General features: G+C 34.3%; 1 protein-coding gene across 1 annotated transcript; it reads right to left on the minus strand.

Annotated features, from left to right (window-relative positions):
• Positions 1–12,552: 12,552 nt before the first annotated feature.
• Positions 12,553–78,180, minus strand: LOC126878757 (venom carboxylesterase-6-like). The gene is made up of 11 exons (XM_050641635.1): positions 78,000–78,180; positions 75,526–75,699; positions 67,007–67,156; positions 54,881–55,034; positions 45,618–45,803; positions 40,457–40,647; positions 33,094–33,280; positions 26,014–26,186; positions 21,014–21,131; positions 13,793–13,906; positions 12,553–12,784 (listed from the first exon to the last, which is right to left on the minus strand). Exons 1-11 carry the CDS (start codon positions 78,138–78,140, stop codon positions 12,744–12,746), a joined length of 1,629 nt encoding a protein of 542 aa, XP_050497592.1. The 5' UTR covers positions 78,141–78,180; the 3' UTR covers positions 12,553–12,743.
• Between the last annotated feature and the right edge of the window lie 65,999 nt (positions 78,181–144,179).

Here is a 144,179-nt window from a genome sequence, read left to right on the forward strand (position 1 = left end):
TATGTTTTTTCACCCCCGATGAAAGGTGTGTTTCATCCTCAAGAAAAAGCAGCCAACGGCACAAGTGAAGGGTAAGTAGAACCTAAACTCAAATTTTCAAGCAAATCCGTCATAACGCAGAAAATTACTTTCCAAAACGGTCATTTATTCGGCTAAATCTAAATAATCTATTTCCACTGTCTCATAATATTTATAAAATATGTAACAACCAACATTTTATATAATTTCCATATAAAATACAAAAGTCACAGTATACCCTATTCCACGAACATACGCCTGTTTTGGATTACTTCGACAACGAATATTTTACTGTGCAAAATAAGAAGAACGACAGTAATTTTCAAATTACATTGTTGTTTATTGGAATAATTATTAGCGCCATTTATTTTCGTACTTCTTATGTTGCACAGTAAAATATTCGTTGTCGAAGTAATCCAAAACAGGCGTAGGTTCGTGGAATGGCCCATACCAATTTTACCGATACTAATTTTCCTAGAACTTAATAAATAAATATGTAATCCGCTTAACCATGGGAGCGAACTAGGTTATGGTTTTCGGAGCGAACTAGTATGTAATTAAGAGGGTTTTTTGGCCTTGGGAGCCAACTAGTGTGCTCCGATATGGAACAAACGGAAACAACTGGGCATATAATTTAGTAAGCATTATTGACTTCTAGGGCGTAAGTCTAAGCTCACGACAAGAAATAAACTGCTATTCTACAACACAGTATTCAAATCAGTCTGGGCATATGGTCTGCAGCTCTGGGGAACAGCATCCAAGTCGAATGTATCCATAATTGAGAGATTCCAGTCCATGATGTTACGTTCAATAATCGATGCTCCGTGGTTTGTTACTAACAGAGATATTTACAATGATCTGGAAACGAAAACCGTCAGTGAAGTGATAGTGGAGTTAAGTGCAAAATGCATCGTACGTCTTGAAAGCCACGCGAATGTGCTTGCAATTAATTTGTTAGACAACAGTCAGGAAACAAAACGGTTAAAGAGACAGACACCATTAGATTTACCGCACAGACATTAATATTGTTACAGTAGCTAAGTTAATAAATGTAATACAGTAATTTAATATTATCTCTATAGAGATGTGTGGCGCTGGTCACAATCTCTTCATGTCATTATTTCTCAGATAAAATTTGCCTATTTTTATATGTTATAACAGATTGCCTAATAAACATATATATAAAAAAAATAAAAAGCTCTACATAGCCTATAACCTAAAATACAATCATCAGATATTAAATTTTATCAATAGTATAATATGAGGTGTGTTAAAAAATATGAATTTCGTTCAAGAGTAAAGTACCTCTATATTTCACAATATGAAAAATTGTTATTAAGAGGAAACAGTAGCGATCGACAGGTAGCGAAAACGCGTTCCAAGATTGCGGCTGTAATTTTGAATATTTTTTCGACATATTTGGCACACGTATTCGTAATATAATAAAGAATGGCGGTACAGAGCCCAATTTGAAAAATACATTAATATGTGGAAATTGCTCTGTAATTAAATACAATATTAAAAAAACGAGACTGTACCGCCAAGAAGAAGAAAAAAATACACTTTCTTCAAATAAAATTTTTTATCCGATGCCTAGATTTTGTGTCATTTTAGAACTACTATTTTTTTTTATTTCATTAGTAGTTCCAAAATGACACAAAATCTAGGCATCGGATAAAAAAGTTTATTTGAAGAAAGTGTATTTTTTGTTCTTCTTAATGGCGGCACAGTCTCGTTTTTTTAATATTGTATTTAATTACAGAGTAATTTCCACATATTAATATATTTTTGAAATTGGACTCTGTACCGCCATTCTTTATTATATTACGAATACATGTGCCAAATATCTCGAAAAAATATTCAAAATTACAGCCGCAATCTTGGAACGCGCTTTTGCTACCTGTTGATCGCTACTGTTTCCTCTTAAGAAAAGTTATTTGGAGTTAAAAATTATGTTCTAATATGTAATTATATTCTTCTAATTGAAAAAAAAAATTCAATTTTTTTTTAATTAGGTACGGATACCGTCTGATATCCTACGGATATCTTGTTTAAAAATAGTCCTAGATTTTTGTACAATATATACATCACTTTAAAGTCAATAAAATAAGCTATCTTTTGTATTCAGCAATGTATGTACCTAAATATAGAAGAAAAACAGTTATAATGAGAAATACCGGATGTCCAGTTATATTTTCCCCCATTTTAACTGCCTATAACTTCTATACGGCTCAAGATGGAAATATTCGGTTTTCGCTGAAATGTTTTATTTTAGTAAAAGTTTTATTTGAATGTATTAATTTTTTTATATCGCCTTTAAAAAAAATGGCGGATTTTTGAAAAGTTGACTTTTTAATGAAACATCCAGTATATTTTTTTGTGAATTGAAAGAACGATCATTCACCTATGCAGCTATATAAGGTTTTTTAAAATCGGTTGCCAAATGACTGAATAATTAATTTTTAAAATGAGAGATGCAATGTAGGGATGGGAAAAACCTACCGGTTTAAACCTAAAACCGGTTTTTTTACTTCGCAATAACCGGTTTTACCGGTTGTTTTTTGTCCCGGTTATAACCGGTTTTTTCTTTTTAAAGTAAAAACCGGTTATTAGGTTTTTACGGTGAATAGGATTAAGTTAGGTAATATTTTGGATCCCAATTATAATTATTATTCTCAAGTAATTATTCCAAACAAAATCATAATTCAAATTTTATTTTATTTTATAAAATACAGAAGCAAACTGAAAGTGCAATCTCACATCAGCCAGAAACAATTATTAAGTTTTATTATAATATTTCCTTGAAACGGTATTTTTAATCATATTATTTACGTAAGAAGTGATCTGGTTGAATTAGACGCAAACATCATCTATTTTTCACACTTATCTATTGACATTGAAAGTGGGTGAATGACTTTTTCTGATTACCAACAAATATTGCTCTGACTAGGAATATCGAATTACTGATTACGAATACGAATCTCCAAGAATCTCGCTACGTTTTCAAAACGATACACTCATACAGGAAGTATTAAATGAGTTAAAATGTACCTATTCTACAAATATACAAACGTGTTAAAAGTAATACATGTTCTTTCGATAGTACTAATTTTGATCATATTGATATCGAGTCGAATGGAGTATCGCAAACTAAAGTGTATTGTAAATGCAACTTTGTAACCTATGGGATTAAAAAAACCGAAAACCAGTTTTTCCAAAACCGGTTTTTTGGCCGGTTATAACCACCAGGTTAAACCGTAAGCAAAAAAAACCGGTATAACCGAAAACCGGTGTTTTGACAAAAACCGCCATCCCTAATGCAATGCGGAAATCACATAACAGAATATCAACTTGCTTAGTTATTTTAATCATGTTATTTAGTTATGTGATTTCCACGTTCTATCTCTCACTTTAAAAATTAATTACTCAGTCATTTGACAGCCGATTTTAAAAAAACTTTATATTGCTGGATAGGTAGGAGTGGCTGTCCTTTCAGTTGATAAAAAAATATACTGGTGTTCCATTAAAAAAAGTCAACAACGTTTTTTTTTCAAAAATCCGCCCATTTTTTTTTTCGTAATTGAAAGCGATATTTTAAAAAACTCAATCAATTCAAACAAAACTTTTACTAAAATCAAACAGTTCAGCGAAAACCGCACATTTGTATCTTGAGCCGTTTAGAAGTTATAGGCAGTGAAAATGGGGGAAAATATAAGTGGACACCCGGTATAAAAATAATCGTAAAAAAATTCAAAAATCGTTAAAAGTATAAAACTTTGAAATACCATAATAGGCTATTGATTATGTACTATAGAAAGGAACTACAACGTTAACGGGGTTTTATTATTTCATATGGTCAATGAATCTCCATATATGAAAAAACCGAGGGGTGCTATCATTTAAAGGGGTACGTTTTTGAGAAATGAGTGAATTAGTCCCTGGGCACAGGTTACATTAGTTTGAGTTCTATGCACTTTTGGTACAAACACGTCTACATAAAAATTGTTCCTGGTTAAATTTCCTATCTATATATAACTTTTTAAAGTCAAAGATACTTTTTTTTACAAAAATATATTCAAAAGAAAAAGCACAAAGAAACCCAAAAGAAAGAAATTTTGTTTTTTGTCCCATAACTTTTGTTCACGGGGATATAGGTATAGACATTGCTTTCAGAAAAAAAAAACTAACATATTTTGTCTTTAAAATTATGTTTGGTAGACGTAATTAGGACTTAAGATTTCGAGATATGATTTTTCAAATTTCGCCACACAGCAATTTTGGGCAATTGTCCTTGTTATTTCGCAAATATTGTTCTGTAATATTTTCTACGTGACTTTAGGCATATGCAATGGTACATGTAAGAGGAATAGAAATCAATTACCTTTAAAATGTTCTACTGTATAATGTTGTACGACTTCTTTTAAAGAGGTTATCTTTTTCAAGACTTTATACTTTTAACGAGTTTTAATATTTTTAACGATTATTTTTTAAATTTCCCATTATAACGTTTTTTCTACATTTAGGTATATATTATATAATAAAAAAGAAAGCTTATTCTGTTTACTTTAAAATGGTGTATTATAAAAAATTCTAGGATTATTTTTGAATAAGATATGCTTTTTCAAAATGTAATAAGTACTTGCAACGATTTTTGATTTTAGGATTATTTTTTAAATTTCTCATTATAACTTTTATGTGATTGTGTGTTATGATTGAATCTTATTTTTTATAGGTAATACTTTGGATCCACTTGACTCGACCGGGAAAACTTCAAAGTATGGATTAATTCCAATATTTACTGTCAAAGCTCCTGCACCACAAGCTTTGCTTGAAAAAATAGCATGTAAATGTACCAAAGGATGTACAAAAACTGCGGTTGTAGGAAGATAGGAATTAGTTGTTCAATATTCTGCAAATTGTGCATGTGCATGGGTACTAATTGTGGGAACTCGAGGCACACTGAGGTGTCAGAGGAAGATATTGAAGCTAATGCTAACGAAGAGATGGACTTTGATTTTGAAAATTTTTTAAATCTCAACGTTTAAATAATTTTAACTAAAGTGATGTTTTCTAAGACTAATGCTTATGTAATTTTTGTAAAAGAAATAATTTTAAATAATACAGGTAAAAAAATATCAAAGAATCACTCGGTTTCCATTACATATTTAAATATAGATGATACACCATTTTAAAGAACAGAAAGTAAGCCATATTGCTAAGTATTGAGCAATATAAGTATATTCATGTACAAGAAAAAAAGTTATAATGAGAAATTTCAAAAATAATCGTAAAAATTTTAAAATTTTTTTTATATTAATTATTATACAGGGTGTCCCGAAAAGATTGGTCATAAATTACACCACAGATTCTGGGGTCAAAAATAGGTTGATTGAACCTCACTTACCTATATACAATAGTGCACACAAAAAAAGTTACAGCCCTTTGAAATTACAAAATGAAAATCGATTTTTTTTCATATATCGAAAACTCTTAACGATTTTTTATTGAAAATGGACATGGGGCATTCTTATGGCAGCAATATCTTAAAAAAAAATGAAAGTGAAATTTGCGCATCCCATCAAAATTTTATGGGGGTTTTGTTGCCTTAAACCCCCCCAAACTTTTGTGTACGTTCCAACTAAATTATTATTGTGGCACCATTAGTTAAACTCAATGTTTTTAAAACTTTTTTGCCTCCTAGTACTTTTTCGATAAGGCAGTGTTTATCGAGATATTTTGAATATTTGTCGAATCCACCACATATTTGTATACGGTTAAGTACGATTATAAGACACCTGTTAATAATCTGAAAACTTATTTATAATTTACATTTTTAGGTATATTTTGAAAAAGAAGCCAAATCTCGATAAAAGGGGACTTATCAAAAAAACACTAGAGGGCAAAAAAGTTTCAAAAACACTGTGTTTAACTAACGGTATCACAATAGTAGTTTAATTGGAACGTACACAAACATTTGGGGGGTTTAAAGGAACAAAACCCCCATAAAATTTTTATGTAAATATATTAAAAACGAAGCCGTATCTCGATAAAAACTGGCTTATAGAAAAAATACTAGGAGGCAAAAAAGTTTTAAAAACGTTGTGTTTAACTAACGGTACCACAATAATGAATTAATTGGAACGTACACAAAAGTTTGGGGGGTTTAAGGGAACAAAACCCCCATAAAATTTTTATGGGGTGGACAAATTTTACTAAAATTTTGTTTTAAGATGTTCCTGTCATAAGAATGATACATGTCAATTTTCAATAAAAAATCTCTAATAGTTTTCGATATATTGAAAAAAATTGATTTTAATTTTGTAATTTCAAAGGGCTGTAACTTTTTTATGAGCACATTTGTACTAAGGTAAGTTAGGTTCAATCGAACTATTTTTGACCCGAGAATGTGTGGTATAATTTATGACCAATCTTTTCGGGACACCCTGTATATAATATACAGAGAGAGTCTGTAAAGTGGAATAAATTCAATATCTCAAATACTAATTGTTTTTTTGGAAAATTCTCAGACCCGTCGATTAGTATTTCAAATTGTCCTTTTTGACATTCAATAATAATGTATACAGGGTGTCCCAATTTAGAGATATGACGTCATCGTCGATTTTCTTAAATGGCAACACTGTCATTTTGATAGCTAATTTGATAGGGTTTGTAAAGTTATACATAACTGCAAAATATCAAATTTTTATTCTCTACCATTTACAAGATAATAGAAAATAACAAAGTTATATCTGTAATTTGGAATATATTCAATAATTAAAATACTAACTGTTTTTTTGAAAAATGCTCAGACCCGTCGATTAGTATATCAAATTGTCCTTTTTGACATATAATAATAATGTATACAGGGTGTCCCAATTTAGAGATATGACGTCATCGTTGATTTTCTTAAATGGCAACACTGTCATTTTGATAGCTATTTTGATAGGGTGTGTAAAGTTATACACAACTGCAAAATTTCAAATTTGTATTCTCTACCATTTAGATGATAATAAAAAATAACAAAGTTATGAAAAAGAAGTAATCAACTAATAATTGAATTTAATTATTTCAATAAATTAAGCAAAAACTCATAATGTTGCCCTCAATTATTGTCAAATTGTCAATGGACAACGTTATGAGCATTTGCTTAATTGAAATAAATAAATTCAATTATTATTTGATTACTTCTTGTTCTTCATAACTTTGTTATTTTTTATTATCTTGTAAATGGTAGGGAATAAAATTTTGAAATTTTTCAGATGTGTATAACTTTACACACGCTATCAAAATAGCTATCAAAATGATAGTATTGCCATTTAAGAAAATCAACGATGACGTCATATCTCTAAATTGGAACACCCCGTATACATTATTATTATATGTCAAAAATGACAATTTGATATACTAATCGACGGGTCTGAGCATTTTTCAAAAAAACAGTTAGTATTTTAATTATTGAATATATTCCAAATTACAGATATAACTTTGTTATTTTCTATTATCTTGTAAATGGTAGAGAATAAAAATTTGGTATTTTGCAGTTATGTATAACTTTACAAACCCTATCAAATTAGCTATCAAAATGACAGTGTTGCCATTTAAGAAAATCGACGATGACGTCATATCTCTAAATTGGGACACCCTGTATACATTTTTATTGAATGTCAAAAAGGACAATTTGAAATACTAATCGACGGGTCTGAGCATTTTCCAAAAAAGCAATTAGTATTTGAGATAGTATTTGAGATATTGAATTTATTCCACTTTACAGACTCTCTCTGTATAATATAATAGTATATAATATATAATATATTATATAATAATATTACAGTGAAACTTGGATAAATCGAATCTCAGGGAGCCGTTAAAAAAATTCGAATTATCCAAAATTTCGAATTAAAAAATAAATCTATAAAACTAGGGATTAGCTACAAAAACATTTGCAAATGATAAATATCAGCAGTTGAACAGCAAAAAAACAGTAGTTGATCTAGGTCTGGATCCCGCGTATGAAAAAAAAGTTGATTAATAGCAAGCTGAAAATTTGTTAATAGCTTAAGGGTGTCTAATCGGATAAACTTTGATATATGGGAACACTGGAACAGGGGCAGTTTAAATTGTGGAACAGGTTAAAAATTTGGAACGGTCAGACCACGAAAACGGCACATTTATTTTGTCCGACAGAACAGACTTAAACTCTCCGAACAGAGATTAAACTCTCATGCAAAAATCAGACTGCTATTTATCACCTGTCATAATTCCTGTCATTTGACATATTCTACATGTTCCACTCATTAAAACGCCAATTTAGTGATAAATAGCAGTCTGATTTTTGCATGAGAGTTTAATCTCTGTTCGGAGAGTTTAAGCCTGTTCTGTCGGACAAAATACATGTGCCGTTTTCGTGGTCTGACCGTTCCAAATTTTTAACCTGTTCCACAACTAAAACTTCCCCTGTTCCAGTGTTCCCATATATCAAAGTTTGTCCAACTAGACACCCTTAAGCTATTAACAAATTTTCAGCTTGCTATTAATCAACTTTTTTTTCATACGCGGGATCCAGACCTAATCATTTTTGTTGCTTGGAGATGTTTTTGTTCCTACTCTTGCCCGAGTTTTGTCAACATAAAAAAATGGGCTAACAAAATTCGGCCAAAAATACCAATGGAAACATTTGCAAGCTATAAAAAAGATCGACTTTATTTTTTTCCAAAGAGATCCCAAATTTTAACTGCTTTTTAGAATTTAGCTTCTCAGTAATGACAAAATATTCTAAGATATTAAGAAAAGATAGCAGAAAAGTTCGAATTATCCAAAATAGAATTCGAATTATTCACGACTTTTTACCATTACTTATATAGGAAATGCTAGGGACCAAAATAAAAATTCGAATTAAAGAAAATTTCGAATTATGGAAGTTCGAATTAAGCAGGTTTCACTGTATTTTATTTTTATATTACAAAAAATCGTTAAAAGTATAAAAACTTGAAAAACCATAATCTCTTTAAAAAAATCGTACAACGTTATACAGTAGACCATTTTAAAGTAATTTATTTCTATTCCTATTACGTGTTACCATTGCATATACCTTAAGTTACGTAGAAAAAAGTTACAGAACAATATTTGCGAAATAACAAGGAAAATTGCCCAAAATTACTGTGAGTGCCCAACTTTGAAAAATCATATTTCGAAAACTATAAATCCTAATTACCTCTAGTAAACAAAATTTTAAAGAAGAAATATGTAGGTTTTTTTTTCTGTAAAGCAATGTCTATACCTATATCCTCGTGGACAAAAGTTATGGAACAAAAAACAAAATTTCTTTCTTTTGGGTTTCTTTGTGCTTTTTCTTTTGAATATATTGTTGTAAAAAAAGTATCATTGACTTTAAAAAGTTATATTTAGATAGGAAATTTAACCAGGAACAATTTTTATGTAGATATGTTTGTACCAAAAGTGCATAGAACTCACCCTAATGTAACCTGTTCCCAGGGACTAATTCACCTATTTTTCAAAAACGCACCACTTTAAATGGTTAGCATGGTAAGGTCACGTGAGTATAACCCACAACTTTTTTTAACCGTAGTCAAAATTTTAAGACCTTTCCACCATTTTATAAGGTTATTAAAATTGATGATTGGTCAATCAATCGAAAACTAGTTCTGTGATGTAGCCCTTTTTATGGATTTTTAGGATTCGTTTTTTTTGTATTATACGGTATACAGCCAACTACAGGAAAACCTTTTTCCTTGTGGATCTTTAATAATACGTTAACAATAATTTTTCTATTCTCATACTATAATATATCAATTACGATGTTACTACCTGTATTCTGTATTATAATGAACTTCATTATGATACAGATTTTCATCAAGATACAGATTTTTAACCAATAGAATCGCGATATGATATTCGCGATAAAGGTGGCACACGCGCCGTAACCAATGGCGAGTCAAATACATACGCTTTGACAGTTCTCAATATGTAAACAAACTGTCAGACTGACAAACTACTTAATTTGTTTGCGTTACAAAATTAATAAATTTGAATATACTTTTTTTGTGAATGATCATAGAAAAATTCGTGTATACAACTTGAATTTAATTATCATTATGAAGCTCGTACTCTATACGAAACGAGCCGCCTAGCGGCGAGTATTCCTTATACTCGCTTCATAATGACCATCATTAAATGCTCGTTGCATAATATATTATTAAAAACCAGTCTCATTTCAACTAGCTTTAATAAAAATCGTCTTTTTGTTCAACGAATATTTAACATACCGTATATGAATTTCGCACCAAATAACATTCCAAATACTATAATTGTTTTATTATTTTATAATACAGTAACAAGTATTTTAAAATCAATCTCCTTTTAACAGAATCTAATAAAAACTTATCTTTTTCGGTGTACGAATATTTAACATTCCGTATATGAATTTGGCACCGAATAACATTCCGTATAATATGCGTTTGGGACCTCGCCGCCTATTGGTTAAAATATGACCGCGTGCTGCAACGAACTAATAGAAAACTCCTAGGTTCCAAATACATATTACGGAATGTTTAGATGCATACGGCGCGGGCCCTACAATAGAACATGCTAACGCCGTATATGTCACGGCGTGGGCTCTGAACGTGTTAAATGGTAGCATTCCGCGGTTATTTCATACTTAGAGGTCCATTGACCAAATGAAATAATAAAACCCCGAACCCCGTTAACGTTGTAGTTCCTTTCTACAGTAGGTACATAATCAATAGTCTACATTTGGTGCATTCGTTACCAAGCACCCTGTATATTAAAGATTTTTTATCAGTGTATAATCTCCAACTTTAATTTTCGACACTTTTTAACATCAAAATCGAAACGGTGCGCCAAATGGAAATCGTCTTGACATTTGAAATCGTCCGTTTCCTTACGGCGCTCTCTTTGTCATTAGGGGCCCTATAATTGTGGTCGTCTTGCCGGCAAAAAGGTTCTATTTTCCGTTAAAGAGAACACGGAGAACAGGACCGACCGACGCTACAATTTGGGAAGCACTCACTTTGAACCGGCTCCACTTTGTAAAACCTTTGGCCAAACGTTTGTTCGTGAAATCAAAGTAAATTATTTTATTACATTTGTACGGGATTAAAAACAAGGCCGATGAAATCCGACCACAAAACAATATAGGCGAGCGGTTTACCTCTCAAAAGTCGCTTAGAAACAGAATATACCGACTAATTTTTTTTGCATTTCTAATGCACCAAATATTTTTAATTCGATTCCATATATTTTTATAACTTGAAATGCATTTTGTTTTGGTATAAATATAATATAACCATAGGTATACCTAACATAGGTATAGGCATATACCTATGTTAGGTATATGCATGTTATAAACATTTTTTTATTTTGCGACGGCTATTTGTGTAATCGTTTCACTACCAACTTTGCATGCAGAGTAAGTCAAATTTTTTCTTAGTTCTTGCTTTGGAATCCTCAGGGTCTTTTAACATTACAGCCACAAATTGGTTGCATTGATGCTGTAGTGATCCTTTTCCGAGTTAACAGAAACCTATTATAACTTGGCTATACCATACTGATGACGACTAATAAGTCAGAAACACGTATCTACGGTTGCATTACATCTTATGCATATTTTGTTTTTTTTTTTCGCCCTTGTTACGAGACATGCCGATATTTACTTCCTACCTTGATTCTACTATTAACTAGCATTAACCTTTTCTTGCTATTTGATTGTTTGAAACGTTCTAAACGTTTGGCATTCCTTTCCTCAGGTAGATGTAGCTTCCTCCGTGGATATGTTAGTTGTTGCTTTGGAATCCTCAGGGTCTTCTAACATTACAGCCACAAATTGATTGCATTGCTCCTGTAGTGATCCTTTCCTAAGTTAACATACACCTATTCTAACTTTACTGTACCATACTGATGACGACTAATAAGTCAGAAATACGTATCTACGGTTGCATTCCACCTTATGTATATTTTGTTTTTTTTTATCCTTGTTACGAGACATCCCTTTATGTACTTCCTACCTTGATTATATATTCGATAAATTCCCTTTTGAATTTGTTGTTCTCTTAATGAAGAACAATGGTGTTTTCAAAGTCCATAGAATGACCTGTCCTATGGAATGGACGTGTTAGTTAGAGCATAACGGTCGAGCTCTAGCTAAACACGTCCATTCCACAGGTCATTCATTTGAGTTGAACACTCAAATTCTTCTCCATGGCTTCACGCCTGAACCAATTAAAACTATTTTACATAGTAATAGGTATAGAAAATATTTGTTTATCTCTGTAGGCAAATCATCCACGTTGTTCATTCTCGCTTGATAAAACAACGAAAAATATGCTATATCATTACAAGGGCCTACATTCGACACGAGTGCAACCCATTCAGAAGACTTTGTTTTCACGTGATTTTTTTTTGAAATTTTATTGAACGGCATTCCTTAATTTTATCCATCAGTTTAAAATAGAGAAAAATAAAAAGTGATAAAAAGGAAATTCATAAATACCAAAAGTATTGTTTTTATATATTTATTTTAATTAACTGTAGTATTTTATATTCTAAAAATTAATAAGTTACATAGGGTGGATATATGTACTGGTCCAATAGAGATTTAAAACTATAATAATCTCGGGGATTATCCTGAACTGTAAACTGCGTATTTAAATCTAAATACTTGACAACGCCCGGTTGTACCTTGGGCCAAATTACGTTTTGCGTTTCGTGATTCGCCTCTGGAGTGGGATTCCTAAAACAACACATGTATCACATAAGTAAAAACCGGGCTAAGTGCCAAAAATCGAAAATATATTTTTTGTGCTTAAAAGCGGTATAAGTATGTGCCAAGCCCGATGCTGTATAAAGTGGGCTAACTTCACAACAACTCAGAAAGTAGTTCTAAAGAACGCCACAAGATCGTGTACATGTGTAAATCATAGGCATCTTAAAGTAAAACCCGGGCGTTTTCACAAAACTAACATTTTGGCACTTAGCCCGGTTTTTACTTATGTGCTACACATATGGTAGGAGGGTTTAAAAATAATCGCCACTAAACAGTAGCCATTGTATCTTACGAAAGTTTTGTAAGATTGAGCCTATATAGAAAAAGCCTCTTGATAAGAACGAAAAAGGAAAATAAGTGGTTGAATGCTCGAATATATGAAAGTTACGGAAATAAAAGGCAGATATTGAGCACTGAGTTTTATTAAATCTTACCCAAGTGTACATTAGCTCCTAGAGTATCTTCAGGGCCACCTGAAATAAGCCAAGAAAAAACGCCATTGTAAAACGAGAAAAAGTTGGAAAACCTCGACAAAAAACTCGAAGATGATGTGTATAAAAAAATTCAATAACTTTTTAGACTTACTTCGTAAAAAAGGAAGGTATCCTCGAATGTCATTAACATTTGTCTGAATTATGGTGACAACTTAAATTAACATAGGATAACTGGTCAATAAAATAGCACTACTGAAGTTAGAGATGAATGCAAATACTAGGGATTTTGGAATTATAGCTATTGTAAGAACCTACAAAGTGCCTTTTACTACTCATGGAACTACAAATCAAATAGATAAGAGATTATTCGATGCAGTTATAATATCAGATCATATGCTGGTTTTTGCTAATACTTATCAACTCTAAAAAATACGCAGAACTTATCCCAGTTAAAATAAGTGTATGTCAGATCGGTTGATTTGAGTGGTTTATCTCGACATACTGCTACGTCTTTAGTAGTTTGTTTTTAAATGATACTTACTGGTATTAATAAAATTAGTCCACAATTTTAGTAGAGGCTTTCGAAGTGATTCGGTAATTGGGCCAGAAGGCGTTCCACCCCAAAAGTACCATCCTTCAGATCCATGCGGGACTCCTAAAAAATAATATCATAAATATAAATGTCAGAAAAAATGCGCACCTGGACAGTAACAGGTGCCTGAGAGTTTTGGCAACATTGATCTGCATAAGCCAAACCTTCCGTTATTATCGTGAAATGAAGTATAGCATGAGTCACACACTTAAAACATTTTTGAAAATAATACACAGCAGAATTGTTAAAACTCTTGAATATTAGATTAGTGACACACAATTTAGCTTTAGAAACGGTATGAGCACAAGAGATGCTTTGTTCAGCTTAAATGTGCTGGCCTGGCCCAGAGATACATGGACATGAATCAGGATATATATTTATGTTTTGTAGACTTTTGAAAAGGCATTTGATAAAGTTCAACATAAAAAGCTTGCAGATACATTTATCCTCTTAAGTGCCTTCTCTATTGAGGTTGGCGATCAATATGGCAAATGTCTCTCTGTTCTGGGCTTGATGAATTAAGTCATTCCCTGTTGTGTGGATCCAATCTCTGATGATTCGGAGCCAGGATTTTTTCTTTCTTCCTATACCCCTTTTACCTTCGATTTTGCCTTCTAATATTACCTGGAGCTGCTCAAATTCCCTATGGCGCATTATGTGTCCTAGAAATGACATCTTTCAAATTTTGATTGTATTGACCAGATGAGGACGTGTGTTCACTATTTCCAGTACTTCTTCATTTGTAGTTCTGGCGGTCCAGCTTATACTTAGCATTCGGCGGTACATCCACATTTCGAATGAATTCAGTCTGTTGTCATCATACTGTTTTATTGTCCATGTCTCACAGCCATATAGTAATAGAGACCACACTTAACACTTTAGTGTTCTCAATCTTATTGTGACTGATAGCTTGGGGTTACAGAACATTTTACGCATGTTCATGAAGCCAGACCTTGCTATTTCAATGCATCTTCTAATTTCTTTTGAGTGGTCTAGCTGACTGTTCAGCTCTCTGCCCAGGTATATGAGGCTGTGGGAACTCTGAGCGATGATACCATTGATTTGTATGTTGGGTGTAATTTGTTCATGGGGGTTCTTGTGGAATACCATGATTTTGGTTTTGGAAAGGTTAATATCCAAGCCCAGTCTGTTACTTTCTTCTGATAGTATGTTCATCAATATTTTTAGTTGGTCTTCTGTTTCCGCTTATACTACGGTGTCATCGGCATATCTTACATTGTTAATGATGATTCCATTCTGGCATCTTCAGGGCGATCTTCAAGAGAAGCTCTGATGATATTCGGCATAGGAATCAAATAGTAGAGGGGGCAGAATGCACCCTTGACGCACTCCTCGTTCTATGTTTACGTAATTGGTGTTTCCGTTGTCTGTTCGAACGCATCCTCTGTGGTTCCAGTATGTATTACTTATTATAGTTATGTCGTATCCGTGCAACCCTACTTCTTTTAGCACCTCAATTAATTTTTCGTGTCTAATGCGGTCAAAGGCCTTTCTATAATCGACAAAGCACACATACAGCTGTTTTTGAACCACGAAATACCTTTCTGCTATTAGTGTCAATCTCATAAATTGCTTCTTTGGTGCCTGTAACTTTTCTAAAACCATATTGAGAACGACTCAGGTATTCGTCACACTTATTGTGAATGCGGTTATAAATTACTCGCATAAAAATCTTAGCGGCATGACTCATTAGGGATACAGTTCGATGGTCTTCACACTTCCTTGCTTTTTGTTTTTAAGGAAGAACTACATATGTGTAATTTAATACATTATAGTATTAAAATTACCTATAGATACATTAAAAAGATACACTTAAAAGCAAAATTATTGACAGTCGTAATATGAAAATTATATCTAATATATGTATTGTTATGATCTGCTTTCTATTACTTTTATATTAATTATTATTTATTTGATCAATTATTTAATTAACGCAAATCATACATAAAAATATTAAGAAAACATCTCAGTGTGCCTTTTGTCAAAAAAGATTTAATTAAATTCTCTTAGGTTATACTTATCCTTTCTCGTGGTTTCAGTATCTCTTAGTTGATCCTTATCGGGATAAAATAGGAAAAGGAAATAAATAGAAAAATCATAAATAAACACATACAAATACCTTTATTATCAAAAGCAATGCTCTATAAATTTATCAATTAAATCCTGTGGGCATAACTGTCCAAAAGAAACTTTTACCATATAAATTAATCTAATTCAAACAAATATTTATCGCTTTGTTCTTGATACCCTTAATAAGAAACAAACTAAACAAACAAATTTGGTATTCGCAAATTACTTATACCTCCTATTAAATTTTTGAAATGTTGGAATCTTAAATGCATATGCTTTTACGTAAAAAAATTTAACTTCTGATTATAAAGAAAATCTATCACATAGGTTATTGACCTACCTTTTTGATTCACACACAATGATGTCTCCTCTTGACCCAAACAGCTCCTCCTTGTTGATTATGTTAGGCTACCAATCAAAGACCTCTCCGTTCTCAGCAAAAATTCAGCAGCATACCAGCAACTATTTCTCCAAAACACAAGCCAGACGTCTTTTTTGCCAGTACTCGTTCAATAAACTCCAAAACTCTCTCCTCTCTTTCTCTCAACAATAATCTCCTGAGACCCAAGTATCTTTTTTACTTGGTGTCACAAATAATTTTAATAACGATAATTCTTGTAACTTACTCTCTTGGACTTTACAGAATCAAAGAGGTATTTCTTCTCGATTTGATTTGTCTCTCGTTTCACTTTTCAGCTACTCTCACTATCAATACAACCACTAGTACTTGCTTCTGAACTACTCACGAAAACTTTTGACTGCTCCTCTCGGCTGCCGGTAACACAATAATCTTTTCTTTTCCCAAACTGTCCCAACATTCAAACAAAACTTTCCTCATTTCAAATTGCCAAGCCAATCAGAAACATTTATCTCTCCCCATTCTTTTTTTCATTCGAAAACCCACTCATACTTTCAAAATTATTCGTACCATCATAATAATTACTTTCGGGAAATTCTACAAAATTTACTCGGGGTTAAACAAAAAGAGATTAAAATTCCAAACTTTCTTTACCTTAATTTTCTAAGAACTAATTACCTATGGCTTCTACCTTTCCCGTAATAAACAATCGGTTTAAAATAATAATCCTAAATAACTTTCACTTCACTTTTATTTACAAAAATGTTTTTAATATTCTTCATGGAAAAATTCATTAAGGAGAAACCACCTTGCATGAAAGCTAACTTCTAATAAATATTTACAAATCAATATACAGGGTGTATCAAATTTATGTGCCCGCGTTATATTAAAAAAATTAAAATTTGTATTCTATCTTTGATTGATAAATTGAAACACAATAGTATATTGGAATCAAACTGCCAAGGTAAGGATAACCAGGACACCCAAGATATCAAAATGCAGAGAGGAGTCCGTCAGGGTGCGTGCTGTCCCCACTACTCTTCAATGTATCTTTAATGACAGTGAAGCGGTATTTCAAGAAGCGCCCTCAGATTCAATTGAAGGTATATCTATCAATGGAGAAATTTTGAACAACATACATTTTGCAGACGATACAGTAATAATAACGGATAACAACAACAATAACGTAATGCAACGCCTTAATAAATGCTGTCATGAGAACATAATGAAGATGAATTTAAAGAAAATTAAATGCATGATCGTGACTAAATCAGCACACGCAAACATCGAATTGACTATTGAAGATACTGTAATTGAGAGTGTGGATAACTACAAATACTTAGGAACATGGATATCATCAAGTGTAGACCAAACCAAAGAAATTATGCGTATTGAAATAGCACTTGCATCATTCATTAAACTTACGAAGTATACGAAGTTTCTTTGTTGTCGGGGTATAAAGTTAGAACTACGCCTAAGGATGTTTCGGTGTTACGTGTTCTCTACTCTTCTTTATGGCTTGGAGGCGTGGACATTAAAACAAGTCCATCTGAATAAGTTGGCCGCCTTTAAATATTGTTGTTACAGAGGAAGCCTACGAATATCATGGATTCAAAGAATGTCAAACGTGAAAGTAACTAATCTCCGTTTCAAACATTAGAATCAGCATGGTTGTATATTGCAAGCGGGTTTACCATTCTGTGAATTATCATAAATAAATCCTCCTTAAGTATTCCGCAGGTATTCCGCTAATACCTGACTAATAATTCACGGCCGAAGTCGTGAAGAGCGGCAACGTTGTCAGAAAATTCTCATTTAGTTCGCATGGGGCTATCCTTGTACACTGCATAGCATGCTTGACATAGGGTATAGAAGGATAAGAAATAAACTGGAAGTAATATTAACTATCAAAAGACGAAAACTTGAGTACTTGAGACATGTGATGAGAGGCCAAAAATACTCATTATTACAACTTATTATGCAAGGCAAAATCCGAGGAGAGCGAAATGTGGGAAGACGAAGAACATCCTGGCTTAAGAACTTAAGGAAATGATTCGAATGCAGTAGTGCAGAGCAATTTAGAGCGGCAATCAACAGGATCCGCATTGTCATGATGATTTCCAACCTTCGATAAAAGATGGAACTTAAAGAAGAAAAAGAAGACGAAGAAGAAGAAGAAGAAGAAGAAGAAAAAGAAGAAGAAAAAGAAGATAAAGAAGAATAGCACCAAGCACACACTTTTCAAGCGTCGTGGTATAAACTCTAAATTCAGTATAACAGCCCAAGGACTCCATATTTTATACTACCATGTACTGTTCGTTCGCTATTTCTTTTTCTCTCGTTCAAGGCATTTGTTGTCTGTTCGGACATTAAAATTTGGTCCATCATTTCATGGAAAGGTCTAGACTTTTCATTCCATCATTCCTTTCCTTTCGGTGTGGATACTGAAATTTGACACTTCTGTGATAATTCTTTCAATCTTTGTCAAGACTTGGAAAACGTCTTGTCGTCTTGTCGTGTAAGTCTTCGGACATAGGTTATCATCATGTCAAAAATAACAGGTTTCTATAAAGAAGACACTTAACATAACTTTTCTACCTGAAGAGCCCTTAGCGCTCATTGTAAATAATTAAAGAAAACAGCTTTGTAATTAAATAATGACAAAATTTTCTCCAGGATCTTGTAGGGGAGACTTTAAACTTTGATATGGTCACTTTTTGACTTTCATAATAATAACTTTTAATGTTGTTCTGAAGCTATCTTTTAGTAAAGTCGTCCCAGGAACGCAACTCATCAATATTGGCAATATCATTTTTAAAGTCGTCTACTTTAAAATGTATAATACGTGTCTGAATTGCCGATATAAATGAGTCAGATTAAATAAATTATTAGAAGAATTTTTTACTACGCAACAACATTTTTGTTTATTTAATATTATTTTGTATTTTGACAACGACACCCGACTTGGGCGTCGAAACGTTAATAAAATCATTTTTAGGTAAAATTGTGGCTTATTTCCCATTTGAATATACTTGATAATAACTGGGGAGCGGATTTATATGCGATCAATTTTGATGAAATATGCGCATATATATGCAGTAAAAAATTACGAAATATGCGCAAGATATGCACAAAAATTCAAAAAATGCGCATGTCGAGAAACCACAAATTTTCTTTTCTATTCTATTCTAGGGGTTCTTTTAAAGGAAGGGGCGACAATCTTATTTATTATCTGTCAAATAAAATCGTTATTTTTTATATATGTAATTTATTCACATTTTTTTACAAAAACTGATACCAATAGTTACCTATTTAAAATAAAACAACAGTATCACTATTATATCTTCGATTATAATTCACTACAATGTGTTTTTCCAATTTTTTTACGAGGAAAAATTTTCTTTGGTCAGATAAAATATTTTTATAACTAGAAAAAACTCCTTTCAACATCAACAGAAGTAATTGGGCGTATTTAACATAACTTGTTAAAGCCGAAAATTCTGCACCAAAATCAATTTCAAAATTTCCATTAAAAATTTCGCATATTATGTCCTCCAAAGTTTTAAAGCCGTTTAAAGACGGGATCTGATCTAAAGCATGAATATTTCAATTTCCGTTAGAAAATCGTAAAACTATGGTTAAAGTTGTAAATTCTCTTAACAATAGGAGATTTAAAAGAATCACCAGAATTATAGCTATTAAATTGGGATACAAATTGTACTAAATATTATAAAAGTAAATAAAATTCGGATTTCCCGGTAAACCATTCTTCATCATTTTAACATCCTACAATCATTTTATAACGGTGTACTATAAGCACTATAGGTACTATGTGTAAAGATCGGGTATTTTCTAAGAAAACATGAAAAGGCAGTGAATGAGCCGTCTCTCTTCAGGTAGTTCTCGAATGAATAGATAGGTGCGGGGAAATATTTTGTGTCGAATTAAAATTCAAATTAAATTTTTTTTTGACTTAAATATTTTTAAATAGGCACAAAATATGAATGTTTCTTTAAAAATATGCAAAATTTAGTAAAGTTCTCAAATATGCGAAATATGCATGCAATATGCATTTAGCATAAAATCCGCTCCCTAATAATAACTTTTAACCGACTTATTAAGCCTTAAAAATGGCCATTTTCGGGTTTTTTAAATATAAAATCGCGTATAACTCAAAAACAATAAATTTAGAGAAAAGTCACAACAAAACTTTTTTGTTCAGAATGACCCAAAGAATCTAAAATCTTCTTGTCCGAAGTAAAAAAATTGATTATGTGAATTTGTTTAAAAAAAATTTTTAAATAATTTTACGACCGCGGCACCCTTTGGATTTATTCTAAGGACCTTTTTTTGAGCAAGTTTGGGCAAAAAAAAAACGAATATAAATAATTTGCCTAACGGGGACGATCATACAGTTTGGACTAATTATTATCAAATGACAGAATTATCGGCCGACCGCGCAAGAGAGAGTGTGACAATATTTCCTAGAGGCAACAATCCGGCAATGAACAAGCAAAATTACTTATATAAAGGAAAAAGAAGAAAAAGAAACTGCTAAAGGTTTAAAACAACAATGTTCATGAGATATTGCCTTGCATGCGGTAACTTTCCGACCTATTTGGTGCAAAAGGTTTTATTTGTACAAAGGGATATTTTAAACAAGTTAAATCATCAAATTAATCGAATTAATAAAATTTAATTTACTAAACAGTCAAACTTACCTATATCCGTGCTGTTTTCTGGTAACCATGATAGCTGATACAGATAAACAGGTACATATTGGGAGGCACCTTCAGCTTGACGTATTACAGCTCGAGTAAAAACTTCGTTACTAGTGTACTAAAATCAAATCATAGAATATTATCGAGTCTATATAAAGCGCACCGGTGAAGAAGAAAATCAACAACACAACATGCAAGTGGATTATTCAGATGCTTCAGAGCAGAATAATTTTCACAGATACGTATAAGATGCCATAAATCTGAGGGCAACTAAGGGATGCCCTCAAGGCGGTGTATTGTCACCGTCATTATGAAACATAGTTGTCGATGATCTGATTCATGGGCTAAGCGCCCAAGGAATCTGGGTCCAGGGTTTCGCAGATGATATTGTAATAGTAACTAGGTGAAAATTTCCCAGCACTGTTGCGGATCAGATACGATATACCCTTCATTACATAGAGAACTGGTGTCTGAAAGAGAACCTCTCCATGAACCCTTCTAAAACTAAACTGGTAGACTTTACAAATGAGAGGAGGCTCACTGGACTGAGTAAGCTGAAAATATTTGGAGAGGTACTGGAAAGAACCAATGAGGTTAAGTATCTAGGGGTAACCCTGGATAAGAAACTCAATTGGAATACTCATATTACCAATATAACCAAAAGGACCAAGCGACACTTCTGGAAATGCAGACTAATTGTAGGTAAAACCTGGGGATTGCAACCAAGGGTAATCTGTTTATTATACACATCAGTGATACGACCGACAGTCACTTATGATTTGGTACTCTGGTGGAGAAAGATGGCTTTGCAATCTTGTGTGACCACTCTCACCACACTACAAAGACAAGCGCTTCTAATTATATCAGGAGCCTTCAATAGTACAGAAACAGCCTTCATTCGAGGCTATCCAGGTCTTCTTTCGCTGGAATTATATATTTCGGGGTAGCCTTGATGACCATCCTGACACTCAAAGCAAACAATACTTGTGTAGGCTAAATTATGTATTGAATAGTCATACAAACACTGTACTTGAGGAATCCATCTTTATGATGAACTTAGATATGATGAGACGCAAGAACTAACTTAACTGAGAAAGTGAACATAATTATACCATCTAGAGAACAAAAAGTTCCAAATATTAATGGGGACTTAATATGGTTCACTGATGGATCTAAAACTGCCACTGGTAGTTGATCAGGAGTCTTTGGGCAAAGATGTAACTATAGTAAATCTTACAGCCTAGGCCAACATACAACGGTGTTCCAGGCTGATGTTTTTCTTTGGTGGCCCGAATTGATGAAATCATTGATGAAGACCCTAAAACTAAGAGAATAAACATTTACACACATGGCCAATCGGCTATTCTGGCTGTAAAGAAACCTTTCACCAAATCAAAACTGGTGAGAAACTGCAAAGATCTCCTCAACAACCTGGCAAAAGACAACAAAGTGAACGAGCAAATATGTTAGTGAAATAAGGCTCGGGAGAAACTTTTGAAGGCCCAGAAGATGCTACGAAAAACGAGGTTGACAATTGGCTGATAAAGAATCATCAAAATAAATGGAGAATCACTTAAGGGCAAATCCAGACTAAAAGAATAATCAAGAATATTGATAAAAAACTCTCGACCAGTTTTATCCCGCGTACCAAAAAAAATGTTGATAAATAGCAAGCTGAAAATTTGTTAATAGCTTAACGGTGTCTAGTTGGACAAACTTTGATGTACGAGAACACTGGAACAGGGAAGTTTTAGTTGTGGAACAGGTTAAAAACTTGGAAGTTAACGTTAACGAAGGAAAACGTTACGTGTATTTTGTTCGACAAAATTTTCAATTGATTTGTTACCCTTTCATTAAGCTCTCGTGCAAAAATCAGATTGCTATTTATCACCCACATAATTCCTGTGATTTGACATGTTCCACGTGGCGGACTTCTTAAACTGCCCAGTTGGTGATACCAGTCTGATTTTTGCATGAGAGTTTAATGAAAGGGTGACAAATCAATTGGAAGCTCTGTCCGACGAAATACATGGGACGTTTTCGTAGTATGACGTTTCAGACTTTTAACCTGTTCCTCAATTAAAACTTCCTCTGTTCCAATGTTCCCATACATCAAAGTGTGTCCGAATAGATCCGGTTAAGGTGTTAACAAATTTTAAGCTTGCTATTAATCAACTTTTTTTTCGTACGCGGGATGCAGGCCTATTTGATGAACCTCAATATACAAGAGATCAAAACGGTCACCGAAATGGTGACTGGACATTGTTTAAGAAATCACCTATACAAACTAGGTAAGGCAAGCCCTGTTTGAGAAAGTTCGAAATGGAAGAAGAGACTTCCACACCCACACGTCACATACTATGCCATTGCAGTGTGCTAAGTGACGTAAGGCAGAACTTCACTGGTCAAATGAGGTTTGAACCAGAGGAGGTCCCAAAACTTGTTGGCCTTCGTTGAGGCCCCAAAACTTATTAGAGTTTAAGGAAAAGAAACAAGGTATGGTACAAAGGTCTTATGACCAAGTGCCCGAGACTAACGTGTCTCGTCTGAGTTAAGAAGAAGAAGAAAATAGTATATTTTTCACCGAGCATGTAATAATAAGGTATTACTCACGATGATGAAGTTTGCGACACGAGCCGAAAACGAATGTCGTAACTCATCACTCATCAGTGTGAGTAACAGCCATTACATGCGAGTATGTGTGTGTGGAAAGATAATGGCATGGAATCAAGTCCATTTACCACAGAAAGTAGTAAAAGGAACTTTCTTATAGAATGAATACAAAGTTGTGGGTTATGCTGTTCTAAATTTGTATTTTAATTTCTTTAATAAAATTTACTAAAGGTTCTAAGGTGTTTCCATTGGCAGTTAACAAAATGTGTGTGAGATTTAATGGAAGAAAATATTTCATTTCAGTAAGTGTACGAAATAAATCATAGGATTTTTTCAAATGTTTTTTGCAACCAAAGAATATACGTACGGGTCTACCCCAAAATGCCGATAGCCACAATCCCGACGACCAAAATCCCGACACGCCAGAATCCCGACAGGCCAAAATCCCGACAGACCAGAATCCCGACAGGTTTGATAAGTTTCTTTTTAACATATAATTACATTTATTTCTTGTTTTTTGTTTATGGTCTTCTGCTTTTTATTTTTTGATACTAAACAAAAGTATTTACCATTTAATATGAACTAATTTTATAAATAAAATTTATAACATGGGTATATGAATTAAATTATTTTTTTGCCAATGTATAGTCCAATAATATATTTATAATCAAATCTTGAATTCAAGTTTACTTTCATATAATAGATATTATCATGTCACTTACAACCTTCCATTTCAGTAAAGTATAGCTTTTATATTATAAAATGAAGTGTTTAAATAATTTTTTCTTTTAAAATGCGTAAAATTAGTACCCGTACTTATTAGTAAGTAATATTTTTTCAATTTCAACACTCTATAATATGATTTGGTATTGCATTTGAAAAGGAAACAATAAATATTCAAAATGTAGTGGTCGGAATTTTTACTTATGCGAGGATTTTTGCATGTCGGGATTTTGGCTTGTCGGGATTCTGGCGTGTCGGGATTCTGGCGTGTCGGTGTTTTGGCCGTCGGGATTTTGGCTGTCGGGATTTTGGGCGCCACCGTATACTTACGACTAAAATCTCTAGCCAGTTCGCCAGTTCTATCTGAGTTTAGCGAACCGACATACCGTCAATCACCTAAACTCACTTCGAATTATATTAAAAGGTTTTTCAAGTAAGACATTTATTTAATTTTTTGTTAGCAGTTTGGGTAATCATAACTTTTTTTATAAAAACATAGTTTTTGAGTTATTTATGAAAAGCCGCTTTAAAACATGCATTTTTTCACGAAAAATTAAAATATTTTGGTCTTTAATAATTCAAAAAGTATTGATTTATTTTAATAACTTAATAGATATATATATATATATTGCGCAGAATTTATCTTTCTATCGATTTATGCGGTTATTTCTAATAACAAAATTTTCACTCCCACAAAGGAGTGGCATTCACCTCCAGGGTAAAAGCGCCAGTTGGCCCCATGTCGCACATAATAAGAAAGTCATTCAAAAAGTTTATATGACAAAATTGACGATACTTTTGCATAATTATTTATTACTAATAAATGCATTTTTCATTTACTTGTTCTAAACCATTTTGAAAGTTTAGCTTATGCTTTTTCATTTGACACCTGTAGAATGGTTTTAACATAATTTTTTTCTGACTTATGTTATTGCAAATAAGTTCCCTGGGATAAACAATTTGAATAAAATTTAAACAATTAAATGAATCGCTTTGAAATTTTTGTCACATACTTTGTTACCCAAAGAACCCTCATTTTACAAAAATTTCAAAGCTGTACATTAATCTTTACAGTAGTGATTGCAAAATTATTTTTTTTTGCAATTTAGATTTTTTGTATATATTTGTTATATTTGTACTAAAAAAACCATAAGTTTCACGGTTTTCCATTGATTTGAAAAAAAAACGAAAAATGCCATATTTTGACACTAAATTGTTTATAAATAAAAATATTTGCCAGATCCTATGCAAGAAATAGTTACAATTTGTTCTTATGTCGAAAAATTGCTTCAGTACCCTGTCTGTTGAAGTGTCATGGAAAATACCTTATTACCCTGGACTTTTATATCAACCTCACTAAAACCACCTTGATAAATTACTTTAGAAGCACCATAAAAGATAAGAGCACAGTTAATTGGAAAATGAGATACATATCCAGATCTTATCCTAGATAAAGGAACTCGCCTTGGACAAGCGTAAAAAAGATTGTGGCTAAGCTATCAAATCCAATCAAAATTTTATCAGACTACGCCATGGTAAAATAACACTAACTACTCAAGTGTTAGAACATTAATATTTCAGATGATTCTCAGGAATTTAAAAAGGACTTTTCTTCGTAGGATACACTTTACATATTTATTTTAAGAATAAGGAAAATATTTTACCTTTACAAATGCATTTGTATCTTCTACAAAAGAAGAAGTGTTGTATATCTCTTTAAAACCGTTGCCAACTGTCTCTCTGTCTTCTTCAACTATATTAAGGGACTCTGCTACCAGATTTGCTGGACTTTCATCAAAAAATTTAGCTCTTTCTTCAAGGGTTGCATTCTTTGTGTCTACGAAAAAAAAAGCACTTTCAATAGGGTTTTTCATTTAAAGTCATTTGTTGCGAGCTTCTGTCATAATATGTCGTATAATCCGTGTAAATTAATATTATACACCGATTATGGAACAAATGACAGAAACTCGAAACAAATGACAATCGATGAAAAGCCCTATTGGGAAGACGGGTTGAAGAAAGTAGAAATGAAATAATATTTGCAATTTATTCTTCTTCTTAAAATAACCTTTCCTCAATGGAGGTTGGCTACCACAATTGCAATCTGTTCTCTGTATTCAGCTGTTCATACTAGCTGTTTAAAATTTAGCCCTGTCCATTGTCGGATGTTTCTTAGCCACGATAGTCTTACTTTGGTTTTCTTGATGTTTATTTTCATATTTTTAGTTATAGTGGAGCGATTTGCCGACATTGCCCCTTTAATCTACATAAATCTCATAAACCGAAGAATTCTATAACCATAATATTTTATATTCCTCCTACATCAAAATAATTATTATTTTAATATTATTTAAACAATTATTATTTAAACATAATTATTTAAAAACATATTAAACAATTTTTTTTAAACAAGTATGCAACTTCTATCACTACTTACATACATTCAAAACGAACAATTCCTCACGCAGTGAGAAAAGTCGGCCATTGCAGTGAGAAATATTTTTCTCGCGGGTTTTCCTACGGTCTTCCATACTACGATCGCCGTTTCCTTGGTAACATGCACAATACAAACACAATTAATGTTGTCAAATAAATGTGTTAAAGCGAAACCTACCAGAATTACCTTTCAAAGCTGTTAAAAAAAAACTGTTAATTAGAATTTTTAAAATAAGGTATATACATTTTAAGAATAATAAATACCTACATGTATATGTAAGTATTTTATTATGTATGTATTTTATTTCAATTTGTGCATATAATATACTTAAAATCACCTACACTATTTAATTTTAAAGTTTGAAGTCTTGACAAAACCGCACCCATAGAAAAAGTATAGTGTACAACACATGAGAAAATGACATATTTCTCCCTCGCTTGATTTGTGGCCCTCTCCTCGTGCCTCGGTTCGTGCCAACAAACTTCTGCGCTCATGAGAAATATGTCTTTTTTCTCACTTGTTGTACAATATACTATATTATAACGAAACGAAAGCAATTTTGACATTTAAAAATGCGTTAGTTAGATGGCTCTACTTGAGTTACTTGGGAACAAAAAAAAAGATGAAGAAAATTGCTTCATGGAAAGCCGAGAAAATGCATTTTTTTAACGTATACCGATTTTGAACTTTGATATTACATTTTCTTCAACCTGATTTTTGATTGAAATTTTGGTATTTTTGGTATTTTTCACTCGTAATACCGATAGTCTTTATTATTATAATTTATGTTATCAGTCTTTTAAAGATCTGAAAAATTGTGTGAAAGAGGACCGACATAAAAAAGTGATGGTTTGAAAATTACGGCCGATTGTTTATATCTTCGCCGTAGATGCCGGTCAAATTTGAGTAATTGTATCTCAGGAACGACTCATTGAAATTTAAAGCTTTTTTCTTTTAGAAGAAATGTACTATATTGTTCTTTCCAATACCGTTTTCATAATTTAATTTATTTTAATATTTTCCGAGATATCCTATTTGTTTATAAGCCAAAAAATTGTTTATAATTTTAAAATACTCCTGAGGCCGCCTAAATAGTACAATTTCAATTCTGTAAAGTAAATTGGATAGGTATAGTGCTTTTTTATACGAAAATCACAGTTATTCTTATTCATCGAAATTATTGTGGTTACTATAGCGTTCGTAAATTTTTAATTAACAATTTAATTTTTGGTAAACTGTTCATTCAATCGGCTTCTGGAAATGTAATCTATGCGAAAAGAGCTTTTACATCACTAAGTTATTTAATTATTGATAAATAATTACTAACCTAAAATGATAGTTGAAAATTAAAGATTTTGTTGGAAAACCCCGCAGTTTCCGAGGAAAATTTTCGTCGAAGTAAATCAGGAAAAACATGTCTCAATGCAGAATTTAAGAATTTAATTACGGTGAATTTTTAATTGGGTGTTTTTGGTGTAAAGTTAAAATCTTTGGCGTTATAGAGCAAAAATTGAAAAAAACACGATTTTCGGGTGCCATTTTGTTTATAAAACGAGTAGCACACTATCTGCGGACTTTGCTTACCTATGTTATTAATATATAGAATCATAAGATTCGATTACAGCAATAACATTGCTGGTAAATAACTTTTTCCACCTACCTCTACCGAAAGTATACTTTTCCGTACCTGATTGTAGGGAGCAAAGTTGTACTTTTCCTCCCTAGGGAGGAAAAGTAAAAGTGACGTCATGGTATTTCATTCATGAAATGTAACTTACTGACGCCCTGTACAATATCTATTTTCTATTACGTAAGTATCTATACATTTTAATGTTTATTTATAAAACACCCTGTATTTTGCAGAATGGTAAAAACAGTAAATTCTTATTTTGATTTAACAATGTTTACATTAATAATTTGACTTATATTTGACAGTTGACAGTTATATTGTACCTACTTGTTAGTTTTAGTTTTAATAAATTTTGTTGGTTATTTACATACATAAGTTAAGTTAAAATGAAAAAATTACTTGTTATTTGAGGAAGGTGGAAAAAACATATGTATAACATGGGAGTAAAGTGCCTTTTCCTCCCTTGAATGATTACTGCCTTCGCTACGCGTCGGGCAGTAAACTTCATTCTCGGGAGGAAAAGTAGCACTTTCCTCCCTTGTTATACAAATAGCTATTTCCACCTACCTCTACCGAAAGTATACTTTTCCGTACCTGATTGTAGAGAGCAAAGTTGTACTTTTCCTCCCTAGGGAGGAAAAGTAAAAGTGACGTCATGGTAGTTCATTCATAAAATATAACTTATTGACGCCCTGTACAATATGTATTTTCTATTACGTATACATTTTAACGTTTATTTATAAAACACCCTGTATTTTGCAGGATGGTAAAAAACAGTAAATTGTTATTTTGATTTAACAATGTTTACATTAATAATTGTCAATAATAAGTCAGACCATGGAGTTTAGGGTGTCTACATTGTAAAAATGACGTGAACCTTATCATTCATGCTATGGCATGCTGGACGAGCCATACAGTCTGTAGTCAACACCCCGAAGTATGAGCGGGAACACAAAGCGTACCAATACTCATACGCTTATGAAACGCACCTGGCGGATCATAAGGGCTTTCACATTTTACTCTTCTTCAACTTGTCTTGAGTGAAATGTCTTTAATCTTTTCTATTAGCCTCTCTTGGCTAACTCTTGTTTTTTCCGACCCCGAATGGCGATTAGGTTTCCGAAGGCAGACGGGTCACTATATTTCTTTCTACTACAGATTCTTTCCATATACACCTTTTTTCCCTCCCCATCTTACCCAACAAAATATGGTGAAAACCAGATGCAAAAAATCCGTAAGTTAAAGTGGAAGCTATCGTGCTAAAAACTGAATGGTCGCACGTCACGCAGCCGCTAACGATGCTCTTGGGACACGGGGCGAAATCCCATTGAAAATTAGCCTTGTTCCTGTACGCGGGGCTCTACAGGAATCGACAACGATCCCCATCTACTCGTGGGAATAAATATGAATACTCACCAACATGCAAGGCAAGCACGGTGTTTAAATGCCACAAACCCGACCAGTGTAAACCAACCTCATTCAAAGTGCGTCAAAAATATAAACCTCAACATCGCCACATATAATGCTCGGTCGCTCTCTACCGAAGAAAGGTTCGAAGAAATGGAGGAAGAGCTTTCAAAAGTTAATTGGGATATTGTGGGTATCAGCGAAGTTAGAAAAAAAGGAGAGAATTTTATCTCACTCCCATCACGCCATCTGTGGTACTACAAAGGAGAAGAGGAATCGACAGTCGGAGGTGTCGGCTTCTTTATTCACAAAAGAATTGCGAACAGAATTGTGTCAATAAACCAAATATCAACAAGGGTGGTCTACTTAAACATCAAAATGAGCACCAGATATATCCTAAAGTTCATTCAAGTATACGCACCTACTACAGGCCATTCAGACGAAGAAGTCCAAATATTCTACGACCAAATATCCTGTGCAATCAAGGAAAATCCTGGCCACTTCTTAATAATAGGCGGTGATTTCAACGCCAAAATAGGTACCAAGGAAGACCCCTCTGAAATAATATTGGGAAATTTTGGAAGCGAAGGCAGAAATGATAGAGGCAAACAACTATTAACTTTTCTTTTGGAAAACAATCTCTATCAAATGAACAGCTTCTTTAAAAAGCAAAAACACATAAGATGGACCTGGGAAAGTCCTAATGGAAAAACAAGGAACGAAATCGACTATTTCTTAACAAACAAAAAAGAATTATTTAAAGACGTAAATGTGTTAAACCAGTTCAATACAAGCAGTGATCACAGGTTAGTAAGAGCTAAAATAACGATATCGATCGAAAAGGAAAGACTCAAAATGATAAATAAGAAACACCCAAAGAAATGGGCAAAACCAACTAATATTCAGGAGTTCGAAAAATATATTAATGATAAATTGAAAGATACAACAACAACAGACATTAATATATTGAATAAACAAATAATCACCACAATACAACAGGCTCAAACTAAATATTGTCCAACAACCCAAAAAGATGAAAAACTAAGTCAACCTACTAAAACCCTTATAGAACTAAGACGACAGATGAAAGGAGATACCAGTTCCAACAAAGAAGCGCTAAATCAAATAAATAAGACAATCACAAAGGCAATAAGAAAAGACATAAGAAACTACAATGTAGAAAAAACAAAACAAGCAATAGAGCAAAATAAGAACATGACAGTTTTGAAGAAAAGCGTACAAAAAGGAGAAATAGAAATCAACAAACTAAGAAACAGAACTGGAAAAGAAACTACAAACAGAGATGAAATATTAACAATAGTCGAAGAGTTCTACACAGAGTTATACGAATAAAAAAAAAGATGACAATACGCAACCTCCAATTACAGTAAAAACTGGGGTATTAAATCAAGGATCAGATTTAATGCTCGATATAACAAAATCAGAAATCAAAGAGGCTCTGAAGAAAATGAAAAATAATCGAACCCCAGGCGAAGATGGAATAGTATCAGAAGCACTAAAAATTGGAGGAAATATACTACTTGAAAAAATTAAGCTACTTTTCAATACCTGCCTTCACAACGCCAATATTCCAACAGACTGGAACAACGCTTCTATGATTCTATTACACAAAGCAGGAGACAAAGCCAATTTAGAGAATTACAGACCGATTAGCCTCCTCAGCCATTTATATAAGTTATTTACGCGAATAATAGTTAAGAGAATGGAAAGAAAGTTAGAGACTTATCAACCAAGAGAACATGCAGGATTCCGAAAAAGTTACGGAACAAATGACCATCTACAAAGTATAAAAACCCTAATAGAGAAAATAGTGGAATACAATAAACCTCTAGTTCTAGTTTTTATCGATTTTCATAAAGCCTTTGACACAGTTCAGCTTAGAAAAATATTACAGACGCTTAAAGAATGCAGGCTAGATTATAGGTATACAAAATTATTACACAAAATATACTTACAGGCAACAACCACTGTCAAATTACATACTAACAGTAATCGCATAAAAATAGAACGGGGGGTTAGACAAGGAGACCCAATGTCACCTAAACTTTTTAATACGGTCTTAGAACATGCTTTTAAGAGTTTGGATTGGATGACAAAGGGAATAAAAATAGATGGAGAATACCTAAACCACTTACGCTTCGGCGATGATATAGTCATAGTAGCTGAGGATCTAGGTATGGCAAGAGAGATGGTACAAGAACTCGTTGTGGCTACAGAAAATGTAGGTTTAAATATAAACATCTCGAAAACAAAAATAATGACAAATTTGGTACCCAACCAGAACATCAGTATTGTTGGGAAGGAAATAGAACTCGTAGATAGATATAAACACCTGGGACATGAAATTACGATTGGCAGGGATCATCAGACTCACGAACTGAAGAGAAGAATAGGTCTTAGGTGGGCAGCATTTGGAAAACTGAGAGAAACTTTTAAAAGGGAGTTGCCCACATGTCTAAAGAGAAAGGTATTTGATCAGTGCGTCCTCTCAGTCTTGACGTACGGATGAGAAACACTCACCTTAACAAAAGCCTCGGCTACCAAACTAAGAGTCACGCAGAGAAGAATGGAGCGGTCAATGTTAGGAATAACTCTGCGAGACAAAATCAGAAACGAAGAAATCAGGAGAAGAACAAAGGTGACTGACGTCATCGAGAGGATAGCCAGGTTGAAGTGGAGATGGGCAGGACACATAGCCAGAATGAGAGATGGGCGATGGACGAAGAGGTTATTGGAATAGAGGCCAAGAGAAGACAAGAGAAGCGTCGCGTTGGTCGACCGCCTACAAGATGGACTGACGACTTAAGAAAGGTAAATAAAAAACTGGATGAGAGCGGCGCAGGATAGATGGGGTTGGAAACGAGGGGAGGAGGCCTATGTTCAGCAGTGGACTTTTGAGGCTGGAGATGAACATTAATAATTTGACTTATATTTGACAGTTGACAGTTATATTGTACCTACTTGTTAGTTTTAGTCCTAATAAATTTTGTTGGTTATTTACATAAATAAATTAAGTAAAAATGAAAAAATGACTTGTTATTTGAGGAAGGTGGAAAAACCATATGTATAACATGGGAGTAAAGTGCCTTTTCCTCCCTTGAATGACTACTGACCTCCGCTACGCGTAGGGCAGTAAACTTGATTTTCTCGGAAGAAAAAGTAGCACTTTCCTCCCTTGTTATACAAATAGCTATTCCTTGTATTTTGCTAATTAGCCGCCCAGAGTAATGTAAAAAAAATTATACTTACGACCAAAGAAATATAAAGCTTCTTCGGAATTGATGCCCAAAAGAATAGGCACTAAATTAAAATGGCCATTTAGTACAGCACCATGCATGGGTTCGGTAACGAAAGCATCATCGTTGGATTCATCCTCCAGAACTGGCTTATAAATTAAACTATCCGTAAATCCTACAATTGAAATCCCAGCTGAAAACTATCAAAAAGTAAATTTATTGTATAGCTCAGAGAACTAAGGAAAAAAATATCCTGTTGGTGACACAACCCCCTCCAGGCGGAAACCAAATTTTTTGAATAGTATGGACATCTATAATAATAACCTGTATGTTTCCTGCAGCCGATTTTGATGATATACATAGTTATAAACAAATGAAGGTCAAAAAACGGTAAATTTTCGTTTTTTCGTCTATTACCAAAAAGTTAAGCATTTTAAACAAATTTGAGAGCAAGAGACTCATAAATCGTATAAAAAACTTCAATATGGAGTTCGCTGAATATGTCTATCCTTATTGGTTGCCTAGAAAATTGCAAAATAATTCATAAATTTTGAGTTTTTATAAATATTCATAACTTATGTAGGTATAAATTAACTTAGAACCTTCTTATTACACGGAATGCTGAGACTTTTGGTGCTTAAATCATACCCTAAATGTCAAAGCAATTGGTCAAATAGTTTAAAAGTTATTTAATTTGTTTTTCCCAATTTATTTTTTTTGCAACAATAAAGTCAGAAAATAATGAAGTTACAGTAATACTTTGGATAGTTTATGAAAGAAGAATATTTATACTATTAATTTAATTAAAAAAAATGACAAAAAATAATTCTAATTATTTTGCAAGAACATGTGAATTAAAAAAGGGGGGGCTAACTTCGTCCCTAATTGTCCTAGGACAATTGTTTTTCTCTCTAAATATGTATAAAAATTCAGTCTTTCTAAAGGTGAAAAAATAATTTTTTTACGGGTAACGGTTAAAAAGTTATTCTAATTGTTAATAAGTAAGCAAAAAATCGACATGTATTTGGAAAATAATTTTACACTGTTTAAAATTACTTTTTGTCATTTTTTTTTAATTAAGTGAATAGCATAAATGTTCTTCATAAACTTTCCGAAGTAGTACTGTAACCTCATAATTTTCTGACTTGTATTGCAAAAAATGAATTTGGGATAAACAAATTAAATAACGTTTAAACTATTTGACTTTGAAATTTAGCTTTGAAATTTAAAATATAATTTAAGCACAAGAAGTCTCAGCATTCCGTGTAATAAGAAGGTTCTAACTGAATTTTTACATAAGTTATGACGTTATGAGCATTTATAAAATCTCAAAATTTATGACTTATTTTGCAATTTTATAAGCAACAAATAAAGATAGACATATTCATCAAACGCCATACTGAAGTTTTTTATATGATTTATGAGTTTATTATTCTCAAATTTGTTTAGAATGCTTCACTTTTTAAATAGACGAAAAACGCGAAAATTTACCGTTTTTTGATCTTCATTTGTTTACACTATGTATATGATCAAAATCGGCTGCAGCAAATATATAGGTTATTATTATAGATGTCCATACTACTCAAAAATTTTGTTTTCCGCCTGGAGGGGATGTGTCACGAGAAAAATCTTATTTCTCTGGAATAGTATTAGAAATTTATACTAGTGCGGCCGATATGTGAAACAATTGGGCGAAACAGCATATAATTTGGACCACATATACCTACTATACATATAAAGGTTCAAATTTTGATATGAGGCCATCTCATATCTTGCCCTTTACAAAAATGGCAGGCATTCAAATTGGCGCCTATACAAATGTATTTAATAGTACGATAACTTTTGAACGAAAATTCCGATTTCAACCAAATTTACTTTTATTAACCAATTTACCAATTAAATTGGTTAATTGCCATTTAATAAAAATGCCTAATATATCTTTACATTTATTTCTATGGACACAATGTAACATTTGTTTCTTATGGGCGAAACTTAATATGGCTTCTTACGATCATATTTTTCTGTAAAATGACACATAAAGTAAGTCTAAAATGACCAACGTCACCATGAAGTTGAAAAAGCATACGCAGAAGACTTTTGTGAAAGATACTTAGTCACTATCTAGTGTAATGATTGCGAGATCGAGGAAACCCATTCAGTTAAATCTACTGGTACTTGACAGCAGTCGAGTAAATTTCACCTACCAAAAATAGCAAACCATCTGTTAAAATATCAATCATTGACGGTGCTGCAATTGTCAACATACTGCAACTAGGGTTAACAAAAACCTTTGAGGATTATACTGATGTGTATTCGTACTTTATATCAAATATCTGCTTCAAAATGTAAGAAAAATAGGTGTCGTATGGGATGTAGACATGTCTGACAGCTTCAAGAGGGAAACACGACGCAAACGAGGAAAAGGTGCTCGGAAGGGTGTTGAATCTAAAAGTCCACTTCCCAAAAACTGGAAAGAGTTTCTCAGAGTTGACTATAATAATACTGCATTGTTCCCCTTTTCACTGATATATATGTCCACAGACAAGCAAGTATTTACCATAATCGGTAGTATAACCGTAAATTAAGGAACCCAAAAACATTGAGGAATTGTGGTTTACTTTTGGAGGGGCAAAGAACTACCAGATCTTCGCTACGTATGACAGCATTCTCTTTGGGTCGTGATCTCTGTACTGTCTTGCCATTGTTTCACTCTATAACTGGGTGTGACACCGTATCGTTCTTTGGAGAAAGAGGAAAAAGACTGCATGGGATACCTGGAATTCATATCCAGACATTACTAAAACGTTTTGTGTATTGGCTGACAGACCTGCTCAGCTAACTTTACAAGATCTGCTGAAACCATTGGAGAGGTTTGTAGTATTGTTATATGACTGTACTAACAGTCACGAGTGGGTTAGTGATACACGAAAACACCTGTTTAGCCAGAAATGTAGAGCAATCGACAATCTTCCTCCGCCACAAGATGTTCTCATTCAGCACATAAAGAGAGCAATTGACCAGGCTGGTAAATTGGTAATTGGCTGACAAAAAATGGTCGCAGCCCCAGTGCTGCATCACCCGTGGATTGGGGTTGAAAAAAAAGTTAAAGGTGCATCGAAAATATGTTGAACAACATTACCAGTGGCTCCCCAAGTATGCAGATAACTAATTCGGTGTAGCTGCAAGAACAACTGCACACGACAGTTTTGGTGCAATAATTCTTCATTGCAGTGTACCGTATTTTGTGCTTGTGGCGATATTTGTTTCCAATAACATATTACTTTAAATTTTATCTTTATACATTATATCTTTCAGTCCACTTTGTTGTATTAGAGTATTATGAATATATGTATTATGATTAAATTACTTCTTTTAATAACCCTGTCGCAAAAACCTTACACTAAAACATGAAACTCCTACTTTCAGCATTTTACGTCTGAGGAAGTTGCCCCACCGACCCCCTCCTAGTAATTATTGTGGGACCTCCCAGCGACCCTTAGCAATTTATAATTTCTAATGCAAACATTTACCCAACTTAGACTTACTTTAAAATGTGTAGTTTTACAAAAAAATATGCTCATGAGAATACACGTAAAGATACTTCATGCATTCATCAAATGGTAATTAACATAACTAAAAAGTTCAAAATATTTCCTAAAAAATATTTTTATGCTTTTTTAAATAACGGACCGATTTTAAATTTTTGAAAGCTTAATACATATATACAGTTTGAAAAAATAAAAAAAAATTACATAAAGAACCACTAAAAATACAACTCCTGGTAAACCAATTCTTCCAGTTCACGATATCAATCTTCTTCTTCTTCTTCTTCTTCTTTCTACTTTATAAATAGGCTCAATGCCTGTTTTACTTCGGTTTTTAGCCCCAATTGACGTTGTCTGACCATTTTTTCTCGATTTTCCCAATGATCTTCTTCCATTTGGCGATTTGTCTCTTGCATTCATACTATTCTATTTTCTATCATTCCATCTATGTGTTGATTCCATTCTTTTTTCTTCTTTTGGTCCACATGTTTATTTCTTCTATACCACATCTCGCTCGTATTTATTCACTTCTTACTCTGTCTCTTAGAGTTTGGTTTGTTATTGTTCGTAAGTCTTTCACTTCTGCTGTTTCCAGCAGTCTTTGTGTTTTTGCCGTATCTGCTCTTGTTTCCGCTGTATACGTCATTATCGGTCTTATTGTTGATTTATATATCTTGGTTTTCGTTTCCATTGTGAGGTATTTGTTTCTACAGATTGTGTTGTTGAGACATCCTGCTACTCTGTTCGCCATGTTCACTTGTTTTTGTACTTCTTCTTCCACTTTTCAATAGCTTGACAGTTTTATTCCCAAGTATTCTGTTTCCATCACTTGTTCTATTATTTTGTTATTTACGACCAATTTACATCGTCTCGGTTCCGCTGATACCACTATCGAATTAGTTTTCTCTGTTGAGATCACCATGTTGTATATGAGAGCCGTGTCTTCGAATTCTTTAATTAATCTTTGTAAGTCATCTTCATTTTCGACATCAATCTTATAAATCACAAAAAGAACCTATGTACCAAATTTGGTTAAAATCGGACTTTTCGTTCAAAAGATATCGTGCTATTAGGCACATATGCATAGTCGCCATTTTGAATGCCCGTCATTTTTGCAAAAGGCAAGAAGTGAGATGACCTCATATCAAAATTTGAGCCTTTATGTGTGTAGTAGAGCAAAATTTGAGCCTTTATGTGGACCAAATTATATGCTTGTATCATTAAATTCGCAATTCTTATAATATTTGCACGAATCTGCCGCACTATACCCTTTTTACTACAAAACACGTCACGCTTACGTCATTCTGACGTCAGAAACATTGCCAAAACCTTAGAATATGACTTTTCAACAAGGCCATGTTTATTGTACAGTGAGAAGCTAATAGCCCGGGAGGTAGTGTCAAATTTTAGCATGGCTCTTTTTTATTTATTTAGTTAGGTGTTCCAAAGCCTATTAACAAATAATGATGTGTCAGCTAGCCCAAAACCGGGGCTTTTAGACAAGAAAAGATAAAACATGAAACTAGATGGAAAAACCCTACAACTTATATGTCAAATACTTATCTCCGTAACTTACAGCCATAATTGCCTAGAATACCAGGCTCCTGGCTTTTACCCAGGCGAGTCGGGTTCGATTCCCAGCGCCGGATTTTTTTTATTTTTGAAATTGACATTTTGATTTAAAATTTTTTTTTTTTTAAATACCACGTTTTTATTATTTATACGACTCAATATAAAAAAGTCTGTATGTCCTTTATAGAATCGTAAGCTATGCATTTGATCATATTATTATGATGACATTAAGCAAAGTTGTTGTACATGAACCCCTGAAGGTTCCTGAGTTGGTACGACCAATCTCATAGCCTATTTTAATTCAAATCAGGCAAGAGGCACTACACAGTTTTCGAGCCCCAAAATTAGATTTAATATTAATAAGAATAATTTATTTAAATAAATTAATTATTTAATAAAAATATAGTTGTATTGCACCAGAAATTTAAATTTTTATTAACAATAAATAAAATTTATATTTAAACAATTAAATATTGTTTAAATACAGTGTGGCGCATTAAAGATGAAGACAGCTCTATATTTCGACTATCAAAATGAATACAGATTTGAAGTTTTGCATAGTCATACAGGTTGAATGTTTCCATTTTTTAAGGCAGGTACTCAACTGAAATTTAAATTTTAATCGCGGCCTACTGCGAATCAACACACAGGGTAAATTTTCTATATTATTTTGCTTCGCGTTAGAGATATCGGAAAAAGTTATTTGAAAAAGTGCTTCCAAATCTTATTTTAACACCACATACCAAATTTCATGAGAAAATTCGCACTTTTAGTTTTTTCATTATTTGTAGTCCCGATCCGAAGACTTAAAATTGGCTGGTCCGAGATACATCTCTGGACAGACGAATTTTAGGGTCCTGACTCGAAATACTGAAAAAACTAAAAGTACGAAGTTTGTCATGAAATTTGGTATGTGGGCTTATAAGAAGATTTGGAAATAGTAGGTACACACTTTTTCAAATAACTTTATCCGATATCACTAACGGATTAGCAGTAGGCCGCGATTAAAATTTAAATTTCAGTTAAGTATCTTAAAAAATGTAAACCTTCCACCTGTATGACTGTGCAAAACTTCAAATCTGTATTTATTTTGATAGCCGAAATAATTTTTAATCCTTTTGAAAGTTTGTTGATTTAAAAATTTTGAAAAAACTGGGTGGAGGGCTGTAGGAGGCAATAGGAAACTTGCATAAAATTTTAGATTAAAAAATGTTATAAATCACAACAGAACATAATTTAAAACATGTATCAAAGATAAAAAAGTTATTTTTATGTTCTGTTTGGTCCCTAAAGACGATTCTAAATTCAAATTATTGCAGCTAGCCCAAAATGCGTTATGACGTCATATGGTTGTGTGTTTACATTCTGCACCAACAAAGTAAACAAAATTCTATATAGTTTTTAACTTGGACATTATAAACGTCAGTAGAAAATACAGCTCTGTGACGTCACAAGTATTTTTGTTCGTTTGAACTATTTTAAATATATAAAAAACTTGTACTTTTACAAAATGGCACTAAACAACACTTATATTGTTTTCTTTTATTTTCCATAGTAAACCTTCTTTCCATTCCTTCAAAAAGTGTATCAAACTACAATCTCAACAAACTGGTATATATTAATACAATGACATACGATAAATGTCACTAGAATATAAATATTTTTCCATTATTCCGCGACGATGAGCTAGCCAAATACCCAAGAAGGTGGAGGCCAATAAACTAAAGAACAAGAAGAACAATATACCTAAATATAACCATAAATACAAACATAAATAAAGTTCAACTATGTGGCGTCAGGGGTCGTTTAAACTATTTTAAATCACAGAAGATTTTAAATTTGTACTTATGAGTTTTTGAAGCGTGAAATTTTGGAAATCTCATTTTTAAACAAAACTGAACATGATTATGTAATAAAAAAATGTGCAAAAAAAACGGGTAAAATTACTAGTTGCCTATAAAAGTCAAATAAAATCAAATAAATGCCATTACTTTATTATTATTGTGGTCAAGGAAGATCTTACTTAAAATCTTCAGTGACTACTAGTAAAGTGGTTATGCACTATTTTCTTGTGACATTTTTATGTTATTTACCTACTATCTTTAGTGGAAATTATTCACAACCTTTATTTTTACGGTTTAACTTCCAAAATTTTCGAAATGAAAATCGAAACGTCAAAATAAACATATTTTTAAGTAAAATTGTGGTTAATTACCGTTAAAGTTAGTAAATAATACTAGTGGAGTATTTTGTATTTACCTTCTTCTGAACATCTAGTATATCTGTGTAAGACGCTTGTTGTAATAATTCTAATAAATCACTTGATTCGGTTGATGTAAATGAACTATTTAAGGCTTTGCCAAATTCAAATGCGTGCTCTCTGTCATCCCATGGATAAAAATATCGAGATAACGGTGACCCACTTTGTTGGATAATTCCCCTAAACAACCCTGAAAACATAAAAAGCATGAAGTTAAATATATATTTTATACGGGGTGATTGATTAGTGTGACACAGCTCCATAGATCCGCTATAGTAATAGATAGCAATAAAATTTAATAACAAGCATTATAGCCCACTTTGAGCTTCACATTAAAAAATTAGTGAGAATGTTACAGGATGTTCAGTAACATAGTGGCAGACCAAACTTATGTTATTTTAAATGGAACACCTTTTTTTTTATTTTATATTTGAAATACTGTTAACTTCTCAATCACAAAAATATAAAGGTTTTATACAAGGTATTTACAAAGTTATAACCAATTTTATATGAAAATCGTAACAAGTTCAACTGCATGTATAAATAAAAATACGCACAAATGGTTTATGTATGCCATATATTTTTATTTATTGTCAAAATTTTCAAAAATTTATATCAAATACAGGGTGAGTCAAAACGAAAGTATATTATTTTCTCAGTAATTTTAAATGGAACACCCTGTATTTTATATCACTATTGAAAAATACCATTACCGTACTTTGATTTTTAGATACCATTCCTTAAAGCTAAATTTATTAGTTTTCGAGATATTTTCATTTTTCAATGGACCAGTAGCGTGGCCACCCAGATCGCCAGAATTTAATAAACTTGACTCGTTTGGTTGGGGTTACGTTAATAATAAAAGTTTATAAAATACCTCCAACAACAAGGGATGAGATAAAAAATAGAATAGGATACGATAGAAATTAACAACATAATGAGAGCATCGGAGGAAGTCGTATAGATTATCGGTATTCGAAACTGATAGCGAACTTATACAATAATGCAACCATGAACAAAGATACCAAATCTATAAAAATCAAAAGAGGAATTAGACAGGGAGACACGTTATCTCCCAAACTCTTTACGGCAGTACTTGAACATGCTTTCAAACAATTGGAGTGGGACGCCAAAGTGGAGTGGGAATAAATTTCGACGGCGAGAGGCTCTCCCACCTACGATTCGAAGACGACATAGTTCTTATAACAGACAACTTAGAAGAGATTAGAACTATGCTTACTGAGTTAGATGCCGCCTGTAAGAAAGTTGGTTTAAACATGAATTTTGGAAAGACACAATACATTACAAACCTGGTACCAAGCGAAAATCCAAAAGTCGACGTTAACGAAATAGCATTGGTTCATAAATATAAATACTTAGGGCATGAAATCCAAATTGCCAGGGCAATCAAACTGCCGAATTACAAAGAAGGATCACCTTAGCATGGGCCGTATATGGAGCTCTATCAGACATCTTAAAGAGCAACTTGCCAAATTATTTGAAAAAGAAGACTTTCGACCAATGTGTGGTTCCAGTCATAACTTACGGCGGCGAAACATTATCATTAACCCAGGCCACAGCAACCAAACTTAGAATGGCCCAAAGAAGAATGAAACGGTCACTACTTGGACTGACTCTCAGAGACAGGGTCAGAAACGAAGAAAGGACAGGCGTCACAGACGTCATAGAGCGAGTAGCATGGCTGAAGTGGAATTGAGCGGGCCATGGAGCTAGAACGAAGGACGGGAAGTGGACCTAAAAAATTACAGTGTGGAGACCTAGAGCAGACAGAATAAGTAGAGGTAGACCACCTACACGGTGGACAGACGACGTCAAAGGATTGCTGGGAATTGGTTACAGGAAGCCCAAGATCGACAAAACTGGAAGAAATTAGGGGAGGCCTATGTTTAACTTTGGATGCAAAAGGCTGGATTATGATGATAAAATAGAGAGTGTTCCATTTAAAATTTCTGAGAAAATAATGTACTTGCGTTTTGCCTAACCCTGTATTTTATATAAATGAAATTAGAAATATCAATCATTTTTGAAAATTTTGACAATAAACAAAAAAATACGGCATCAATAATCCATTGCTATTGTGCTTATTTTTATTTATACAGTGAGTTGAACTTGTTACGATTTTCATATAAAATTGGTTATACCTTTGTAAATACCCTGTATAACATAACAAATCTTTATATTTTTGTGATGGAAAAGCTAAGAAGATTTCGAATATAAAACAAAGTATTGGCTGTTCTATTAAAAAAAAAAACATATGTTTGATCTGCCACTATGTTATCGAACACCCTGTAACATTCTAACTAATTTTATAATGTAAAGCTTAAAGTTGGCTACAATTTTTGTTATTAACTTTTATTGCTATCTATTACTATAGCGGATCTACTGAGCTTTATCCCACTAATCAATCACCCTGTATATATATATATATATATAGAGTGATATATATTCATATATTTGAAGTGAATTTGTAACAAACTAAAAATATTATTTTCAAAATACACTCGAAAAGAATAGTTATTTTCCTAACTAGTGCGGAAAGTGATACTTTCACGCACGAGACTGCCGTTGACCCGAACAACGCGATAGCGGAGTTCGGGCAAGCAGTCGAGTGCGGGGAAGATACTTTCCGCATGAGTTAGGAACAATATTTTTTCTAGGGCCGTACGTTTGGAAAAAAGCCACAAAAAATAGAGTTATATCAATTTTTATTTAGAAGTGAAAATACACAAATTAATTCTTTGACAAGGTTGTCAAACCCAAACTTTCAATATAATGGGTTACCACGACGACGATATTGGTTTTCATGACGACGATTCAAAACCATTGTAATTGTCTACTGACCTGACTTTTAAATATTATGTCAAAATAATTTTATTTCATCGAATTATCAGTAGTAATTGCACAAGAGCTCTAAAATTATTGAATTTTTTCCGAGTGTCACTTTGGCAGTTGTAATTTCCCGAGCCGAAGGCGAGTGAAATAATGTCAAAGTGTCACGAGGCCAAAAATTCTATATTAATTTTAGAGATCGAGTGCAATTTGTTGCGATTATTTCATGAATAAAACTGTTCAAAACCAAAATTTTATTGTAATTTATTTATGTAAGTACAAATTAGTACAATTAAACACACAGTTGTTATAAATATTTGACGGTAGAAAGTCATCACTTTTATAATTTTTAAAACATTAATTTTCATTAATGTCACTGAATATATTTTTTCATAGCAACGAAGGGCATCCGACGTAATATACTTGACGACGGGAAATTATCAAAAATTATCGATTTAATTTTGATTTCTGTAGCTTTCTATTGGTCAGAATCTCCTATGAATGAAATAATCGCGCTAATTTCATTAAAACATGAACACAATAAGATAAATTTGAAATAAATTAGTAAATAATATCTAGATATTAGTTTATTGCATGTATTATAATATATTATAATGCCATATTACAAGGTATTTTACTTTTCCGCACACCGTGCGGGAAAATTTACTTTTACGCACGCCGTGCGGAAAAGTGCAACTTTCGGAAACGAATTGCGTGCGTGAAAGTGGCTCTTTTAGCACGGCCGTAGAAAATAGTATATTGTGCAACAAGTGCAGAAAGGTACTAATTTCTCACGAGTTTGAAAAGTTGCGGTACGAGCGCAAGCGAGTGCCGCAATTCAAACGAGTGAGAAATTACCTTTCTGCACGTGTTTCACACTATACTTTTTCTACAAGCACAGTTTTTCCTAAAAATAAAAATCACAATTTCCAAACGACGATTAATTATAATAGGTATACCTATGTGATAAATTTTAAACTGTATTTAATTAATACCTACTAATCAATTTAAATTCCTTATACCTAAATAAATTGCACAGAAATCAGTTAAAAAATTAATGAACTGCCTTAATTTGTTTAAATTTAAACAATTATTACACATTATTGACATTATATTTATGCAGTCACGGATTTACACAAAACCTACTTCATTCGACGTCTCTTGCACAGGTTGCTAAATCCTTATTGGTTATTTGATAATTATAAAATGTTTAATAAGAATAAAATTGTAAAATAAAACAGTTGTAACATCCATAATTTAGTTTCTATGCTATAGTTAAATATAATAATTGTCTTATAGGTTATATATTTGTCTAAAGTTTAACCACGGATGTAAACAGAATATAACGTTACTCAGAATGCGGTAGTCCACGGATGTAAACAGAATATAACGTTACTCAGAATGAGGTAGTCAACTGTGCAGAAAAGAACTTTGCGGCACAGAAACGTCACTTTGCGGCACAGAAACGTCACTTTTCTGCACACTAATGTCAAATATCTTATATTGTGAGAAAATATCAAGTTTGCTAACATAAAACCGTGCAGAAAAGTGCACTTTGAATAGTGGTTGTAGAAAAAAAAATTAATTGTGGGGTAGTTGTGAAAAATACTCTGAGGATGAAGACATTTATAAAACATTAACGTTAACATTGACGCTATTAATTGGACTTGTCAAGTCATTTCCCTGGACTGCTGGTGATTATTGGGTTCTTTCCCTGCATGTATATTTTTAATAGATAGAATCGTGGCAGCTAACAGCTTATATTTCCTTCTAGACTCTAGAGTTTATACATTGTGTATGGACCAGTTAGACATAATATAATTTTGTAAAACCCTAAAATTAATAAATTGGCGCTTATCATGATTTCCCCTGGACCCTTCATACTCGCATGTCAAGCTTACAGCTTAGATCCAATGCGAAAATACTTACATAAATGTTAGGTTAGGATATATATTCAATGCATTATCGTACAACATGTTCTTCCTTTCTATTAAAAAAATATTTTAATCAGCCATTGAAAAGAAAGTTCAATATAAAAATATTGAACACAACAACGATTAAAGCTATCACTGATAACTGAGATGACAACAATCCGTACACGAGCATCGAAATTCGAATTGTTCAAACCCATTCGAGACATCGTATACGAAAAATTCTTACACGAGATATTCCAAAATACAAGAAACTGGATTTCGAGCGAATTTCTTCTAATTTCGTATATCAAATATGTTCGAATGAGTTCGAAAATACGATCCCAGGAAAACCAAATTCATAAAATGAAGAACTATATTTCACAATTATATTACATACCTTTAGATGCTCTACTTAGCAATTGAAATCCAGTGGACATACTTCCAGCACTTGCTCCGCCTACGGTTACTTGATTGGGATCACCCCCAAATTTATGGATATGATCGTGTGTCCATTTAAGGGCCAGAAGTTGATCCTTGAGTCCCAAATTACCCGGTATACTGTCATCTAGTGTCGTTAAAAATCCTGGAAACAAAGGTACGGTTACTTGAGTAGATTTAATTATTTCATGTTAAGGGCATAGCCGCAAAATGCTTCCTGTCAAAATGTTCACTGTGTTTTAAATGTATCTATCCATTTTTTTCGAATCCGGAGAAAACTAATAAGTATTTTTGAAACATTTAATGAATGAAAGATTTAATTATTACCGAGGGCCGAATGTCCCTGAAAACTTCTATAATGTTTATTTTAATAAGTTACAGGGGTGAAAAAGAAGACAAAATTTAGTGCGATTTTTAATTTCAAATATCTCATTCAAAAGAAACTTTTTGTGTATTCTAAGGGATTTTCGGCACTCGGTAACAATGCAATATTTCATTCTGCGTTTACATTTTTCAAAAATACTTAAATAGTACTGGATCCGAATCGTGACCAAACATCTCGTGAGGCGAGAGTTCGTAACCGGAAAACTGGTAACGGACAATTCGTAACAGCGACAGTTCGTAACGGTGACACTTCGTAACGGCGACAGTTCGTAAATATACAAATTCGTAACAGACAATTCGTAACGTCCAAATTGATTTATTCTGTTTATTTTTGTTAACGTGGAAACTAACTGTTTTTAGAGTTTTAATTAAAATTATGTTATTAATTTAACGAATCAGTACCGGGATAAACATGTTTAACACATTTTACGTTTTATTCCGTATTTCAGAATATATTAAAAGTCTTTAAATACAAAAAAATATTTAAATACATACAAACTTTTAACAATATTTTTAAAATTTTATCCTTCTTATTGTTCCTTAAATTTGCATATACCTAGACAAAGGAATAATGAAGTAATTCGTGAAATATTTAAGCCAACAACCGTCTTTAGACATTTCCAATTTTCTAGTAAACATTTTGTAAAGGAAATATTATAATTACCTGTTATTATAAAAAATCTTGTGATTGGTTATAGCGTTGGGGTATTCAATTAACGGTTATAGTTGATACGAGGAATGGCTTTTAGTAATTTAATACTTGGTTTTAATACTTTTATTATATTCTGAAACACGAAATATGAAATGCCTTAAAAATGTTTATCCCGATACTGATTCGTTAGATTGATAAACATAATTTCATTTATAATTGTAATAAAATTTAGTTTCCACGTTAACAAAAATAAACAGAATAATTCAATTTAGACGTTACGAATTGTCCGTTACAAACTTGTATAGTTACGAACTGTCGCCGTTACGAAGTGTCCCCGTTACGAACTTTCGCTGTTACGAATTATCCGTTACCAGTGGTCCGGTTACGAACTGTAGCGTTATGAGATATCATGGTGCCCATCTGCTTTCCGGATGAAACATTTTTTTTATTAAATTTCATATATAGACAAATATTTCCCGCATGGGTTGCCTATCAAAATTGTGTCATATCTATCCGTAAGGGGAGGGCGTAGGGGTTGAAATCAATATTCCAAGCACATTTTTGTTGAAAGTATGGCAGAAATATTTTATTTTTAGAGATTATTCAAGAAAAATTCAAAGAAAAATATTGAAAAATAAGAAAACGGTGGCAAATTTTTAAAGACACCTCAAAAAACAATGAATTTTGCGGTGGAATTTTGAATTTACTCATCGTTGCATCATGGTAAACAAAAAATTCAAAAAGATTTTATTAGGTTATGAGTTTCTCGAGCTAACGCCGTCGAGTTCTTTAGTTTTATTGAATTTTGACTTTTTGCTATCACTAGAAGTAAAAACAACGAATTTGTTTGCAAAAAAGGGTGAAAATAAATGTATTTATTATTGTTATACAAAAAAACAAGAATAAAGAAAAAATATCTCGACAGCGTTACCTCAAGGAATGTCTAAAGAAAATACATACAAAATTCCAGGTGAGTTGGTCAAGGAGTTTTTGAGTTACAATGTCTACAGTCTTTGAAAAAAGCAGTTTTGAGAAAAAACGTTATAAGTATTGTCAACTTTTATTTTCAATTTCTTTTTTGTCTGTCAAATCCTAAAGTGATGCACAGCGAAATATGTATTTGAATCGCGGGGTAATTTACAAAAAAAATGAGAACAGCTGTTGATCGTTTCTCACTACGCTCAAGCGCGCTGGCGCGACGTTGCTGCAAAGCGAGTCGAAGGCAGGGAGGTAGGGAGATAGTGTTGAATATCCCTATCTTCGACTCGCTTTGCAGCAGGTTCGCGTCAGCACGCTTGAACGTACTGAACAACGGTCAACAGCTGTTCTCATTTTTTTTTTGTAAATTACTCCGCGATTCAAAAAGATATTCCGGTGTGTATCATTTTACGATTTAACAGACAAAAAAGAAATTAAAAATAAAAGTTGACAATACTTTAAACGCTTTTTCCTCAAAACTGCTTTTTTCAAAGGCTGTAAACATTGTAACTCAAAAACTACTTGACCGACCAACCTGGAATTTTGCATATATTTTCTTTAGACATTCCTTGAGGTAACGTGGTCGAGATCTTTTTTCTTTTGTTTTATGCTTACTTTTTGTTTAACAATAATAAATAGGTTGATTTTTACCCGTTCTCGTAAAAAAAATCGGTGTTTTGACTTCCGAGTGATATCAAAAAGTCAAAAGTCGATAAAACTAAAAACACTCGACAGCGTTACCTCGAAAAATTCATAGACTAATAAAATCTGCTTGAATTTTTTGCTGACCATGATCCAATGATGAGTTCTGATGTCCACCGCAAAATTTATTATATTTTGAGGTGTCTTCAAGCATTTCCCGTCGCTGGCTTATTTTCCAATATTTTTCCTTGAATTTGTTCTTGAATAATCTATGAATTATACTGAATATGCCTATTTAATTTAAAAATAAAATAATTCTACCACACTTTCAAAAAAAAATGTGCTTGAAATATTGATTTCAACCCCTACGGTCTCCCCTTAAGGATAGCTATGACACGATTTTGATAGGAAACCCATGCTAAAAATATTTGTTTATGTCTGAAATTTAATAAAAAAAAATGTTTCATCCGGAAAGCAGATGGGTACAGATCAGCCTATACTCGGATCTTAGACTATTATTAATATTAGTAATCTCAGGATTCGAAAAAAATTAATACATTTAAAACACATTGAAAATTTTGACAGGCGACATTTTGCGCCTCTACCGTTAGGGCTCATTTTAAAGTCCTACCTTTTAAATGCAGTCATTTTTTCGAATCCTGAGAAAACTAATAAATATTTCTGAAAAATTTAAACGCAGAATGAAAGATCACATTATTACCGAGGGCCGAAAGTCCCTTAGAATAAACAAGAGGTTACTTTTAAATCAGGTATTTGAAATTAAAAATCACACTAAATGTTCTCTTATTTTTTTTTCACCACTGTAATTTATCAAAATAGACAGTTTAGAAGTTTTCAGGGACTTTCTGCCCTCGGTCATTGCGTAATCCTTCATTCTGCGTTTAAACTTTTCAAAATGACATTAGTTTTTTGAGGATTCGAAAAAATTAATGCCTTTAAAAAGCATTGGAGCCGTAGTTTTACGCGTACCCCTTCAGTGGATTTTTTAAATCAGTCTCACGAATAAAACAATAAAAAACTTATTACACAGTCACAATTTTGTAGCAATACGATTCTTGCTATATAGTCCTGTCGCCAGGGGGGGTACAACGGCCTGCTTAATTCAGATGGACTTACCCAAGTTTTTTTTATATATTTTGACCCGCAGAATACGAATTTTTTGGGTAACAGTTGATCCGGATGTCGATAAGATTGTTATAGACAAAGAACTTGAGGAATTACATAACAGCGATTTTTCGCAAAACAAAACATCTTTTTTGTATTTTTTGGGTCATTTTAAGCAAAAAATATTCCTGCAAGTTTTTTCGTAGAATGCATAGTTTTCGAGATAACCGCGGTTGAACTTCCAAAAAATCGAAAAATTGCAATTTTTGAACCCGCATAACTTTTGATTAACAAATAAAGTAGCAATTCTGCTTACCGCATTTGAAAGTTTAAGTCAAATTATATCGGTTTTGATTATTTGCATTGCTAAAAATTTATTAATTTATTGTTAAACAAAGCTACAAACACCTAGTGCGTAAGTGATGTTTTCAATGATTTCTCATTTAAAATCGAACGAGTAGGTAGAGTAGCTACGAGTGCAAGCGAGGCAATTTCTACGTAGCATGCGTTAAAACGCATGTATTAGGCACGGGAAACACTATGTGTTTATAGCTTTTTTTAACAATAAAAAAATTAATTTTTAGCAATGCAAATAATCAAAACCGATATAATTTGACTTAAACTTTCAAATGCGATAAGCAGAATTGCTACTTTATTTTTTAATCAAAAGTTATTCGGGTTCAAAAATTGCAATTTTTCGATTTTTTGAAAGTTTAACCGCGGTTATCTCGAAAACTATGCATTCTACGAAAAAACTTGTAGGAATATTTTTTGCTTAAAATGACCCAAAAAATACAAAAAGATGTTTTGTTTTGCGAGAAATCGCTGTTATGTAATTCCTCAAGTTCTTTGTCTATAACAATCTTATCGACATCCGGATCTACTGTTACCCAAAAAATTCGTATTCTACGGGTCAAAATATATAAAAAAACTTGGGTAAGTCCATCTGAATTAAGGAGGCCGTTGTACCCCCCTTGGCGACAGGACTAATATGCCAGTATACTCTAGACAATTCTTAATAGACCAGTAAATGATCTTTTTGGAGTGTAATTTTCAGCTTTCAGTCACGACGGATTGGACTCAGCCTAGGGTTGCTTTTACTTGGAATGTGAACGTCATCCCTTCTCGGTCGTGAAAAATATACTTTTAAAACAAATCCGGAAATGCCAATATTTATTGAGTTATTTTGGAATGTTTATTTGTGTTTATTTTTCAACAAAAAAATCACCTTTTCAGGCAGTTTTTCACAAATAACTCAAAAAGTAAGTATGTTATCGAAAAAAATGTTCTTAGCAAAAATGTAGCTTATAAAAAAACGAAAAAAAGGATGTATTCACGAAGTCTATAGACACACAAAAAGCAAAGTTGGAGCTTATAAAAAATACGTTATTATTCATCAGATTCCAATTCAAATATTTCAACGTGAAATAACCAAAATATTTTAAGTATTTTTGTGGAAACTCATTAAAACTTTTTGAAAATGTGTAAATTTTATTTTGATTTTTTTTAAGTTTATATTCTCTTAAAAATGATAAAGGGGATATTATAACTGATGTGAAGGAGAGATTGTGTCACTGGACCAATTACATCCAACAACTATTTAATGATAAAAGAGAAGAACTGTCATTAAAAATCACAGAGGATACCGGACCACCAATATTAGAGAATAAGGCATCTATGCCATTAAAAACACAAAAGAAGGTAAAACTACTGGATCAGATGATGTGCCCATCGATTTATTAAAACTTATTGATGAAGATGCGATTTATGTAGGTAATAGTTGAACTCTTTAATATAATATATCAAACTGCCACAATCCCCAGACAATGGCGGCAATCGACCTTTGTAGCGATTCCCAAAAAATCAAGTGGAACAACCTGCTCAGATCACAGAACAATATCTTTGATGAGTCACACACTTAAAACATAGTTAAAAATAATATATAGCAGAATTGTTAAGGCTTTGGAATATGAAATTAGTGACACACAATTTGGCTCAAGAAATGGTATGAGCACAAGATATGCTTTGTTCGGCTTGAATGTGCTGGCCCAGAGATGCATGGACATGAATCAGGATAAACTTCATGGTTCTTATGTTTTGTAGACTTTCAAAAGGCATTTCATAAAGTTCAACATAAAAAGCTTGTAGATATATTAAAAAGCAAAAATGTTGACAGTCCTGATATGAAAATTATATCTAATATACACATACAGGGTGTAACAAAAATGTAGGTCATAAATTAAATCACATATTTTGGAACCAAAAAGAGTTCGACTGAACCTAACTTACTTTAGTACAAATGTGCACACAAAAAAAGTTATAACCCTTTAAAGTTACAAAATGAAAATTGATTTTTTTCAATGAATCAAAAACTGTTAGAGATTTTTTATTGAAAATGGACATGCGGAATTCTTATGACAGGAGCATCTTAACAAAAAATAACAGTAAAATTTGTACACCCCATAAAAATTTTATGGGGTTTTGTTCCCTTAAACCCCCCCCAAACTTTTGTGTACGTTCCAATTAAATTATTATTGTGGTACCATTAGTTAAACACAATGTTTTTAAAACTTTTTTGACTCTTAATACTTTTTCGATATGCCATTTTTTATCGGGATGCGGCTTCTTGTTTAATAGGTTTACATAAAAATTTTATGGGGGTTTTGTTCCTCTAAACCCCCCAAATGTTTGTGTACGTTCCAATTAAACTGTTATTGTGGCACCATTAGTTAAAGACAGTGTTTTTAAAACTTATTTGCCTCTTCGTATTTTTGCGATAAGGCACCTATTATCGAGATGTTGCTTCTTTTTTAATATATGGTTCAAAGTATACCTAAAAATGTAAGTTATAAATAAACTTTCAGATTATTAACAGGTCTTTATACTATACAGAGTGTTCCAACGAAAATTTGTCCCCCCCTCCACAGAAACTCAGAAACCAAGAGTTTCTTCACAAATTAACAATTGTATTGGAAATGGGACAAATTTTCATGCAAAATTCATGCCCTCGAATGTAACCCCTACTGCCCCGTATCAACCCCAGTTTTTTTTAAATAGCAAATGTAGTCGAGTGGTACATCATTTGAAAGGTAATTTTTTTCTCTATACGACCCTCTACTTTTTTTAATTTGCGTGGTAACTTTATAGATAATTTTGGATTTAACTAATTTATATAAATTTTCAGTCCAAAATATTTTCAAACTTATTAAGTAAATTAAAAAAAAAATAGAGTGCCGTGTAGAGAAAAAAGTTACCTTTCAAATGATGTACCACTAGATCACACTTGCTATTTAAAAAAAAGAGGGGGTTGATGCGGGGCAGTAGGGGGATGCATTTGAGGGCATGAATTTTGCATGAAAATTCGTCCCCTCCCCATATAAATTGACGTATTATTTTAATATTTTAAAGAAGTTCTTGGTTTCTGACTTTCTGGGGAGGGGGGGGGGTCAAATTTTCGTTGGAACAGACTGTATACAAATATGTGGTGGATTCGAAAAATATTCAAAATATCTCGATAAATACTAGCTTATCGAAAAAGTGCTAAGAGGCAAAACAGTTTTAAAAACATTGTGTTTAACTAATAGTACCACAATAATAATTTATTTGGAACGTACATAAAAGTTTGGGGGGTTTAAGGGAACAAAACCCCATAAAATTTTTATGGGGTGCACAAATTCCACTATAATTTATTTTTAAGATGGTTCCTGCCATAAGAATGCCACATGTCTATTTTCAATAAAAAATCTATAATAGTTTTCGATATATTGAGACAAATCGATTTTCATTTTATAACTTCAAAGGGCTATAACTTTTTTGTGTGCATATTTGTACTAAGGTAAGTTAGGTTCAATCGAAATTATGACCTGTATTTTTGTTACACCATGTATATTGGAATCAAACTGCCACAGTAAGAGTTGGCAACCAGGACACCCAGTACAACAACATATGTACGTTTTGCAGACGATACAGTAATAATAACGGATAACAACAATAAGAATGTAATGCAACGCCTTAATGAACGCTGCCATGAGTACGGACTAAAGTCGAATTTAAAGACAACTTAAATGCACGATCATGACTAAATCACGACAACAAAGAAACTTTTTAAGTTGAATGAATGAACATTTGCTATTTCATTACGTGTCTTAATGTCTTTTGTTTAGTCTACATTTGATGTTATCCATGTTTCTAAGTATTTGTAGTTATCCACACTCTGAATTACAGTATCTTCAATAGTCAATTGGATGTTTGCGTGTGCGTTAGAACTACGCCTAAAGATGCTTCGGTGTTACGTGTTCTCTACTCTTCTTTATGGCTTGGAAGCGTGGACATTAAAATAAGTCAATCTGAATAAGTTGGCCGCCTTTGAATTTTGGTGTTACAGAAGAATCCTACGGAGATCATGGATTCAAAGAATGTGAAACGTAGAAGTAACTAGAAGGATAGGAAATAAACCGGAAATAATATTAACTATCAAAAGACGAAAACTTGAGTACTTGGGACATGTGACGAGAGGGCAAAAATACTCACTATTACAACTTATTATGCAAGGCAAAATCCGAGGAAAGCGTAATGTGGGAAAACGAAGAACATCCTGGCTTAAGAACTTAAGGGAATGGTTCGAATGCAGTAATGCAGAGCTATTTAAAGCGGCAGTCCGTATTGCCATGATTATTTCCAACCTTTGATATAAGATGGAACTTAAAGAAGAAGAAACGTTTCTAGCATCAAAACTAAGCGAGTTACGCTCAAAATAAAGTTGGCACCTTTAGTTTTTGGTAAAAAAAATCGTGAAAATCACTCTCTAATTAGCACCCCAACTGAAATACATATTTCGTAACCGCTTTACCATTTACTTTAGGTATATAGGTATCGTTTATTGATCTGTAAGTTTGATGGAACTAAGTTTCTTAGAATTAGTCCATTTATCCATTTCCGGGCATATTTTAAACGTACGTTTTTTCACCCCCGAGAAAGGATGACTCTCACCCCCCAAGTAAAAGCAACCAACGCCTAAATCCAACTTTGAAGTGAAGGAGAAGTAGAACCTAAATCCAACTTTTCATGCAATTCGGTGCTGACCCTGAAAATTACACGGTATCGTCGTATTTCACGTTCATTTACCGGGCTATAAAAGTTATGGAGATCAAATTAATGAACAACGTTAGGAGGTGAGTAGAAAAAAATATGACACAAAATCTGGAAAACGGGAAACATAAATCGAATGACAAAAAAGCGTGAAACGATGAAAGAAGAAGCTGGCCCCGAAAAAGACATAACAGATTAACGTATCAGAAAAATTTGAAGGTCGAAGAAAATTGAAAAAAATATACATGAGTGATACAAAAGTAAAGAAGAAGTGGTACCAAAAGAAACATACTTTACATTTAATTATAAAATCTTTTGCTTGAATGTTATTATATTGAAATAAAGATGCTTACCAAGTACTCCTAGGCGATAGTTTATTGTTACTATTACTATATCGTAATCAATCAAATACTTTGGATCGAATGTAGATATTGAACCACTACCGAGAACAAAACCTCCACCATGTATCCAAAAATATACCGGTAATGATTTATCGGAACTGGGTTTCTACAAAATAAATATTTTTAATTATTTGTTTCTTTTTTTCAACAAAATGGTACCTAATATACAGGGTGTAACGAAAATACAGGTCATAAATTTAACCACATATTCTGGGACCAAAAATAGTTTGATTGAACCTAACTTACCTTAGTACAAATGTGCATATAAAAAAAGTTACAACCCTTTGAAGTTACAAAACGAAAATCGATGTATTGTTGTGGTATCAAAATTTTACGTTAATTATCAAAGAGGTATTAATTAAATTAGACTATCAAACTTTAAGTTCTCAAGGTTATTAGTGCTTAAAAAAATTAATTTCTGTACTGCATTTAGACTCATAGAAGCCAATTGGAAATAAAACAATTTATTAAAATCTAGACAAATATAACCGCAATAAATATAGTAGGTATATACTTAAAAACCAATTTATACAAACCATTACCAGTAATGGTTTGCCATGCAAAAGAAAATACATATTAAATATTCCCAATTATTATCTGATCAGATTTCTATAAATTGAAATGCCTTGATGTCACTCAAAAACAGAAAGTCACCAAGACCAGACGGAATAACCAACGAGTTTCTAAAATACGGAGGAGAAAGTATAACCCTAGAGATGACAAAACTTATACAAAAACTAATATTGCACTGCAAGATACCAGACACATGGAGAAACATGATACCAATGTTCAAGAAAGGAGACAAAGAAGACCCCAAAAATTACAGAGGTATAAATCTACTGAACACCGCACTTAAGCTAACCACAAAAGTCCTAACCAATAAAATCAATAAACTTACAACTTTATCAGATGAACAACAAGGACTCTGATTCGGAAGATCCTGCGTAAACGCCGTATTTGTACTGAGACAAATCACAGAAAAGGCCATTGAGTAAAATAAACCAGCATATCTATATTTTATAGATCTGACAAAGGCATTATATCGCATCTAAGTCGAAGACGTCTTACATTTACTGTGTAGAAGAAACATACCAATCAATATTATACAAACCATCGAAAACATCTATTTTCATAATCGAATACAGGCAAAGATAAATGGAAAACTAACGCAGTTTATACCAGTACAAAGCGGAGTCAGACAAGGTGACTCATTAAGCCCACTGATCTTTAATATAATAATGGACGTATAAAATAATAGAATCAGTACGTAACGGTCATGGTTACAGAATGGGGAATAAAGAAATCCAAATATTATGTTATGCAGACGACGCCGCTATAATCGCCGAGATCGAAGGCGATCTCCAAAGATTAACACACATCTTCAATACAACAGCCAAGAAATACAATATGATAATATCAGCAGGAAAAAACCAAATGTATGACAACATCTAAATACCCACTACGATGTAAAATTACTACCACTACGAAATTAATGGGAAAATAATAAAGCAGGAAACAAAGCTTAGATATCTGGGAATAGATATAACCCGTTACGGAGATGTTGAAGAGGAAGTACGACAACAAAGCTTAAAAGCAAGTAAAGTGGCGGGATCTCTTAATGACACAATCTGGAAGAACAAACACCTAAGACAAGACACAAAAGCAAGAATCTATAAAGCAGCAATTAGACCTATATTGACATACAGGGCAGACACAAGACCTGACACATCTAAAACGAGACGACTACTAGAAACAACAGAGATGAAAATACTCCGACGAGTATCAGGGAAAAGTCTGTTGGATAGGGAGAGAAGCGAAAACATAACAAGATCATGCAATGTAGAAGACATAGATGGATGGGTGACAAAACGGAAACAGGAGTGGAACGAACAGATTAGTAGAATGGCAGAGGATAGGATAGTACGAATAGCCCAAGATAAGTCATCAAATGGACGAAGAAGTATTGGCAGACCAAGAAAAAGATGGTGCGATAACTTAAAAAATTTAGGAGGCTAATATTGAAGAATAAACAAGCTTTAAAGCCTACATACAAGAATGAAGAAAAAGAAGAAGCCTTGATGTCTTATATTATATATATATATATATATATATATATATATATATATATATATATATATATATATAATCGGTTTTAAAACGTCTTGCGACGTTGTCCGATGCCTAATTTCCATGACACTCTATCATCCCATTGGCCCTCTCTAAGATCTCTTGCGCTCATCGCCTTCGTTACTCCCTCTCTCCAAGATTTCTTGGGTCTTCCTCTCTTTCTGCGGTTTGGTGGTACCCATTGCATAATTATTTTAGGGAGTCTTGAGTTATCCATCCTCTGGACGTGTCCGTACCATATCAGCTGTTTTCTTTCTATGTCTGTTGTTAGAGAGCCGTCAACCCCCATTCGCTGTCTTATCTCATCATTACGTATTCTCTCTCTGTGTGACACTCCTACTGATCTTCTAAAAGCGTCCATTTCTACTGCCTCCAGTTTTCTTCTGTTGTTTTCGGTTATCCGCCAAGTTTCTGCTCCGTACAATAGACTGCTTTTAATAAGAGATTCGTAGATATTGTGTTTTCTTCTTTTTCCTATTTCATGATTCCACAGTACGCTGTTTAGACAACCTATTGTTTTTCTGGATTGTGTTATTCTTCTCTTTATTTCTTCATCATCTTTCCCCGTTGTGTCAAAAACGATTCCTAGATATGTGTAATGGTCGCAGGGCATGATGATTTCATTATTTTCTAATGTGATGTTCGATAGTTCGGTACCTATTGGCAGGTATTTTGTTTTTTCTGTATTAATTTCTAGTCCCCACTTTCTATATTCTTCTTGTAATTTCCTTGCCATGTACTCTAAATCATCTTTATCGTTTGCTATAACAACCTGGTCATCAGCAAACTGCAATGTATATAAGCAAATCTCTCCAAGGTCTACGCCCATGCCTCTGCATTTTCGTTTCCACTCTTTCAATGCTTTTGCAACATATATTTTAAATAAGGTCGGTGATACACAGCACCCCTGACGTAGACCTTTATTAACCAGGAAGCTTTGCGATAATCTGTTTTCCAGTTTTTATTTGTGATGTTGACCCTTCATACAAATTTCTTAAGGCTTTTATTAAGGTGACACTAATATTCGTCTGTCGTAACACGTTCCAGAGTTTGTTTACAGGAACTGTATCGTACGCCTTCTGCAAGTCAATAAACATGAGGTGTGTTTCTTGATTTGTGCTTAATTTTTTTTCTATTAGTTGTTTGAGACAGAAGATATTATCAGTACAGCTTCTTCCTGTTCGAAAACCGGATTGTTCTTCTTCCTCTTGGTCTTTGTACTCCTTCTCAATGCGGTCTCTAATTATTCGTCCATACAAACGGCTGAATGTACTAGTCACTGATATCCCTCTATAGTTTTCACATTTAAGCTTATCTCCTTTCTTATTGATCGACGAAATATAAGCAATTTTCCACTCGTCGGGTACGGGAGAACCATTTATAAATTGATTTATGCACCAAGTGACGGTTTCAAACAATTTTTGTGATCCACATTTTATTAGTTCGGCTGGGATATCCCCTGGTCCTGGAGACCTACCGTTTTTCAGTTCTTTTATAGCTTTTCTAATTTCTGTCACTTGTATTGTTATATCTTCTCCTTCAATGTTAACCTCTGTTGATGATTGAGTTAAGTATTCGTCCCTATTTTCTGTCAGTAATTCCCCATAGTACTTTTCCCATTTTTGTGTGGATATTAATTGAATGTTTGTGCTCTTCCTTTCGTTAGTTCTTATTTTATTGAGGAACTTCCATGTTTCTGTACATTTTCTGCCTCCCAGGTAGGTATTAATTTCCTGGCACTTCTTATCCCACATTTCTCTTTTTGCTTTTACTGTTGTTCTTCTTGTTATTCTTTTGAGTTCCAGGTATTCATCTCTATCTTTTTGTTGTTTACTGCTCAGCCATCTGATATACGCTTGCTTTTTCTCTTCTACGAGTGCTTCTATTTCTTTGTTCCACCATAGTTTTTCACTTTGTCTTTGAGTGTTAAAGCCGAGTGCTTCTTCTGCAGCTTTTTTAACGCTAACGACTACATTTCTATATACCTCCTCTACTGTTGATGTTTCAGTTATATTCATTAGTTTGCCATCCAGTCTTTGTTGATATAGTATTCTTGTACTTTCTTGGGTCAAACTATCCAAATTATAACTTCTTTTTTCCAAAGCTTCTTTTTGTTGGGGTTGACAATTTGTTTGATTATGTGTTATTTTATATCTAAATGGACAGGTTACTTTTGATTTTACGACATAATGATCTGAATCACATGTTATTCCTCTGTATGCTCTTGTGTCCTGTACTTGCATATTAGTATTTTGTTTTATGATGACATAGTCTATAATTGACTTTAAATTTCTTGTAGTTTGGGTCCAGGTGTACTTGTGTACATCTCTATGTTTAAAAAATCCATTGGTTATTTTTAATTGATGGTTTTCACATATTTCAATTAGCCTCTCACCATTATCATTCTGGTTTATTTCTCCGTAGGGACCTACCACCTTATTATCTACTTTACGACCTACTCTACTGTTCAGGTCTCCCATAACTATCAATTCTCTTCTATTTCCAATTTTCGTAATTTCGTCGTTAACTTTAGCAAAGAACTCATCTTTGTTTGTGTAAGGTTCATCATCATTGATTGCATAAATCCCAAGTATCGTAATAGGTGTTTATTTTATCGTTATGTTTACTCTTATTATATTTTCGTCTATTGCTTCAAAGTCAGTGATTTTATGTTTATGTTTTTTGTGTATTAGAACGGATACTCCTCTTTTCGCTCTCTCGTGTTTTGAAACTCCGCTGAATATATGTACATAATTGTTTACTTTTTCTATACCTATTCCTTTCTTCTTTGTTTCGGTTAAGACAACTATATCCATATTTAGTTTTTTAATTTCTTCAGTTATTTCTTCCATCTTTCCGCTGATACTCTGCACATTCCAGGTGCCAATGTTCATAATCCTTTTCCGTCGCCGAAGTCGTTTATTATTTAATCCGTCCGAGATTCCGAGGCAATCTTTAGGCTTTTTGGTATTTTTCTAATTTTTACAAGTGACAGGGAACCGGCCTGACGTCTTAACCCCCTACCTGGAGGACCGGGTAATTTGTAATCAAGGTTTTCTTCCTTTAGATTGGTTGTCTTACAGGACTAAAGAGCCCAATCTGCTCCCTTTCTTTCGCCGTCGATGTTTCTTCGCCAACCAGAATCCACAACCGCCCATTTTAGATCCGATTCTGCAGTGGTATGCCGAAAAAACAGGCCTGCCACTTCCGCCATTGACGCCGAACCGAAGATCCTCTTCTACGCCGTCTCCGCCGTTGTGGTCTTCACCCGTATCCCTGGGCAGGGGTCCGCGTTATACCCCACAGAACTGGGTCCCTACCTGAACTTCGCCACCTGTTCACTCCGGCCTACTGAAGTGAGAGGTCTTATATTATATATAATTAATTATTTACTTGAATTTTCTTAATGTGTTTATGATAAATTAACAAAAAAACCGTTAAAATGAGTATTTTTAAAATTCGCTTAAGAGCGTAGGCACAAAATTTCGAGCATGCTTTCGAGCTTTTTAAATGCATTCATTTTTCGAATCCTGAGAAAACTAATTGGTATTTTTGAAAAATTTAGACGCAAAATGAAAGATTACATTATTACCGAAGGCCGAAAGTCCTTGAAAAGTTCTATAATGTTTATTCTAATAAGTTATAGGGGTAAGAGGTAACTTACAGTGGTAAGGGGTAAGTTACAGGACTTCAACTTCAACGTGTATTAGAAACTAAGAGAAATTACAGGCAAATGTAAAAACAGAAGAATAAGTAAACTTGTAAATGACAATGGAGAGATAATCCTAGACGAAGAGAGTATCGATAATACCTGGAAAAATTACATACGAAATTTATTTTTTGATGAGAGGGAGAACCAGTCCCCAATACTTACGGAAACAGGAGCACCTATACTAGTGGCAGAAATAATAGCAGCCATAATATCAATAAAAGAGGGGCGAGCTCCAGGACCACACGGAGTACAGTCTGAATTTCTTAAACTTATTGATGATGAATCTTTTTCTTTTCTTCAATAATAATATCTATGACACGTAATATCAGAATTACGTTTCCAAAGAAACATGGAGCGAAAAAGTGCGGAGAATATAGGCTAATAAGTACATACAGTGCGTCCATAAAGTAACGCATAAATTCGTTATTTCGTAAACAGTCGACTTTAAGGAAAAATCCCGAAACAGGTCGATTTTTATTTTTAAATTACGATTTTTTGGCATATATATTATACTAGTGACGTCATCCATCTGAGCGTGATGACGTAATCGATGATTTTTGTAAATAGGAACAGGGGTCATGTGATAGCTCATTTGAAAGGGTATTCAATTCTCTACCCAATAATATAAACATTAACATAATTATTTATACAGGGTGTTCAAAAAACATTTTTTAAATTAAAATAAGTGAGACAAAAAAAAAGAATACATGTAATTTATTTTAATTCAAAATGCATTTTACTGCTGTCAGTAAAGAGAAAAAAATTTTATTTGACAAATAAACATTAATTTTCGTTTAAACGAAATGTTCAAACTGCCAAGAGACAGGTAGGTGGCAGCTTTAACATTAAATTTAAGCGAAGAACAATATTTATTTGTCAAATAAACATTTTTTCCTGTTTTCTGACAACAGTAAAACGTATTTTGAATTAAATAAATTACATACATTCTTCTTTTTGTCTGAATTATTATAATTTAAAAAATGTTTTTTTGAACACCTTGTATAAATAAATATGTTAATGTTTATATTAGTAAATAGAGAATTAAATACCCTTTCAAATGAGTTATCACATGACCCCTATTCTCATTTAAAAAAACATCGATTACGTCATCATGCCCAGATGGATGACGTCACTAGTATGATATATATGCCAAAAAATCGGAATTTAAAAATAAAAATCGACCTGTTTCGGGATTTTTCCTTAACACCGCCGGTTTACGAAATAATGAATTTATGCGTTACTTTATGGACGCACTGTATAATGCATTAAAATGTTTCTTAAAATTATACATCGCAGACTATACAAGCTATGCGAAGACATAATACAAGACACACAGTTTGTTAATGAAAGGCGTAGGTACCAGAGATGCACTATTTAGTCTACAAGATGCAGAGATATGACTTGCGATATTTACACCTGATTTGTAGACTACCATAAAGCATTTGATACAGCTCAACACCAAAAAATGATGGATGTTATAACAAAAGTCCAAATGGATGATAAAAACCGGCGTATAATACAAAATTTATATTGGAACCAATCAGCCACAATAAGAACAAATCTTGGAGATAAACCAACGGAAGCGATCCAGATTCTACGAGGCCAGGGGCGTCATTTGATAGGGTCAGGGGGCATTTGATCCCCCCTGACCCTGAAAATGACTGAAATTTACAAAAAATGCATCAATTTTCATCATTACATCATATATAATGAATGCTTGCCCCCCCCCCAATCAAAATTTCAAATGACGCCCCTGTACGAGGCATTAGACAAGGATGTATACTTTCACCTATATTATTTGAGTGGCCTCATATCAAAGGGGGACATGTGTCATTCGAGAAGAAATGAGATAAATGGTTTTTTTTATACAATGTAAATCTCACTTCCTATAAGTTTTAGTTGATTTGTTGATTTAGCAGTCATGTGATCAAAATACAGCATTTTCATTGGGCTGTTGGGGAGATGTCCGTTTTTGAAATAAACCTTCATAACAGGAGTCCGTTTTTGACACAAGCATTCAACTGTGAAGCTAAAAATAACGTATTTGAGTCCGTATTTGAAGGAAACTATTATCACCGTCGAAAAGAACAGGAAACAGGGCCGCCGCTGAGATGTTGGCCGCCCGTGTGCAACTTAATATTTGCCGCCCCCCTTGCAACACTTTAGAAATATGTACAACTAGTATTTAAAGACATGTGCAGAAGATGCATAAAAATAATAAGTTGTAAATAGATAAATACTTGAACAATTTGAGTAATATCGATGATCCACCGCTCATTATATGTATATTGTATATCCTAATTTAAACTTCCATTTAATTAAAACAAACCGTGAATAATATAACATAAACACATAAAGAAACTAAAAACAAACTTTTCTGGCTTCCGCTACGGGAAAAATTTTGACAATGTCTTTATTTTTAATATCCAATGTCGCACACACTTCATGTTCGATAGATAACATTGCTAAAGCAGAAAGTCTATCTTGCTTCATTGAAAATCGCAAATAATTTTTGATAATTTTAAGTTTTGAAACGACCGCTCACCCTTAGCTACAGTAAAGGATAGAGTTAGGAATATACGTACGATTGTAGTTAAGTTTGGAAATGTTGATATAATATTATTTCGTAAATGTATTCAAGAATATTACCAGGACGTTTTTGTGCGGTAACATATGGTTGAATAGCTTTAATTTCTTCATATAAATCGGTTGCACTAATGTCAATCTCCGAGCTGTTTATGTCTGTAAGGGCTTTATACACTTTCTCACAATTGAATATGTTTATCCATTGAATTTCCAAATTCATATCCCTTTTGTTATCATTTTGCAATTCTTCTAAAGCATCATATATTTTACTCTCCCATCGCATGTCCAACAATGCTTTTAATGTCGACTTTGGAAGGTGCTTTAATAAAATTTTCCTTCAAATATTCGAAGAAGAAAAAAATATATATAGTTCCTGTACCTACAGTATTAAAAAATTACACAAACTCTAAACTTAATTTTACTGCATCATTCACCACCAGATTTAAACTATGTGCAGAAAAGGGAATAAAAAATAAACGAGGATATTTCTCTCGAGGATTTTCTGCAATCCAATGTGTCTACCACGCGCATATTGGCTCCATTATCGTAACCCTGTCCACGCATATTATCCATAATATTTATATTTAATTCTTCAAGTTTATTCTCTATCAATTCAAAGAGACCTTGTCCTGTTACGTCAGTTTCAGGAGAAAAAATATCCGAACTGGCGTTGAAGTTACACACTTACTACAATACACAATGAACACATCTTACTACAACAATTTATTGTTATTTATTTGTTCTACGTGCGTTATATCTGGGCTACAATCTAATATAATAGAAAAATATTTAGATTCGCGAAAAAAAGCACTATAAATGTTAAATGAAGCGCATTTTAGTATTATCAGGTAATAATAATATTAATTATTTTTTGGAATATTAGACTTTAGAATTAGAATTATCTGAAACGTTACTATTTAATTATTTGAACTTATTTGCGTTTAAAGAAAAGTAGTATCATTAGTGGCCTGCTTTAGGTCGTCCGTATTGTTGGCCGCCTGTGTGCGATGCACACTTTGCACACATGGTAGCGGCGGCCCTGGCAGGAAAAATTCTATACGAAACCACTACTAACTAAATTTTTATTTTTTTTTACACATGTCCGTCTTTGATATGAGGCCACCCATTTAACCTATATTCAGAGGAAATATTTAGTGAAAATTGCGAAGATGAAATACTTCTAAATGGAGAACGTATAAACAACATTCGCTATGCAGAGGACACCGTTATTTTTGCACATAGTTTGAACAGGTTACAGCAACTAATAAACAAAGTAAATGAAGTAAGTGAAAGATTTGGACTACAAGTAAACATATCAAAAAGTAAAGTTATGGTCATCAGCAAAAATAAAATTAGAGACGCCCAACTGCTTATCAAGAATACACCAGTGGACCGAGTAAAAAAGTATACCTATCTTGGAACAATAGTAAACGAACAATATGATCACCCACAAGAAGTAACATATAGAATAGAAAAGGCTAGGAGTGCATTAAATAACATGGCCAAACTCTTTAAAAGCCACAACCTTAATCTGGAGATAAAAGTAAGGCTCCTACGATGTCATATCTTCTCAATTATTTACTACGGAGTTGAATCCTGGACACTCACTAAAGCGATGGAGAAAAAACTTAAAGCCTTCGAAAAGTGGCTATACAGGCGAATCCTAAGGATATCATGGACGGACAAGATAACCAACGAGACCGTATTACGAAGAATTAGGAAAGAAAGAGAGGTGATGTATACCATTAAAAGGAGAAAGTTAGAATATCTTTGACACATAATGAGAAAGGGCACTAAATACAGATTACTGAAGGTAATCCTTCAAGGAAAAGTATTCGGAAAGCGAGGAATTGGGAGAAGAAGAATATCATGGTTAAAGGATCTGAGAAAATGGTTCTCCACAAAAACAAATAATCTATTTAAAGCATCAGTTAATAAAATAATTATAGCCAGAATGATCGCCAATATTCGAAACAAATAGGCACCAAAACATGAAAGAAGACAGGGGCAAAAAAGAAGAGAAAGTTTAGTGTAATTTTTAATGCTAAATATCTCATTCAAAAGAAATTTTTGTTTATTCTGAGGGACTTTCGGCACTCGGCAATAATGTAATTTTTCATTCTGCGTTTAAATTTTTCCAGAAAAATTGCGTTTTCTCCGTTTAAAATTGGCCAGAAATTTTGCGCCTACGCCCTTTGAAAAAAATTAATTCATTATATTCCATTTCATCTTTTTTCAAAGGAACCCTTTTAAATGTATGTATTTGATTATCTAATACCATCGGATTCGTTTTTTAATTATTATAAACAAAGCCCTCTGCGAATTTGAGGAAAAGAATCTTATATACAGCGTGTCTACTTAAGTTGGAAACATATGGGAAACTTTTTTGTTATTCATTTTACCAAAAAAAAATTATTCTTTATAAAAAGTTCTGCATGCTCTAAAACCTAAGATTCAATCATGAGATATTAAATTTTTTCAATATTATACGAGGTATGTCAAAAAATATGAACTTCGTTCAAGAGTAAAGTACCTTTATTTCTCTCAATATCGAAAATTCTTATTATGAAAAGTTGTTTGGAAATAAAAACTAAGATCAAATATGCAACTACATGCTTCTAACTGGAAAAAAATATTTTCCAAATTTTTCTCAAATTTATTGATACTAACTTCGTTTTTATTTTTTAACTATTTAGAATGGGAAATAAGCCACAATATTATTAAAAAATGATTTTTATTAACGTTTCTTTTATTTTATTTTCGTTTTTATTTATTACACATACGATAACTCTTTTATTATTACTTTTACGAAAAAAATGTATTCTTTATAAAAAGCTCTGTATGTCCTAAGACCGAAGATTCAACCATCAGATATCACATTTTATTAATTTTATACGAGGTATGTCAAAAAATATGAATTTCACTAAAGAGTAAAGTACCTTTATTTTTCACAATATTGAAAACTGTTATTAAAAAAGTTGTTTAGAATTAAAAACTATGTTTCAATATGCAATTACATCCTTCTAATCGAAATATTGTGAAATATAAAGGTACTATAATCTTGAGCGAATTTAATACTTTTTGACACACCTCGTATAAAATTAATAAAAGTTGATATATCATGGTTGTGTCTTAGGTTTTAGACCATGCAAAGCTTTTTATGGAGAATAACTTTTTTTCGTAAAATAAATAATAAACGAGTTGTCATATTTGTAATAATTAAAAACGATGTTGGGTATCCATAAATTTGAGAAAATTTTTGTTTTCAATTAGAAGCATGTAATTGCATATTTGATCTTAGTTTTTAATTCCAAACAACTTTTTATCATAAGAATTTTCGATATTGAGAGAAATAAAGGTACTTTAACCTTGACCGAAATTCATATTTTTTGACATACCTCGTATAATATTGAGAAAATTTGATATCTGATGATTGAATCTTAGGTTTTGAGGCATGCAGAACTTTTTATAAAGAATAACTTTTTTTCGTAAAATTAATAATAAAAAATTTTCCCATATGTTTCCAACTTAAGTAGACACGCTGTATATTGGTGTTTTAAGATCTTTGTTTAAGGTGTTTGACAAAATTCGAAATGTGATGTTTAGTGAACTATATTTTGTATTTAGTGTATAATGAGAAAAAAGAAACTTACTACTGGTGTATATACATTCAGAACCAAGCAGTCCTCAGATTGATCTGAGCCAGAATTCAAATAATTAAGCCTCATCGATATTTGTGGACAGGTTTTCTTATTTTCGGTGGCATTTAGTACTCCATCCCATGGACCACGAGGTTTGGACGGCTGAAACCAAAAATATTTATCAATTTTTAATTATCAAACAATAACAACAAGAATAAAAAACCGATAAACGCCGTAAACATAAGTGGCGCATACAATATTCCAGCCACAAAAGAGCTTATATAGTCGGTTCGCTAAACTCAGACACAACGGGCTAGTGATTTTAGTCTGTAATTTTTTTGTTTTTTGCCAATTTTGCCAAAATTGGCAAAATTACTAACTATTTAATAATTATTAACTAATCTTACGTGCATAGAAATCGGCCCACTTAAAAATTAGGTCATTTTTGATGACTCATATTTCCTAAACCTGTAGGCCGATTTAAGTGATTTTTCTAGCCTGATTCTTTAACAATACCACTATAATAATATTGTTGCTAAACAGGCAAAATTTTCATTGTATACCGGGTGTATCAATCAAACTGTGTTTTTTCCCAAAGTTCGCATCACCGTGTGGAATATTCTAGGATTTATAAAATACTGAAATTAAAACCAAACTATAACCTCACGTTTTCTTAAGATTCTGTTTTTTGATTTATTCGTTTATGTTGGATAATAAAAAAATTAGGTACTTTAACAACTAGACATGTTCTTCATCAATACACGGTGTTTCTTAATAAGTACGACAAACTTTTTGCGGTAATTCTGCATGAAAAATAATGACAGTTGGCTTCATCAACGTATGTTTGCAAATGTTTGGTTTCCGAGATAAGGGATGTTGAATTTTTTCTTAAAAACTGACGATTTATTTATTGCTTTAAAACCAGTTAAGATATGCAAATGAAATTTGGTAGGTTTTAAGAGATAGTTATTGCGGAGTTTTTTACATAAAATTAAGAATTTTATATTTACCATTAGCGTGCACACGGGTTTTCAGATTGGTCATATTACACGTATTCGCGCTAATGGTGAATATTAAATTCTTAATTGTATGTCAAGAAATGTGCAATAACTACGTCTTAAAACTGACCAAGTTTCATTGGCATATTTTAACCGGTTTTAAAGCAATTAAAATAAATCGTCAGTGTGTAAGGAAAAATTCAACATCCCGTATCTCGTAAACGAAACATTTGCGGACATACGTTTATAAAGCCAACTGTCATTATTTTTTCCTGCAGAATTACCCCTTAAAGTTTGTCACACTTATTTAGAATCACCGTGTATTGATGAAGAACATGTCTAGTTGTTAAAGTACCTGAGTTTTTTATTATCCAACATAAACGAATGAATTAAATAACATAATGTTAAGAAAACCTGAGGCTATAGTTGGGTTTTAATTTCAGTATTTTATAAGTGTTACAATATTCCACAGAGTGATGCGAACTTTGAGAAAAAAACACAGTTTGATTGCTACACCCGGTATACGATGAAAATTTACCTGTTTAGCAACAATATTATTATAGTGTTATTGCTAAGGAATCAGGCTATCACATATTTAAAAAATCACTTAAATCGGTTAACAGGTTTACGAAATATGAGACATCAAATATGATTTATGAATGATATTTTTTTGCCAATTTTGCCAAACTGGCAAAATTACTTACTAAAGTCACTAGCCAGTTGTGTGTGAGTGTAGCGAACAGACTATATGAATATTACGTGGCAGAAAAATGTATTTTTATTTTTATCTGTAATAAAATTTTAGTTTTATTTTAAAAGATTTTTGCATATAATTTGCTAAAATTTGAAGTAAAACGCTCCACAAAGCAGCAACTTTGAGACAGTATGCATCTTTAAGATCTTTTGTGGCGCGTTTTACTTTAAAAGCCAATATTGTGGAAAAATCTTTTAAAATAAAACTAGAATTTTATTTTCCATCAAAATAAAAATTCATTTACGCGCCACCTAATGTTCATATCAGCTCTTTTGTAGCTGAAATATTGTATGCGCCACTCGTTTTTACGGCGTTTAGAGGTTTTTTATTCTTGTATCAGGATTTTTTTATAGTTAGGCATTTATAAATTAAATGTACGCAGTTGAATGTAATAGTCTAAGAGCTAGTGAACCCTCCGACTAACGGTTTTCCTCTAAGGCTAGAAATTTGTAGAGTGATAATTCATAGCACACCAAGGCTAAAAACCATGACCTGGCAGGCATCAGCCCTGCACGTGTATCTACCAGGTGAATCGAAAAGTGCATAGTTTAGGGGGAAAATAAACTTTCTCCTGTAAAGTTTAAATTTAAGTATGTGTTTGAGTCATTTAGAAGAAAGTCATATTACCCGGTGATATTACCCGTATGCACGCCAATGGTGAATATAAAAATCTTAATTCTATGCCAAACAATGCGCAATAACTGCCTCTTAAAACCTACCAAATTTCATTTGCATATCTCAACCGGTTTTAGAGCAATAAATAAATCGTCAGTTTGTAAAAAAAAATCAATGTTGTTCTGAAGCTATTTTCTTGTGGCATTTTTAAAATTTTAACTATTTATAATGGGAAATAAACCACAATATTATTAAAAAATGATTTTTATTAACGTTTCGACGCCCAAATCGGGTGCCGTTGTCAAAATACAAAATACTACTAACATAAACAAAAATGTTGTTGCTTAGTAAAAAAATTCTTCTAATAATTTATTTAATTTGACTCATTCATATCGGCAATTCAGATATATATTGATACATTTTAAAGTAGAAGATGTGAGGAAAGAGGAGGTCAATAGAAAGAAAATACCACAATTAGTAAGTCAATAGTCGAGTTAGTACATATTTTATATTTTAGTATTACTTATATATCCATGTATTATTGATATTATTTATAATTTAAACAAAATTATAGTAAAGTCAGAATTTGCTATTAATTTTGAGAGTAAATTAAATATAAGACCAAATACTTACGATGTCGGGATAGTATCACGAGGTTTTTCCTGGTTTTCCCTCGTGATTTGCTATGAGATTTCTAACGCGAGAATTTTAATGTCACCGTTGCATGTGGTTGTCTTTTTAAAGACAGATCACATGCTATGATTTTTTTGTGACGGATATTCTTGAGTTGGGGTTGATTTCATGTAATCGAATGAACTATCTTTCAGTAAAGTCGTCCCAGGAACGCAACTCATAAATATTGGCAATCATTTTAAAGTCTTCTACTTTAAAATGTATCAATATATATCTGAATTGTCGATATAAATGAGTCAAATTAAATAAATTATTAGAAGAATTTTTTTACTAAGCAACAACATTTTTGTTTATGTTAGTAGTATTTTGTATTTTGACAACAGCACCCGATTTGGGCGTCGAAACGTTAATAAAAATCATTTTTTAATAATATTGTGGCTTATTTCCCATTATAAATAGTTAAGAAATTCAATATCCCGTATCTCGGAAACGAAGCATTTGCGGACATATGTGTATAAAGCAAACTGTCATTATTTTTTTCATGCAGAATTACCCCTTAAAGTTGGTCGCACTTATTTCACAACACTCTGTATTGATGAAGAACGTTGCTAGTTGTTAAAGTACCTAATTTTTTATTATCCAACACAAGCGAATGAATCAACAAGCAAAATATTTAGATGATCTAAGGTTACAGTTTAGTTTTAATTTCAATATTTTATATACGCTAGAATATTCCACAGGGTGTTCCGAACTTTGAGGAAAAAACACACTATCATTGTTACACCCGGTATACAATGACACTTATAAATCACTAAAATCGAACAACAGGTTTAGGAAATATGAGACATTAAAAATGTCCCATTTTTAAGGTGATCCGATACTTTTTTGGCGGAGTGTATAATAAAACAAATACTTATAGCAAACAATAGAAGCAAATACGAAGTGTCATCACCGCAACTGTCAAATAAATGTTACCAATTTATGCCAAAATATCACCTTCGTTCGATTTCAGTTACAGTGTGTTCCGAACAAATGTTCTTCATAAAAACGCTTTATAATCCATTTGTACAAATTAAATGAAACATATTATTGTATATTTCTTTAAGCTAACGTTAATTGAAATCTTCAAATATTATTTCTACGCGTATATAATAAAATATGTCTAGTGGCTGTAATTCCAATGTACTCGGCAAAATGATTCTAAAAAATAACACATCTACCGCCTAAATATTTCGTGTTGGTATCATGTAACGTCACGGGCTATGACGCGGATGACGTGCAACGGTAAGTATATTAGACGGTGTATACAGTGTGTCTGCGTAACTTGGAACCATATGGGAAACTTTTTTAATATCAATTTTACGAAAAAAGTTATTCTTCATAAAGTGCTCTGCATAGTCTAAAACTTAAGATGCAATCATCAGATATCAAATTTTATCAATAATATACGAGGTATGTTCAAAAATATGTATTTTGCTCAAGAGTAAAGTGCCTTTATATTTAACAATCTCGAAAATTGATATGAAGAAAAGTTGTTTATAATTAAAAATTATGTTATAACATGCATTTACATTCTTTTAATAGGGAACTTGCATAAAATTTTAAATTCGAAAAAAATGGTATAAATCACAACAGAACATAATTTAGAACCTGTATCAAAGATAAAAAAGTTTTGTTTGTCTTTCGTTTGGCCCCTAAAGACGACTAAAAATTCAACTTATACCAGCCACCCCAAAACGCTTCGTGACGTCACGGGGTTGTATGTTTACATTCTACACCAATTGTATATATAATTTTAAATAAGACATTATAAACGTCAGTAAAAAATACAGTTATGTGGCGTTAAAAGTGTTTTTGATCGTTTGAATTATTCATAGAAAATTTGTACTTTCACAAAATGGTTTTATTTTCAATAGTAAACCTTCTTTCCTTTCCTTCAAAAACTGTATCAAACTCCAATCTCAGCAAACTGGTATATATTCATACCTATTCTGTAACTCATTTCGATGATAGAAGTCAGTAAAATCGAATAGAAGTGACCAAGTCGAATAGAAATAGTCCAAATCCGTATTCCATAACTACTTCGGAATCTCTACAATCGTAATGTGAATAGAAATCACTTCGACAGCATTTACCCTGTCGAGATGAGATTTCGATTATCGGAATTGTGGTTGACGCAGGCGCATTTTGTTTTGTTTTGACGTTTATATTTTATATATAAAAATAATTAATTACATACTACTTATTTATAATTATTTATAGTATTTGTACCTTTTTTTAGCTGCTTAATTTTTAGTCTGTGGTGTTATTTGTTTAGAGAACTATATATATTTCATTTAGACATGTTGTACGAGTATGAATAATTGGACCTAACCTTATTTATTTGCTACTTGGCGTCTGAATGTTTCCCATTCACATTGTTGCCATATTTTGTTCGTATATTTCTTGTACAATTGCAATCAATGGTATAATGCACAAGAATAGCTTGATAAATAAATATTATACCAGTATATGTACTTGTATATTTATCAGTCAACGCTCATAGCCTGAACAAATTATAGAAAAGATGCCATTTTTGGGAAAAGTTGTTTAGCAGTTATTTCAACTGAAATCGAATCTTAAAGATTGCATATTATTAGTAATATCAATTTTAAATAATTTATTAATAATAATGAATTAATAACATCAATTTAAATATCTTTGATTTAAAAGCATTTATACTTCTTATCTTCACTTATCTTTTTTATTTATCAGTTTATCTTCTTTTTTATATCAATTTTAATTAACTTTAATTTAAAACCATTTATCCTCTTCTAAGCTTTTTGTATCCAGTATTTACACGAATATTTTATTTACTTCTCAAAACTTTGAGGATAGTATGAAGAAAGTATGAAAACATTGAGGAAATGGCAACGGTGTCATATCTCAAGTAACAAAATAGGTCACAGAACACAATCTCGCTGGTTACTGCGCGGCTGCCACCTCCTCAGAACCGCGTGAAATAGAAGTCAGAGATTCCGATTACGATATGAGTTACAGAATACCGATCCAAACACAAAAATGACGCGATAGATATCAAACATTCCGATTTTGGGTAATTACGATTCGACTTGGTCATTTCTATTCGATTTGTTAAAAGTTACAGAATAGGGCTGATTATTACAACGACATACGATAAATGTTATTAGAATATAAATATTTTTCCTTTATTCCCCGACGACGAGCTGGCCAAATACATAAGTAGGTGGAGGCCAACAAACTAAAGCAGAAGAAGAAGAATATACGTAAATATAACCATAAACAGAACCACATAGTTAAACTGTGTGACGTCACGGGTCGTTTGAACTATTTGAAGATAAAGAAGACTTTATTGTACTTCTAAGTTATTATGAGTTTTTGAAGCGTGAAATTTTGTAAATCTCATTTTTATACAAAACTGAACATTATTACCTAATACAAAAAATGTGCAAGTTCCCTATTGAAAAAATAAATTTTGAAAATTTTCCTCAACTTACGGATACCCAACATCATTTTTATTTAAGATAACTCCGTTATTAGTAATTTTGCGAAAAAAAGTTATTATTTCTAAAAATGTCTGAATAGTCAAAAAACTAAGATGCAATAATAAGATTTCATTTTTTTTTAAATTTTATACGAGGTATGTCAAAAAATATGAAATTCGCTAAAGAGTAAAATACCTTTATAGTACACAATATTTCAACTAGAAGAATGCAATTGCATATTGAAACATAGTTTTTAATTCTGAACAACTTTTTCTAATAACAAATTTCAATATTGTGAAAAATAAAGCTACTTTACTCTTTTTTGACATACCTCGTATAAAATTGACAAAATTTAATATTTTATAATTGTATCTTGATTGATAGACTATGCAGAACTTTTTATAAAGAATAACTTTTTTGCGTAAAATTAATAATAACGGAACTATCATAAATAAAAATGCTTTTGGGAGTCCGTGATTTGAGGAAAATTTTCACTAGTAATACCACTAGAGGTCAAATTATTTCCGGAAATTTTTTTGAGATCATGAATATTTTGAAAATTTCCCGAGTCGCAGACGAGGGAAATTTTATAAAAATATTCATGATCAAAAAAAAATTCCGGATATTAATTTGACTTCGCGTGGTATTCGGTAACAAAATTCCACACCAAATTTGCATTTGAAAATCCAAAGCTGCATGAACAGATTAATAGCGCGCCATAGCTTTGTCAGCAATTATTTAGGCTTTCAAATTCGTAATTTCTACTCATTGTAGTTGCATGGGAATACCATTTCAAGATAGAAAATAGTATATTCTTCAATTTTACAAAGTTTTGAGTAACTACAAGTGATAGAAAATGAATCAAAACTAAATTATGTAAACAAATAAAAACCAGTCTGTCAAAAATGTTCTGTTATTGTAAACGTCAAAAAATTTCCACTATAATTCGCTGTTGGGTACCCCACGAGCAAAAAATTTCCGATAAAATACCTCCGTTGCCATGGTGATCTGTCAAAATAACGTATTTTGATTGGTTCAAAATTACAGGTGTGGAATTTTCAAAAAAATATTTTCAATTAGAAGAGTGTAAATGCAGATTATAACATAATTTTTAATTACAAACAACTTTTCTCAATAACAATTTTCGATATTGTGAAATATAAAGGAACTTTACTCTTGAGGGAAATTCATATTTTTGACATACCTCGCATACTGTTGATAAAATTTGATATCTGATGATTGCGTCTAAGGTCTTAGACTATGCAGAGCACTTTATAAAGAATGACTTTTTTTCGTAAAATTGATATTAAAAAAGTTTCCCATATGGTTCCAAGTTACGCAGAAACACTGTATATAAATAGAAATGAATTTTTGTCTGTATGTCGTTTATAGAATCGTAAAGTATGTATTTGGGCATGTGATGATCTTAAAGTAATGACTATCACCCCCCAAGTAAAAGCAACCAACAACACAAGTTCAACTTTGAAGTGAAGGGTAATTAAAACCTAAATCCATTTTCATGCAATTCGGAGATGACCCTGAAAAGTGCACGGTATCGCCGTGTTTTACGTTCATGTACTGTGTTAATAAACGTTAATTATTAATCATATCAACAAGGTATCAATCAAATCGTATCAAAAAAACTAAAATGCATATCAGAACATTCCTATCAAGCGATATCTTAAGTTCTCTCCGATTGTATTTTAGTTTTCAAGGTCTAAAGTATATATTATTACAATCTTTAAACCTTCTACCCTCTCGGGTGTAGGTAAGGTCTAAAGTAAATAATTTTAATATATCCGATAAAACAATTTTATCTTTGTGTTTTTAGTTTACACATATTATTGAAAAACTTACACCTATACATTTTTCTATTAATTTATATTTTCGTAGGCGTTAGGCGTAGCTCTAGGCACTTGTTTCCTTAGGCAAATGGCACAAAACTTTAGACTGTTAGCCTAAGGAAATAACAGTCTGGACCATCTTCTTTTTCCATCGATTTATATTACTACTTATCAAAATTTTTACCTTAAATCTGTTACTTCCTGCTGTGGATTCTCCATAAGGAATATCTTGAAAAGCATAGAAATTGCTTCCTTCAGAACTTTGAAGAATATGTCCACGGATTTTGCCTAAATTCTCCAATTCAACTATTAAATCATCGTCTTCGGACTGTGCTTCAGTTACAGGGGATGAAACGACCTATAAAAATAGGTAGGTATAGAAAAAAATATTTGAAACTAGAATAACATTGAATTTTTTTTATCGCACGTACGTGCGTATCAGGAACAAGACCCGGCACAGCCAATACACAGAGAGTGATGGAAACAGCAGAAATGATAATACTCAGAAGAATTGCAAGAAACACGCTGAGAAACCAAATTAATAAGAAGTGGCGAGACCAGAACAAACTGTAATGTACATGTACATGTACATGTACATGGTATAAATGAGTGCGTACAAGAAAGGAGACTGGGTGACAAAAAAAATCTTGGAAATGATGAAGGACAGACGGCAAAAGAATATTAACATAACTCAGTATCAACAGCTGCATAATCTGAAGAAGAAGAAGAAGAAGAAGTAATAAAAGACTTACAAAACACATACGATAACTTCAATCTCCATAAGAAAGTTAAAGAATTATCTGGGGTAGCAAAACAAAAAACCTCAAGCATACTATCTGACAAACAAGGAAACATTTTAATGGAGACGGAACAAATATAGTGAATTGCTAAAACTTGTCAATGAAAAAATATAGATCTTTTAGTCAAACTATTTAACACAATCTTTTCCACAGAAATAATTTCCCGTGAAATGCTGATATCAGAATTTATTTGTTTACCAAAGAAAGCAAATGCCAAAGAATGTAGTGATTATCGAACGATTAGTCTAATGTCACACACCTTAAAAACCCTGCTAAAAATCATCCAGAATAGAATACACGCTAAACTGAAGATGGATATTGGTGATTCCCACTTTGGATTTCAGAATGAAGTGGGCACAAGAGAGGCACTTAACGTGCTGCCCTAAAGATGCTTCGATGTTAACCGAGATCTTTATGTATGCTTTATAGACTACATCACAGCATTCGATAAGGTAAAGCATGACCGACTTATCGAAGTACTCAAAAACAAGAATCTGGATGTGAGGGATGTAACATTGATATCATACTACAGCCAACGATCAAATCTGAAAACTGGAAGAGAAGTGTCAGAAGAAATGGAAATAAGGAGAGGGGTCGGGCAAGATTGCATACTGTCGCCGTTATTGTTTAATTCTTATTCTAAAGAAATCATACAGGAATCTTTGGTAAACGAGACAGTCGTCATAAAAGTGAATGGAAGTTTAATTCATTACATTAGATATGCCGACGAAACAGTCATAATAGCCGACAACTTGGAAGACTTAGACAGAATAATGAACAAAATATTAAGATATAATGGAGAATACGGACTCTTTCGTTACAGAAAACAAATCTTTATGAAAATTAGCAAGAACAACAATACAAACGAAATATTAACGGTACCTAAGGGGCCAGCAGATTGAGAGAGTAGAAATATACTTACTTGGAAACGATAATCACCGCAAATAACGAATATACTGCAGAAATAAGAGTGAGAATTGAAAAAGCACGTGCTAACTTCGTGAAAATGAAAAATATTGTATGCAGCAAAGGTCTGACATTGGCCCTCAGAATAAGGCTAATTAAATGTTATGTACACAGTGTGTTTTACTAAGGAGCTGAATCATGGAGACTAAACCCAAATGCAATAAATCGACTTATGAGTGGCGAATAGTACAACGTCTTGAAACACATAATTCAAGGAAAAATAGTGGGTGGGAGAAGCGTAGGAAGGAGATGCGTTTCCTGCTTGAAGAACCTAAGACAATGGTTTGGTTGCAGCTCAAGGCAATTGTTCAGAGCAGCTGCCTCGAAGGTCAGAATAGCCATGATGATTGCCAACCTTCGTCGCGGAGATGTCACTTAAAGTAGATAATTAATATATAAAAGGATGGAATAATCACGTCATTAGAATGGTGGACACAATACACGTTAAAATAGCATGAGAAAAATTGCCACGTTGTACTTAGAAGTATCAGCTGACCCTGCAAGAGATGAAGTAACAATCTTCGATAGAGGCAACAACCCTCCAATGGACAAGCCAAATTGCTTATATAATGGAATAATAAGAAGATCTTGTTCGGTGGGTAGCGTCATATTCATGGTACTACTAGAAAAGAACTTGCAACAGATCATTTCTATAGGCTTTTCTCTATTAAAAAAATCGGATGACAGTTTGGATTGGGATGAGGATTAATTCACCAAAAAAAGACGGATGGAAAACAATGCAAGAGTCTACAATAAGTCCCTCTTGTCAGTTCGGGTGATCAATTTGATAGAAACATACCCTAAAAAATTATGAGTCACAATTTGATTTGTTTGTTTTGAAATAAAATAAGAGTAAAGAAAAGTAAAATAAATTAAGTCAAATAAAACTTACCTCTTTATTTGCAACGAATATCAACGAACAAAATATTATTAATCTTGATATCATGATCCTTGTTTTTGACAAATTCGTCTTGCGTGATATTCTTTTATATAAAATTTGAAATTTTGTTATCGTAATCACAATCATAATCATTATCACACTTATTTTTAATAACTCTGCTGAAGCACAATATATTTCTGGCATCTTATGCAATTGACTATTTTACTTGAGAAATAAGCCACAAGCTGGAAATTCAATTTATTTGACTTTTCGAGTTCCACTTCAGAAATTGTTATCGAAATACAAAATATTAATTTTATTAACCTCACCATCACCTCCATGGTTTGGTATGTCCTTTCCAAGAAATATTATTCCATAGCACTATGCCGCTACCACGAAAATTATTACTCTGTATGAGGTTACAACTGGCATAACGTTCGCCAACTGTTCTGTAGAGTATGGTGAACGGTATGCCATTGCATACGGTATGCCAAATATATTAAAGATACAATGGTGATATAAGGTATGGAAAACAACTTATTAGTTTGAGAATGTCGTTATATAGATGTTAAAAAAATAATCATAGGCAGTATGATATAACAAGAGCATTGTGGAATGAAAATTATAAAATTAAAAAATATATAAAAATAATAGTCTCCCGTTTTATACATCTAACGCAGCTTTGTGATTATAGCAGGGTAGTATGCTATGTCTTGGGCCTACGGTATACAAGAAAGGTAACAGGGCCAGTGCTACGCTTCAACCGCCTATTATTACCCCTGGTTTTACCCAAGGTACTCATTTTATTCATGCTGAGTCGACCTGGGGCCTATAGATATTTTTAAAAATGTCTAGATGTTCTTGTCGGCGCTGGGATTTGAACCCCGGCCTACCTGCATGGCTGTCAGGCATACTACCGCCTGAGCTATTCCGACCCTAAAAATTATATAAAAACTATAAAACTATATGTTAAAAACCACTAAATGTTAAGATATTTCAAACGTATGCACAGAGAAATTGTGTAAGTTTGGCAGACAATTATGTCAATATGTTGTTAACTTTTGGTTGGTTTAATATCCGCTCTTTTATTAATTGCCCTATCATTCTGATAAAAAAAGTGCCATCTCAAGAAAGTTTTTTTGTGATCATTCTTTTCATTTGCTAAAATATTTACAGACTCAAAGTCCATGGTATGGCTTTCATTCACAATGAACATGTGTAGATAAAGAACATATGTCTGGTCTGATTCTACAATCACTTTTATGGGAGGTAATACGTTCTTTAACTCATCTAGTGGTCCGGCCAATGTATTGTTTGTCACAATCAATATATGGTATACTGTAAACTACATCAAAAGAGTTGCTGTCTTTTGTAGTTTACAGTATACCATGTATTGATTGCGACAAACAATACATTGGCCAGACCACTAAACGAGTTAAATATCGTATTACCTCTCATAAAAGTGATTTTAGACTATATCCAGACAGATGATCTTTAGCTACACATGTTGTGAAAAAAGCCATACTATGGGCTTTGAGTCTGTAAAGATTTTATTAAATGAAAAAATATATGACAAAATTGATTTCACTCTTCTTTTTTGAAAGAAAAATACCGCAGCGAAATCAAAGGGCGCTTGGATGCTGTGTATAGTGTCTTTTCTCCTTCGATGGTGTTGAGATAACAATAATATCACAACATAACAATATGACGCACATAAAGAACATTCTAACAAAGAGAGAGATGTATTACCATAAGAATATATATAGACAAATAAATGTAACACTAGTTGATCGAGAGAAACAAACTACTAACTACAAAGTACTTACGAGTAAAAGGAGTCTTTCAAAATATCTACGCGTCTGCACACTAAACTGTTTATGACCAAATTAACGGCAATAGAGAGGTTGCGTCTTCTTTTTCGGTTACTTGGTATTGCCTTCTTCTTACCTGACACTTACTTACTTGACACGTAAGATTCCTTGACGAAATCTTTGAGGATGCGAAACAGAGAGTGATGTTGACTTGCTTTTTCCGAAGAACATTTTATCCTTGACGGATTCACTTGTTATACTTTTGCATGGAGATGGCAACAGCTCGAGGGTCCTACGGAGTGTCGCAAGCTAACTGTTGACTGTCTGAGTTGTGATGTCACTTGATTGGTCCAACGGGATCCTGCCTGGATCTTGGCAATTGCTACTTAGAGCAGACGACAACAGCGAGGGTGCGCTGGAGTCTGGATCATACAGCTTGCATGTTGACCGTCTGAGGTGACGCTGAGCACTGAGAAAAAAGGGGGAGGGTTGCCCTACTAGTCGGAAGGTAAAAGCGGGTGATACTTAAATTCGTGAAGGTAAAGACCTTGCGAAAATATATGTCTTTTTAGGCACATCACATTAAAACTAACACTGTTGTTCTTACATATTTACACTGTTGGCAGTGTTACATTTCAAAAATGGACTTCAACTTGTCTGAATTAAAAATATTTCCATAGTTTTTAAAATGTTCGAATAATTATTCAAACAGATGGTGATCGTCAAAAATTGGTTGAACGAGTTTCAACGTGGTCGCACGTCTGTATTTGATAAGTCACACTTAGCTGCCCCCAAAACAACTACAACGTTTTGACTATAAGGAGGATCAGATAACTATCAAGGAGGATAACGTGAAAGAAATCCACGAGCTCGCATTGGCAGACCGCCGACTGAAGATGCACTAGATAGCTGAGACAGGAAGTTTTCCTGCATGAAATTTTGGGCAAAATAAAGTTGTCGGCGCGATGGGTGCCGCATTTGCTCACTCCGGACAATAAACGCAACCATAAAACCATTTCAGACAAGTGTCTGAGGCTGTTTTAGCGTAATCCAAAGGAGTTTTTACGTTGTTTTATATCCGCCGACGCAACATGGTTCCACTAGTATACACCATAGATCAAGGAATAATCGATACAGTGGACGTGTCCCCGCAAACGTGCTCCGAAGAGGGCGAAGACTGTCCAACTGGCCGGAAAGAGATGGCCACCGTTTTCTGGGATTCACAAGGTGTGATCTATGTCAACTTCTTCCGTATCTGTCCCATCTACCGTAAGCTCCAGATGTGGCCCTTTTCGACTTCTTTTTGTTTTCAAACATGAAAAAGTCACTCGATAGACAGAAATTTACGTCGAATGAGGAGTTCATGACCGAAGGGGATTTCAATGCACATGTGGGCCAAGCCAAGACAGGATATGAAACAATACATGGGAGATTAGGCTTTTGAACTAGAAATGAAGCTGGAGATGACATGCTTGAATTAGCAACAGCATTGGATATGGCGAATGTTAACACATTCTTTAAAAAGAGAGAAACTCAACTTATTAACTACAAAAGTGGACAACATAAATCCCAAATAGACTACTTTATGATAAGGAAAAAAGACATACGTGAATGCAAGGACTGTAAGGTAATAGTTAGTGAGACAGTAAGCCAACAACATAAGCTGCTTGTTCTGAACATCGAAGTAAAAAGCGAAACTAAACAAAAATATCGGAGAGGACCACAAAAAATCAGATGGTGGATGCTAAAAGATGAGAAAGAAGAACTTTAAAAGGGTAAACCCTGTAGTTGGCTGTATACCTTTGTTAAGACAACGTAGAATGAAGTAAACACTTCTGTTGTATATAGGTATATTATAAATTTATTAAAAATTTTTTTTAAAATTCATCCACAAGGGAGTGGTTGTACAAAACGTTTTCGGTCAAACTGACCATCCTCAGTGTAAACGTCCAGTGTACAAGTAATTGAAACTAGCCACTTGAATAGGTGTAAAACCTCAAATAATGTTATTTTGAGGTTTTACACCTATTCAAGTGGCTAGTTTCAATTACTTGTACACTGGACGTTTACACTGAGGATGGTCAGTTTGACCGAAAACGTTTTGTACAACCACTCCCTTGTGGATGAATTTTAAAAAAATTTTTTAATAAATTTATAATATACCTATATACAACAGAAGTGTTTACTTCATTCTACGATGAGAAAGAAGGTTTATTCAACGAAAGAATAGTAGAAAAAATATGTTGGAACATGAAAGGAAGCCCTAACACAATTTGGAGAAAAATGACTAATACTATTAGAGATACGGCTATTGAAATACTTGGGAAAACGCCAGGAAAGAAGTTTGAGGATAAAGAGACTTGGTGGTGGTCAAATGAAGTACAAGGAAAAATAAAAGAGAAGGGAAAATTATATAAAAAGTGGCAAGAAACCAGATCGGACATAGATCTTCAAAACTATATGGTCGCCAAAAAGGAAGCGAAAGTAGAAGTAGCAAAAGCTAAAACAGAAGCGTATTCAAACCTATACGATCAACTTGATACCAGGGAAGGCGAAGTAAAGATATATAAAATAGCCAAACAGAGAGCAAAGCAAGCAAGAGATTTTAATCAGATTAGATGTATCCGAGATGAAAATAACAAAATACTAATTCACGAAAAGGATGTCAAAAAGAGATGGAGAAAGTATTTTAACAGTTTATTAAATAAAGAACTTGACAGACAGTCTGTGGAGTTAACGGAGACAGTAACAGCAATGGTTACCAGAATAACAAACGAGGAAGTGGCTCAAGCGCTTCAAAAAATAAAGAAAGGAAAAGCAGTCGGACCAGGTGACATTCCTGCGGAAGTATGGAGAGCATTGGGAGAGACAGGAATAAGTTGGCTAGCAGGTCTATTTAATAGAATTATGGAAGTTGGACAAACGCCAGACGAATGGAGAAGCGGAATATTAGTACCTGTCTACAAAAACAAGGGAGACATACAACAATGTACAAACTACAGGGCTATAAAGCTACTTAGCCACACCATAAAAATATGGGAGAGAGTAATTGATAGACGGATACGTGAAGAAACCGAAATATCCGATAATCAATTTGGCTTTATGCAGGGCAGATCAACAACAGATGTAATTTTCATTGTAAGGCAACTGATGAAAAAATATAGGAATAAAGAGACCAACGCTCATATGGTATTCATTGATCTTGAGAAAGCATATGATAGAGTTCCTCGAGAGATTCTGTGGTGGGCACTCAATAAGAAAGGAGTCCCTGGCGAATATGTAAAGATTGTGAGAGATATGTATGAGGGTGTAACGACTAGTGTTAGGACAGGTGTGGGAGAGATTGATAAATTTCAGGTGAAAGTAGGATTGCACCAAGGCTCGGTGCTTAGTCCTTATTTGTTCTCATTAGTTTTGGACCAGATAACAGCGAAACTACAGGGTAACATTCCATGGTGCCTAATGTATGCTGATGATGTAATGTTAATAGGAAATAGTGAAAGAGACTTAAAACAAAAACTGGAACAGTGGAGACAAGCTCTGGAGAAAAAAGATTTAAAACTTAGTAGAATAAAAAGAGAGTATTTGAAATGTTCATTTAACGATGGAGTTACTACAAATAAAATGATATGTTTGGATGGTGAAACTATTGTGAAAAGCAATAGTTTTAAGTACCTAGGATCGGTATTACAGAGTAATGGAGAAATAGATGGTGATGCATGCAGTAGAATTAGGGCTGGATGGATGAAGTGAAAACAAGCTAGTGGTGTGTTTTGTGACAGAAAAATTCCAATGAAGCTGAAGGGAAAATTCTATAAAACAGCCATAAGACCGGCTATGATGTACCGAACTGAATGTTGGGCAGTGAAAAAAAAAGAGGAACAACGAATGTATGTGGCGGAAATAAGAATGCTTAGATGGATGATTGGAGTGACAAAGAAGGATAAAAGTAGAAATGAGTATATTAGGGGAAGTCTAGGTGTGGCACCAATTGATGCCAAAATGAGAGAGCATAGGTTAAGATGGTTTGGTCATGTTCAACATCGAGACGTTAATCACTCAATACGAAGAATAGCTGAAGTGCAGATTCCTGGAAGGAGGAGGAGAGAAAGACCAAAAAAGACCTGGAGGAGACGATAAGGAAGGACATGTTGGTAAAGGGGATTAACATTGATATAACCCAAGATAGAATTGTGTGGATAAATGCAATTAGGGAAGCCGACTCCTCGTAGGGATAAGACAAAGAGAATGATGATGAGGAGTTCATGACCGCCACGGAAGCCTACTTTGCAGACCTCGAGAAAACGTATCTTTCAGACGGGTAGATCAGGTGTATCGAGCTAAAAGAAGACAAAGTTTAGAAATAAATCACCACTTTTCCAAAATTTTCGTTTTTGTCTTGAAGGCCAAGTATTTATTGGACCGCCCTATTTTGTGTAAAACGTTTTTACTTAAAAAACTCTTGTTACGAGTCCAAACCTGAAACCGTCATTTCAACAAACAAAAGATACATGAAGCCTAATGTCTGCGGTGAAAATAAAAAACAATTACGTGCTCTATGGTCGAGGCCCAATCAACAATACATAATCCTTACGCTCTAACAGCAGCAATTTGCGAATTCGACCATCTTCGACTCTTTCTCCCTTATTCGTGGTAACGGGTCGAAAGTGAGTAATAGAAATAGAGAAGGAGAACCACGACACCGTTTACAAGAAAGGCGTTACGCGTTACGAGATGTTTCCGCTCTTTTCCTTTATGCAGTGGCGTTACTATTTATGACCGTTCTAAATGTAAATTTTGACATTTCCTGAAAAAGATTTTTTCTTAATATCAATAATAATTATTGGTCTGCCTTGTGTTCTCGGCTTATTTTTGTCACTTTTTACTATGTATAGAATTGTTAAGCTTAGTTAGCGCGGTATGGACCTTTGAAGCTATTTAATACGAGAGAGAGAGAGAGAGAGAGAGAGAGAGAGAGAGAGAGAGAGAGAGAGAGAGAGAGAGAGAGAGAGAGAGAGAGAGAGAGAGCGAGAGAGAGAGAGAGAGAGTTGCCGAGAAAGAGCTTTTATTATTTATTGGAATAATACGTTTTTAAATTCTTCTTCTTCTACAGCACTACACCCCAAATTGAGCCTTGGCCTCCTTTATTTTTTGCCTCCACCCTTGTTTGTCCATGGCTGCTCTTCTCCATACACGGACTATTAAAAGGGCTTGTGTCTCGCTGTTTACTGTGTCTTCCCAGCACTTTCTTGGCTTTCCAACCTGTTTCTTTCCCTGGCATTCTAGCGTTCAGTGCTCGTTTTGGTAGCCTATCCTCTCCCACTCTTATCACATGTCCGGCCCATTACAATCTTTGTATTCTAATGAAGTCTGACAGGGGTGTTTCCTTATAAAGTTGATAGAGCTCATTGTTGTATCGACTTCTGAAGATTACGTTTTCCCTCACAGGTCCTAGTATTCTCCTCAGTACTTTCCCTTCGAATGTGTCGAGTTTGATTTTGTATGTTTCTTTCAGGACCCATGCTTCACTGCCATAGCATGTTATTGGTCGAATTTAGGTTTTATAGATTCTCATCTTTGTATTTTTGTGGACACTTTTAGACCGAAATATATGGGAGAGGGCAAAATAAGCTCTGTTTGCCTGCGTTATACTTTTCGGTATTTCTCCATCTTCTGATCCGTCGGCATATATTTCTACTCCCAGGTATGTAAACTTTCCAACTGTTTCAATGTCATCTTCATGTATAATGTTTTGTGGGACTATATTTATTCTCGTCTGTAGAATTATTTTTGTTTTTTCTGTGTTAATTTCCAGACCTAGCTTTTTTGTTTGCATTTTTAACTCTGCGTATGTTTCTTGTGCTCCCGTTGATGTTCTACTCATAATGTTAATATCATCGGCATAAGCGGCCAGTTGAACCGTTCGGTTCGTCAGAAGGTTTCCTCGTCCAGTTTGCATTTGGCTGACCGCATACTCCAGTGCCAGGTTAAACAATGTTGGGGCCAGCCATCTCCCTTCTTTAGTCCCTGCGAAATTTTGAAAAGTCTGTCCGGTGGTTTTGTATTCGTACACATGCGTGAGTTTCATCCATTGTGACTTTAATGAGTCTAATTAGCCATAGTAGTATTGCCAATTCAGCCAATATATAGTATAGTTTGTTCCTTTTTTTGAGTCGTATGCCTGTTTGAAGTCTATAAACACGTTGTGAACATCAATGTCGTGTTCCCATGATTTGATCAAGATCTGCTTGACTGTGAATATTTGAACCAGTGTCGATCTTCCCCGTCGGAAGCCCGTCTTGCTAAACATTGTAGAGAAATTTCCCGGTAGTTCTTCCACTGGAGTTTGTCTCCTTTTTATAGATCGGTCGTCGGGTATTTTCTCTTCCTGTCATATGTTTTGATGAGCTCGTGGATGTGACGTGCCAGGTGGTCGCCACCTACCTTATACAGTTCTGCTGGTATTTAGTCAACTCCCGGGGCTTTATTGTTTTTCTGGATCTTAATAGCTTCGAGAACTTCCTCTATGGTTGGAGCTTCTGCTTCATTCTCTTTTACATGGTTCGTACCCATTTCATCTTCCATAACACTTGTGTCCCAGTAGCGTCGGAAAATAATTCTTCCAGCTTTCTGTGACTTTCTGTTGGTCACTGATTATTTGTCCACTTTCATCTTTGCATAGACTTGTCTGAGGTTTATACCCACTTTTTGTCTTTATAAGGCATTCGTAAGCCCCTCTAATTTCGTTGTTTTTTAAATTTTCTTTCATTTTCTTCTATACCTACACCCGAGAGGGTAGAAGGTCTAAAGATTACATATATATATATATATATATATATATATATATATATATATTTTCTATTTGACCATTTTTATAGGCTCTCTTTTTATTTCTACATATCTTGTCTGCTTTCCGTCTTGCCACTTCAAATTATGTTCGTATTTCCCGTGTTATTCTTGTTATGTACATTTTGTGTGCTTCACTTCTTTCCTCTATTTCTTGTTTGCACTCGTCATCAAACCATGCTCCTATGCTCTCCATTTTCTTGTTTCCCAGGTTGGACGCTGCTGCTGTCAGTACTGATGTTTTGATATTACTCCATTTGCTCTCTTTGGAGTGCAGTGCTAGCGTCCTTAACTCATTTGCGACTCCTTGTTCGAACTTCTCTTTACATTCCTGAATCTTCAGTTTTTCTAGGCCCAGTTTGTTTGTTCTTTGTTGTCTTTCGTTTTTTTCTTTGTTAACTCTGCATCTAAATTTGGTTTGTAGACATTTTTGTATTTTTTTTTTTGGAAAATGGCTTTGGCAGAGCCAATTAGCCAGACTTGTTTCTGATTGATTGCAGATTCATAGTCATCAATTTCTTATAACATAAGTACATTCTACAATTTTATTTTTATAGATACATTGGTACATTGTGTAGCTTTTTTTTTATTTTGTTTTTTTTAATTATTTTACTGTGTTTTTTTTAATATATATTTTAATTTGTGCGAAACACTTTTTTTTACTTCTTTTTTTTTCTATTCTTTTTTATTTTTGTTCCTTTTTTTTTCTTTTTTTTTGTTTATTTTTTTGTTATTATTTTATTTTGTGTTTTTTTTTAATATTATTATTATTTTTTATTTTTTTATATAGGTAGGCTATATTGATGATGGTAATACTGCACAGCCCGTTCCATTTGCGTCTTTTGACCCATCGGTAAATATGTACTGAAAATTTAACCATTTTTCTCTAATAAGTATATCAAACATATTTGGCGGTAAATGTGAGTTTAAATAACTGTTTTAACCTTGTTAGAAAATAATGTTTTTGTCATTGCACTGTAGTAAGGCGGAATTTGGCTTTTATAGATAACTTCACTGTACTTTACCGTACTTAGATAACTTTCTACCAAAGGTCTAGATTTTTTAGTTCTCCAGTACCTATGAGTGAGGTCTAAAACTGATAGCTCATGTAGATCTCGAAGGTAATTACATTTTTTGGACAGAATTTGGGTTGTAAATTTATCACTGAGAAATTGGCGGCGTAAATGCAATGGAGGTTCCACTGCTTCATTTTCCATTATTTGGACTGGAGTGGATTTTAAATAGCCTAGGCATAATCTTAAGCATTTATTTTTTTTTAATTTCAAGTTTATTTAAAAGTGTATTGGTCGCTGATCCAAACAAATGACAGGTATAATCGAAAATGGGTCTGATCATGTTACGGTAAAACATCAAAGCAATATTTGGGTCTGCTCCCCAATTTGTTTTACAGAAAGCTCTTAAAATATTTATTGAGTTTTCTGATTTTTTAACAATATGATGAATGTGATCTTTCCATGACATTTTTCTGTCTAGATAGTACCAAGATACTTAACACAGCTTTTAATTGGAAAATTAAATTTTCCAACGTTAAGATTGCCTTGTGGAACTCTACGCTTTTTTGTAAAGTAACACACCTCAGTTTTTGTGTCAGAAATTGATAATTCTACTTCTTCATAGCACTGATTTACGATTTATAATGCGACTTTTAAATTATCCTCACATCTACTTAACAATTTTCCTTCTGTATATAAAACAACATCATCAGCATATTGAAGAATTTTTGTATTGTTGGGTATACTTACTTCAAAATCTATGTTGTACAGGATGTATATGAAATTATATTTTGAACAATTTTAGTTGAAAATGGCGTAGATATTGAACAAAAACAATTGCTATAAAATCAATCCGGTCTTACGCTCGCGCCATTACCGATACGTACTACCTTAATATTAATTTTAGCAAAAAAATGAAAGAGACCAAAATTGTGTAGAATTTAATTCTCTTCATTTTTGTGCAGGTACACATTTGTTGTAAGACTAATAATAAACGAGATAATTCAATAATTCAATAATTATGCTCCAACTGTCACTATTTTCCCCTCATAACTCGGAAAATATCGACCGCACGAAAAAAATTATAATAAATGAAATTATAGAAAATCGTATTTTCAACAATTTCAGTTTCTACACTTTTTGTCAAAAAATTGAAAATGGCGGAGATATTGAGCAAAAACGGTTCTCGTTTAAAATCAAGATGGCGGCTAATTCAACGGTGGAATTCAGTCGAGATTTTAAATTTATACTAATATTGACCCTCCCTAAAGATTAGAAAAATAAAATTTGGGGCAGCTCCTAATGCAAGGTTAAGCCTGTTATTCGTCTAACCCGACTGGACTAGAACCCTTTTAACAAATTTGCATGTTGCCAGGTCCAAAGTGGGTCAAAAATTTTTTGAACGCTTTTTTTTCCTAAAATTATTTTTTTACATCCAACAAAGGTTTTGGGATCATTCCAGACAGAAAAGGTCTCTAGTAACTTTTCTCTAAAGTTGACAGTTTTCGACATATAAGCGATTAAAAATTTAAAAATTGCGAAATCGGCCATTTTAACCCTCAAAAACTATTGTGAAAAACTGAAAATTTCAATGTTGCCAAGGTAGGCAGATATTCTTTAAACATCTATTGATGAAATTTCGAAGAGTTTTTTGCAATAGAGTATCGAAAACCCCTTTGTTTTTTAATTGCTAATCAAGCGTGCGCGACACTATTTTCAACCGTTGCGTTGCATGTATACAGTGCGTCCATAAAGTAACGCATAAATTCGTTATTTCGTAAACCGGTTACTTTAAGGAAAATTCCCGAAACAGGTCGATTTTTATTTTTAAATTACGGTTTTGTGGCATATATATCATACTAGTGACGTCATCCATCTGGGCGTGATGACGTAATCGATGATTTTTTTAAATGAGAATATGGGTCATATGATAGCTCATTTGAAAGGGTATTCAATTCTCTATCCAATAATATAAACATTAACATAATTATTTATACAGTGTGTTCAAAAAACATTTTTTTAATTAAAATAAGTGAGATAAAAAGAAGAATACAATGTAATTATTTAATTCAAAATACTGTGACGCCTCACGACCCAGCCTAATTATTCTCGATGCTTCCCGGGATTACGAGTAAAGGCCAGACCTTCCACGGCGATTCGAGGCGACCGCTGTCAGAGTATTTAAGAACAGGAATTCGAGCACAGGCCAGTCAGTCAATGAACGAGCCGCGACGCGTGATATAATTGTATTCGATTGGATTTAGTGAAATGTATTTATTAGTTATCGTAGTTATTATGTTTAGTTAATTAAATCATAAATTTGAGTTGTAAATAAATTAGATGTGTTAGTTGGTGTTATTTGTAATTATTAAAATAAATAAGTGATGTAAATAAAATAATATAAGTAAGTCTTCCTTTATTTAAATTAAACTTAGTGCCTAAAGATATAAATAAATAAAATAGTAGAGTCAATCGCGTAAAAAAAAGACAATTACGCAACAACTGGTGATCAGAAGTAAGGATACTTGAAATAAAATCAACGTAAATTTTCGGTTTAAATAGAGTGTGGAACTTTTAAAAATAAATAAAATATAAATCGTAATAAATAAAGTGTGTGACAATGTCTTCACAACATAAGAAAATCACTGATTTGATCGTTAAGGAGCTCCGCAACCAGTTAGAGGAGAGAGACATGGACACTACTGGGAAAAAGGCTGATCTAGTCGAACGTCTAAAGAACGCTCTTCAAGAAGAGGGCCAAGATCCAGAAACCTATTTGTTTGAAGACAAGCATGCTGCTGTGATCTCGTCGATTTCGAAGGTTTCGACAGACATTACATCGTTAGAGAACAAAGTTTCTAGTGAAATCTCCCAAGTATCAACAGACATTACATCGTTAGAGAACAAAGTATCGACAGACATTACATCGTTAGAGAACAAAGTATCGACAGACATTACATCGTTAGAGAACAAAGTATCGACAGATATTACATCTTTAGAGAACAAAGTTTCTAGTGAAATCTCCCAAGTTTCCTCGGATGTTTTGAAAGTTTCGACAGACATTGCATCGTTAGAGAAGAAAGTTTCGGGTGATATTTCATCCCTTGAAAGCAAAATGACTAACGAGATTTCTGCTAACATCTCTAAGGTCACTTCGGATTTTGACGACAAGATATCGTCCATAAAATCTACTTTTGAAGAAAAGATCAAGGAAATAGAAAAGAAACTGGAGGAAACTGAAAAAGTGGACAAAGTGGTGGAACCCATCTTAACAGATATTAAAGATGATGAAACCAAATACAAATTGGAGCCACGGTCGATAGTTGAAGGGAGTGTAGGTCATGCTCGTGTTAAGGTGCCAAATTTCGACGGAAGTCATCATGGAACAACTACATGAAACAGTTCGAATCTGCGGCCAGAGCGAACGGATGGTCCGAAAAAGAAAAAGCTGTAAACCTCAGTATTGCTCTTCGAGGCGACGCTTTGGATGTCCTCCAGACCATAGCCGTAGAGGAGACAGATAACTTCGAGCAGCTGAAGAAGAGACTGAATATGCGATACGGGCACGAACATTTAGAGCATGTCTATCAGTCGCAGTTTAAAAATCGAAGACAAAAGAAAGATGAAGCTCTTCAAGAATACGAGGTCGATATTGCCAGGTTGGTACGATATGCATATCCAACAGCTCCCGAAGACATGATGGAAAAGTTGGCTGTTCAAACATTTATTGATGGCCTTCGTGATCATGAAATGCAAAGAACACTGTGATTAGCACGCTGGTCGATGTCTTGTCTGCCGCCCTCGAATACGAATCAGCTACCCAGGCCTCTGGTGGATACAGTACAGCGAGGACTGTGAAAGAGGAACAGGATGAGGACAAACTTGACCAGCTTGTTAATATGATGAAAGACATTGCATCCAAGAAAACGAAGACCATAAGGTGCTGGAACTGTGGTGAAATGGGACATGTACGGGGTTCATGTAAGTACCCTAGGTACAATAACAATCAAGAGACTCACCAGCAGGAAAACTAGAACGGGTCGGCCTTAGGGGGGCAGCTTCGACCCGCAACTTTTCCAAATACCCTCTCATACTAATAGCTTCTTTGAAATGTCGTGAAGATAGTGTATATGTAGATGGAGAAATAAATGGTAAAAAGTATACATTGTTGGTGGATACCGGAGCGACCAGGACCATTATACGACCGTCAGTTATAAACAGTCATAAGAAACTCTTACCAACGAGGTTGCGACTGCGGACTGCCACAGGTGAAAACGCCAACACCCATGGAGAAATCCAGATACAATTAGGGATTGGAGCAGAAAAGTTCGTCCATACTGTCATAGTTGCAGACATCGAAGAAGATGTTATATTAGGAATGGACGTAATGAATTTGCATGGATTTCAATTGGATTTTAAGAATAGGGTAATCAAAGTTGGCAACGAGGAGGTATTTCTTCATCCACATGATGAGAGAACTGTGCTAGCAGCCATTAAAGAAGATACAGTTGTGCCTGCGAGGAGTGAAACGATCATCGTAGCGCGGCTACAGGGAACTGTAGAAGAAGGAACGCCTGTTATGATGGAGCCATGGAACCACGACGAGGAGGTTGGCCGAGGAATCATAATTGGAAAGGAATTGGTTACTTCTGCTAAAGAAATTCCCGTGAGATTGATTAATGTCAATGACTACCCAGTGACCATCAAGAAGGAGACAAAAGTAGGAACTTGTGTACCCGTGACGTCCATAATCCGTCAGACGACAACATCAGATAATTCCAACGACAAGTTCGACCAAATGGTTGCAGTTGCAGGCCAGTCTCTAAATCAAATGGAAAAAAGGAAATTAAGGGAATTTCTTAGGCAATATCGTGACATATTCGTACCGAAAGGAGGAAAGACAGGAAGAACGACAGTTGTCAAACATAAAATTGACACTGGTACCGCTAGGTCAATTCGTCAATCAGCTCGACGACTACCAGAGGCGAAGAGAGAGGAAGCTGAAAGGATTGTTCAAGAAATGAAGAAAGACGGGGTGATAGAACCTTCTACGAGCCCATGGGTCTCTCCAGTGGTCCTGGTCAAGAAGAAAGATGGAACTACGAGGTTTTGTGTGGACTACCGTTTGTTGAACAATGTTACCAAGAAAGATAGTTATCCTCTGCCTCGGATCGACGACACGTTGGACACACTGGCTGGAAGTAAATTGTTTTCTACGTTGGACTTGAAGTCTGGATATTGGCAGGTAGAAATGGATCCAGTGGACAAGGAGAAGACGGCCTTCACGACAGGATCTGGATTATGGGAATTCAACGTTATGCCGTTTGGACTCTGTAATGCTCCTGCGACATTTGAGAGGCTTATGGAAAATGTGTTGAGAGGGTTATCTTGGAAAACGTGCCTGGTGTATTTAGACGACATAATCGTTTTGGGAGAGACGTTTGAAGACCACCTGAAGAATTTAGAAGACGTCTTTAATCGACTTAAAGCTGCCCAGTTAATGTTAAATCCCAAGAAATGCCAGTTATTTCAAAGTAAAGTCAATTATTTAGGTCATATAATCAGCAAAGAAGGAGTGGCCGTGGATAAAGGAAAAATCGATTCCATTAAGGAATGGCCTGAACCAACTGATAAACATCAAGTGAGAAGTTTTCTGGGACTATGTACATACTACCGGAGATTCATTAAGAAGTTTGCAGATATTGCTAAGCCATTAACGCGACTTACAGAGGAAGCAAGGGATTATTGCTGGGATGGAGACTGCCAAACGGCCTTTGAAACATTGAAGAGGCATTTAATTACAGCGCCAATATTAGGGTATCCACTGCCAGAAGGAGAGTTCATCTTAGATACGGATGCAAGTAATGTGGGAATTGGAGGAGTGCTGTCGCAGATTCAAGGAGGACAGGAACGAGTCCTTGGATATTTTAGTAAAGTGCTTTAAAAACCTGAACTAAATTATTGCGTCACGAGAAGAGAACTTCTAGCAGTAGTAAAATCAGTGGAACACTTCTATCAATACCTCTACGGAAGGAAGTTTCTAATCCAAACCGACCATGCCGCCCTTAAATGGTTAATGCAGTTTAAGAATCCAGAGGGTCAGATAGCCAGATGGATTGAACGACTTGAAGAATATGATTTCAAGATCGAGCATCGGGCCGGAGTTAGCCACAGGAACGCTGATTCTCTATCTAGAAGGCCGTGCCCAGCAGAGTGTTCCCATTGCAACAAAACAGAGTCAAAGGAAGCAGCAGTACTAAGAACAACAGTGGTCAACGACGAGTGGACGCCTACTAAGATCAGGGAAGAACAAGAAAAAGATCCAGTTTTACAGAAGATTCGAAAATGGAAAGAAGAAAATCGTCGACCATCTTGGCAAGAAATATCAAGCCTAAGCTCAGTAGTTAAGACGTATTGGGCCCAGTGGGACTCATTTATCTTGGAAGACAGCTTGCTTAAACGAGTAATAGAAAATGATGATGGTTCAGTGAGGAGAACACAGATGGTGATTCCAAAGAGCACAGTAGCCGAAGTACTCCGTCAGTTACACGACAGTCCATCAACAGGGCATTTTGGTGTAAAGAAGACCCTTCAGAGAATTCGGGAACGATTTTATTGGATGAATAGTTCTGATGATGTGAAGGACTGGTGTAAGAAATGTACTACCTGTGCTACAAGTAACGGACCCTACCGGAAAAGAAAGGCTCCTATGAGACAGTACAATGTTGGAAGTCCGTTTGAAAGAATAGCTTTGGATATTGCCGGGCCATTTCCAGAAAGTGACAATGGATGCAAATACATGTTGGTGATAATGGATTACTTCACGAATTGGGTGGAGATCTACGCAATTCCAGACCAGAAAGCCGCCACTATTGCAGATGTGTTAATCAAAGACTGCATCAGCCGATTTGGAGTACCTCTAGAGATCCATAGTGACCAAGGAAGGAACTTTGAGAGCGATCTATTTCAAGGAATCTGTGATAAACTAGGCATGAAGAAGACAAGGACCACGGCCTATCACCCGCAATCGGATGGAATGGTGGAGCGTATGAATAGGACACTCGGCAAGTATTTGACAAAGATGGTGTCCAATCATCAACGAGACTGGGACCAGTACCTTCCGTTCTTCGCAATGGCCTATAGATCTGCTGTTAATGAATCAACTGGCCAAACACCAGCAAAAGTCCTATTTGGACGTGAGATGCGTCTACCCTGTGATCTAGAGTTTGGATGTCGACCTGGAGAAGATGTTGCTGGTGAGGATTACGTGAATGAATTACGAAGAAGAATGGACGATATACATGAGTTGGTCCGGTCTAACCTTCAGATCGCTAGCGACCGCATGAAGAAACGATACGATACCCAAGCCGAGAGGGGATGTTTTAAGGAGAACGACAAAGTCTGGCTTTATAATCCAAAGAAGCGAACAGGTTGTTCTCCCAAGTTGCAGCAGTTCTGGGAGGGTCCGTACCTCATTGTCAAGAAAATCAATGACGTTATCTACCGAATAAGCAAGATTCCTAGGGGAAAGCCGATGATAGTCCACCATAACTGGTTGGCGCCGTACGAGGGAGACCGCGACGTAGATGAAGAAGTGGAAGTCAACCAAATTCGAGGAATACCTGACCTTACCTTTGAAGAGTTCATGGGTGCCTACGGAGGTACCGGTAAAGCAAGACATGGTGTTACCACTGAAGAAAAGCGAGATCTTCTCGCACTTCCCGATGACTATTCGCTGGCCCATACCATCCCGGCCAGTATCAAATACGCACGAGGGTTGGCATCCGCCTTCCGAAGGAAGTTTGGTCGAGTTGCAGAACTTCAATGCCAACTGCCAGCTCCCGGCAAAGCATTGAAACTCCAAGATGCATCACGTTACCTATTCTATCTGGTAACAAAAGACACTGTTCATGACCAACCTACCTACCAAGATGTATGGGATGCATTAATTCAATTGAGAGAGCACGTGTTGGAGTCCGACGTGCAAAAGTTAGCCATGCCAAAGTTAGAATGCAGCCAATTAGACTGGAGAGTTATCCGAAATATGGTAGAAGAAATTTTCCAAGACACCGAGGTCCAGGTGTTAGTCTGTTGCAATCCGCATAGTTACTGGTGCGGAGAGAAGACCGTCCCCTGTCACTTTTATACAACTGGGAGTTGTAAAAGAGGGTCCAGTTGCAGATACCAGCATCCAGTTCCAGTCCCGACAAGGTTCCAGGAGGAACCATCTTTTAAGGAGGGCGCAATGTGACGCCTCACGACCCGGCCTAATTATTCTCGATGTTTCCCGGGATTACGAGTAAAGGCCAGACCTTCCACGGCGATTCGAGGCGACCGCTGTCAGAGTATTTAAGAACAGGAATTCGAGCACAGGCCAGTCAGTCAATGAACGAGCCGCGACGCGTGATATAATTGTATTCGATCGGATTTAGTGAAATGTATTTATTAGTTATCGTAGTTATTATGTTTAGTTAATTAAATCATAAATTTGAGTTGTAAATATTAGATGTGTTAGTTGGTGTTATTTGTAAGTATTAAAATAAATAAGTGATGTAAATAAAATAATATAAGTAAGTCTTCCTTTATTTAAATTAAACTTAGTGCCTAAAGATATAAATAAATAAAATAGTAGAGTCAATCGCGTAAAAAAAAGACAATTACGCAACAATACATTTTACTACTGTCAGTAAACAGAAAAAAATTTTATTTGACGAATAAACATTGATTTTCGCTTAAACGAAATGTTCAAACTGCCAAGCGACAGGTGGGTGGCAGCTTTAACATTGAATTTAAGCAAAAAACAATATTTATTTTTCAAATAAACATTTTTTTCCTGTTTTCTGACAACAGTAAAACGTATTTTGAATTAAATAAATTACGTACATTCTTTTTTGTCTCAATTACTTTAATTAAAACATGTTTTTTTGAACACCTTGTATAAATAATTAGGTTAATGTTTATATTAGTGAATAGAGAATTGAATACCCTTTCAAATGAGCTATCACATGACCCCTATTCTCATTTAAAAAAATCATCGATTACGTCATCGCGCCCAGATGGACGACGTCATTCGTATGATAAATATGCCAAAAAATCTGAATCTAAAAATAAAAATCGACCTGTTTCAGGATTTTTCAATAATGTCGCTGGTTTACGAAATAATGAATTTATGCTTTACTTTATGGACGCACTGTACAACAGTGTATGGAATATGCGAAAATAATATAAATCTGCGGGAAAATATTCTGATTCAATTTTTTTCACTATCTTGCTTGAAAAGGTTCCCTATTAATAAATTTGCGCGTTGGCAGGGTAAAAATGGGTCAAAAAAAAATTTAAACAATTTTTTTTAAACTTAAACTGTATTCCGATTAAAATAATATGATATTATACCTACAACATGCAACGGTTGAAAATAGTGTCGCGTCCGCTTGATTCGCAATTAAAAAATAAAAGGGTTTTCGGTATTGTATTGCAAAAAGCTCTTAAGGATTTCATCAATCGATGTTCATAGAGTATGTATGTGCCTTGCTAACATTGAAATATTCGGGTTTTCACACAGTTTTTGAGGGTTAAAAATGGCCGATTTTGTAATTATTAAATTTTCAATCGCTTATATCTCGAAAATTTATCACATTTAGAGAAAAGTCACTTAAGATCTTTTCTATTTGGAATTTTAATTGAAAAGGTTTTTAATTGAAAAGTATTTTATTTTACAAATATCTTTATTAGGTTGAAAAACTTAAACTTTCATTTAGCAGATGCCTACGACGCACCTGCTACCTTCACGTCAGTTGCAATGGGGGATTAATAGATGTCGAAAATTTTTACCTGGAGTAGAGATAGCAGCCTATGCATTCTCTGAAGAGCCTCTAACAAGAGGTGAAATCGTCGATAAGAGTGCTGGTTGCGCTCTCTAACCTAAGTAAAAATTAAGACAGTTTTGGCTTAGCATTGCAACTGAATAAAAATGGTATAAAATTTTATTTTTTTTTATTATATATTAGTATTACTCCTATAGAGTAACTAGGTCCATTTTCCGTTGGAACTTTACCAAGCTGTAGACTGGGTTGTGAATTGCAACTTTTTAGACTTCCCTCTTGTCTTCACTGCAGCATCCATCTGGCTTGTAATTTTTAGAAGCCATGGATGTTGTCACCAGGAAAAGGGTCCAATAAGTTTTTCAATTAAACATTTTTTAAAAGTATTTTATTTTACAAATATTTTTTTTTTTTTTATTTACAATTTGCTTCAACCACAAGGGTTATTAGCAATGAACTGTATTTACATCAAATTACAAAATTTAGGTATATTAAATTTGGTTAATGAGTCCTATAGTACGTAAAAAACTAAGAGTCTTACATGAATTACTTTCACTTAAACAATCTTTAATTGTAGTTGGTAACTGTTGATGTTGCCGTTCTATAACGTAGAGGGGACAGTCTATTATTATATGTTGCACTGTTAGTTCACTATCACACACATAACACATCGGAGGGGCTTCCTTCTTTAATAAAAAGTCGTGGGTGATCTTCGTATGACCAAGTCGCAATCTGGACATGAGCACTTGGTCTCTTCTCTTTGTAGGATGTTTCGACGGTGATATACTTTGTTTGATTGTTCTTAATGTAGAGTTTGATTCGTTCCAATTTGTTTGCCATTTTGTCATGATCTTGTTTTTAAAATATTGCTTTAGATCAGTATGAACGCAAGTAGTTATGATGTCTGTTAAGGGATTCTCACTCGCATTTTTTGCTAATGTGTCAGCTTTATCATTTCCACTTATCTCGCAATGTGATGGTACCCAGAGGAACTGAACTAATCTTTGATTTTGTTGGCATATCAAGAGTTCCGCCTTAATTAAGAGGAGGATAGGATGTTTGGGGTATACCCGCCTCAAGGCCGTTAATGCACTTAGGGAATCGCTAATGATTATTGAGAATTTGATGTCATGTGTGTTAACAAATTTTAATGACTGGAGGATGGCAAAGAGTTCAGCTGAGAATATGGAGGTTTGGGGAGGGAGCTGGTAGGAACTGTTATAGTTATCTGTTGTGAAAGCCGCTCCTACTCCATTTGCAGATCTGGATGCATCGGTATAAATATGGATGTGATCATTAAAACCATTTAATATCTCTAATAATCTCTGATTGAAGATTTTTGCTGGTGTGTCACCTTTCTTGAATGCAGATAGGTTTGTATTACAAGCAGGGAGAGCAATTGTCCATGGTAATATGTGTTGGCTGACTTTAAAAGTATTGTAAGTGTGTGGAATTATTGTGTCTAAGCTCTGTAACGTTGCTCTCACTCGATGATAAAACGGAGGATCCAATCTTTTCCCACAATTAAATGTCGATGGAAATCTATCTGTAAATGTGTTTTTATAAACAGGTACATGTGGGTTAGTTGATACTCTTAAGGCATACATGAGGCTAAGGTATTCTCTCCTGAGTTGAAGGGATGGTTCGCCTGATTCAACATACATACACTCAACTGAGCTTGTGTAGTGTGCTCCCAGTGCAATTCTAATTGCTGAATTATGAACTGTGTCTAGCACTTTCAATAGTGAACCTTTGGCTGAGTTGTAGGCAACAGCAGCATAATCTAGTTTTGAACGAATTAGGGTTTTGTATACAGTCATAAGAGTTTGGAAATCGGCACCCCATTGTTTATGAGAGATACTTTTCATTAAGTTAAGGCCGTTTTGAACTGACAGACGGAGAGAGTGGATGTGGTCTTGCCAAGATAGTCGGCTATCCAGTTTTACTCCCAAGAAGTTGATCGATTCTGAATACTTTATTGGTAAATTTTTTAGGAAGAGTTTCGGTGGGTTTACTTGTTTCTTTGGAGTTTTACTGAAGATCATTGCTTTCGTTTTAGTGGGTGAAAATTCTAGGCCAGTAGTATTCGACCAATTCTCTAGTTTGTAAATGGCTTGCTGTATATGGGTCGTCATTGTTGATATATTTTTACCACGACAGAATATAACAAGATCATCAGCAAATAGACGGGCTTTGACTAATGGGCTAAGTGACTTAGCGATGTCATTGATGGCAATAAGGAAAAGTGCAACACTAAGAGTAGACCCTTGAGGAATACCGTTTAATTGGATTTTAGAGTCTGAAAAAAAGTTGTCTATTCGAACTTTGAAGTTTCGCCTATATAAAAAATTATTAATAAACTTGATAATATTTCCTTTAATCGACCAACTTGACAGGATTCTTATGATATCTGATCTCCAGATTGTATCATATGCACGCGTTATATCAAAAAATACAGCCAGACATTCTTGACCACATCCAAATGACTCATGAATTACAGATTCAATATCCACTATGTTGTCTAATGTAGATCTGGACTTTCTAAATCCACTTTGTATAGGGCTAAGTAGCTGTCGATCTTCTAGGTACCACATTAGTCGGTTGCTTGCCATTTTTTCAAGTACTTTGCACATATTAGATGTTAGGGAGATTGGTCGGTAAGACTCTGGGTCCGATTTATTCTTGCCCTGTTTAAGAACTGGTACAATAATGGAATCGTACCAATCAATGGGGAAAACATTATTTGTCCAAATGAAATTATAAAGATCCAAAAGATATTGTTTTCCTTCGGTTGGCATAGCTTTTAAAAATGTCGTAGGGATGTTGTCAGGCCCTGGGCTAGTGTCTTTAACTTTGTTTAAAGTTTCTAACAGTTCATCCATCGTAAATATGGCATTTAGAGGTAAATTATTGTGGTCATCAAGATTTATACATGCATTATTAAATTTATTTTTATGGGCTAGGAAACTTGTAGATAGATTTTCGTCACTGCTATGTTGTTGGTATACGTTTGCTAGTACGGAGGCTATTTCTTGCTTAGTTGAATAAATATGGTTATGATGTTCTAGGTAATGAATGGTGTTAAATGATTTTTTCCCGTACATTCTGCTTATCATTTGCCAAACCTCAGAAGTCGGGGTAGATGAATTTAAAGATGATACATAATTTTTCCAGGCTTCTCTCTTACTCTTCTTTAAGGTGTATCTACAATACGCCCTTAATCTTTTGAATTCTAGCTGGTTATTTAAAGTTGGGTGCCTTCTTAATTTATAAAACGCCTTTTTTGACTCTTTAATTGCTGCTTCGCAGTGGGAATTCCACCACGGGACTGGAGCACGTTTTTTTGGAAATTTTGAATAACCTATGGACTCGTGAGCTATTGACGTTAAAAACTGTACGAGATGGAGTACTTTGGAGTTAATATCAATGTCTGTATCAAAGGGCTGAACCAACTGAGAAATTTTTTGTGAAATTAAAGAGGAATATAGAGACCAATCTGCATTTTTCAGACACCATTTATTGGATGGAATTGATGAGGAGATATGGTTATTGTTCGTAATTAGGATAGGAAAATGATCGCTTCCATGCAAATGGGATGTCACATCCCACGACAGAGTTGGTTGTAAGACAGGGTCACAGAGGGATAAATCTATTGGGGATCCATTGCCGGTGGAAATATTGAACCTTGTGATTCTTCCATCGTTAAGGATATTCATATTAGAATCTGTAACAATTTGTTCGATTTTACGTCCCAAGGAATCTGTTTTTTACCTCCCCAAAGTATATTGTGGGCATTAAAATCGCCTAATATAATACGCGGTTCTGGAATTTGATTGAAGAGTTCAGTTATTTCTTTTATGGACGGGTCTAAGTTCGGAGGAAAATAAATATTACATATATTGACTTTGTGGGGGCCTTTTATAGATACTGCTGTTGCCTCCAACTCAGTTCTTAAACGTATTACTTCGGTATTAAATGAGTTATGGACATATATTACTACTCCCCCACTAGCATGGCTAGCAGTTATTCTGTTCTTATAATACGGAGTATAGTTTCTTAAATTATGACAGTTATCTTCTTTGAAGTGGGTTTCTTGTAGGCATATTACAGATGGTTTAAACTTAGCTATAATTAATTTAAGTTCTTCTAAATGGGTGTAATACCCATTTAGGTTCCATTGCAGTATACAGTTGAATGTTGTATTAAATTTCAGCAGAGGCGTCGCTGCTGTATTCACTGTGATCAGTAGAGAAAGCGGATAATAATAGCTGTTTATTAATCTTAGTTTTTAATCTTGTACAGCGACTTTTCAGATACTTGGGAGTTAATGCTGGATGGATTTTAGTTAAAAAATTGAGTAGTCCTTCGATATCTTCTGTATACGTTTTTGCAATGCTGAGAGGATCTGCAGAGCCGTATGCATTTTCAAAGAAATCAATTAGTTCTTCCTGGGTTAAATATCCGTTGTCAGAATTATCTTGGAAAAAAGAACTAGTGCATTTAATAAGATCTTCTGCTAAAGTCTTATTATCTTCAGGAATAGTTTTTGCTTTCTTAGATTTACGCAGAGGTTCTTTAAATGGGTTCTGGTCTACTGATGTTGAAGGAGACGTTATTTCTGACACCGCTCGTTTAGACGATTGAGTGTCAGAGGGTGTAGGAGGTTGATTTTGGCTGTGATTATTCATTTCAACATTATCTGGCTGGATAGGTGTTTGAATGGGATTTGAATCAAATAGAGAAGTATTGGTTGTTTCTTTTGATTGTGGACTGGTGGATTGTTGCGAAGATTGTGAAGGATGGATAGTTGGCTGAGCATCTGTTATGATAGGGTGGCAATTTTGGATATAATTTGGTTGAGCAGTAGGTGATGAATTTTCGATAGATGTTTGAGTGTTTGTATTTTTTTTGCACTGAGAGGCTAGATGACCTTGTTCTTTACAAATGTAACAAGACTGTTTTTCAAGTGAAAAATAAATTCGATAATTGATTTGTTCATAGTTAATTAATATAGACTCAGGAATATTTTCCAGATTTTTAGGAGAAATGTAAGTATAGTGTCGGAAACTCAAGATATGCTTAAATAAAGAGTTAGTTGTACCTATTCTTAGAAAATCCAATGGAGTTATTTGATGAATTGCAAAATTTTGTAGTTGAGTCTCTATAATACTGTGAGGTATTGATGGGGGACATTAGAAATTATCAGTTTTTCGCTTGGTGTGACTAACTTCCTGGCTTGGATACGTTCCTGATTGATTACTATTGTTCCATTATCTGTTCTTAAAAATTCGGTGACTGTTTCTTCAGTAGTAAAATATACGCAAATACGATCATTTACAATCCTGGAAATGGCGAGAATTTAATTGGGATCGACTTTAGTTGCTATGGCATTTAAATAATCTTCAATTTTTGTATTTGGAAGTGAATTGAATAAAATGGCTTGGTTTTTGCTTGCGAATTTTTTGTTAGGTTGAGTCAGAGCGGTTGAATATAATTTTGATTGATTGGATGGATTAATGACATCTTGAGAATTTTGAAGTTCAGAAGATCTCTCCTCTGAAATTTCCTGCATATTGGGCCTATGTTGCCTGATTACGGCCCTTGTGCTTGGACAGGTTCATTAGTAATTAAGCTACTTAATTACCTCGTTACTGGTATTTATAACCGTTGTTTACTGTTTGTTGATTAAAAAATAGTAATAAAGATGATCTAACTTACAGTTTGATCCCAAAATCGGATTAAGCACTATATAATACACTATTATACCAACTTTGATAATTTTCTAACAAGTAAAACCACCTTAATTTTGATAAAAACTAAGAGCTAATCGGAAACACTGTTTACTAGTTAAGAAACCAGTTTCGAATCAACAAATATTTTTGTTGGGTTGAAAGACTTTAATTTAGCAGATGCCACTACGCACCTGCTACCTTCACGTCAGTTGCAATGGGAGACTAATAGATGTCGAAAATTTTTACCTGGAGTAGAGATAGCAGCCTATGCATTCTCTGAAGAGCCTCTAACAAGAGGTGAAATCGTCGATAAGAGTGCTGGTTGCGCTCTCTAACCTAAGTAAAAATTAAGACAGTTTTGCCTTAGCATTGCAACTGAATAAAAATGGTATACAATTTTATTTTTTTTTATTTTATATTAGTATTACTCCTATAGAGTAACTAGGTCCATTTTCCGTTGGAACTTTACCAAGCTGTAGACTGGGTTGTGAATTGCAACTTTTTAGACTTCCCTCTTGTCTTCACTGCATCATCCATCTGGCTTGTAATTTTTAGAAGCCATGGATGTTGTCACCAGGAAAAGGGTCCAATAAGTTTTTCAATTAAACATTTTTTAAAAGTATTTTATTTTACGAGTATTTTTGTTGGGTTGAAAAACTTAGACTTTCATTTAGCAGATGCCACTACGCACCTACTACCTTCACGCCTTAAAACTTCTTAATTTCTAACGCGGTCTAACCTAAGTAAAAATTAAGACAGTTTTGGCTTCGCATTGCAACTGAATAAAAATGGTATACATTTTTAGTTTATTTTTTTATTTTATATTAGTATTACTCCTATAGAGTAACTAGGTCCATTTTCCGTTGGAACTTTACCAAGCTGTAGACTGGGTTGTGAATTGCAACTTTTTAGACTTCCCTCTGGTCTTCACTGCAGCATCCATCTGGCTTGTAATTTTTAGAAGCCATGGATGTTGTCACCAGGAAAAGGGTCCAATAAGTTTTTCAATTAAACATTTTTTAAAAGTATTTTATTTTACAAATATTTTTGTTGGGTTGAAAAACTTAGACTTTAATTTAGCAGATGCCACTACGCACCTGCTACCTTCACGTCAGTTGCAATGGGAGACTAATAGATGTCGAAAATTTTTACCTGGAGTAGAGATAGCAGCCTATGCATTCTCTGAAGAGCCTCTAACAAGAGGTGAAATCGTCGATAAGAGTGCTGGTTGCGCTCTCTAACCTAAGTAAAAATTAAGACAGTTTTGCCTTAGCATTGCAACTGAATAAAAATGGTATACAATTTTATTTTTTTTTATTTTATATTAGTATTACTCCTATAGAGTAACTAGGTCCATTTTCCGTTGGAACTTTACCAAGCTGTAGACTGGGTTGTGAATTGCAACTTTTTAGACTTCCCTCTTGTCTTCACTGCAGCATCCATCTGGCTTGTAATTTTTAGAAGCCATGGATGTTGTCACCAGGAAAAGGGTCCAATAAGTTTTTCAATTAAACATTTTTTAAAAGTATTTTATTTTACGAATATTTTTGTTGGGTTGAAAAACTTAGACTTTCATTTAGCAGATGCCACTACGCACCTACTACCTTCACGTCAGTTGCAATGGGGGACTAATAGATGTCGAAAATTTTTTTACCTGGAGTAGAGATAGCAGCCTATGCATTCTCTGAAGAGCCTCTAACAAGAGGTGAAATCGTCGATAAGAGTGCTGGCCGCGCTCTTTCTAACCTAAGTGCGCTCTCTAACCTAAGTAAAAATTAAGACAGTTTTGGCTTAGCATTGCAACTGAATAAAAATGGTATACAATTTTATTTTTTTTTTATTTTATATTAGTATTACTCCTATAGAGTAACTAGGTCCATTTTCCGTTGGAACTTTACCAAGCTGTAGACTGGGTTGTGAATTGCAACTTTTTCGACTTCCCTCTTGTCTTCACTGCAGCATCCATCCGGCTTGTAATTTTTAGAAGCCATGGATGTTGTCACCAGCAAAAGGGTCCAATAAGTTTTTCAATTAAACATTTTTTAAAAGTATTTTATTTTACGAATATTTTTGTTGGGTTGAAAAACTTAGACTTTCATTTAACAGATGCCACTACGCACCTAATTCCTTCACGTCAGTTGCAATGGGGGACTAATAGATGTCGAAATTTTTTTTACCTGGAGTAGAGATAGCAGCCTATGCATTCTCTGAAGAGCCTCTAACAAGAGGTGAAATCGTCGATAAGAGTGCTGGTTGCGCTCTCTACGCTAAGTAAAAATTAAGACAGTTTTGCCTTAGCATTGCAACTGAATAAAAATGGTATACAATTTTATTTTTTTTTATTTTATATTAGTATTACTCCTATAGAGTAACTAGGTCCATTTTCCGTTGGAACTTTACCAAGCTGTAGACTGGGTTGTGAATTGCAACTTTTTAGACTTCCCTCTTGTCTTCACTGCAGCATCCATCTGGCTTGTAATTTTTAGAAGCCATGGATGTTGTCACCAGGAAAAGGGTCCAATAAGTTTTTCAATTAAACATTTTTTAAAAGTATTTTATTTTACAAATATTTTTGTTGGGTTGAAAAACTTAGACTTTAATTTAGCAGATGCCACTACGCACCTGCTACCTTCACGTCAGTTGCAATGGGAGACTAATAGATGTCGAAAATTTTTACCTGGAGTAGAGATAGCAGCCTATGCATTCTCTGAAGAGCCTCTAACCAGAGGTGAAATCGTCGATAAGAGTGCTGGTTGCGCTCTCTAACCTAAGTAAAAATTAAGACAGTTTTGCCTTAGCATTGCAACTGAATAAAAATGGTATACAATTTTATTTTTTTTTTATTTTATATTAGTATTACTCCTATAGAGTAACTAGGTCCATTTTCCGTTGGAACTTTACCAAGCTGTAGACTGGGTTGTGAATTGCAACTTTTTAGACTTCCCTCTTGTCTTCACTGCAGCATCCATCTGGCTTGTAATTTTTAGAAGCCATGGATGTTGTCACCAGGAAAAGGGTCCAATAAGTTTTTCAATTAAACATTTTTTAAAAGTACCTATTTTATTTTACGAGTATTTTTGTTGGGTTGAAAAACTTAGACTTTCATTTAGCAGATGCCACTACGCACCTACTACCTTCACGCCTTAAAACTTCTTCATTTCTAACGCGGTCTAACCTAAGTAAAAATTAAGACAGTTTTGGCTTCGCATTGCAACTGAATAAAAATGGTATACATTTTTAGTTTATTTTTTTATTTTATATTAGTATTACTGCTATAGAGTAACTAGGTCCATTTTCCGTTGGAACTTTACCAAGCTGTAGACTGGGTTGTGAATTGCAACTTTTTAGACTTCCCTCTTGTCTTCACTGCAGCATCCATCTGGCTTGTAATTTTTAGAAGCCATGGATGTTGTCACCAGGAAAAGGGTCCAATAAGTTTTTCAATTAAACATTTTTTAAAAGTATTTTATTTTACGAATATTTTTGTTGGGTTGAAAAACTTAGATTTTCATTTAGCAGATGCCACTACGCACCTACTTCCTTCACGTCAGTTGCAATGGGGGACTAATAGATGTCGAAATTTTTTTTACCTGGAGTAGAGATAGCAGCCTATGCATTCTCTGAAGAGCCTCTAACAAGAGGTGAAATCGTCGATAAGAGTGCTGGTTGCGCTCTCTACGCTAAGTAAAAATTAAGACAGTTTTGCCTTAGCATTGCAACTGAATAAAAATGGTATACAATTTTATTTTTTTTTATTTTATATTAGTATTACTCCTATAGAGTAACTAGGTCCATTTTCCGTTGGAACTTTACCAAGCTGTAGACTGGGTTGTGAATTGCAACTTTTTAGACTTCCCTCTTGTCTTCACTGCAGCATCCATCTGGCTTGTAATTTTTAGAAGCCATGGATGTTGTCACCAGGAAAAGGGTCCAATAAGTTTTTCAATTAAACATTTTTTAAAAGTATTTTATTTTACAAATATTTTTGTTGGGTTGAAAAACTTAGACTTTAATTTAGCAGATGCCACTACGCACCTGCTACCTTCACGTCAGTTGCAATGGGAGACTAATAGATGTCGAAAATTTTTACCTGGAGTAGAGATAGCAGCCTATGCATTCTCTGAAGAGCCTCTAACAAGAGGTGAAATCGTCGATAAGAGTGCTGGTTGCGCTCTCTAACCTAAGTAAAAATTAAGACAGTTTTGCCTTAGCATTGCAACTGAATAAAAATGGTATACAATTTTATTTTTTTTTATTTTATATTAGTATTACTCCTATAGAGTAACTAGGTCCATTTTCCGTTGGAACTTTACCAAGCTGTAGACTGGGTTGTGAATTGCAACTTTTTAGACTTCCCTCTTGTCTTCACTGCAGCATCCATCTGGCTTGTAATTTTTAGAAGCCATGGATGTTGTCACCAGGAAAAGGGTCCAATAAGTTTTTCAATTAAACATTTTTTAAAAGTATTTTATTTTACGAATATTTTTGTTGGGTTGAAAAACTTAGACTTTCATTTAGCAGATGCCACTACGCACCTACTACATTCACGTCAGTTGCAATGGGGGACTAATAGATGTCGAAAATTTTTTTACCTGGAGTAGAGATAGCAGCCTATGCATTCTCTGAAGAGCCTCCAACAAGAGGTGAAATCGTCGATAAGAGTGCTGGCCGCGCTCTTTCTAACCTAAGTGCGCTCTCTAACCTAAGTAAAAATTAAGACAGTTTTGGCTTAGCATTGCAACTGAATAAAAATGGTATACAATTTTATTTTTTTTTTATTTTATATTAGTATTACTCCTATAGAGTAACTAGGTCCATTTTCCGTTGGAACTTTACCAAGCTGTAGACTGGGTTGTGAATTGCAACTTTTTAGACTTCCCTCTTGTCTTCACTGCAGCATCCATCCGGCTTGTAATTTTTAGAAGCCATGGATGTTGTCACCAGGAAAAGGGTCCAATAAGTTTTTCAATTAAACATTTTTTAAAAGTATTTTATTTTACGAATATTTTTGTTGGGTTGAAAAACTTAGATTTTCATTTAGCAGATGCCACTACGCACCTACTTCCTTCACGTCAGTTGCAATGGGGGACTAATAGATGTCGAAATTTTTTTTACCTGGAGTAGAGATAGCAGCCTATGCATTCTCTGAAGAGCCTCTAACAAGAGGTGAAATCGTCGATAAGAGTGCTGGTTGCGCTCTCTACGCTAAGTAAAAATTAAGACAGTTTTGCCTTAGCATTGCAACTGAATAAAAATGGTATACAATTTTATTTTTTTTTATTTTATATTAGTATTACTCCTATAGAGTAACTAGGTCCATTTTCCGTTGGAACTTTACCAAGCTGTAGACTGGGTTGTGAATTGCAACTTTTTAGACTTCCCTCTTGTCTTCACTGCAGCATCCATCTGGCTTGTAATTTTTAGAAGCCATGGATGTTGTCACCAGGAAAAGGGTCCAATAAGTTTTTCAATTAAACATTTTTTAAAAGTATTTTATTTTACGAATATTTTTGTTGGGTTGAAAAACTTAGACTTTCATTTAGCAGATGCCACTACGCACCTACTACCTTCACGCCTTAAAACTTCTTCATTTCTAACGCGGTCTAACCTAAGTAAAAATTAAGACAGATTTGGCTTCGCATTGCAACTGAATAAAAATGGTATACATTTTTAGTTTATTTTTTTATTTTATATTAGTATTACTCCTATAGAGTAACTAGGTCCATTTTCCGTTGGAACTTTACCAAGCTGTAGACTGGGTTGTGAATTGCAACTTTTTAGACTTCCCTCTTGTCTTCACTGCAGCATCCATCTGGCTTGTAATTTTTAGAAGCCATGGATGTTGTCACCAGGAAAAGGGTCCAATAAGTTTTTCAATTAAACATTTTTTAAAAGTATTTTATTTTACAAATATTTTTGTTGGGTTGAAAAACTTAGACTTTAATTTAGCAGATGCCACTACGCACCTGCTACCTTCACGTCAGTTGCAATGGGAGACTAATAGATGTCGAAAATTTTTACCTGGAGTAGAGATAGCAGCCTATGCATTCTCTGAAGAGCCTCTAACAAGAGGTGAAATCGTCGATAAGAGTGCTGGTTGCGCTCTCTAACCTAAGTAAAAATTAAGACAGTTTTGCCTTAGCATTGCAACTGAATAAAAATGGTATACAATTTTATTTTTTTTTATTTTATATTAGTATTACTCCTATAGAGTAACTAGGTCCATTTTCCGTTGGAACTTTACCAAGCTGTAGACTGGGTTGTGAATTGCAACTTTTTAGACTTCCCTCTTGTCTTCACTGCAGCATCCATCTGGCTTGTAATTTTTAGAAGCCATGGATGTTGTCACCAGGAAAAGGGTCCAATAAGTTTTTCAATTAAACATTTTTTAAAAGTATTTTATTTTACGAATATTTTTGTTGGGTTGAAAAACTTAGACTTTCATTTAGCAGATGCCACTACGCACCTGCTACCTTCACGTCAGTTGCAATGGGAGACTAATAGATGTCGAAAATTTTTACCTGGAGTAGAGATAGCAGCCTATGCATTCTCTGAAGAGCCTCTAACAAGAGGTGAAATCGTCGATAAGAGTGCTGGTTGCGCTCTCTAACCTAAGTAAAAATTAAGACAGTTTTGCCTTAGCATTGCAACTGAATAAAAATGGTATACAATTTTATTTTTTTTTATTTTATATTAGTATTACTCCTATAGAGTAACTAGGTCCATTTTCCGTTGGAACTTTACCAAGCTGTAGACTGGGTTGTGAATTGCAACTTTTTAGACTTCCCTCTTGTCTTCACTGCAGCATCCATCTGGCTTGTAATTTTTAGAAGCCATGGATGTTGTCACCAGGAAAAGGGTCCAATAAGTTTTTCAATTAAACATTTTTTAAAAGTATTTTATTTTACGAATATTTTTGTTGGGTTGAAAAACTTAGACTTTCATTTAGCAGATGCCACTACGCACCTACTACCTTCACGTCAGTTGCAATGGGGGACTAATAGATGTCGAAAATTTTTTTACCTGAAGTAGAGATAGCAGCCTATGCATTCTCTGAAGAGCCTCTAACAAGAGGTGAAATCGTCGATAAGAGTGCTGGCCGCGCTCTTTCTAACCTAAGTGCGCTCTCTAACCTAAGTAAAAATTAAGACAGTTTTGGCTTTGCATTGCAACTGAATAAAAATGGTATACAATTTTATTTTTTTTTTATTTTATATTAGTATTACTCCTATAGAGTAACTAGGTCCATTTTCCGTTGGAACTTTACCAAGCTGTAGACTGGGTTGTGAATTGCAACTTTTTCGACTTCCCTCTTGTCTTCACTGCAGCATCCATCCGGCTTGTAATTTTTAGAAGCCATGGATGTTGTCACCAGGAAAAGGGTCCAATAAGTTTTTCAATTAAACATTTTTTAAAAGTATTTTATTTTACGAATATTTTTGTTGGGTTGAAAAAGTTAGACTTTCATTTAACAGATGCCACTACGCACCTACTTCCTTCACGTCAGTTGCAATGGGGGACTAATAGATGTCGAAATTTTTTTTACCTGGAGTAGAGATAGCAGCCTATGCATTCTCTGAAGAGCCTCTAACAAGAGGTGAAATCGTCGATAAGAGTGCTGGTTGCGCTCTCTAACCTAAGTAAAAATTAAGACAGTTTTGCCTTAGCATTGCAACTGAATAAAAATGGTATACAATTTTATTTTTTTTTATTTTATATTAGTATTACTCCTATAGAGTAACTAGGTCCATTTTCCGTTGGAACTTTACCAAGCTGTAGACTGGGTTGTGAATTGCAACTTTTTAGACTTCCCTCTTGTCTTCACTGCAGCATCCATCTGGCTTGTAATTTTTAGAAGCCATGGATGTTGTCACCAGGAAAAGGGTCCAATAAGTTTTTCAATTAAACATTTTTTAAAAGTATTTTATTTTACAAATATTTTTGTTGGGTTGAAAAACTTAGACTTTAATTTAGCAGATGCCACTACGCACCTGCTACCTTCACGTCAGTTGCAATGGGAGACTAATAGATGTCGAAAATTTTTACCTGGAGTAGAGATAGCAGCCTATGCATTCTCTGAAGAGCCTCTAACCAGAGGTGAAATCGTCGATAAGAGTGCTGGTTGCGCTCTCTAACCTAAGTAAAAATTAAGACAGTTTTGCCTTAGCATTGCAACTGAATAAAAATGGTATACAATTTTATTTTTTTTTATTTTATATTAGTATTACTCCTATAGAGTAACTAGGTCCATTTTCCGTTGGAACTTTACCAAACTGTAGACTGGGTTGTGAATTGCAACTTTTTAGACTTCCCTCTTGTCTTCACTGTAGCATCCATCTGGCTTGTAATTTTTAGAAGCCATGGATGTTGTCACCAGGAAAAGGGTCCAATAAGTTTTTCAATTAAACATTTTTTAAAAGTATTTTATTTTACGAGTATTTTTGTTGGGTTGAAAAACTTAGACTTTCATTTAGCAGATGCCACTACGCACCTACTACCTTCACGCCTTAAAACTTCTTCATTTCTAACGCGGTCTAACCTAAGTAAAAATTAAGACAGATTTGGCTTCGCATTGCAACTGAATAAAAATGGTATACATTTTTAGTTTATTTTTTTATTTTATATTAGTATTACTGCTATAGAGTAACTAGGTCCATTTTCCGTTGGAACTTTACCAAGCTGTAGACTGGGTTGTGAATTGCAACTTTTTAGACTTCCCTCTTGTCTTCACTGCAGCATCCATCTGGCTTGTAATTTTTAGAAGCCATGGATGTTGTCACCAGGAAAAGGGTCCAATAAGTTTTTCAATTAAACATTTTTTAAAAGTATTTTATTTTACGAATATTTTTGTTGGGTTGAAAAACTTAGACTTTCATTTAGCAGATGCCACTACGCACCTACTTCCTTCACGTCAGTTGCAATGGGGGACTAATAGATGTCGAAATTTTTTTTACCTGGAGTAGAGATAGCAGCCTATGCATTCTCTGAAGAGCCTCTAACAAGAGGTGAAATCGTCGATAAGAGTGCTGGTTGCGCTCTCTACGCTAAGTAAAAATTAAGACAGTTTTGCCTTAGCATTGCAACTGAATAAAAATGGTATACAATTTTATTTTTTTTTATTTTATATTAGTATTACTCCTATAGAGTAACTAGGTCCATTTTCCGTTGGAACTTTACCAAGCTGTAGACTGGGTTGTGAATTGCAACTTTTTAGACTTCCCTCTTGTCTTCACTGCAGCATCCATCTGGCTTGTAATTTTTAGAAGCCATGGATGTTGTCACCAGGAAAAGGGTCCAATAAGTTTTTCAATTAAACATTTTTTAAAAGTATTTTATTTTACGAATATTTTTGTTGGGTTGAAAAACTTAGACTTTCATTTAGCAGATGCCACTACGCACCTACTACCTTCACGCCTTAAAACTTCTTCATTTCTAACGCGGTCTAACCTAAGTAAAAATTAAGACAGTTTTGGCTTCGCATTGCAACTGAATAAAAATGGTATACATGTTTAATTTATTTTTTTATTTTATATTAGTATTACTCCTATAGAGTAACTAGGTCCATTTTCCGTTGGAACTTTACCAAGCTGTAGACTGGGTTGTGAATTGCAACTTTTTAGACTTCCCTCTTGTCTTCACTGCAGCATCCATCTGGCTTGTAATTTTTAGAAGCCATGGATGTTGTCACCAGGAAAAGGGTCCAATAAGTTTTTCAATTAAACATTTTTTAAAAGTATTTTATTTTACAAATATTTTTGTTGGGTTGAAAAACTTAGACTTTCATTTAGCAGATGCCACTACGCACCTACTACCTTCACGTCAGTTGCAATGGGGGACTAATAGATGTCGAAAATTTTTTTACCTGGAGTAGAGATAGCAGCCTATGCATTCTCTGAAGAGCCTCTAACAAGAGGTGAAATCGTCGATAAGAGTGCTGGCTGCGCTCTTTCTAACCTAAGTGCGCTCTCTAACCTAAGTAAAAATTAAGACAATTTTGGCTTAGCATTGCAACTGAATAAAAATGGTATACAATTTTATTTTTTTTTTATTTTATATTAGTATTACTCCTATAGAGTAACTAGGTCCATTTTCCGTTGGAACTTTACCAAGCTGTAGACTGGGTTGTGAATTGCAACTTTTTAGACTTCCCTCTTGTCTTCACTGCAGCATCCATCCGGCTTGTAATTTTTAGAAGCCATGGATGTTGTCACCAGGAAAAGGGTCCAATAAGTTTTTCAATTAAACATTTTTTAAAAGTATTTTATTTTACGAATATTTTTGTTGGGTTGAAAAACTTAGACTTTCATTTAGCAGATGCCACTACGCACCTACTTCCTTCACGTCAGTTGCAATGGGGGACTAATAGATGTCGAAATTTTTTTTACCTGGAGTAGAGATAGCAGCCTATGCATTCTCTGAAGAGCCTCTAACAAGAGGTGAAATCGTCGATAAGAGTGCTGGTTGCGCTCTCTACGCTAAGTAAAAATTAAGACAGTTTTGCCTTAGCATTGCAACTGAATAAAAATGGTATACAATTTTATTTTTTTTTATTTTATATTAGTATTACTCCTATAGAGTAACTAGGTCCATTTTCCGTTGGAACTTTACCAAGCTGTAGACTGGGTTGTGAATTGCAACTTTTTAGACTTCCCTCTTGTCTTCACTGCAGCATCCATCCGGCTTGTAATTTTTAGAAGCCATGGATGTTGTCACCAGGAAAAGGGTCCAATAAGTTTTTCAATTAAACATTTTTTAAAAGTATTTTATTTTACAAATATTTTTGTTGGGTTGAAAAACTTAGACTTTAATTTAGCAGATGCCACTACGCACCTGCTACCTTCACGTCAGTTGCAATGGGAGACTAATAGATGTCGAAAATTTTTACCTGGAGTAGAGATAGCAGCCTATGCATTCTCTGAAGAGCCTCTAACAAGAGGTGAAATCGTCGATAAGAGTGCTGGTTGCGCTCTCTAACCTAAGTAAAAATTAAGACAGTTTTGCCTTAGCATTGCAACTGAATAAAAATGGTATACAATTTTATTTTTTTTTATTTTATATTAGTATTACTCCTATAGAGTAACTAGGTCCATTTTCCGTTGGAACTTTACCAAGCTGTAGACTGGGTTGTGAATTGCAACTTTTTAGACTTCCCTCTTGTCTTCACTGCAGCATCCATCTGGCTTGTAATTTTTAGAAGCCATGGATGTTGTCACCAGGAAAAGGGTCCAATAAGTTTTTCAATTAAACATTTTTTAAAAGTATTTTATTTTACGAATATTTTTGTTGGGTTGAAAAACTTAGACTTTCATTTAGCAGATGCCACTACGCACCTACTACCTTCACGTCAGTTGCAATGGGGGACTAATAGATGTCGAAAATTTTTTTACCTGGAGTAGAGATAGCAGCCTATGCATTCTCTGAAGAGCCTCTAACAAGAGGTGAAATCGTCGATAAGAGTGCTGGCCGCGCTCTTTCTAACCTAAGTGCGCTCTCTAACGTAAGTAAAAATTAAGACAGTTTTGGCTTAGCATTGCAACTGAATAAAAATGGTATACAATTTTATTTTTTTTTTATTTTATATTAGTATTACTCCTATAGAGTAACTAGGTCCATTTTCCGTTGGAACTTTACCAAGCTGTAGACTGGGTTGTGAATTGCAACTTTTTAGACTTCCCTCTTGTCTTCACTGCAGCATCCATCTGGCTTGTAATTTTTAGAAGCCATGGATGTTGTCACCAGGAAAAGGGTCCAATAAGTTTTTCAATTAAACATTTTTTAAAAGTATTTTATTTTACGAATATTTTTGTTGGGTTGAAAAACTTAGACTTTCATTTAGCAGATGCCACTACGCACCTACTACCTTCACGCCTTAAAACTTCTTCATTTCTAACGCGGTCTAACCTAAGTAAAAATTAAGACAGTTTTGGCTTCGCATTGCAACTGAATAAAAATGGTATACATTTTTAGTTTATTTTTTTATTTTATATTAGTATTACTCCTATAGAGTAACTAGGTCCATTTTCCGTTGGAACTTTACCAAGCTGTAGACTGGGTTGTGAATTGCAACTTTTTAGACTTCCCTCTTGTCTTCACTGCAGCATCCATCTGGCTTGTAATTTTTAGAAGCCATGGATGTTGTCACCAGGAAAAGGGTCCAATAAGTTTTTCAATTAAACATTTTTTAAAAGTATTTTATTTTACAAATATTTTTGTTGGGTTGAAAAACTTAGACTTTAATTTAGCAGATGCCACTACGCACCTGCTACCTTCACGTCAGTTGCAATGGGAGACTAATAGAAGTCGAAAATTTTTACCTGGAGTAGAGATAGCAGCCTATGCATTCTCTGAAGAGCCTCTAACAAGAGGTGAAATCGTCGATAAGAGTGCTGGTTGCGCTCTCTAACCTAAGTAAAAATTAAGACAGTTTTGCCTTAGCATTGCAACTGAATAAAAATGGTATACAATTTTATTTTTTTTTATTTTATATTAGTATTACTCCTATAGAGTAACTAGGTCCATTTTCCGTTGGAACTTTACCAAGCTGTAGACTGGGTTGTGAATTGCAACTTTTTAGACTTCCCTCTTGTCTTCACTGCAGCATCCATCTGGCTTGTAATTTTTAGAAGCCATGGATGTTGTCACCAGGAAAAGGGTCCAATAAGTTTTTCAATTAAACATATTTTAAAAGTATTTTATTTTACGAATATTTTTGTTGGGTTGAAAAACTTAGACTTTCATTTAGCAGATGCCACTACGCACCTACTACCTTCACGTCAGTTGCAATGGGGGACTAATAGATGTCGAAAATTTTTTTACCTGGAGTAGAGATAGCAGCCTATGCATTCTCTGAAGAGCCTCTAACAAGAGGTGAAATCGTCGATAAGAGTGCTGGCCGCGCTCTTTCTAACCTAAGTGCGCTCTCTAACCTAAGTAAAAATTAAGACAGTTTTGGCTTAGCATTGCAACTGAATAAAAATGGTATACAATTTTATTTTTTTTTTTATTTTATATTAGTATTACTCCTATAGAGTAACTAGGTCCATTTTCCGTTGGAACTTTACCAAGCTGTAGACTGGGTTGTGAATTGCAACTTTTTAGACTTCCCTCTTGTCTTCACTGCAGCATCCATCCGGCTTGTAATTTTTAGAAGCCATGGATGTTGTCACCAGGAAAAGGGTCCAATAAGTTTTTCAATTAAACATTTTTTAAAAGTATTTTATTTTACGAATATTTTTGTTGGGTTGAAAAACTTAGACTTTCATTTAGCAGATGCCACTACGCACCTACTTCCTTCACGTCAGTTGCAATGGGGGACTAATAGATGTCGAAATTTTTTTTACCTGGAGTAGAGATAGCAGCCTATGCATTCTCTGAAGAGCCTCTAACAAGAGGTGAAATCGTCGATAAGAGTGCTGGTTGCGCTCTCTACGCTAAGTAAAAATTAAGACAGTTTTGCCTTAGCATTGCAACTGAATAAAAATGGTATACAATTTTATTTTTTTTTATTTTATATTAGTATTACTCCTATAGAGTAACTAGGTCCATTTTCCGTTGGAACTTTACCAAGCTGTAGACTGGGTTGTGAATTGCAACTTTTTAGACTTCCCTCTTGTCTTCACTGCAGCATCCATCCGGCTTGTAATTTTTAGAAGCCATGGATGTTGTCACCAGGAAAAGGGTCCAATAAGTTTTTCAATTAAACATTTTTTAAAAGTATTTTATTTTACAAATATTTTTGTTGGGTTGAAAAACTTAGACTTTAATTTAGCAGATGCCACTACGCACCTGCTACCTTCACGTCAGTTGCAATGGGAGACTAATAGATGTCGAAAATTTTTACCTGGAGTAGAGATAGCAGCCTATGCATTCTCTGAAGAGCCTCTAACAAGAGGTGAAATCGTCGATAAGAGTGCTGGTTGCGCTCTCTAACCTAAGTAAAAATTAAGACAGTTTTGCCTTAGCATTGCAACTGAATAAAAATGGTATACAATTTTATTTTTTTTTATTTTATATTAGTATTACTCCTATAGAGTAACTAGGTCCATTTTCCGTTGGAACTTTACCAAGCTGTAGACTGGGTTGTGAATTGCAACTTTTTAGACTTCCCTCTTGTCTTCACTGCAGCATCCATCTGGCTTGTAATTTTTAGAAGCCATGGATGTTGTCACCAGGAAAAGGGTCCAATAAGTTTTTCAATTAAACATTTTTTAAAAGTATTTTATTTTACGAATATTTTTGTTGGGTTGAAAAACTTAGACTTTCATTTAGCAGATGCCACTACGCACCTACTACCTTCACGTCAGTTGCAATGGGGGACTAATAGATGTCGAAAATTTTTTTACCTGGAGTAGAGATAGCAGCCTATGCATTCTCTGAAGAGCCTCTAACAAGAGGTGAAATCGTCGATAAGAGTGCTGGCCGCGCTCTTTCTAACCTAAGTGCGCTCTCTAACCTAAGTAAAAATTAAGACAGTTTTGGCTTAGCATTGCAACTGAATAAAAATGGTATACAATTTTATTTTTTTTTTATTTTATATTAGTATTACTCCTATAGAGTAACTAGGTCCATTTTCCGTTGGAACTTTACCAAGCTGTAGACTGGGTTGTGAATTGCAAGTTTTTAGACTTCCCTCTTGTCTTCACTGCAGCATCCATCCGGCTTGTAATTTTTAGAAGCCATGGATGTTGTCACCATGAAAAGTGTCCAATAAGTTTTTCAATTAAACATTTTTTAAAAGTATTTTATTTTACGAATATTTTTGTTGGGTTGAAAAACTTAGACTTTCATTTAGCAGATGCCACTACGCACCTACTTCCTTCACGTCAGTTGCAATGGGGGACTAATAGATGTCGAAATTTTTTTTACCTGGAGTAGAGATAGCAGCCTATGCATTCTCTGAAGAGCCTCTAACAAGAGGTGAAATCGTCGATAAGAGTGCTGGTTGCGCTCTCTAACCTAAGTAAAAATTAAGACAGTTTTGCCTTAGCATTGCAACTGAATAAAAATGGTATACAATTTTATTTTTTTTTATTTTATATTAGTATTACTCCTATAGAGTAACTAGGTCCATTTTCCGTTGGAACTTTACCAAGCTGTAGACTGGGTTGTGAATTGCAACTTTTTAGACTTCCCTCTTGTCTTCACTGCAGCATCCATCTGGCTTGTAATTTTTAGAAGCCATGGATGTTGTCACCAGGAAAAGGGTCCAATAAGTTTTTCAATTAAACATTTTTTAAAAGTATTTTATTTTACGAGTATTTTTGTTGGGTTGAAAAACTTAGACTTTCATTTAGCAGATGCCACTACGCACCTACTACCTTCACGCCTTAAAACTTCTTCATTTCTAACGCGGTCTAACCTAAGTAAAAATTAAAACAGTTTTGGCTTCGCATTGCAACTGAATAAAAATGGTATACATTTTTGTTTATTTTTTTATTTTATATTAGTATTACTGCTATAGAGTAACTAGGTCCATTTTCCGTTGGAACTTTACCAAGCTGTAGACTGGGTTGTGAATTGCAACTTTTTAGACTTCCCTCTTGTCTTCACTGCAGCATCCATCTGGCTTGTAATTTTTAGAAGCCATGGATGTTGTCACCAGGAAAAGGGTCCAATAAGTTTTTCAATTAAACATTTTTTAAAAGTATTTTATTTTACGAATATTTTTGTTGGGTTGAAAAACTTAGACTTTCATTTAGCAGATGCCACTACGCACCTACTACCTTCACGTCAGTTGCAATGGGGGACTAATAGATGTCGAAAATTTTTTTACCTGGAGTAGAGATAGCAGCCTATGCATCCTCTGAAGAGCCTCTAACAAGAGGTGAAATCGTCGATAAGAGTGCTGGCCGCGCTCTTTCTAACCTAAGTGCGCTCTCTAACCTAAGTAAAAATTAAGACAGTTTTGGCTTAGCATTGCAACTGAATAAAAATGGTATACAATTTTATTTTTTTTTTATTTTATATTAGTATTACTCCTATAGAGTAACTAGGTCCATTTTCCGTTGGAACTTTACCAAGCTGTAGACTGGGTTGTGAATTGCAAGTTTTTAGACTTCCCTCTTGTCTTCACTGCAGCATCCATCCGGCTTGTAATTTTTAGAAGCCATGGATGTTGTCACCATGAAAAGTGTCCAATAAGTTTTTCAATTAAACATTTTTTAAAAGTATTTTATTTTACGAATATTTTTGTTGGGTTGAAAAACTTAGACTTTCATTTAGCAGATGCCACTACGCACCTACTTCCTTCACGTCAGTTGCAATGGGGGACTAATAGATGTCGAAATTTTTTTTACCTGGAGTAGAGATAGCAGCCTATGCATGCTCTGAAGAGCCTCTAACAAGAGGTGAAATCGTCGATAAGAGTGCTGGTTGCGCTCTCTACGCTAAGTAAAAATTAAGACAGTTTTGCCTTAGCATTGCAACTGAATAAAAATGGTATACAATTTTATTTTTTTTTTTATTTTATATTAGTATTACTCCTATAGAGTAACTAGGTCCATTTTCCGTTGGAACTTTACCAAGCTGTAGACTGGGTTGTGAATTGCAACTTTTTAGACTTCCCTCTTGTCTTCACTGCAGCATCCATCTGGCTTGTAATTTTTAGAAGCCATGGATGTTGTCACCAGGAAAAGGGTCCAATAAGTTTTTCAATTAAACATTTTTTAAAAGTATTTTATTTTACAAATATTTTTGTTGGGTTGAAAAACTTAGACTTTAATTTAGCAGATGCCACTACGCACCTGCTAGCTTCACGTCAGTTGCAATGGGAGACTAATAGATGTCGAAAATTTTTACCTGGAGTAGAGATAGCAGCCTATGCATTCTCTGAAGAGCCTCTAACAAGAGGTGAAATCGTCGATAAGAGTGCTGGTTGCGCTCTCTAACCTAAGTAAAAATTAAGACAGTTTTGCCTTAGCATTGCAACTGAATAAAAATGGTATACAATTTTATTTTTTTTTATTTTATATTAGTATTACTCCTATAGAGTAACTAGGTCCATTTTCCGTTGGAACTTTACCAAGCTGTAGACTGGGTTGTGAATTGCAACTTTTTAGACTTCCCTCTTGTCTTCACTGCAGCATCCATCTGGCTTGTAATTTTTAGAAGCCATGGATGTTGTCACCAGGAAAAGGGTCCAATAAGTTTTTCAATTAAACATTTTTTAAAAGTATTTTATTTTACGAATATTTTTGTTGGGTTGAAAAACTTAGACTTTCATTTAGCAGATGCCACTACGCACCTACTACCTTCACGTCAGTTGCAATGGGGGACTAATAGATGTCGAAAATTTTTTTACCTGGAGTAGAGATAGCAGCCTATGCATTCTCTGAAGAGCCTCTAACAAGAGGTGAAATCGTCGATAAGAGTGCTGGCCGCACTCTTTCTAACCTAAGTGCGCTCTCTAACCTAAGTAAAAATTAAGACAGTTTTGGCTTAGCATTGCAACTGAATAAAAATGGTATACAATTTTATTTTTTTTTTATTTTATATTAGTATTACTCCTATAGAGTAACTAGGTCCATTTTCCGTTGGAACTTTACCAAGCTGTAGACTGGGTTGTGAATTGCAACTTTTTAGACTTCCCTCTTGTCTTCACTGCAGCATCCATCCGGCTTGTAATTTTTAGAAGCCATGGATGTTGTCACCAGGAAAAGGGTCCAATAAGTTTTTCAATTAAACATTTTTTAAAAGTATTTTATTTTACGAATATTTTTGTTGGGTTGAAAAACTTAGACTTTAATTTAGCAGATGCCACTACGCACCTGCTACCTTCACGTCAGTTGCAATGGGGGACTAATAGATGTCGAAATTTTTTTTACCTGGAGTAGAGATAGCAGCCTATGCATTCTCTGAAGAGCCTCTAACAAGAGGTGAAATCGTCGATAAGAGTGCTGGTTGCGCTCTCTACGCTAAGTAAAAATTAAGAGAGTTTTGCCTTAGCATTGCAACTGAATAAAAATGGTATACAATTTTATTTTTTTTTATTTTATATTAGTATTACTCCTATAGAGTAACTAGGTCCATTTTCCGTTGGAACTTTACCAAGCTGTAGACTGGGTTGTGAATTGCAACTTTTTAGACTTCCCTCTTGTCTTCACTGCAGCATCCATCTGGCTTGTAATTTTTAGAAGCCATGGATGTTGTCACCAGGAAAAGGGTCCAATAAGTTTTTCAATTAAACATTTTTTAAAAGTATTTTATTTTACAAATATTTTTGTTGGGTTGAAAAACTTAGACTTTAATTTAGCAGATGCCACTACGCACCTGCTACCTTCACGTCAGTTGCAATGGGAGACTAATAGATGTCGAAAATTTTTACCTGGAGTAGAGATAGCAGCCTATGCATTCTCGGAAGAGCCTCTAACAAGAGGTGAAATCGTCGATAAGAGTGCTGGTTGCGCTCTCTAACCTAAGTAAAAATTAAGACAGTTTTGCCTTAGCATTGCAACTGAATAAAAATGGTATACAATTTTATTTTTTTTTATTTTATATTAGTATTACTCCTATAGAGTAACGAGGTCCATTTTCCGTTGGAACTTTACCAAGCTGTAGACTGGGTTGTGAATTGCAACTTTTTAGACTTCCCTCTTGTCTTCACTGCAGCATCCATCTGGCTTGTAATTTTTAGAAGCCATGGATGTTGTCACCAGGAAAAGGGTCCAATAAGTTTTTCAATTAAACATTTTTTAAAAGTATTTTATTTTACGAGTATTTTTGTTGGGTTGAAAAACTTAGACTTTCATTTAGCAGATGCCACTACGCACCTACTACCTTCACGCCTTAAAACTTCTTCATTTCTAACGCGGTCTAACCTAAGTAAAAATTAAGACAGTTTTGGCTTCGCATTGCAACTGAATAAAAATGGTATACATTTTTAGTTTATTTTTTTATTTTATATTAGTATTACTGCTATAGAGTAACTAGGTCCATTTTCCGTTGGAACTTTACCAAGCTGTAGACTGGGTTGTGAATTGCAACTTTTTAGACTTCCCTCTTGTCTTCACTGCAGCATCCATCTGGCTTGTAATTTTTAGAAGCCATGGATGCTGTCACCAGGAAAAGGGTCCAATAAGTTTTTCAATTAAACATTTTTTAAAAGTATTTTATTTTACGAATATTTTTGTTGGGTTGAAAAACTTAGACTTTCATTTAGCAGATGCCACTGCGCACCTACTACCTTCACGTCAGTTGCAATGGGGGACTAATAGATGTCGAAAATTTTTTTACCTGGAGTAGAGATAGCAGCCTATGCATTCTCTGAAGAGCCTCTAACAAGAGGTGAAATCGTCGATAAGAGTGCTGGCCGCGCTCTTTCTAACCTAAGTGCGCTCTCTAACGTAAGTAAAAATTAAGACAGTTTTGGCTTAGCATTGCAACTGAATAAAAATGGTATACAATTTTATTTTTTTTTTATTTTATATTAGTATTACTCCTATAGAGTAACTAGATCCATTTTCCGTTGGAACTTTACCAAGCTGTAGACTGGGTTGTGAATTGCAACTTTTTAGACTTCCCTCTTGTCTTCACTGCAGCATCCATCTGGCTTGTAATTTTTAGAAGCCATGGATGTTGTCACCAGGAAAAGGGTCCAATAAGTTTTTCAATTAAACATTTTTTAAAAGTATTTTATTTTACGAATATTTTTGTTGGGTTGAAAAACTTAGACTTTCATTTAGCAGATGCCACTACGCACCTACTACCTTCACGCCTTAAAACTTCTTCATTTCTAACGCGGTCTAACCTAAGTAAAAATTAAGACAGTTTTGGCTTCGCATTGCAACTGAATAAAAATGGTATACATTTTTAGTTTATTTTTTTATTTTATATTAGTATTACTCCTATAGAGTAACTAGGTCCATTTTCCGTTGGAACTTTACCAAGCTGTAGACTGGGTTGTGAATTGCAACTTTTTAGACTTCCCTCTTGTCTTCACTGCAGCATCCATCTGGCTTGTAATTTTTAGAAGCCATGGATGTTGTCACCAGGAAAAGGGTCCAATAAGTTTTTCAATTAAACATTTTTTAAAAGTATTTTATTTTACAAATATTTTTGTTGGGTTGAAAAACTTAGACTTTAATTTAGCAGATGCCACTACGCACCTGCTACCTTCACGTCAGTTGCAATGGGAGACTAATAGAAGTCGAAAATTTTTACCTGGAGTAGAGATAGCAGCCTATGCATTCTCTGAAGAGCCTCTAACAAGAGGTGAAATCGTCGATAAGAGTGCTGGTTGCGCTCTCTAACCTAAGTAAAAATTAAGACAGTTTTGCCTTAGCATTGCAACTGAATAAAAATGGTATACAATTTTATTTTTTTTTATTTTATATTAGTATTACTCCTATAGAGTAACTAGGTCCATTTTCCGTTGGAACTTTACCAAGCTGTAGACTGGGTTGTGAATTGCAACTTTTTAGACTTCCCTCTTGTCTTCACTGCAGCATCCATCTGGCTTGTAATTTTTAGAAGCCATGGATGTTGTCACCAGGAAAAGGGTCCAATAAGTTTTTCAATTAAACATATTTTAAAAGTATTTTATTTTACGAATATTTTTGTTGGGTTGAAAAACTTAGACTTTCATTTAGCAGATGCCACTACGCACCTACTACCTTCACGTCAGTTGCAATGGGGGACTAATAGATGTCGAAAATTTTTTTACCTGGAGTAGAGATAGCAGCCTATGCATTCTCTGAAGAGCCTCTAACAAGAGGTGAAATCGTCGATAAGAGTGCTGGCCGCGCTCTTTCTAACCTAAGTGCGCTCTCTAACCTAAGTAAAAATTAAGACAGTTTTGGCTTAGCATTGCAACTGAATAAAAATGGTATACAATTTTATTTTTTTTTTATTTTATATTAGTATTACTCCTATAGAGTAACTAGGTCCATTTTCCGTTGGAACTTTACCAAGCTGTAGACTGGGTTGTGAATTGCAACTTTTTAGACTTCCCTTTTGTCTTCACTGCAGCATCCATCCGGCTTGTAATTTTTAGAAGCCATGGATGTTGTCACCAGGAAAAGGGTCCAATAAGTTTTTCAATTAAACATTTTTTAAAAGTATTTTATTTTACGAATATTTTTGTTGGGTTGAAAAACTTAGACTTTCATTTAGCAGATGCCACTACGCACCTACTTCCTTCACGTCAGTTGCAATGGGGGACTAATAGATGTCGAAATTTTTTTTACCTGGAGTAGAGATAGCAGCCTATGCATTCTCTGAAGAGCCTCTAACAAGAGGTGAAATCGTCGATAAGAGTGCTGGTTGCGCTCTCTACGCTAAGTAAAAATTAAGACAGTTTTGCCTTAGCATTGCAACTGAATAAAAATGGTATACAATTTTATTTTTTTTTATTTTATATTAGTATTACTCCTATAGAGTAACTAGGTCCATTTTCCGTTGGAACTTTACCAAGCTGTAGACTGGGTTGTGAATTGCAACTTTTTAGACTTCCCTCTTGTCTTCACTGCAGCATCCATCCGGCTTGTAATTTTTAGAAGCCATGGATGTTGTCACCAGGAAAAGGGTCCAATAAGTTTTTCAATTAAACATTTTTTAAAAGTATTTTATTTTACAAATATTTTTGTTGGGTTGAAAAACTTAGACTTTAATTTAGCAGATGCCACTACGCACCTGCTACCTTCACGTCAGTTGCAATGGGAGACTAATAGATGTCGAAAATTTTTACCTGGAGTAGAGATAGCAGCCTATGCATTCTCTGAAGAGCCTCTAACAAGAGGTGAAATCGTCGATAAGAGTGCTGGTTGCGCTCTCTAACCTAAGTAAAAATTAAGACAGTTTTGCCTTAGCATTGCAACTGAATAAAAATGGTATACAATTTTATTTTTTTTTATTTTATATTAGTATTACTCCTATAGAGTAACTAGGTCCATTTTCCGTTGGAACTTTACCAAGCTGTAGACTGGGTTGTGAATTGCAACTTTTTAGACTTCCCTCTTGTCTTCACTGCAGCATCCATCTGGCTTGTAATTTTTAGAAGCCATGGATGTTGTCACCAGGAAAAGGGTCCAATAAGTTTTTCAATTAAACATTTTTTAAAAGTATTTTATTTTACGAATATTTTTGTTGGGTTGAAAAACTTAGACTTTCATTTAGCAGATGCCACTACGCACCTACTACCTTCACGTCAGTTGCAATGGGGGACTAATAGATGTCGAAAATTTTTTTACCTGGAGTAGAGATAGCAGCCTATGCATTCTCTGAAGAGCCTCTAACAAGAGGTGAAATCGTCGATAAGAGTGCTGGCCGCGCTCTTTCTAACCTAAGTGCGCTCTCTAACCTAAGTAAAAATTAAGACAGTTTTGGCTTAGCATTGCAACTGAATAAAAATGGTATACAATTTTATTTTTTTTTTATTTTATATTAGTATTACTCCTATAGAGTAACTAGGTCCATTTTCCGTTGGAACTTTACCAAGCTGTAGACTGGGTTGTGAATTGCAAGTTTTTAGACTTCCCTCTTGTCTTCACTGCAGCATCCATCCGGCTTGTAATTTTTAGAAGCCATGGATGTTGTCACCATGAAAAGTGTCCAATAAGTTTTTCAATTAAACATTTTTTAAAAGTATTTTATTTTACGAATATTTTTGTTGGGTTGAAAAACTTAGACTTTCATTTAGCAGATGCCACTACGCACCTACTTCCTTCACGTCAGTTGCAATGGGGGACTAATAGATGTCGAAATTTTTTTTACCTGGAGTAGAGATAGCAGCCTATGCATTCTCTGAAGAGCCTCTAACAAGAGGTGAAATCGTCGATAAGAGTGCTGGTTGCGCTCTCTAACCTAAGTAAAAATTAAGACAGTTTTGCCTTAGCATTGCAACTGAATAAAAATGGTATACAATTTTATTTTTTTTTATTTTATATTAGTATTACTCCTATAGAGTAACTAGGTCCATTTTCCGTTGGAACTTTACCAAGCTGTAGACTGGGTTGTGAATTGCAACTTTTTAGACTTCCCTCTTGTCTTCACTGCAGCATCCATCTGGCTTGTAATTTTTAGAAGCCATGGATGTTGTCACCAGGAAAAGGGTCCAATAAGTTTTTCAATTAAACATTTTTTAAAAGTATTTTATTTTACGAGTATTTTTGTTGGGTTGAAAAACTTAGACTTTCATTTAGCAGATGCCACTACGCACCTACTACCTTCACGCCTTAAAACTTCTTCATTTCTAACGCGGTCTAACCTAAGTAAAAATTAAAACAGTTTTGGCTTCGCATTGCAACTGAATAAAAATGGTATACATTTTTGTTTATTTTTTTATTTTATATTAGTATTACTGCTATAGAGTAACTAGGTCCATTTTCCGTTGGAACTTTACCAAGCTGTAGACTGGGTTGTGAATTGCAACTTTTTAGACTTCCCTCTTGTCTTCACTGCAGCATCCATCTGGCTTGTAATTTTTAGAAGCCATGGATGTTGTCACCAGGAAAAGGGTCCAATAAGTTTTTCAATTAAACATTTTTTAAAAGTATTTTATTTTACGAATATTTTTGTTGGGTTGAAAAACTTAGACTTTCATTTAGCAGATGCCACTACGCACCTACTACCTTCACGTCAGTTGCAATGGGGGACTAATAGATGTCGAAAATTTTTTTACCTGGAGTAGAGATAGCAGCCTATGCATCCTCTGAAGAGCCTCTAACAAGAGGTGAAATCGTCGATAAGAGTGCTGGCCGCGCTCTTTCTAACCTAAGTGCGCTCTCTAACCTAAGTAAAAATTAAGACAGTTTTGGCTTAGCATTGCAACTGAATAAAAATGGTATACAATTTTATTTTTTTTTTATTTTATATTAGTATTACTCCTATAGAGTAACTAGGTCCATTTTCCGTTGGAACTTTACCAAGCTGTAGACTGGGTTGTGAATTGCAAGTTTTTAGACTTCCCTCTTGTCTTCACTGCAGCATCCATCCGGCTTGTAATTTTTAGAAGCCATGGATGTTGTCACCATGAAAAGTGTCCAATAAGTTTTTCAATTAAACATTTTTTAAAAGTATTTTATTTTACGAATATTTTTGTTGGGTTGAAAAACTTAGACTTTCATTTAGCAGATGCCACTACGCACCTACTTCCTTCACGTCAGTTGCAATGGGGGACTAATAGATGTCGAAATTTTTTTTACCTGGAGTAGAGATAGCAGCCTATGCATGCTCTGAAGAGCCTCTAACAAGAGGTGAAATCGTCGATAAGAGTGCTGGTTGCGCTCTCTACTCTAAGTAAAAATTAAGACAGTTTTGCCTTAGCATTGCAACTGAATAAAAATGGTATACAATTTTATTTTTTTTTTTATTTTATATTAGTATTACTCCTATAGAGTAACTAGGTCCATTTTCCGTTGGAACTTTACCAAGCTGTAGACTGGGTTGTGAATTGCAACTTTTTAGACTTCCCTCTTGTCTTCACTGCAGCATCCATCTGGCTTGTAATTTTTAGAAGCCATGGATGTTGTCACCAGGAAAAGGGTCCAATAAGTTTTTCAATTAAACATTTTTTAAAAGTATTTTATTTTACAAATATTTTTGTTGGGTTGAAAAACTTAGACTTTAATTTAGCAGATGCCACTACGCACCTGCTAGCTTCACGTCAGTTGCAATGGGAGACTAATAGATGTCGAAAATTTTTACCTGGAGTAGAGATAGCAGCCTATGCATTCTCTGAAGAGCCTCTAACAAGAGGTGAAATCGTCGATAAGAGTGCTGGTTGCGCTCTCTAACCTAAGTAAAAATTAAGACAGTTTTGCCTTAGCATTGCAACTGAATAAAAATGGTATACAATTTTATTTTTTTTTATTTTATATTAGTATTACTCCTATAGAGTAACTAGGTCCATTTTCCGTTGGAACTTTACCAAGCTGTAGACTGGGTTGTGAATTGCAACTTTTTAGACTTCCCTCTTGTCTTCACTGCAGCATCCATCTGGCTTGTAATTTTTAGAAGCCATGGATGTTGTCACCAGGAAAAGGGTCCAATAAGTTTTTCAATTAAACATTTTTTAAAAGTATTTTATTTTACGAATATTTTTGTTGGGTTGAAAAACTTAGACTTTCATTTAGCAGATGCCACTACGCACCTACTACCTTCACGTCAGTTGCAATGGGGGACTAATAGATGTCGAAAATTTTTTTACCTGGAGTAGAGATAGCAGCCTATGCATTCTCTGAAGAGCCTCTAACAAGAGGTGAAATCGTCGATAAGAGTGCTGGCCGCACTCTTTCTAACCTAAGTGCGCTCTCTAACCTAAGTAAAAATTAAGACAGTTTTGGCTTAGCATTGCAACTGAATAAAAATGGTATACAATTTTATTTTTTTTTTATTTTATATTAGTATTACTCCTATAGAGTAACTAGGTCCATTTTCCGTTGGAACTTTACCAAGCTGTAGACTGGGTTGTGAATTGCAACTTTTTAGACTTCCCTCTTGTCTTCACTGCAGCATCCATCCGGCTTGTAATTTTTAGAAGCCATGGATGTTGTCACCAGGAAAAGGGTCCAATAAGTTTTTCAATTAAACATTTTTTAAAAGTATTTTATTTTACGAATATTTTTGTTGGGTTGAAAAACTTAGACTTTAATTTAGCAGATGCCACTACGCACCTGCTACCTTCACGTCAGTTGCAATGGGGGACTAATAGATGTCGAAATTTTTTTTACCTGGAGTAGAGATAGCAGCCTATGCATTCTCTGAAGAGCCTCTAACAAGAGGTGAAATCGTCGATAAGAGTGCTGGTTGCGCTCTCTACGCTAAGTAAAAATTAAGAGAGTTTTGCCTTAGCATTGCAACTGAATAAAAATGGTATACAATTTTATTTTTTTTTATTTTATATTAGTATTACTCCTATAGAGTAACTAGGTCCATTTTCCGTTGGAACTTTACCAAGCTGTAGACTGGGTTGTGAATTGCAACTTTTTAGACTTCCCTCTTGTCTTCACTGCAGCATCCATCTGGCTTGTAATTTTTAGAAGCCATGGATGTTGTCACCAGGAAAAGGGTCCAATAAGTTTTTCAATTAAACATTTTTTAAAAGTATTTTATTTTACAAATATTTTTGTTGGGTTGAAAAACTTAGACTTTAATTTAGCAGATGCCACTACGCACCTGCTACCTTCACGTCAGTTGCAATGGGAGACTAATAGATGTCGAAAATTTTTACCTGGAGTAGAGATAGCAGCCTATGCATTCTCGGAAGAGCCTCTAACAAGAGGTGAAATCGTCGATAAGAGTGCTGGTTGCGCTCTCTAACCTAAGTAAAAATTAAGACAGTTTTGCCTTAGCATTGCAACTGAATAAAAATGGTATACAATTTTATTTTTTTTTATTTTATATTAGTATTACTCCTATAGAGTAACGAGGTCCATTTTCCGTTGGAACTTTACCAAGCTGTAGACTGGGTTGTGAATTGCAACTTTTTAGACTTCCCTCTTGTCTTCACTGCAGCATCCATCTGGCTTGTAATTTTTAGAAGCCATGGATGTTGTCACCAGGAAAAGGGTCCAATAAGTTTTTCAATTAAACATTTTTTAAAAGTATTTTATTTTACGAGTATTTTTGTTGGGTTGAAAAACTTAGACTTTCATTTAGCAGATGCCACTACGCACCTACTACCTTCACGCCTTAAAACTTCTTCATTTCTAACGCGGTCTAACCTAAGTAAAAATTAAGACAGTTTTGGCTTCGCATTGCAACTGAATAAAAATGGTATACATTTTTAGTTTATTTTTTTATTTTATATTAGTATTACTGCTATAGAGTAACTAGGTCCATTTTCCGTTGGAACTTTACCAAGCTGTAGACTGGGTTGTGAATTGCAACTTTTTAGACTTCCCTCTTGTCTTCACTGCAGCATCCATCTGGCTTGTAATTTTTAGAAGCCATGGATGCTGTCACCAGGAAAAGGGTCCAATAAGTTTTTCAATTAAACATTTTTTAAAAGTATTTTATTTTACGAATATTTTTGTTGGGTTGAAAAACTTAGACTTTCATTTAGCAGATGCCACTACGCACCTACTACCTTCACGTCAGTTGCAATGGGGGACTAATAGATGTCGAAAATTTTTTTACCTGGAGTAGAGATAGCAGCCTATGCATTCTCTGAAGAGCCTCTAACAAGAGGTGAAATCGTCGATAAGAGTGCTGGCCGCGCTCTTTCTAACCTAAGTGCGCTCTCTAACCTAAGTAAAAATTAAGACAGTTTTGGCTTAGCATTGCAACTGAATAAAAATGGTATACAATTTTATTTTTTTTTTATTTTATATTAGTATTACTCCTATAGAGTAACTAGGTCCATTTTCCGTTGGAACTTTACCAAGCTGTAGACTGGGTTGTGAATTGCAACTTTTTAGACTTCCCTCTTGTCTTCACTGCAGCATCCATCTGGCTTGTAATTTTTAGAAGCCATGGATGTTGTCACCAGGAAAAGGGTCCAATAAGTTTTTCAATTAAACATTTTTTAAAAGTATTTTATTTTACGAATATTTTTGTTGGGTTGAAAAACTTAGACTTTCATTTAGCAGATGCCACTACGCACCTACTACCTTCACGCCTTAAAACTTCTTCATTTCTAACGCGGTCTAACCTAAGTAAAAATTAAGACAGTTTTGGCTTCGCATTGCAACTGAATAAAAATGGTATACATTTTTAGTTTATTTTTTTATTTTATATTAGTATTACTCCTATAGAGTAACTAGGTCCATTTTCCGTTGGAACTTTACCAAGCTGTAGACTGGGTTGTGAATTGCAACTTTTTAGACTTCCCTCTTGTCTTCACTGCAGCATCCATCTGGCTTGTAATTTTTAGAAGCCATGGATGTTGTCACCAGGAAAAGGGTCCAATAAGTTTTTCAATTAAACATTTTTTAAAAGTATTTTATTTTACAAATATTTTTGTTGGGTTGAAAAACTTAGACTTTAATTTAGCAGATGCCACTACGCACCTGCTACCTTCACGTCAGTTGCAATGGGAGACTAATAGATGTCGAAAATTTTTACCTGGAGTAGAGATAGCAGCCTATGCATTCTCTGAAGAGCCTCTAACAAGAGGTGAAATCGTCGATAAGAGTGCTGGTTGCGCTCTCTAACCTAAGTAAAAATTAAGACAGTTTTGCCTTAGCATTGCAACTGAATAAAAATGGTATACAATTTTATTTTTTTTTATTTTATATTAGTATTACTCCTATAGAGTAACTAGTCCATTTTCCGTTGGAACTTTACCAAGCTGTAGACTGGGTTGTGAATTGCAACTTTTTAGACTTCCCTCTTGTCTTCACTGCAGCATCCATCTGGCTTGTAATTTTTAGAAGCCATGGATGTTGTCACCAGGAAAAGGGTCCAATAAGTTTTTCAATTAAACATTTTTTAAAAGTATTTTATTTTACGAATATTTTTGTTGGGTTGAAAAACTTAGACTTTCATTTAGCAGATGCCACTACGCACCTACTACCTTCACGTCAGTTGCAATGGGGGACTAATAGATGTCGAAAATTTTTTTACCTGGAGTAGAGATAGCAGCCTATGCATTCTCTGAAGAGCCTCTAACAAGAGGTGAAATCGTCGATAAGAGTGCTGGCCGCGCTCTTTCTAACCTAAGTGCGCTCTCTAACCTAAGTAAAAATTAAGACAGTTTTGCCTTAGCATTGCAACTGAATAAAAATGGTATACAATTTTATTTTTTTTTTATTTTATATTAGTATTACTCCTATAGAGTAACTAGGTCCATTTTCCGTTGGAACTTTACCAAGCTGTAGACTGGGTTGTGAATTGCAACTTTTTAGACTTCCCTCTTGTCTTCACTGCAGCATCCATCCGGCTTGTAATTTTTAGAAGCCATGGATGTTGTCACCAGGAAAAGGGTCCAATAAGTTTTTCAATTAAACATTTTTTAAAAGTATTTTATTTTACAAATATTTTTGTTGGGTTGAAAAACTTAGACTTTAATTTAGCAGATGCCACTACGCACCTGCTACCTTCACGTCAGTTGCAATGGGAGACTAATAGATGTCGAAAATTTTTACCTGGAGTAGAGATAGCAGCCTATGCATTCTCTGAAGAGCCTCTAACAAGAGGTGAAATCGTCGATAAGAGTGCTGGTTGCGCTCTCTAACCTAAGTAAAAATTAAGACAGTTTTGCCTTAGCATTGCAACTGAATAAAAATGGTATACAATTTTATTTTTTTTTATTTTATATTAGTATTACTCCTATAGAGTAACTAGGTCCATTTTCCGTTGGAACTTTACCAAGCTGTAGACTGGGTTGTGAATTGCAACTTTTTAGACTTCCCTCTTGTCTTCACTGCAGCATCCATCTGGCTTGTAATTTTTAGAAGCCATGGATGTTGTCACCAGGAAAAGGGTCCAATAAGTTTTTCAATTAAACATTTTTTAAAAGTATTTTATTTTACGAATATTTTTGTTGGGTTGAAAAACTTAGACTTTCATTTAGCAGATGCCACTACGCACCTACTACCTTCACGTCAGTTGCAATGGGGGACTAATAGATGTCGAAAATTTTTTTACCTGGAGTAGAGATAGCAGCCTATGCATTCTCTGAAGAGCCTCTAACAAGAGGTGAAATCGTCGATAAGAGTGCTGGCCGCACTCTTTCTAACCTAAGTGCGCTCTCTAACCTAAGTAAAAATTAAGACAGTTTTGGCTTAGCATTGCAACTGAATAAAAATGGTATACAATTTTATTTTTTTTTTATTTTATATTAGTATTACTCCTATAGAGTAACTAGGTCCATTTTCCGTTGGAACTTTACCAAGCTGTAGACTGGGTTGTGAATTGCAACTTTTTAGACTTCCCTCTTGTCTTCACTGCAGCATCCATCCGGCTTGTAATTTTTAGAAGCCATGGATGTTGTCACCAGGAAAAGGGTCCAATAAGTTTTTCAATTAAACATTTTTTAAAAGTATTTTATTTTACGAATATTTTTGTTGGGTTGAAAAACTTAGACTTTAATTTAGCAGATGCCACTACGCACCTGCTACCTTCACGTCAGTTGCAATGGGGGACTAATAGATATCGAAATTTTTTTTACCTGGAGTAGAGATAGCAGCCTATGCATTCTCTGAAGAGCCTCTAACAAGAGGTGAAATCGTCGATAAGAGTGCTGGTTGCGCTCTCTACGCTAAGTAAAAATTAAGAGAGTTTTGCCTTAGCATTGCAACTGAATAAAAATGGTATACAATTTTATTTTTTTTTATTTTATATTAGTATTACTCCTATAGAGTAACTAGGTCCATTTTCCGTTGGAACTTTACCAAGCTGTAGACTGGGTTGTGAATTGCAACTTTTTAGACTTCCCTCTTGTCTTCACTGCAGCATCCATCTGGCTTGTAATTTTTAGAAGCCATGGATGTTGTCACCAGGAAAAGGGTCCAATAAGTTTTTCAATTAAACATTTTTTTGAAAGTATTTTATTTTACAAATATTTTTGTTGGGTTGAAAAACTTAGACTTTAATTTAGCAGATGCCACTACGCACCTGCTACCTTCACGTCAGTTGCAATGGGAGACTAATAGATGTCGAAAATTTTTACCTGGAGTAGAGATAGCAGCCTATGCATTCTCGGAAGAGCCTCTAACAAGAGGTGAAATCGTCGATAAGAGTGCTGGTTGCGCTCTCTAACCTAAGTAAAAATTAAGACAGTTTTGCCTTAGCATTGCAACTGAATAAAAATGGTATACAATTTTATTTTTTTTTATTTTATATTAGTATTACTCCTATAGAGTAACGAGGTCCATTTTCCGTTGGAACTTTACCAAGCTGTAGACTGGGTTGTGAATTGCAACTTTTTAGACTTCCCTCTTGTCTTCACTGCAGCATCCATCTGGCTTGTAATTTTTAGAAGCCATGGATGTTGTCACCAGGAAAAGGGTCCAATAAGTTTTTCAATTAAACATTTTTTAAAAGTATTTTATTTTACGAGTATTTTTGTTGGGTTGAAAAACTTAGACTTTCATTTAGCAGATGCCACTACGCACCTACTACCTTCACGCCTTAAAACTTCTTCATTTCTAACGCGGTCTAACCTAAGTAAAAATTAAGACAGTTTTGGCTTCGCATTGCAACTGAATAAAAATGGTATACATTTTTAGTTTATTTTTTTATTTTATATTAGTATTACTGCTATAGAGTAACTAGGTCCATTTTCCGTTGGAACTTTACCAAGCTGTAGACTGGGTTGTGAATTGCAACTTTTTAGACTTCCCTCTTGTCTTCACTGCAGCATCCATCTGGCTTGTAATTTTTAGAAGCCATGGATGTTGTCACCAGGAAAAGGGTCCAATAAGTTTTTCAATTAAACATTTTTTAAAAGTATTTTATTTTACGAATATTTTTGTTGGGTTGAAAAACTTAGACTTTCATTTAGCAGATGCCACTACGCACCTACTACCTTCACGTCAGTTGCAATGGGGGACTAATAGATGTCGAAAATTTTTTTACCTGGAGTAGAGATAGCAGCCTATGCATTCTCTGAAGAGCCTCTAACAAGAGGTGAAATCGTCGATAAGAGTGCTGGCCGCGCTCTTTCTAACCTAAGTGCGCTCTCTAACCTAAGTAAAAATTAAGACAGTTTTCGCTTAGCATTGCAACTGAATAAAAATGGTATACAATTTTATTTTTTTTTTATTTTATATTAGTATTACTCCTATAGAGTAACTAGGTCCATTTTCCGTTGGAACTTTACCAAGCTGTAGACTGGGTTGTGAATTGCAACTTTTTAGACTTCCCTCTTGTCTTCACTGCAGCATCCATCTGGCTTGTAATTTTTAGAAGCCATGGATGTTGTCACCAGGAAAAGGGTCCAATAAGTTTTTCAATTAAACATTTTTTAAAAGTATTTTATTTTACGAATATTTTTGTTGGGTTGAAAAACTTAGACTTTCATTTAGCAGATGCCACTACGCACCTACTACCTTCACGCCTTAAAACTTCTTCATTTCTAACGCGGTCTAACCTAAGTAAAAATTAAGACAGTTTTGGCTTCGCATTGCAACTGAATAAAAATGGTATACATTTTTAGTTTATTTTTTTATTTTATATTAGTATTACTCCTATAGAGTAACTAGGTCCATTTTCCGTTGGAACTTTACCAAGCTGTAGACTGGGTTGTGAATTGCAACTTTTTAGACTTCCCTCTTGTCTTCACTGCAGCATCCATCTGGCTTGTAATTTTTAGAAACCATGGATGTTGTCACCAGGAAAAGGGTCCAATAAGTTTTTCAATTAAACATTTTTTAAAAGTATTTTATTTTACAAATATTTTTGTTGGGTTGAAAAACTTAGACTTTAATTTAGCAGATGCCACTACGCACCTGCTACCTTCACGTCAGTTGCAATGGGAGACTAATAGATGTCGAAAATTTTTACCTGGAGTAGAGATAGCAGCCTATGCATTCTCTGAAGAGCCTCTAACAAGAGGTGAAATCGTCGATAAGAGTGCTGGTTGCGCTCTCTAACCTAAGTAAAAATTAAGACAGTTTTGCCTTAGCATTGCAACTGAATAAAAATGGTATACAATTTTATTTTTTTTTATTTTATATTAGTATTACTCCTATAGAGTAACTAGGTCCATTTTCCGTTGGAACTTTACCAAGCTGTAGACTGGGTTGTGAATTGCAACTTTTTAGACTTCCCTCTTGTCTTCACTGCAGCATCCATCTGGCTTGTAATTTTTAGAAGCCATGGATGTTGTCACCAGGAAAAGGGTCCAATAAGTTTTTCAATTAAACATTTTTTAAAAGTATTTTATTTTACGAATATTTTTGTTGGGTTGAAAAACTTAGACTTTCATTTAGCAGATGCCACTACGCACCTACTACCTTCACGTCAGTTGCAATGGGGGACTAATAGATGTCGAAAATTTTTTTACCTGGAGTAGAGATAGCAGCCTATGCATTCTCTGAAGAGCCTCTAACAAGAGGTGAAATCGTCGATAAGAGTGCTGGCCGCGCTCTTTCTAACCTAAGTGCGCTCTCTAACCTAAGTAAAAATTAAGACAGTTTTGGCTTAGCATTGCAACTGAATAAAAATGGTATACAATTTTATTTTTTTTTTATTTTATATTAGTATTACTCCTATACAGTAACTAGGTCCATTTTCCGTTGGAACTTTACCAAGCTGTAGACTGGGTTGTGAATTGCAACTTTTTAGACTTCCCTCTTGTCTTCACTGCAGCATCCATCCGGCTTGTAATTTTTAGAAGCCATGGATGTTGTCACCAGGAAAAGGGTCCAATAAGTTTTTCAATTAAACATTTTTTAAAAGTATTTTATTTTACGAATATTTTTGTTGGGTTGAAAAACTTAGACTTTCATTTAGCAGATGCCACTACGCACCTACTTCCTTCACGTCAGTTGCAATGGGGGACTAATAGATGTCGAAATTTTTTTTACCTGGAGTAGAAATAGCAGCCTATGCATTCTCTGAAGAGCCTCTAACAAGAGGTGAAATCGTCGATAAGAGTGCTGGTTGCGCTCTCTACGCTAAGTAAAAATTAAGACAGTTTTGCCTTAGCATTGCAACTGAATAAAAATGGTATACAATTTTATTTTTTTTTTATTTTATATTAGTATTACTCCTATAGAGTAACTAGGTCCATTTTCCGTTGGAACTTTACCAAGCTGTAGACTGGGTTGTGAATTGCAACTTTTTAGACTTCCCTCTTGTCTTCACTGCAGCATCCATCCGGCTTGTAATTTTTAGAAGCCATGGATGTTGTCACCAGGAAAAGGGTCCAATAAGTTTTTCAATTAAACATTTTTTAAAAGTATTTTATTTTACAAATATTTTTGTTGGGTTGAAAAACTTAGACTTTAATTTAGCAGATGCCACTACGCACCTGCTACCTTCACGTCAGTTGCAATGGGAGACTAATAGATGTCGAAAATTTTTACCTGGAGTAGAGATAGCAGCCTATGCATTCTCTGAAGAGCCTCTAACAAGAGGTGAAATCGTCGATAAGAGTGCTGGTTGCGCCCTCTAACCTAAGTAAAAATTAAGACAGTTTTGCCTTAGCATTGCAACTGAATAAAAATGGTATACAATTTTATTTTTTTTTATTTTATATTAGTATTACTCCTATAGAGTAACTAGGTCCATTTTCCGTTGGAACTTTACCAAGCTGTAGACTGGGTTGTGAATTGCAACTTTTTAGACTTCCCTCTTGTCTTCACTGCAGCATCCATCTGGCTTGTAATTTTTAGAAGCCATGGATGTTGTCACCAGGAAAAGGGTCCAATAAGTTTTTCAATTAAACATTTTTTAAAAGTATTTTATTTTACGAATATTTTTGTTGGGTTGAAAAACTTAGACTTTCATTTAGCAGATGCCACTACGCACCTACTACCTTCACGTCAGTTGCAATGGGGGACTAATAGATGTCGAAAATTTTTTTACCTGGAGTAGAGATAGCAGCCTATGCATTCTCTGAAGAGCCTCTAACAAGAGGTGAAATCGTCGATAAGAGTGCTGGCCGCGCTCTTTCTAACCTAAGTGCGCTCTCTAACCTAAGTAAAAATTAAGACAGTTTTGGCTTAGCATTGCAACTGAATAAAAATGGTATACAATTTTATTTTTTTTTTATTTTATATTAGTATTACTCCTATAGAGTAACTAGGTCCATTTTCCGTTGGAACTTTACCAAGCTGTAGACTGGGTTGTGAATTGCAACTTTTTAGACTTCCCTCTTGTCTTCACTGCAGCATCCATCCGGCTTGTAATTTTTAGAAGCCATGGATGTTGTCACCATGAAAAGTGTCCAATAAGTTTTTCAATTAAACATTTTTTAAAAGTATTTTATTTTACGAATATTTTTGTTGGGTTGAAAAACTTAGACTTTCATTTAGCAGATGCCACTACGCACCTACTTCCTTCACGTCAGTTGCAATGGGGGACTAATAGATGTCGAAATTTTTTTTACCTGGAGTAGAGATAGCAGCCTATGCATTCTCTGAAGAGCCTCTAACAAGAGGTGAAATCGTCGATAAGAGTGCTGGTTGCGCTCTCTACGCTAAGTAAAAATTAAGACAGTTTTGCCTTAGCATTGCAACTGAATAAAAATGGTATACAATTTTATTTTTTTTTTTATTTTATATTAGTATTACTCCTATAGAGTAACTAGGTCCATTTTCCGTTGGAACTTTACCAAGCTGTAGACTGGGTTGTGAATTGCAACTTTTTAGACTTCCCTCTTGTCTTCACTGCAGCATCCATCTGGCTTGTAATTTTTAGAAGCCATGGATGTTGTCACCAGGAAAAGGGTCCAATAAGTTTTTCAATTAAACATTTTTTAAAAGTATTTTATTTTACAAATATTTTTGTTGGGTTGAAAAACTTAGACTTTAATTTAGCAGATGCCACTACGCACCTGCTACCTTCACGTCAGTTGCAATGGGAGACTAATAGATGTCGAAAATTTTTACCTGGAGTAGAGATAGCAGCCTATGCATTCTCTGAAGAGCCTCTAACAAGAGGTGAAATCGTCGATAAGAGTGCTGGTTGCGCTCTCTAACCTAAGTAAAAATTAAGACAGTTTTGCCTTAGCATTGCAACTGAATAAAAATGGTATACAATTTTATTTTTTTTTATTTTATATTAGTATTACTCCTATAGAGTAACTAGGTCCATTTTCCGTTGGAACTTTAGCAAGCTGTAGACTGGGTTGTGAATTGCAACTTTTTAGACTTCCCTCTTGTCTTCACTGCAGCATCCATCTGGCTTGTAATTTTTAGAAGCCATGGATGTTGTCACCAGGAAAAGGGTCCAATAAGTTTTTCAATTAAACATTTTTTAAAAGTATTTTATTTTACGAATATTTTTGTTGGGTTGAAAAACTTAGACTTTCATTTAGCAGATGCCACTACGCACCTACTACCTTCACGTCAGTTGCAATGGGGGACTAATAGATGTCGAAAATTTTTTTACCTGGAGTAGAGATAGCAGCCTATGCATTCTCTGAAGAGCCTCTAACAAGAGGTGAAATCGTCGATAAGAGTGCTGGCCGCACTCTTTCTAACCTAAGTGCGCTCTCTAACCTAAGTAAAAATTAAGACAGTTTTGGCTTAGCATTGCAACTGAATAAAAATGGTATACAATTTTATTTTTTTTTTATTTTATATTAGTATTACTCCTATAGAGTAACTAGGTCCATTTTCCGTTGGAACTTTACCAAGCTGTAGACTGGGTTGTGAATTGCAACTTTTTAGACTTCCCTCTTGTCTTCACTGCAGCATCCATCCGGCTTGTAATTTTTAGAAGCCATGGATGTTGTCACCAGGAAAAGGGTCCAATAAGTTTTTCAATTAAACATTTTTTAAAAGTATTTTATTTTACGAATATTTTTGTTGGGTTGAAAAACTTAGACTTTAATTTAGCAGATGCCACTACGCACCTGCTACCTTCACGTCAGTTGCAATGGGGGACTAATAGATGTCGAAATTTTTTTTACCTGGAGTAGAGATAGCAGCCTATGCATTCTCTGAAGAGCCTCTAACAAGAGGTGAAATCGTCGATAAGAGTGCTGGTTGCGCTCTCTACGCTAAGTAAAAATTAAGAGAGTTTTGCCTTAGCATTGCAACTGAATAAAAATGGTATACAATTTTATTTTTTTTTATTTTATATTAGTATTACTCCTATAGAGTAACTAGGTCCATTTTCCGTTGGAACTTTACCAAGCTGTAGACTGGGTTGTGAATTGCAACTTTTTAGACTTCCCTCTTGTCTTCACTGCAGCATCCATCTGGCTTGTAATTTTTAGAAGCCATGGATGTTGTCACCAGGAAAAGGGTCCAATAAGTTTTTCAATTAAACATTTTTTTGAAAGTATTTTATTTTACAAATATTTTTGTTGGGTTGAAAAACTTAGACTTTAATTTAGCAGATGCCACTACGCACCTGCTACCTTCACGTCAGTTGCAATGGGAGACTAATAGATGTCGAAAATTTTTACCTGGAGTAGAGATAGCAGCCTATGCATTCTCGGAAGAGCCTCTAACAAGAGGTGAAATCGTCGATAAGAGTGCTGGTTGCGCTCTCTAACCTAAGTAAAAATTAAGACAGTTTTGCCTTAGCATTGCAACTGAATAAAAATGGTATACAATTTTATTTTTTTTTATTTTATATTAGTATTACTCCTATAGAGTAACGAGGTCCATTTTCCGTTGGAACTTTACCAAGCTGTAGACTGGGTTGTGAATTGCAACTTTTTAGACTTCCCTCTTGTCTTCACTGCAGCATCCATCTGGCTTGTAATTTTTAGAAGCCATGGATGTTGTCACCAGGAAAAGGGTTCAATAAGTTTTTCAATTAAACATTTTTTAAAAGTATTTTATTTTACGAGTATTTTTGTTGGGTTGAAAAACTTAGACTTTCATTTAGCAGATGCCACTACGCACCTACTACCTTCACGCCTTAAAACTTCTTCATTTCTAACGCGGTCTAACCTAAGTAAAAATTAAGACAGTTTTGGCTTCGCATTGCAACTGAATAAAAATGGTATACATTTTTAGTTTATTTTTTTATTTTATATTAGTATTACTGCTATAGAGTAACTAGGTCCATTTTCCGTTGGAACTTTACCAAGCTGTAGACTGGGTTGTGAATTGCAACTTTTTAGACTTCCCTCTTGTCTTCACTGCAGCATCCATCTGGCTTGTAATTTTTAGAAGCCATGGATGTTGGCACCAGGAAAAGGGTCCAATAAGTTTTTCAATTAAACATTTTTTAAAAGTATTTTATTTTACGAATATTTTTGTTGGGTTGAAAAACTTAGACTTTCATTTAGCAGATGCCACTACGCACCTACTTCCTTCACGTCAGTTGCAATGGGGGACTAATAGATGTCGAAATTTTTTTTACCTGGAGTAGAGATAGCAGCCTATGCATTCTCTGAAGAGCCTCTAACAAGAGGTGAAATCGTCGATAAGAGTGCTGGTTGCGCTCTCTACGCTAAGTAAAAATTAAGACAGTTTTGCCTTAGCATTGCAACTGAATAAAAATGGTATACAATTTTATTTTTTTTTATTTTATATTAGTATTACTCCTATAGAGTAACTAGGTCCATTTTCCGTTGGAACTTTACCAAGCTGTAGACTGGGTTGTGAATTGCAACTTTTTAGACTTCCCTCTTGTCTTCACTGCAGCATCCATCTGGCTTGTAATTTTTAGAAGCCATGGATGTTGTCACCAGGAAAAGGGTCCAATAAGTTTTTCAATTAAACATTTTTTAAAAGTATTTTATTTTACAAATATTTTTGTTGGGTTGAAAAACTTAGACTTTAATTTAGCAGATGCCACTACGCACCTGCTACCTTCACGTCAGTTGCAATGGGAGACTAATAGATGTCGAAAATTTTTACCTGGAGTAGAGATAGCAGCCTATGCATTCTCTGAAGAGCCTCTAACAAGAGGTGAAATCGTCGATAAGAGTGCTGGTTGCGCTCTCTAACCTAAGTAAAAATTAAGACAGTTTTGCCTTAGCATTGCAACTGAATAAAAATGGTATACAATTTTATTTTTTTTTATTTTATATTAGTATTACTCCTATAGAGTAACTAGGTCCATTTTCCGTTGGAACTTTACCAAGCTGTAGACTGGGTTGTGAATTGCAACTTTTTAGACTTCCCTCTTGTCTTCACTGCAGCATCCATCTGGCTTGTAATTTTTAGAAGCCATGGATGTTGTCACCAGGAAAAGGGTCCAATAAGTTTTTCAATTAAACATTTTTTAAAAGTATTTTATTTTACGAATATTTTTGTTGGGTTGAAAAACTTAGACTTTCATTTAGCAGATGCCACTACGCACCTACTACCTTCACGTCAGTTGCAATGGGGGACTAACAGATGTCGAAAATTTTTTTACCTGGAGTAGAGATAGCAGCCTATGCATTCTCTGAAGAGCCTCTAACAAGAGGTGAAATCGTCGATAAGAGTGCTGGCCGCGCTCTTTCTAACCTAAGTGCGCTCTCTAACCTAAGTAAAAATTAAGACAGTTTTGGCTTAGCATTGCAACTGAATAAAAATGGTATACAATTTTATTTTTTTTTATTTTATATTAGTATTACTCCTATAGAGTAACTAGGTCCATTTTCCGTTGGAACTTTACCAAGCTGTAGACTGGGTTGTGAATTGCAACTTTTTAGACTTCCCTCTTGTCTTCACTGCAGCATCCATCCGGCTTGTAATTTTTAGAAGCCATGGATGTTGTCACCAGGAAAAGGGTCCAATAAGTTTTTCAATTAAACATTTTTTAAAAGTATTTTATTTTACGAATATTTTTGTTGGGTTGAAAAACTTAGACTTTCATTTAGCAGATGCCACTACGCACCTACTTCCTTCACGTCAGTTGCAATGGGGGACTAATAGATGTCGAAATTTTTTTTACCTGGAGTAGAGATAGCAGCCTATGCATTCTCTGAAGAGCCTCTAACAAGAGGTGAAATCGTCGATAAGAGTGCTGGTTGCGCTCTCTACGCTAAGTAAAAATTAAGACAGTTTTGCCTTAGCATTGCAACTGAATAAAAATGGTATACAATTTTATTTTTTTTTATTTTATATTAGTATTACTCCTATAGAGTAACTAGGTCCATTTTCCGTTGGAACTTTACCAAGCTGTAGACTGGGTTGTGAATTGCAACTTTTTAGACTTCCCTCTTGTCTTCACTGCAGCATCCATCTGGCTTGTAATTTTTAGAAGCCATGGATGTTGTCACCAGGAAAAGGGTCCAATAAGTTTTTCAATTAAACATTTTTTAAAAGTATTTTATTTTACAAATATTTTTGTTGGGTTGAAAAACTTAGACTTTAATTTAGCAGATGCCACTACGCACCTGCTACCTTCACGTCAGTTGCAATGGGAGACTAATAGATGTCGAAAATTTTTACCTGGAGTAGAGATAGCAGCCTATGCATTCTCTGAAGAGCCTCTAACAAGAGGTGAAATCGTCGATAAGAGTGCTGGTTGCGCTCTCTAACCTAAGTAAAAATTAAGACAGTTTTGCCTTAGCATTGCAACTGAATAAAAATGGTATACAATTTTTTTTTTTATTTTATATTAGTATTACTCCTATAGAGTAACTAGGTCCATTTTCCGTTGGAACTTTACCAAGCTGTAGACTGGGTTGTGAATTGCAACTTTTTAGACTTCCCTCTTGTCTTCACTGCAGCATCCATCTGGCTTGTAATTTTTAGAAGCCATGGATGTTGTCACCAGGAAAAGGGTCCAATAAGTTTTTCAATTAAACATTTTTTAAAAGTATTTTATTTTACGAATATTTTTGTTGGGTTGAAAAACTTAGACTTTCATTTAGCAGATGCCACTACGCACCTACTACCTTCACGTCAGTTGCAATGGGGGACTAATAGATGTCGAAAATTTTTTTACCTGGAGTAGAGATAGCAGTCTATGCATTCTCTGAAGAGCCTCTAACAAGAGGTGAAATCGTCGATAAGAGTGCTGGCCGCGCTCTTTCTAACCTAAGTGCGCTCTCTAACCTAAGTAAAAATTAAGACAGTTTTGGCTTAGCATTGCAACTGAATAAAAATGGTATACAATTTTATTTTTTTTTTTTTATTTTATATTAGTATTACTCCTATTGAGTAACTAGGTCCATTTTCCGTTGGAACTTTACCAAGCTGTAGACTGGGTTGTGAATTGCAACTTTTTAGACTTCCCTCTTGTCTTCACTGCAGCATCCATCCGGCTTGTAATTTTTAGAAGCCATGGATGTTGTCACCAGGAAAAGGGTCCAATAAGTTTTTCAATTAAACATTTTTTAAAAGTATTTTATTTTACAAATATTTTTGTTGGGTTGAAAAACTTAGACTTTCATTTATCAGATGCCACTACGCACCTACTACCTTCACGTCAGTTGCAATGGGGGACTAATAGATGTCGAAAATTTTTTTACCTGGAGTAGAGATAGCAGCCTATGCATTCTCTAAAGAGCCTCTAACAAGAG

The sequence above is a fragment of the Diabrotica virgifera genome, chromosome 1, assembly GCF_917563875.1.
Source record: "Diabrotica virgifera virgifera chromosome 1, PGI_DIABVI_V3a".
In the NCBI taxonomy this organism is placed as follows: domain Eukaryota; kingdom Metazoa; phylum Arthropoda; class Insecta; order Coleoptera; family Chrysomelidae; genus Diabrotica; species Diabrotica virgifera.

What these genes read in the sequence shown, in the direction of transcription:
- LOC126878757 (XM_050641635.1), bottom strand. Translation starts at nt 78,140, where the DNA reads ATGATTATGATTGTGATTACGATAACAAAATTTCAAATTTTATATAAA. An exon ending in CTATCGCCTAGGAGTACTTG is followed by an intron (nt 45,804 to 54,880) that starts GTAAGCATCTTT and finishes CTTTGTTTCCAG; the next exon opens with GATTTTTAACGACACTAGAT. An exon ending in GACTAATTTTATTAATACCA is followed by an intron (nt 12,785 to 13,792) that starts GTAAGTATCATT and finishes GTGTTGTTTTAG; the next exon opens with GAATCCCACTCCAGAGGCGA.